General features: G+C 39.2%; 3 protein-coding genes across 5 annotated transcripts in view; 2 read left to right on the top strand and 1 right to left on the bottom strand.

The window, feature by feature from the left end:
* Positions 1-17,565: 17,565 nt before the first annotated feature.
* On the bottom strand, positions 17,566-20,779 carry mrps33 (mitochondrial ribosomal protein S33). The gene is made up of 3 exons (XM_055024244.1): positions 20,645-20,779; positions 19,470-19,686; positions 17,566-17,780 (listed from the first exon to the last, which is right to left on the bottom strand). Exons 2-3 carry the CDS (start codon positions 19,682-19,684, stop codon positions 17,675-17,677), a joined length of 321 nt encoding a protein of 106 aa, XP_054880219.1. The 5' UTR covers positions 19,685-19,686; positions 20,645-20,779; the 3' UTR covers positions 17,566-17,674.
* A 3,907-nt stretch (positions 20,780-24,686) lies between these two features.
* Positions 24,687-73,402, top strand: tmem178bb (transmembrane protein 178Bb). Of its 2 annotated transcripts, none has more exons than XM_055024242.1 (5): positions 24,687-24,754; positions 24,979-25,637; positions 52,937-53,050; positions 67,343-67,480; positions 69,779-73,402. In XM_055024242.1, the coding sequence occupies exons 2-5, from the start codon at positions 25,256-25,258 to the stop codon at positions 70,027-70,029; spliced, it is 885 nt and encodes a 294-aa protein (XP_054880217.1). In that variant the 5' UTR covers positions 24,687-24,754; positions 24,979-25,255; the 3' UTR covers positions 70,030-73,402. The 2 variants fall into 2 exon arrangements, with proteins under 2 accessions (XP_054880217.1, XP_054880218.1); XM_055024243.1 differs by having other exon boundaries at positions 24,729-24,754; positions 24,983-25,637.
* A 20,000-nt stretch (positions 73,403-93,402) lies between these two features.
* ipo8 (importin 8) overlaps positions 93,403-131,892 on the top strand; it is a 57,839-nt gene continuing 19,349 nt past the window's right edge. For both annotated transcript variants that reach the window (XM_055024230.1, XM_055024229.1), the window contains exons 1-9: positions 93,403-93,965; positions 97,016-97,097; positions 117,634-117,790; positions 125,188-125,346; positions 127,258-127,414; positions 129,348-129,437; positions 129,878-129,972; positions 130,059-130,143; positions 130,279-130,413. In XM_055024230.1, the coding sequence (XP_054880205.1) occupies positions 93,882-93,965; positions 97,016-97,097; positions 117,634-117,790; positions 125,188-125,346; positions 127,258-127,414; positions 129,348-129,437; positions 129,878-129,972; positions 130,059-130,143; positions 130,279-130,413 (1,044 nt within the window). In that variant the 5' untranslated portion in view covers positions 93,403-93,881. The remainder of the gene's footprint in view (positions 93,966-97,015; positions 97,098-117,633; positions 117,791-125,187; positions 125,347-127,257; positions 127,415-129,347; positions 129,438-129,877; positions 129,973-130,058; positions 130,144-130,278; positions 130,414-131,892) is intronic.

Genomic DNA, 131,892 nt, shown 5'->3' with positions numbered 1-131,892 from the left:
TAACCACAAACGCCCTTGGTAGCAAATCATCTTGTACCGGCTTTGTTCGGAGGGTCCGGTACACTCTGTCCAGAGTCGGCACCTTGTCCAGTCCAAAGGCTTCTTTCAGCACACCAGTTACGTAAACCGATGGACATTTCCCCTACTCTCGCCCCTCTTTCACTCCGGTGATGCGGACGTTGCAACGCCGTGGTCTGGCCTCCAGATCCTCACACCGGGCTCATCGGGTAAATTGTGCTAATTTTCATAAACATGTTGTCTGTAAACATTTAATGTATTGACAATTTATACAATTCTCTGATAGTAGATTTATGTATTTATTTCACTGTTCATGTGTATTATAGTTCACTGGTACTCAGTTATTATAAAACAAATTTATTATAATTTGTTTATTACAAGTTCATTCATTCTTCATTGTAGCTTGTTCAATGAAGAATGAACAAGCTACAGCTACTTGCCTTTGTGTCTTTCTCTTGCCTTAATCCTTGGTACTGATATTTCCTATATGTCATTGAATGCTACTGTTTATGTGTGTTCCTGGAACTTGCCTTTTTGTGAGGCAGTGCACTGTTTTGTTTTGCTATTGTTTTAATTCAATGTCAGTTTTTCAGTATTACTGCAGACAAATTGACATTTCTCATTCCTAAGAACAGTGAGGATCAATGACAGAACATTCCCATTAACTGCACCACTGCACTACAGAAACCTACAAAAAAGAGAATAAAACAACAGCGCAAGTAAACAGAGAAAGCACATGAATTTTAAAGAGTACAGAAAAACGGCAAAGAAAAAAGTTTGACATACAATTTTGAGACGTGGACTCGCTATGTATGTGGCATCATCCAAACTAGTGATGATGATGACTGAAACCAGATGCCTGGGGGTGAAAAAAATGTCTGGGTGTCTTTTTGCCTGCATATGGTAGAAGTAGAAAAAAAATAGTGAGCAATATAATGATGTTATGGAAGAGTATTAGGGCCACCAGAAAAAAAAAGGTTTTGACTTTAATCTCAGAATTCTGCCTGATGGGTGCCAGCCTGCAACCAGCTTTGGAAGCACAGATGCGATTTGTGGCAGACAGCTAACGTTCTGGAGAAAGATGCCTGGAGCTTCCATCACACTAGTGCAGAGGTCGGCAACCCAACATGTTGAAAGAGCCATATTGGACCCAAAAAAGAAAACAACCCACAAGGTGGGCGGAGATGCAGGAGGCAGAAACGAAAGAGACGGTCCAATGGACTCCTGTGGCGCTGATGGCAGGACCCAGGGGGGTGGTCCGGTGGATGTCCATGACAAGGACGAGGAGTCTTTGGAGAGGCACTAGTAGGCGGGGACAAGGGATAGACATTAGGGGGCAACAAGGAAACTCAGAAGAAACTCTAGGGGACTCGGGAAGAGCACAAGAGGACTCGGGAAGAGCTCTAGAGGACTAGGGAGGAACACTAGAGAACTCGGGAAGAGCTCCAGAGGACTCAGAAGGAACTCTAGGGCACTCGGGAGGAACTCTATGGGATTCGGGAGGAACTCTATGGGATTTGGGAGGAACTCTAGGGGTTTGGGGAGGAACTCTAGGGGATTGGGGAGGAACTCTAGGGGACTCGGGAAGAGCTCTAGGGCGGCGGTTTTCAAAGTGTGAGGCGCGCCTCCCCTGGGGGGCGCCAGAGCACATTAGGGGAGGCGCGGTGTGAGGGAAAAAAATAAACCGAAGAAGAAGCTATCTGCTTGCTGTCTGCTGGTGTGAGAGAAAAAAAATTGACAAATCTTTAGTAAACATGTTCATCTCCTTCATTTCAACCTATCTCTGTGAATGTGGGTTTTCCGCACTCGCAATGATAAAAAGCAAATCCCGGTCAGGGCTGCTGGTTGAAGATGATCTGCGGTTATACCGCTCCACAGCGCAACCCCGCATTAACCGGATTTGCGCATCAAAAGTACAAGCAAATTGTTCCCACTAAAACGAAGGTGAGCTGAACAGTAATGTTGACAATTTAGTTAAAATCATAAATAAAATGACTTACACATGATTCAGGACCGTGGTAAAAAAAAAAAAAGGGGTGCGCATAGCGTGCGTAAATGTTTTTTTCCTTTGTATGCCTCCGCTCTTCCATACTGCACGCTCTTTTAGCTCGAGATAAATTGTTTGTTTAAATTGTTTAGATGAGCCACAAAAAGAGCTCCACAATTTTGCAACTGTTTAGGTTTTTGATTTATTTTTTTAATTTTAAGAAAATGTGAAACATTTACAGATGTGTTCCAAAGATCTGATCAAAATGTTTTTGTTAAGATGTGAAAACACTGTTGGTATCTCAAACATTAAACTCAGAATCTCAGATGTAACGTTTGTTGAGAAAACGGATGAAAAATGAGTTTGGGGTTATTCTTATCATTAGAAAAAAAAAAAGGGCATATTTACCATCCAAAGGCCCTGATAAAATAATTAAAATGGGAGGAAATGTTTTAAAATGTTCATGTGTTAAATTTCATTCAGATAAAGTGTCATTTTAAAAGATGAGATGGCAGGCATTGTGCTCCTTGGAGGGGGGGCTCACCCTTTCATACTTTGAAAACCCCTGCTCTAGAGGACTCGGGAGGAACTCTAGGGGACAACGGGGAAAGTGGAGGCCCACTGACTGGGACGGTAAATCCACCGACTGGGTCCAGAGGCTCAGGAGAGCCAGCAGTAATGCCGGCAGGGGGGGCTTGGTCCGCTGCGCTGGTACTGGCGAGAGGAGCAGAAGCGGGCCACGCTGCCAATCGAGCCACCTGTCAAATGAGTGCCAGGAGGCATGCCTGGAAACCCATCACCACGGGGACCATGGCTGGAGCATTGGTGGGAGCGGAGGCTGCGGGAGCAGCGGCTGTACTATCCAAACACTTGGTAAACAAAACAATGAAGTTCATTTGTATTTCACAGAAAACTGGTTTCCATGTGTTCAATTTATTACATTCTTTTTGCTGTGCTGCCAGTTTGTTCACATCTCAACCATACATTGACAATATCTTTAGTTTTACAGAACAGCATTGTGTTTGTAAAATATATATAAATTTTTCATGAATCATAATGCATACCCATTTAAAAGGGTTGACATGCAGTACATAACAACTTATCATCGAACAATAATCAACCTTGCATCAGCATTGTTCCTTCAAATGACTGTGAAAGCAAAACAAACTATGGCAGAAGTTTAAAACAGCACTTCAATCTCTGCAATTTTCCATCGTTGCTGCATTATCTCAGTCAATCTACACACAGCTGAGAAAGGTTAATTATTTACACTGCAAATCAATTTTCAAGTTACCTTTTACATTGTACCCTTAGGGTTAGGTCACTGCTTAAAGGATCTACTGTTTTGGGAGAATTAAAATAATAGCAGGAAGGAGCAAAGGGGTTAATGTAGAGTCCTGTATTATATTGAAAAAGAGGAAGGACTGGATTGGTTATCATGCAAGTATAAAAACACAGATTCATAAATATACAGTCTATTTAAGGTAAAAGGTATTATACATAAAAACGCACGAGGATTAAAACCAGGTTAAGTTTATGAAGAAAACTGCATCAAGTCGCAACACAGAAAGCCTCCATGCAGGTTTAATATGAAGCTGAAATTCTGCTATAGTAATAAAAATAAAAGTCGCAATAAAATTTATAAAATAATTATTTCTGAAACCAACATAAGTTTGTTTATATTTTTACTGCACTCTTTATAATTAAACAAAGATAATTAGCATTTGGAAGCAAACGTACCACCAGCCAGCAACATGTGAGCAGCCCTTTTCTTTTCGAGCTCCTTTCGTGACCCACATTTAATTTCCATCGGTTCTTGTTTTGTTGTGTTGTCGTCTAACTTGGACTAGGACATCACCAATTTGGATGGGCTCTTTGCAAGTCAACTTCCGCATTCAGGGAAAAGCGGCTTGATCATTTCCGGTCGATTGAAAAGGGCATTTTACACAGTGTATTTGCAGGGCTTGTCCAACAATTAATGATGTACATCGACCAAAAGCCCCAACAAATAAGCTTGAAGAAAGGTTTTAAGATGTACACCTCACTATACATTCACAGACATAAAAGTGAGTTTTTCTTTCTTTAAACTTTAGTTGTGCTAGTAGGCAATATTCTTGGGACATTTTTCTAGTGAAACTAAATATCTAAACATTGTTCATCCATTCTAACGGACAACGTTTTTACCTTATTTTCAAGTATATTACATGCACTTATTGTTAGTGTCAGAGACCAAGCAACGGGGGAGATTACAGTTCAGGCTTTTTGCTTCTGAAGCATGAGAGAGCACAACTCCATAGCTGATTCAGCTGATTATTCAGGTTCAGAGTTGTTGCTTTTAGAAAAATGTGTCGGCATTCCTTAAGGTCTCCGTGTTATTTTGTTTGATTAGTTTTGTGTGCTTCTTGGGAACCAGGATGGTGTTTACAGCAGTTTGTACAGGCAGATCAGTTGCTTGGCTGTCTGGCTCTGCTCTGCTCTATTGTTCCCATAAACTTGTTCTTTCAGCCCGAATACAGTAGTGATTCCATGGAAATAACACAGTACAGCTCTACCTTCCTTTTTAGGTTGAAGAAGCTGATCCGGAATGAAGTGAAGGCAGCAAACTTTGTGCCTTTAGCTTCAACTGGTAGCGACAAATATGTACAAGCCACCGTCTTCTTAATTCAGGACCACTTGGAAATCCATGAAAACTTAAAAGCCCATTATATTAGGAAGACAACAAAATGCATAGTATTGTTTTATTTGCATCTGAAATACAACTTTGTCTAGTTGTCATGGTAACTCAAAGCAGAAAAAAGAAAGCCGATGTTATATCTGACCTTCAAACAAAATGTGCAGAGTCCCCTGCTCCAGACCTTATAATAGAATAGAATAGAATAGCATTTATTGTCATTGAACAGGTTTCAACAAAATTTCTATTGCAACTCCCGTGCAAAAAGTCAAATATATACAATATTAAATAAACAAACACACAATAATAATAATAATAATATATACAACTAAAATTAACTAAAGGCACTCAACCACACCAAAGAAGAAGCAGCAGGTCCAATTATGGTAAAGTGCAGATGATGTGACAGTGCAAGTTGAAAAGCTTGTTGATAAAAAAGGCTGAATTTGAGTCTCTTGCCTCTGACGCAGCTGCGGCACTATTATTAAAAACCCGTTATGGTTATTATGAGTTTGGTGACAAGCCCAGCAAAATTCTTGCTCATCAGATCCGGCAGAGAGCTTCAAACCAGCACATCGCTGAAATTAACATCTCCAATGGGACTTCTATTGATCCACAAATTGTCAACAATCAGTTTAGAGACTTCTATTCTGCTTTATACACCTCAGAGTGTTCACCCGATCAAGCTCATTGTGAAAGTTTCTTTGATAGTTTTACTATTCCTACAATTGATACAGAAACAGCCACTGATTTAGACAAGGCCTTTACACTCACTGAGGTCAAGAGTGCTATATTATCAATGCAGAGTGGAAAATGCCCTGGACCTGATGGCTTTCCTTCAGAATTCTATAAGGTCTTTTCAGACAATTGTCTCCCCTTCTGCTTAACATGCTTAAAGAAGCATATGAATCTGGTGTTCTCCCTCTCACAATGCGACAAGCTACTATCTCGCTTATCCTAAAGAAAGATAAAGATCCACGAGTCTGCAACAACTACCGGCCAATTTCACTGCTCTGTACAGATGTCAAGATTTTGGCAAAAATGTTGGCAAAACGTCTGGAAGTAATCATGCCCAAAATCATCAACTCTGACCAGACATGCTTCATTAAAAACAGGCACTCCTTTCACAATATTAGGCGGTTGCTAAACATATTTTCACCTACATCAGCCGAGACCCCAGAAGTGGTTATCTCAATGGATGCCGAAAAGGCTTTCGACAGAGTAGAATGGTCCTATTTGTTCTACACCTTACGACGTTTTGGGTTTGGCTGTTCCTTTATTCCTTGGATCAAGCTGTTATACACTTCACCATTAGCCAGTGTTCGCACAAATAATGACCACTCAGAATATTTTTACCTAGGTCGTGGAACCCGCCAGGGCTGCCCACTCTCCCCTCTTTTGTTTGCAATTGCTATAGAGCCTTTAGCTGCAGCCCTGAGATCCAGTCCCATGTGTGGCATCACGAGAGGTGGTCTAGACCATAAAGTCTCTTTATATGCAGATGACCTCTTAATCTTTCTCTCAGACCCAGAGACTTCCATGCCTCTGGTATTAGACCTACTTGAAAAATTTGGACAAATATCTGGCTATAAACTGAACTTAAAAAAAAGTGAATTATTTCCAATTAATGATGCGGCTACAGCATACCCACTAACTAGTTTACCATTCAAGATGTCTCTGCAAGCATTTAAGTACTTGGGAATCCATGTAACTAAGAATTAATCACAACTTTTTAAAGTCAAGTCAAGCCCTTTACTTGACCAGCTGAACCAGGACTTACAGCGCTGGTCCATGCTGCCACTTTCTTTAGCAGGCAGGATCAGCTGTGTCAAGATGAATGTTTTGCCGAAATTCTTTTACCTTTTTGAGTGTTTGCCAGTATTTATCCCAAAAAATTTCTTCAGGACACTCGATACTTCAGTTTTTCACTTCATATGGAACAAAAAACCTAGAATTCGAAAGAGTATCCTGCAGAAAAGTAAGGAAATGGGAGGGCTTTCCACACCAAATTTCTTATGCTGTTATTGGTCTGTTAATATTCGTACAATGTTATTCTGGTGCAATGCGAGCTGCGAGACCCCCAAATGGTTACCAATAGAGAAGGCCTCATGTAGCTCTGGTTCCTTGTACTCCCTTCTATGCCTCCCTCCTGTAATGTCTCCTGCTACTTACAGTAACAATATAATTGTTAAGAACTGCCTCAGAATATGGGCTCAAATTATGCAACATTTTGGGATCCAGAGAATATCTCTTTTATCACTGCTAAATTCTAATCCTCTATTTCCACCTTCACTCATTGATAAAACCTTTTCAGTGTGGAAAAACCACGGCCTTTTTCTGTGAAAGATCTATATATAGTTGGTACTTTTGCCTCATTTGCTCAATTATCCTCAAATTTTAACCTTCCTGTGTCGGAGCAGAAATACGTTAAAGCGTTGTTTTTAAGGGAAAAGATTTCTGGCTGTCAGGTTCGGTGTTTTTCTGTGTTTTATTCTGTTTCTGTGTCCTGAGTTCTCCTCGTTGTCCTGTCTTCCCCTTGATTGTTCCCAGGTGTGTCTTATTCCCTTGATTACCCTCAGTGTATTTAGTCCCTCCTGTGTCCTTTGTTCCTCGTCGGGTCCTTGTCGTACTTTTGTTGTCAGTCAGATTGTCGTTGTTGTTTTTTGTGCCGCCTGTATGACCAGTTGCTACCGGTGTGAGCCCTGGCTTCTGCTCAGCCGTGCTGCCTGGCCGCGGACTACTGTTTGGACTGTTTTTGTGGATTATTTTTCATTAAATTACTCGCCATTCAACTTACCTGGGTCTCTAGCGTCTGCCTCACCACCTCCACCACCACACGTTATGACAGAGGCGCCTGAAAGGTCGATCTGACCCGGTTTTATCTGGAAAGTACAAAATGTTGGACCAAAACTCGGGTTGGAAAGTACGCTGTTTAGACAGATAAAAACTATTATTATTAATTGACTTGTTTTGCAGTTCTGAAATGGAGCAGATGTGGAGAGATGAGAGGTCAGTAAGAAATTCGTGGAAACTCCAACACACACTCAGTCAATGGGCAGCCAGAATCTTGACGCAAAACCGACGTCATTGGAAGCTATAAGAATGTCTGTAGACAAAGAACGGAGAGATTTTGGGGACTTTGATTTTGAGACTTTGAGATTTGAGAAATAATGTTTGTAATGATGCATCCGTGGTAGAAGATGTAAATAAATCTCCCGACCCGTCGTGGCTGGCAGTAAGAACTCGTCTCTGTGGTTTGTTATGTTTATCTATATATTTGAGAGTTTATTCGCCTCACAATTCTACAATACCTGCTGCCCACTTTTTTAGATTTCTACAAGTTAGAGACTTTATTAGTCATCGTTTCCCAGGTTTTCCAATAATTCCTGCCCCCAATATGGTTCATCAACTGCTAGAAATTAGTAACACTCCACAGGGTACAATATCAAAACTATACAACCTCTTAATGTCCAATCTGACTCCTGGGCTTGGCCATCTTCAGGCTACTTGGTCTGATGAGCTTAATATAGAGATTGATCATGAAATGTGGCAAACTATTCTAGAACGCATTCACACCTCATCAATTTGTGCCAGACACAGAATTGTTCAGTGTAAAGTCGTTCATAGAGTACATTGGTCCAAAAGCAAACTGGCTTGAATCTTTCTGGACGTGGATTCAAGATGTGTGAAGTGTGGTTTGGGCCCAGCGACTCTCAGTCATATGTTTTGGACCTGTTCTTTCTTATCTCAATTTTGGAAATCTGTTTTTGACTCACTTTCTGTAATTACCTCAACAACAATACAGCGCTCTCCACTCACTGCGTTATTTGGGGTCCTCCCCAAAAACCAGTTACTGTCACCCCATCATGCTGACCTTGTGGCCTTCCTTACACTACTGGCTAGACGTATCATACTGATGCATTGGAAGAATCCTCTCCCACCCACACATTCTCATTGGATAAAAAATGCACTTTCGTTCATGAAACTGGAAAAAATTAGGCATACTCTCAAAGGCTCTGTAATCACATTTTCAAGAAGCTGGTCACCATTTTTGGCCCATATTATGTCCTTGTCACTGGATGTGACCCCATGAGTGGTGCTTCCCCTTACTTCCAAGTTGTATTGACATATACCCTTTAACTAAGTCTTATAACAATTTTAGTAGCACAGACTACATTAAGCCATTTAGGTGCCCCGTTTTGGTTGTTTTCTGTCTAATTTATAGTTTTTTTTACTCTCTGTTACCTCTATTTGTTTATTTTTTAGTCATCTACTTTCTATTCAAGTACTTATGGAAATGATTGGTGGGTTCTGTTTATGTGCTTTGTTTTATTCTTGGTTCTTGTCTTGTCATGTATTAGTTTATGCTTACACTCCAAAGTACTGTCTCAAGTGTGACCTGAATTTCTATGCATGTTGCTCATTGTTATGTGGAAAATCGAATAAAAAATAAAAAAAAGAAAGCCGCATTTGGATATGCGGTTGTGACATCAGTGCGGCAGGTTGCAAAGAGCCCATTTACCAAAACTCCTAACTATTGATAATACTAACTTATCAAGGAGTGTCTAAAGGCTAGGTGCCATTTTGGCTTAGTACTAGATTACTAGATCGTAGTGAAAGTGGAGCAGGCTACATCAGAGAACGTAATAGCAGTGCTGAAGTTAGCTATCGAGGAGCAAGGGACAACTATTGGGAATTCCATCGATGGCTTGAAGTCTACTATTAATTTTCTCTCCGCTGACATACATGATATTAAAAGCACACTGCACACCACGGTCAACCCAGTCAGCAGAGCTGAAGACAAGATTCAAGCATTGGAAAAAAAAAGTGCTGGAGCTAGCATGCAAGAAGAAGCAGTGGAATCTGTGGCTCCATGGCATGCCCCAAGAAGGGACAAAAGATGTAAGGCTCAAGGTGCTGGAGGTATGTCAGTATATAATCCAAAGCTACAAAGAGAAGCTTCTGGAGGTGATTGATTCAGTCGTTTGGCTAGGTAGAAAACATCCAGCCAAATTATACCCCTGAGATATCATCATCCAATTCTCTATGCAGCATTTCTGCAACTTGTTCTGGAAAATGGCAAAGACTTCTGCCTAATTGAAGCAAAGAAATCTCCTGTTTAAAGATCTTTTTGTGGGAGACAGCAAGAAACTGAACCAGCTGTGGTCAATAATCCAACAAGCCCTCAAGGATAAGAAGATTGCATACTTTGTAGGAGGACGAGCTTTTGTTGAAGGCAAGGAAGCTGAGTAACTGTTTCGTCGGATCCCATTCAACCTAATATGGAGGAAAAGTTCTATGTTCCCAGTTAAGTTCAACTTAAGCTCAGACACTTACCTTGTTTGTTTTTGGTATCTTTAAGTTCTTCTTAGTTAATGTTCTAGGACTGAGGAATATCACTTAAAGAAAAGCTTTATTTCTGTTTGCAAAAAATTATGGCTTTTTATTTGCTTCAAGAGACCCATTGCATTGATAGTGACTATAAACTTTGGAAAGCTCAGTGGGGAGAAGACTTGTGGATAGCCCATGCAACTCACCGTACAGCAGGTACATTAACTTTGAAACACAAATTTAATAGCAGCTGACCCTGCTGCACATTATATTTTCAGTTATCAAATGTGATAATTCTTTCTTCCTTTTTGGTAGCATTTATGGTTATAACAACGGCAAGGAAAATGTCAGGCTGTTTAGAACTTCAAACTCCAGTACTGATGATCTTGTTAAAAAATTTTATGATATTAAGATAATTTTAGGAGATTTCAACATGACAGTGAATGATGAGGTTGACCAGTGGCCTAGCAGGCGAAGAATAAATTCTCAGATTGTTGACTTTATGAATGAGTGAAGTTTAATAGATATTTGGAGGGTAAATAATTCAAACACAAAAAATTTTACATGGAAAAACAATGCTGATTCGCAACACTCAAGAATCAATTTTTGGCTAATAACTGACTCCTTACAACATTCAAATTGTAAAGCTGAGATTATTCAAGGGCCCATTACTGATCATAAAGGCATTTTGTTACAGGTTTGTATTTACCCTGATAGAACTTCTAAAAGGAACCCTGCATATTGGAAGATGAAAAACTCCCTTCTTAACCACAAACTTGTCTAACAATTATGAACACAATTTCAGAGCTCCTAAAACTAGCATAATCTGTAAATAATTATGAACGTTATTGGGAGCTTTTAAAATATGAGTTAAGAAAGATCTTAAGTAAAGCTGGGGCAAGTAGAATAAAAAATAGCATATAGGAGGAAAACTCCTTGGTCTCTGAGTTGATTTTATTATCCTCTACTCTTCCTGAAAATCGGTCTGTACAACAAAGAGCCAAGTTACAAAGCCTTCTGTTTAAACTCCATCAAATTTACATTGAAAAAGCAAAATGAGCTTTTAGATGTTCACAGGCCAAATGGTTAGAAGAGGGGGAACAAAACTCTAGCTTCTTCTTCAAACTTGAACAACTAAGACAGACAAAAACTAGTATTACTAAACTTAATTCAAGTGGCACAATTATCGTTGACTCCAAAATGATTGCAAATATATGTGAAACTTTATATAAATCATTGTATGAGTCTAGACATTCTCTTGAGGAACATGATTATTTCTTTAACTCCTTAAGTGGCACAGAAACAACTGGTGACCAAAAGAAAATATGTGACTCTCCATTCACGCCTGGTGAAATTAAAGAAGCTATTAATAGTCTTTGTAATGGTCTCGCTATGGTGCCGTATACCAAAACTAACCATCAGCCAAACTCCTTTCACACGAGTCAGGATTAATTAATTCTTCCTTTATTTTCGTACAATGGAGTGAAACTACCAAAACACAAACAACTCAGCATGAGCAGAGCAGCTAACAGAAGTGTTACACACAGTTACATACTGCTACCTTAATAATGATTACAGTCTGCTAATTGGCAATGACGCCGACTATATATGATATCTCCAGAACCAATTGAACACAAATTCGATAAAAAACTTACTTCGTTTCTCATAAGTTAACATAAACCCTCATTTTGAAATATAAGCTATTACTTACAGGCATTGCTTCGATAAACTCGACCTGGAATTTGACGTTCGTAATAAACACTTCTGTTCATCTGCTCTACCGCTAGCAAAACAAACTGCTGACTAAATAACATAAAAGTAAAGCATTTCCCTTAAAGTCCAGGAGATGGCAGCAATGCACCATGCAAAATGAAACACCCAGTGTTTGTAGGACAGTCTTAAATCAAATAAATCCCCTGGTACAGATGGGCTTCCATCAGAACTATATAAGATGTTCTCAGAAGAACTCACTCCATTTTTACATTTTGTATTTATTGAAAGCATTAATAATTAAAGACTCCCCCCATCACTTTCTCAAAGTTTAATAACTCTTAATCCCAAAACCTCAAAAGGATGCATTAATTTTGGGTAATTGGCATCCTATTTATTTACTTTACAGTGATTACAAAATTTTAGCCCAGTTGTTTGGCAATAGTTTTTTTTAAAAAGTTCTTAGTGGTATTATAGAGAAATCTCAGAATGGCTTTGTGCCTGGAAGGCAAATTATTAATAATATAAGATTGATTCTTGATATCTTAGACTATCCAGAAATGGTTGGTAGGTTTTGTACTTTTGTTTCTTTTTTATCAGGATGAATTGCATGTTGTCTGGTTGCCACTCACTGGGGGTTCAGACAATGAGACGGTCGGGGAAGAGGCTGGACCTCGCTAACTCCCAATGGGGCTCGCTGCAGAACCTCCTAAGTAACGGTGTCAGAAACGTTGCCACCTGCAAACCGGAGAGGACTCACAAGGTGGGATTGCACACAGTAATTACTTATTTGAGCCTTCGGTTTCAGATTTTGAGGACCTTATCTTGAACAATGACACTCGTCCTTCTATGGTGCCGCATCCAGCCGTGGACCAGCTGGTTTCTCTGGAGGGCCCGGCCATAACCCCAGTCGCCAACGCTAGCCCGCCTCCGCCCTTCACCTCGTCACCTCTAATGGACCTCTCAGGGGTGGAGATGGATTTTTTTCTTCAGGGGATGGAGCTCCCCGCCGGACAGCCACCACGGGAGACTTCCTGCCCCGACGCCACCTCTCCGGCTGCTCCTGTCGCTGCTCATGCCACGGCCGCCACTGCGGCTTCGGCCTCCCCCAACCTCACTGAGGGGATTCGGACGAGGCGCACATGTAACCAGGTTCTGCTTCACTCCACTGTACCAGGCTGACCCAAGTAACCCCTCGACTCTGCGTTGTGTAGTTTTTTAATGAAGACCAAAAGGTTCTGGGTGATTTCGGGTTGCACTGATTTCAACCCGAAATCAGTGCAACTGCTCAGCTTCCCTCAGCACACTACAACAGTTTTAACTTAGCACAAGCACTTTGCACTGTTTTACAAAACTAAAAGTACAAAATTGGTGTCGGGCACACAACTCATAAATAGGAGTTACACAATATTTGTGTAAGTTAATAAAAATTATATTTTATGTGTTACTAACACTTTTCTATGCTGTGTGCTGAAGAATAAAACTCACCTCTCTTGCAGCTTTCACAGACTGGCACTGAGTGCAGTGGCCAGCAACATATAACCAGCCACACAGAGAGGGGGGCGCTATTTCCCCATTGCACTGATAATATAAAGCAAGTGGGATTCTACAACCTAAACTCTGTTACACACGCTCCTGGGCCCGACGAGGACAGAGCCCCCGGACGCCTGACAGGGCTGTGGTGTGCCGCCGTCCCACGCGACATCTCTCCACCCCGAATAAGCTCCGAGATTGGAGCCTCACTATCACCCCGGAAGTGGCTGATTCTTGGAGATTCGAATGTCGCCCACTTTCCGACGTTTGATGCGGCGGATATCCAGGTGGATGCAGTCCCGAGGGTCAAGTGGAAACACGCAGAGGCGCTCCTGTGGGCGGCCATAGTCCGGAGCCTCGTGGAGAGGCTCATGTGATCTTACATTTTATCTTTTGGCCTTAATAACAGGTGCCAACGGACCACGACCACACCTCTAGTGGAGCTTAAGGCCACCCTGCAGGTCACCTCCACCAGATTCCCTCAGGCTCAGGTCCTCGTGCCAGAGGTTAACTTCGGGCCGTTCCTCAGTCACCGGGAGCAGGCCATGTTGAGGCATCAAAACTTTTTTATCAGATCCTGTCCCGGCCACATCCCTGCTCTCCCTGAGGGTTTTGCCACCGAGAAGGATGGCGTCCACTGGAACCCGGGGACCGCAGCGGCCATCTTGGCACATTGGCATCGTGTGCCAAAAAACTAGGTACCCCCACAAGCTGGAGAATACCGGGTGAGGGGGGGGGAAACTGTATTAAATTTATTCCGCAGGTTTGAATGCTCGGATGAGCCTACCAATATTTGGAATATATTTATTCAGTAACCTGTGTAAAATTTTAAGAGACACCTCCCGTACTTTATTTGAGACAAAAATACTTTCTTGGCAATAACCGTGTTTGTTCCCAATCAATACCTGAATAAAGATTGTTCCCAAAAAAAAAAAGATTGAAGCAGGTTTGCTAATAGTATTCCTCTGGATTTTACACAGGGTACTGAAGAAATATTTTCCAAATATTGGTCCTCTTTGTTCCTTTTGTCACATCGGACAAGAAACATTACCCCACCTTTTTTGGGAATCCCCTTTCAGCAAAACTTTTTGATGTGACTTCAATAGTTTCTTTAGTCGGAAATATATTTATTCCTTTGAACATTAAACATGTTTTTTTTTTTTGTATTTTCAATAATAGTATGTCTGGGAAAGAATACATTATAAACTTTCTTATTCTGTTGGCTAAGTTTCACATACATTCCTAAATTGCATGAACAAACCCAACTTCACAGTTTTTAGAGCTGATGTAAGATGATTTTTGGACTCTAAAAATGTGCACCTCTAAAACAATGAAAATTATGTAGCCCAGGAAATACTTAGCCTCACAGGACACAATAACTGGGGTTCCTAATAAACAGTATATGTTATTTTCAGTTAAGACAGATTAAACAAAGCTGTCTTCTGCTTACTTTTGTTCAGCCATCAGAACATGTGTGTATTGAATTGTAGGTAACTATTGATGGAATGTGGCAATCTCCAAAGTAACATAGGAAATGCACAAAAAAAAGAAGATACAATAGATAAAAGACAAGTAAAGAAATATGGCAGTGGCCTCAGGCTGCACAAACAAAATATACAGAGCTGCATTTCAACACACGGATTTAAAGCACATGGAACTGTGATATGCCTTGTTTTATCAACTCTCATTCCACAGTAACGTCTCAGTTCTCTCTTAATACTGGAGTACACCGATGATCAGACAGCTCACTGTCACGTGCAGGGAATGGCCGACCGGCACCGCACACACAGGTTCCCTGAACCATCCGCTTCGGAAAAAACACCATCTCATTAAAATACTGACTGTTTATTACATAAATGAGAATGTACCAAAATATTTGAACAAGTGAGGTGTATATTCACTAATTTCCTGCCCAAAACGATCTTCTGCAGATAAAATACATACAAGCACATACAAGTTCAGTACTGAGCACAGCAACACAGGAAGAACTACATGCACTTCCTGCCCCGTCTTGGGAAACAGCAATCACCTCAAAACACCACTCTCTGGTGGTCAAAATGTGCAGCACCCGAGACCAACCACCTGAACATATTTAAAGGTAAAAAACCCAAAATTATATAATTGAACCAAAGTAACTCAAGAGCATTGATATTTGTAACATAAAAGAAAACCAACACTTATTCAACCGAAGTTTACTACCTGACTACACTTATAATCTTAAGTGATAAATTTGATTTGCAAACAGTTATTTTTTCTTTTTTCTCATGGAACCCTGTGGATTTGTTATTCCAGCACCTCGAGCATACTGGAGGTGCTGGAGGTATATACAATTATTATACAAATACAATTATTATACAAATAATTGTATATTATTTATTTGTAAATAAAGTTTATTTTTAAAAAACCTAACTATTATCAAGGCCCTTTCTACTATTAATTTAGCATTATGCGAGTAAAAATAGTGAATTCGAACAGCATCTGGTATCTTCGTCAATGTTTTGGCTGTTATTTTTATGGTGCTCTTAAAAAAAAAACAAAGCGTGCAATACTGTCACCATATGGTCTGGAGTGTGTACTGGAGCTAATACTGTTCACTTACATCATACATTTGAAAATGAATTGGGTAACAACAACTACCCAACAGCTGTTTTTAGTTTATATCTCTCTGAGTATATTCAGAGATATAAAAAACTGAAGATACCTCCTTACATTTAGTGTTAAAGACAAGTATTGTTTTTGTTGAAGCATCTGTCACAAAAGTGTCAATGTTTGATATTTTGAGGTATGAACACATCGTTTGCAAACGGCGAACACACAGCAACACAGCACAACAGCTGTACCTGGAATCAGTTCTGACTTGGAGCTGCAAGCTCTCACAATATAGGATTCTTTACACAATGTGGTCACTCCCTGGCCCAGAGTCAATTCCAGTTGAACAGGTTTACTGCCCAGTCATGTAGCCACAGGATGGACAGGATGCAACCTCTCCTTACTGAAAGGTCAGTTAATTATGTAGTTGACAAACATCTTCTCGTTCAAAATATGGGAGTTTCCAAAAATTAGGATGCTAATGGAACAATTTTCCATACCAAAAACATTGTTAGACCTTGTACGTACTCTGAGCTTCTAACATTCAATGGAGAAATTTGTTAGACCTTAGGGCTTATTCCATCTTACTGTATTTACCTAAACTGTCTGTTATCTGTTAACAAACACCGGCACCATAACAGCCTGCTAGAACTTTTCCAAGGAGAAGTCAAAAGGAAACCTATCTAACTGATTCTTCAGAGACTCCTTGACCTACATGTTTTAACAGACTGAACAATACTAATGTTAAATGACTAAATAATTAAAATAAAATTCTTAAAAGAAATAACACAATTTTTACTTCACAAGTACATCGAGTATAAAGATAATTTTTTTATTCTTTGCTATTTTAACAAAAATGGTAAAAGATTATTCAAGCAACTAATAAGGCATACTTTATTAGACTAAAATATATAAAGATTTAATTTAAAACAAACTGAAATTCTTAATTTATAGTAAGTGTTAAGTGAATTTTAAAACATTCTATTTTGAGCATAATTTTAAAACATACACAAAATATTTTTAAAAGATATTTTAAACATATTTAAAATGTCTTAAATATACACTTGAGCAAGTGTATATTTACACTTGGGCAAATACATATTTAAAGTATACTTTAATATATTAATAATATTTCTTAAAAGTGCATTTTGGTATAATTATATTCAAGTGAGTTTAAAGTTATGTCAAATTGGTACCAACATACTTTTTGTATACTTCATATATATTTATAGGTAGTACACTTACAGTAATACTTAAAATCTACTTACACCAATGTAAATGTATTCGAAATATACTAAGTATTTTTTCTTTATGACTATGGTAGGTTTGCTTTAAAATAACCTTTTGTGGCTTTACTGTCTCTTAGACAACTGGAAAGACAACACTCTTGACAATCCAATAAGCAAGGGCACAGAATTTATAAATTTCTTTTTTTAATGATTTTTTTGAAATAATTTTCTGAATCACTGAATTATGGGGTTTTGTTACAAGCCGTAATCAAAAAAAGACAACAACAACAAAACGAAAAAAAAGTAAAAAGGCTTAGTTATTTGGATAATAATTCTGATTTAATTCTCATGGAAGAAAAGTTTTTTTTCCAAAAGTGGAAATCTTTACATCTCATAAAAACAGTCTGCATAAAACATGGCTTTGCAATTTTTGTGTAATATGTCATTGGATTTATCATAGAAGCTGTTTAACAGAACAAAGTCTGTAACAAAATGAGTGAGCAATTTAAAATGTTTATTTTGAAAAATGATCAATCAATGTTGATCAAGATTACATGATCAATTGGAGCAAAAGCCTCCTTCCTGCAGAAGTAAAAAAGATGCACTTTATTTTTTTTTGCTCGCCCTCTTTCCTTCTCCTTTCTTAGGGGTTCCTTTTCCTCGAAGGTTCCTCAGGCGGCGCATCTCCTCTTTGAAGTCCTCATGCTCATCTCTGAAAAGAAGATAAGGCTCCTAAATGAAGTCATTGCATCCACAGCTCACTTTACTAGTCAGAATACCTTAATATTCAATACTCATTCACATCCCAATAGTATGAGATCACTAAGTAACGCGTTACTGACGTCGGACCACTTTTTTCAGTTTCAAGTAATCTGATGCGTTACCATTTCAAATCCAGTAGTCAGATTACAGTTAATAATCAGGATTAATTTAATTATCGAAACCAGTTTGCGTTACTATTTTCTTTTGTAACTGAATTTTATTTTCTCTATGCGTCTTGGGGAGTGACCGCTGTTTTTATGTGACAGTATCAGCAGCGACAGAAATGTAAACAATGGAAGGAGATGCGCACTTTGTTGCTGGAAAAACAGAAACTATTTTGAGTTTCGGTGGCCAATCCTGATTATTATAAGCGGCTTTGGGCTTGGTTTTTTTCTAACGTCACTAACAAATTTAATGAGTTGCGGGCTGTGCTTTGGGGCTTGATTTTGAGCGTGAGGTTGCTTATTTGGGACTGGAAATAAGCAAACATAAGCCTCGATACGTGCCTGATATCCAGTTAGTTTTAGTCAGGCCTTCCAGGTACATAATTTCCCGGATGACCTGTCCCGCCGTGTCTTTGTTAATGTCAAGGTAATATACTTGCTATGAATGATGTCGAGCTTCACTTTGCGCTCCAGAAAATTGCAAACATGGAGACTAATATGAATAGTGCAATAAACGTAAAAACAGCTCCGAATGAACAAGTCTGTAAAGTTGTGCAACTAAATGCCGTTCTAATTATTAATATTAAGGTGAGTGTCACAAAATCGTACAGCGAGACATCTGAGTTGTGGAGCCGCAGGAGGAGCTCTGTGCTGTGACAGCAAACCCAGGGCCGTTATCCTAGCAACAGACTCATTGCCATAGCAAGTGACAACAATGCCACTATATGTTTCAGAATTCTACACTAAAAAACACTCAAACATTTCTCACAGAAATAACAGAACATTCAGTCAGTTGCAACATTATCTTTTTAGGCTTGATGTTTCTTTTTGTGATCATTAATAAGTGATTGAGTGTATGTGCGCCAATGTGTATGCAGCCTGTTGCAGTTACTCCTCTCGTCTTTTCCTTGTTTAATGTTTTCAATTTATTATTTTGCAACAATTCATTTTTGCACTTTACTAGAAGCTTATTGTCAACAATGTTAAATGCTAAAAGAGTCACAATCTTTACTTTCGCACAATTGTTGCAGTTGAATCATTCAGTAGAATGCAAATAATAAAAATAGAAATAAAAATTGGAATTGAGCATCGAGACCTGCTGTGTGACAGAAGCCTGAATCTCACTGCAAGGATTCAGTGCCTCTATTGTTCCACCACTGTTTTATCCACATTTTTGGAACAAACCACTTTTTTCAAATTTCCTGTTAATAAGTATTGTATACTGTCACACTCAAAGGCAGGTCTGATCTGTGATTTAATTCATCACTACCAAGAGCAACAGATGATTCAAACCCAACAATAATATTGAGCACCAAATTGTTCACATTCTAGATCTACCGTATTTCAGGTGATCTTTCCTGCCAACAACCATCACCATCAACAATAACTCGTTGAAGAATTAGAATTAATATGAGTTAAAACAACATCACTTTTCCTTTGGGATCAATAAAGTATTTTTGAATTGAATTGACTACCTGAACAGACCCATGAACCGGAGCTTCTGGGTCATGGCATAGTAAACCTTGTGATGAGGATACCATTCATACACCTCCTTCCTCTTGGCCAGTGGAGGCTCTTGGAACAGCTGGACCACCTTCATTGATTTAGAGTCTGTGGGGCGGACAACCTCTCCAAAGATTCTGGAGCTCAGTCTTGCCATGCGCACCGCATAACTGGAGAAACCAGCCATAACTAGGAGAAAAAAGTAGGACAAATTCACCATATGCAAATTGTACAGTCATGGTTTTAGGTTAAAATTCAATTTAACACAAAGCATTTGGACTTTAAAGGAAAATAGAAACAAATTTTCTTTATTTTCATAAGCCAGAAGTCTGTATAAAAGCAGAACCCCCAAAAACTACATGTCAGTCAGCAGTGAAAAATAAAACCGAATCTGCCTCCTCTATTCACAAATTTAACAAACGCTAACGCTTGAAAACACTGAAACTGATTCCCATGGCTGAGGGTTTATCAAAAACCTCAACATTACAGAAGAAAATAACAAAATGCTGACTTTACAATGGAAACTGTAGTGATGAGCTATCCTGGTAAATCTACAGGAATCTATGATGTAAAGAAGACAGAATTTGTTGTACAAATAAAAAGCATATTAGAGCTATATAATACAGTTGAAACCAGACATTTACAGAAAGGCATATCCACGTTTTTCTCACCGTCTGAAGTTAAGTCAGACAAAACTTGTTTTTGTAAATGTTAGTTAGAATCACATACAATGTTTGCATTTAATGAAAGCAACAATGAGAGAATATGTCAAAGAATCTAAGTTTTTATACATTTCCTAGGTATTTGGTAGCATCGCCTTTAAATTATATTACTTGAGTCAAACATTGTTTAATGCAATAATAATCGCACTATATTAATTAGTAAATGTGTGACATATTCTTTTTCTCATTATTTTTGCATTTAGCAAATAGAAATGTTTATTTTTTAGTTCTGTTTTTCTTTTCGTCCCCTGTTGGCTGTGGATGTGATAAAAACCATCCGACTCCTCGGATAATTTATAGCTGACTGAGCTCCAGTTTACGCCTCTCAAGTGTCACACGTGCTAACTCATTGATACGCAGTCATGTTTCGTTTACCAACTCTAACAACTTGTAAGGTTATTAATCAGCTTTTAAACTTCACCTACCTGATCCTGTGGCGGTGAGGCTGGTAAGCCCCTACGGTCTCATTATCTTTACTCTGCTAGCTTACTTTGACTGTTTCAACCTTCACAACAAGCTCACCCGCACCGTACTTCCTCCTCTGATATTGCTTAGCAGATCAAACTTTGAATGCAATTACCGCCATCTAGTGGACAGGAGGTTTCCCTCGTTCTTTATTGCAAATTTCTATTTAATCGCTGTAGGCGTCAAGCTCAATGAAAAGAATTTAATCTTGATTTACGCAGTCATGTGTCTGACTCCTCCTACACACACCACTGTCTGGTGTTTCCCCATCATTTAGAAAGATGTGATAAGGGAACCTCTCATTATGCAACTTCTATATTTGTCCACTCATAACTGTTAATTTTTTGAGAAACTGAATGATCCTTGGAGGTATCTTTATATCACCTCTTTTAAGCTTTTTGCTGTAATAGCTATGTTTTTTTTCCCTACTTGTTCTGGTACCAATTTAAAAAATATATACTTGGCCTATGAAAGTAATTAGATGATTTTCCAAAACTTAAAAAAAGTGTTTCATCAAAAGGAAGATTTTTCAAACGTTTTTAGGCTCAATTGAAAAATAGAAACAAACTAAGTATACTCAGCTATCAGAACAAGAGTTATGCTGCGCATCCTTTGGAAATGCATGCTATTTAAGACATTATTTAAAAGCAGATTTAGGTGGTTTGCTTATGAACACACCACCCAAATCAATACTAATTTCAAATAGATTTTTCTCCCAATTAAAAATGTTTAAAATTGCATCATCTGCCTGTAAAGCACTGGGTGTCAGACATTAAATTGTCATTTTTAATTATCTTCAAAATTACAAATATAATCTTGAAGTATTTCACTCTGTGTATAAAAGTATTTGAATTTGACTTTCTGACATGAATGAAAAATATAACTTTTTCAAATAGGCCTATTCCAATTTTCTTAGACATTCTTGTTAAAACAATGAGTGGAGAAATCTAGTAGGACATTCTTGGCAAGAATCAGAAGTTGAAATAAGTGTGGCTGTCCAAGCAGGACAATATCTTGAAAACAAAACCTAAGAAATTCCTAACCGATGAGTCAGAAAGTAAAGTGTAAAAATTGCCCACTTGGTCTCCTGGCTTGAATTGTAAATCTATGAAAAAAACAAAAATCTGAAGTTATGAATCCCCAGAGCCTTCAAAAATTGAAGACAGATTTTAAGATAGAATTGTTCAAACTCATGCCTGAGCAATCTAAAAGACTAATTCTAAGTTACAGAATATTTTGGAGTTGTAAAAAATACTTTCTTAATGAAGGCTTTTTCACAAGGCATTTCAGAAATGCTGTGGGTCAGAATCAGACATACTGACAAAAAAAAAAAAAAAAAAAAAAAAAAAAAAACTTTATGACTTCACTGTGAGGCACCTCAACGCCCCGGTATGGGCTGCTGACTGTTTCTGTCATGTTTGAGTCTATATTCTTAGCCTACATGCAGAACACGATACAGGAGTGAAAGTGAACAATAAGTGAAGACAGTGAGATAATGAGTCTGGTCCAGGAGGGGAAAAGGCTCACGGAGTGGTCGGCACACTGAAAAGCACAGCAAAGTGATGGTGAGTTCACAGACTGTAGGAAACAGAAGTTATGGGGGTAAACTTGAAAGGTCTTTTTACTTGTAGAACAGGAGTTCGCAGTTTGGGAGGGATAGCTGAGGTGTCCGGGGTCCTTGCTTCCTTGTGGGTCCAGGAGAGCCAGCGCTTAGCCATGGGAGTCCAGAGGGCAACAAGGGAGTGCATCGGAGGGCGGACAGGTAAATTCAGGCGGAGGGAAACAGAGGAGTAGAACTTGCAAACAGACGGAGGAGGTGAGTCTGGAAACTCAGGCAACCAGTGGGTAAGTTCCACGGCGTCACGAGGAAGTCTTGATCTGACAAGCCACGTAGATCTCACAAGAAGGATCCAGGAAGTCCCAGGAGGAAAACACCTGAGAACAGAGAACAACAGAGAAATCACTAGTAGAACAAAGCAACGAGGAGAATGGAGACTAGCTCTAGGAGGCTCAGCTGTACCGTTACTGGCTAACACTCAGGCATAAAGTACTGGCAGTCTGCTCCTCTTGTACTCCTCGCTTAACGAGCAGATTGGACTCAGGCAAGCAGGATGACAACACGCAACTCAGAGACAGGTGAGTTTAGTGCTATCTGGTGGCTAGATAGTGAATAGCAGCAGGCAGAACCCCACAAGAAAAACCAAAGAACCCCGGAACACAACAGTTTGACATTAACCGAATGTTACTACCAGGCGGGTTTGCACTGCTGCTGACGGGATCTGGGCTGGAAGTGAGCTGCTCTGAATGAGTTACTGCTAAAGAAAGATTCTGCAGATTCAGAATGTGATTTCGCCAGGTTTCCCCATTCTCACTAAGAACATCAGCATCACTAACTGTTTAAAAGTAGATTTAAGTATGAGAGAGGGGGCTGAGGTTAATTGGCCAAGCATGACATTAAGTACTAATTATTGGACAATGTTTGTGGTGCTATATTTGTGAATAAACCCAGGTCAAACACAAAGATTTACAGACAACCTTACTGTAGCCATGGTAACACAATAATCAAACTATCAAGATTATTGTTTGTCTTTTACAAGGTAAACTTCCTAAATAAATCCTATGCAATTTAATTTTTTATTTTATCTCTGCTGAAACCATTAAATAAGATTTAATAGCATTGTCATTCCCAATAAATGAATGCTAAATGACAATAAAATCTGTCTATGTCTAAAGTTTTAGGTCTATGGTCTGTGTTATAATTCAACCATTTATAGGAGCTGCTGAATGTCTGGATGCACCTATCAGCAGTTTTCTTTGCCTTGATATATGTCAGTCTTATAATTTTACATCTCTCAGAGGCACTAACAATGAAAAGTTATGTAGAATTCACCCATCTGTGTCAAGACTCTGGGTTTTTTGGTTTGGTTTAGTGTACTTTGGTGATTTTGCTGTTCCTCTTTTATTTATCAGTTATGTTTTAGTTCACTTTTTGTTTTACTCTTCCTGATTATTTGTTAGGTCTATGTCTGCCCTTGTAGTATATGCTAGTCTAGTTACATTTATTTCTTTGTTTAGTTCTTTTGTTTTTCCTACTTTCTGTGTTCCTCAGTTCTCATTATTATTAGGTCAGCCTAGTTTCTGTTACAGTTTCCTCTCTTTCTAGTTCATCACATTTTTTTTACTCTAAATGTTTCTTTAGTGTTAAAATTATTTCTAGCTTCCTTGTGTTTTCTCCCTTGCTCTTTTCTGTTCTCCTTTGCACCTTCCCAGCTTCTCTGTGCCAACTTCTGCTTACCCCTCAACCCGGCTCCTGATCCAACCACTCTCCCCTGCAGTCAATTGGCTCATCAGTTGAGCACCAGTTGTCTCATCAGGTCCTCATGCTGTCTTGTGTTCTCCTTGCTGGTTTTCTTTCCTTGGTTTGTGTTTTTTCAGTTCTCTAATTGATCTTTGTAAGTTTGCTTTCTTTACACTTCATGAAATCTCATAATTCACTGGCTGCCTCAGTTTCCTGCATTTGGGTCCAACTCCAAACATCTACAAAACCTGACACTGAGCTCTTTTGAGCTTTAAAGCAGTCTGACATGGTGATTAGACAGTCAGAATTTTTATTTAGCATTTTATTTTAAATAAAATTTTACTAAATAAAATTGTATTTTATTAAGTATAAAAGTAGCTTATTTCATAACCAGCGACTTATGGTCTCTTTAACAACTACAGTCTCAGATCAGCACCCTGAGCAGCAGAAACAGCAATTTTTGGGAAGTCAAAGTCCTACTTGTTTTGTTTTTGGTTTGTTTGTTGTTTACTGCCTTTAAGCGGCCACAACAATCAAGTTTGTGAATTGTGTTTGTTCTTCATTTCAGTGTTTTTAACTTGAAGGCATAATGTTTAATTTATGAATTGGACAACTGCATCAAATAAGAGAGATAAAGCTGTAGCGTTTCTTCACGCATGCTCCTGATTCGTCCATGCTCAGGGCTTCTCTGTGGCAGCTGTCGTCATCACATCAGACGTGTCGTGGTTGCAGTCTGGTGATGACTTGAGCTTGATTTGTGATTACTCATCAGGTAACCTGCATGTATATTAACCTAAGAGGCCCATGCAGCTGAATTCTGTTGAACAGTTCTCTTGATTTGTCTATAGCCTACTGTTAGATTCTTTTCAGTTAAATTGATTTAATTCCCATCTGATTGTGTAGTTCATCCATCCCAGCGATGCTAGTTTTCTGGTGAATAACTTCAATCCTGGCTTCCATCCTGATGTGTTGCGTGCTTGTTGGTGTCGCCCTCAGACAGATGGATGCTTTGGGATGAGATAGCGTCCTCTGTGTCTACATCGAGCTGCTGCAGAAAGGCGCGCACAGGAAAGACGTGGGCACCTTACTACTGGAATTTCATAGCCTATTGTTTTTGGAGCCTTGCTAAAGGAAGTCTTCTCCCTTCCATCTAACACCATTTTTGGATGATGATTCCGCTGCTCTTCAAAGATGATGTGAGTTGAATCGGAGTGAAGCTGCAGAGGAGCTGTCCGTCTGTCGAGGTGCTGATGCGGCTGTGACAGCAGTGAGTATGGCCGCCGGGAAGTTGTTGCTCTACACCGGGCTCTCCTTGTCTCTTTGTGCCTTGGGCATGCTCGCCGTGGCGATGTGCTCGGATCATTGGTACGAGACAGACGCCAGAAGGTACAAGGAGCGATGCCGAAGTTTCTCCAGCCGCCGTAAGGACCCGGGCTTTATCTATATCCCCAACAACAGCCTGCCGCTGCGGGCCAGCCGAGTCAGCATGCCTCGCTGGGAGGACAAGGTGCTACTGGCCCGAAACCGAAGGCAGCTGTTCGCCATGAGCGCCGCAGACGAATGCAGCAGGCAGTATAACTCCACCAACATGGGGTTGTGGAGGAAATGCCACCGGCTTGGCTTCGACCAGGTGATCGAAGATCACATTCGCAAAGGTAAGTGTATAAATTGGAAAAAAGTTGTGAAGAAACACGTTATTTCCGGTCGCTGCGCAGCATACATGTGTTGCGACATTTAGCATGTAAAAATAAATTAGGCCACCGTGTGGTGACTGGCCACTTGACCAAAGGGCGACAAGGGCATCTGCATGCGAACTGATGGCAGGGGGCTCTGGCTGCCTGAGCGGACACTGCTTATCATTTAGTCTGACATGACGGGGAGCATTGCGTGTTATCTTTCAACGGATGCGACGTGATGCTTGCCTCAACCACACAGTGACATAATCATGGGATGCAAGGGAGTGCTGGCTGAAGCTCTCTACATAAAGCAGAGAGGTGTCTCCCAGGATGTGTGGTACATATGGAGGTATGTAGCACATAGTACACACTAATTAGATAAAAGAAAGAAAAACAGATTTTGAGTTGAAATTGCCTTTACAACACACTTTAGATTCTAAAAACCCAAAAGCAAAAACTGACACATCATTAATACACCATTTGTTTACTTTGACATTGTTAAGAATTAAAAAGAGGATTAACTTGATTTAGCTCTTTAATTAATTCTTCTTTGTCCCGAATTCTTGCGTCTGTATACGTGTCCAGGGAGAAAGAGCAATGCTTTAAGCAAAACATGCTTAAAGAAATATATTTAATTCTAATATAGATAAAATTATTTATAAAAAGTTTTAAGATCCTAGTGAACTTTTGAACCATGCTAAGGAATTCGTTAATTGCCTGGCAGACAGACTCTGTCTAAAGAGATTCTAGGCCTTTTTCTGTAGAATTCTCCCTAAGAATTTATATAAGTTCAGAGATTCAGCAGTTGTTTTAGTTTGGATCTTTATCTAAATTTATGTGAACGTAGAGTGTACTTTAACTTTCTATGGTATATTTCATATGTATCAAAACTATCCTGTGCAGTATTGTGCTAATTTAAAATATTATTTCAACAACATCCATGTTCTTTGTCAACTTGAAAAACTCAAATTCCACACGAAAGTGAGCAACTACCCATCTCTGAAATAATGCAAAACACAAGCATGATCTGTTTAAGTCCATTAACTCTGTTCTGTCTTGATATTCATATTGCAAGTTTTGCAATATGAAATTGAAGAGTATGTGAATAGACTTCTTTCTTGTGGTGCCATCCTATGGAGGCCCCAAACTGACATAATTAAAAATAAAAGCAGAAATGTGAATATTTTATAATTCATTTTCTTATATTTATTCATTTTTCAATCAAGAAATGTATTTTGTTGATTTTGTGTTTCCTTGTCTCCTCTTTTTACTTTGCCATATGTATTTCTACCTCTTTATCAGGAGAGGCAGTGTATTAAGGCCTCAACTTCTGCCTATTGGTCGTTTAGCAGTACACTATGCAGCTCAAACCTCTACTAGCCTTAACAAAAATACTGACCTATGATCAGTTTATCATTGATTGTTTAGCAACTTCATTAGAAAATAACTCTATAACTCCTGACTTTGTTGGGGTTTTTTTTGTGTGGACGCTCATACAGAACATGTTTCAGTTAGAGGCTCTCATAGACACAGAGGTCACTGTCAGGCTTTTAATAGTTTGGACAAAGCTGCCGCTAAGTCGGCTTCACATTGAGGCTTTGGGATTCCTATGGAGGTGGCTCACAGGTTGCAAGGTAAGCTAACGCTAACGCTTGTGTTCCAACTCATATTTAAACAATTATATTGGAAATGAAAAGTTAATTTATTTTTGTGACTCAGCTCACAAATAAACTCATTACATATTATTTGCACAGGCTGATGTTTTAAAGCTTGTCTTTGCGTTTATTTCTTGGTTACGACTAATGGAAACATGGCATTTAAGATTAGAATATTACATCAGCAGTGAAATGTATGCTTAATACCTGGTTAAAGATTATTTTCAAAAAGCCCTTTTAATCTAACATACAACCTCATCAGAAAAGCCATATTAATGAATTAAATATTGCTGTACTATGAAACTTGTAACACCAAATAGAGGCACCCTGTAATGAAGAGGCCTTCATTACTGAATTAATTTATTCAATGTATTGTATAGCACTGTAAAAACATTTGCACTTTCTCACTATGCACTTTATTTAGCACTGCACTTTTAAAATAGATCTATAAATTAATAACATTTTGCACTCAGGAAGTTTTAATTGTATTTATTGAGTAGTTCTGGGCTCTGCACAGCTGCTCCTCATTGGCCAGTGGAGGTGGTTAACTGTGAAGAGAGGATAATTGGTACTCAGAGCAATGAGCTATGGGTGGATAAAACTAAATAAATGATGTGCATAATTTATTAGGTATGGAATGTGCTAATATAGTGACTCACCTGTCTTTTCTCTGTCCTCTCAGGATGTTTGGACAAATATTGTCCTAAGGCGCTGGACAATGATATAGGTCCTGGGAGAGACCATTGAGAAGAATGGGAGAGGGGTGTACTGTTTTATGGTGTACTGTTTTATGGTGTTTTAGTAAGGGTAAGGATAAAACATAAAAAAAATATTTATAAAAAGGAAGTTGATGTGTTTATAGTAAAATTTATTTTATTCAATTAAGGGGGACAGGGTAAGATGGGATTACCTTATGAATTTTCAGATTGTTTTAACTGTCACAGCTGGGACTATTTAAGATTGTAATTTTCACCTGTGAGACAGATATTGAGACATTGAGATTTGTGAGACCAAGAGTGTGACTTATTGTTTGTGATGCTGGGAGGAATAAACCTGCTGTTCCACCTAAACTCTGCCTGATATCATCTATCTGCACTGAAAAATCCAGCCGTAAAAGGCCAACCTGTTACACACCCATTTCAGCCGGGTGCTTTTTTTTCCCACTTTTTTGTCAGAGGTAAGGCATTTTGGCCCACACATGAATTAATATTCCAATTTTGTATTTTTTCAGATGTTGGTAAACTGTAGCAGCAGATCATCTTGTGTGTATTCCTTGAGGCCCCAGAGCTATCTAAATGTCCATCTTTACGGGGGCTTCATAACTTCAGAATATCCAGAGGCCTTTTCCTTTCTGGAGCACAGAACACATGTGTTGAATGCACTAATGGCACTTTCATTTAAAAAAATGTAGCTGATGTTGAAGTGCAAAAGCACTATGCACACTGTGTTCCAAATTATTATACCAATTGGATTTAAGTGTCATAAAGATTAAGTGTTTTTGTTGTGCTATGAAATTTATGGATGGTATAGTGCGTCAGGACTCTTTGAATCGCTATAATTAATTTCAGAGAGCTGGTTGATCAGTTTGTCTGGTGAGCTCAACTAAAGGAAATCTACTTAAGAAGGATGTTCCACATTATTAAGCAGGCCACAGGTTTCAAGCAATATGGGAAAGAGAAAGGATCACTGCTGACAAAAATCATCAGATAGTGTAGTGCTTTAGGACAAGGTATGAAACATTAGATATCTAATGAAAACTGAAGTGTTACCATACTGTGAAGTGATATGTGGCTGATTCAGAACAATGATGGGTTTGTACAGATAAAGGCATAATGAGGAAGATTTCTGTTGTTTAAATTCATGGATTAAGAGAGCAGCTGTTAAAATGCCCTTACAAAGCAGCAAACAGTTATTTGAAGCTGTTGGTGCCTTTGGAACCTCAAGGTGGAGATCCTCAAAGGCTTGCGGTGCATGAACCTACTAACCAGTTCACAAGCAGAAACAGTTGCAGTGGGCCCAGCCGTACAAGAAGATTGTTTTCAAACAGACTTGTTATATGATGAATGCTCTCCAACCCTGGATGGTCCAGATGGATGCAGTAGTGGATTGGTGGCAGATGGCCACCACGTCCCAACACGGCTGTGATGTCAGCAAGGAGGTGGTGAAGTCATTTTTGGGCCAAAATCATGGGGAGAGAAAGTTGGTCGGCACCTTCAGATCCCTGCCATTTCAAAAAAAAGACTAACATAGTGACTGAGAGAATTTGTTTGAAATTCACACCTTCAGAGCTCCTGAAGGTGTGAAAATGATCTTAGCAAAGTACATGGACTTTCTGAAGAGCCGTACGCAAAATCATCTTCATGCATTACAACGCACCATCTCATGCTGCAAGGAATACCGCTGTGTCACTGGCTGCTATAGGCATAAAGGGGAGAAACTCAAGGTGTGTCACCATCCTTCTCTGACTTCTGACCCTATTGAGAACCTTTGGAGTTTTCTCAAGCAGAAGATCTGAGGGTGGAATGCAGTTCATATCAAACAGCAGCTCTGGTTAGGTATTCTGACACCGTGCAAATAAATTCAAACAGAAACTTTCCACAAACTCACAAGTTCAATGGATGCAAAAATTGTGCTGGTGATATCAAACAAGGGGTCATATGTTTAACATGTAACTCTGTCCGTTAAGATGTGTTTGATTGAAATAGCTTTTGATTTTAGTACATGTGACCACTTAATGCTGTACATTCAAAGAATGACACTTTTAATTGACTTTCAATGCAACTTCTAGAGCAACTTTGCATTAAAAGTGTCATTATTTTCCAAAACACATTGCATGACAACAGTCATAGACATTCATAAAGACTCCTTTATGTTCATGACAGGTGTTATGTCAGACTTATCCATGCCCCGTAAAATAAAGTGTTACCCTTGTTTCTTTTAACTGCCTTTTTTTTTAGGTTTTACCCCTTCACATTCTTAGGAACCACCCTTTAATTAATCAATCAAATTTTATTAGTATAGCACATTTCAGCAGCAAGGCATTTCAAAGTGCTTCACATCATAAACACAAAAACACAAAGTCATGCAACATAGAATAAATACATTAAGTCAAGTTCCATCACTACATTTTGAATTGATTACATTTCAAATACAACTCTAAACAGGTGTTTTTTTTAGTTTAGATTTAAAGGAAGTCAGGGTTTCTGCTGTTTTACAGTTTTCTGGAAGTTTGTTCCAAATTTTTGGTGCATAGATGCTGAAAGCTGCTTCTCCTCATTTGGTTCTGGTTCTGGGGATGCAGAGCAGAACCAGAACCAGAACCTGAGAGGTCTGGAAGGTTGACACAACAACAGCAGATATTTGACGTATTGTGGTGCTAAACCATTCAGTGTAAACCAACAACAGTATTTTAAAATCTATTCTTTGAGCTACAGGGAGCCAGTGGAGGACTTTAAAACTGCTGTTATGTCTCTATCTTCCTGGTTTTAGTGAGAACAGGAGCAGCAGCTTCTGGATCAGCTGCAGCTGGAGGATTGATTTGTTGGACAGGCCTGTGAAGACGCTGTTACAAATAATCAATGCGACTAAAGATAAACGCATGAAATGAGTTTCTCTAGATCTGGCTGAGACATTAGTCCTCTAATCCTGGAGATGTTCTTCAGATGATAGAAGGCCGACTTTGTAACTGTCTTTATATGGCTCTGAAGGTTCAGGTCCGAGTCCATCACTACTCCCAGGTTTCGGGCCTGATCGCTAGTTTTTAGTTGTAATAACTGAAGCTGTGCATTGACTTTAGATCGTTCCTTTTAGGTCCAAAAATAATGACTTCAGTTTTGTTTTTGTTCAGCTGGAGAAAGTTTTGGCACATCCACACATTTATCTGTTCTAAGCATTTATTCAGTGATTGGATGGGGTCAAAGGTCACCTGGTGACACCATAATGTAGAGCTGTGTGTCATCTGCATAGTTATGGTGGCTAATATTATTTCCTGTTATAACCTGAGCTAGTGGGAGAATATAATTATTGAATAAGAGGGGTCCTAGAATTGAACCTTGGGGTATCCCACATGTGACCTTTGACCTCTTTGCTGAGAAGTTTCCAATTGAAACAAAGAAATTCCTGTTCTTTATGTAAGATTCAAACCAGTCAAGCACCGAACCAGAGAGTCCAACCCAACTCTCCAGTCGATTCAGTAATATGTCAAAAGCTGCACTGAGGTCCAACAGAACCAGCACTGTGGTTCTCCCACAGTCCGTATTTATATGAATATCATTGAATACTTTGACTAGGCCAGTCTCCGTGCTGTGGTGAGCACAAAAACCAGATTGGAAAGAGTCAAAGCAGTTGGTCATCATGAGGAAACAATTTAATTGTTTACACACATATTTTTCAATAACTTTGCTGATGAATGAGAGGTCAGAGGTCGGCCTGTAATTCTGCAGTAGTGATTTGTGTTGTCCTCTACCACCATTAGTTTGCCGTGTTAGAAAACAATAAAATGTGTTCATTATTGTTAAGCCTTTGGTACAAAAAACTAAATGAAAATCAATTTATTCACTGCATGTTTATGTCTGTGTACGGTTGACATGGAACTGAAAATAAAAACGGCCCTTTAAACCATTCAGACTATGAACACAACAGAGACACAATCAAAACTGTCAGATGACTGATTACCCCATGATAATAACTCCGAAACAGTCCAAATTAGGATGCACGTTTATTTCTTTCCTACTTAGGGAAAGTTTCTGTTTACATCATAGGTTTTTGGTGCCTTTCTGTCTTGAAGAAAAATATATAAAACTTCAAATATTTCACATATTTCACAAAGAGATATTAACATTCATGGAACAACCTCACATAACCTTATATTAAAGCAGAAAGTACAGCGGCCATCGTAAGAAAGGCTTACAGTATTCAATTATACCGCATAACTGATCAGTACAGTATTGTGAGGGAACGCAAAAGAAAATAAATTCCCATGTCTGGAGGGCTCCGGAGCTCCGTATCCTATCATCTGGTCTGGATTGTGAACTGGAGCTAATGCCGTTCGCTGATAAATTTACATCTGAAAATGGATTGGGAAAAGACAGCTTCTGTGTTTTAGTCAAAGAACAGAGACAAACAGATCATATTCAGAGAGATGTAAAACTGAAGATGCTGTCTAAATTTAGTGTTAAGGACAAATATTGTTTTTGTTGTTGAACCTCTGTCACTAAAGTATCAATATTTTATGTTTTGAGGCGGGAACAAAATATTTATTACTTTGTTATACAATGTTTCAGTAAATTTCTCTATAAGGATTGGTCAATTCTTTTCTCTTTTTCTCGCGCTTTTCTGCCTTTTTAACAAAACAGTAAAAGATTAAGGCACCTATTAAGGTATAATTTGTTAAGCATAAAGTAGCATGTGTGGAAACACGGCAAGTGTTTTATTGAAATATAATTAGAGTCCAATTAGACGCTATTTACAAAATACTCACAAAATTATTGAAATGTATTTATTTTTAGATTTATTAAGGATTACTAAAATATACACAAAACCTATTTCAAAATACTACCAAAAGTACAACTTCAGAAAAGTATTGTTTGTATATTTGTAATGTATTTTTAAAATGTACATTTACATTTAAATTTACATAAATACATGCAAAGTGTATTTTTGAAATGATGACCCAAATATAATTTTAGTAATATATTTAGTTAGAATTTTGGTGGTGGTGAGGCAGACGCTGGCAGACCCAGGTAGATGTAAAAGGTGGTTTAATGAAGACAATGTCCAGAAAAACAACAGTCAACAAACACAAGTCCAGGGCCAGGCAGCACGCCTGAGCGGAAGCCAGGGCTCACACCGGTAGCAACAGGTCAAACAGGCGGACAGCACAAACAACAAGAACGTCAAACAACGACAAAGTGCGACAAGGACCTGACCAGGAACAAAGGACACAGGAGGGATTAAATACACTGAGGGAACAAGACACACCTGGGAGCAATCAAGGGGAAGACAGGACAATGAGGAGACTCAGGATACAGAAAACTCAAATAAACACAAGAGAAACACACGGAACATGACACTAAAGTGTATTTTGGAGAAAGAGTGTTAGAAGCATGTTATTAAAGATTGAAATATTGAAATATTTTACACTTTTAGTATAATCTTTATAAGCATACTCACTTGATAACATACTAAAAATGTACTTCAGAAAAATACAGTTTACTTAAAATATACTTAACTATGCTATTTTTTCACCAGGGTATGAAAGGGTGGACCCCATTTATCTATGGAGTTTTCATGTTTTAGAACATGACTAAGTTATTTGCAGAAAATTTGTCTATTCACATATCTTTTTTCATAGCTCATATCTAAAATACTTGAAAGGAATTGCAGCTTGGGAAAATCTTGGCTGAATGCTACTTGACATGCTACTGGTTGGTGTTTGCAAAGCAGTCACCCTAGGACAGCCAATCATTTTCCTTGATGTTGATTAACTGTGTCTCTACGAATCAAAATAAGGAATATCATTTCCATTTCTCATATTGAGGTGCAATTGGTGTTTGACCTGTTGAAATAAGCAGTTCTAAGCATTTTTCAATTCAATTCAAAATACTTTATTAATCCAGAGAAATTAAATAATTAGAGGTAACTGATCCATAACCCCTGTGAAAATCAGGGTCTACTGTACTGTTGGTCAGTCATGCTAACTATATCATTGATATGAATATTAATAAATTATGTCTTATTAGCAGATCTATCTATCTATCTATCTATCTATCTATCTATCTATCTATCTATCTATCTATCTATCTATCTATCTATCTATCTATCTATCTATCTATCTATCTATCTATCTATCTATCTATCTATCTATCTATCTATCTATCTATCTATCTATCTATCTATCTATCTATCTATCTATCTAATTCTCTACAAATAACACACAACCTCTTGTACATAACACAATGGGATGCTTCTTTTTCAACATATTTTCAGCCCATGTTGATTATTCAGACTGCTGGCATATGTCAGCTCAGTTAGGGAGCTGACATATCTCCATGTGTAGGAAGGAGCAGCCTATTCTCCTACTGTCTATCACAATAGACTGATTAAAACCCCCAGCAGGAGACAAAATGCTCTGAGAAACTAGCAAAACGAAAAAGAAAAGGGGGAAAATGATGGGGATGTTCTGTACAGGGCAGGATGTGAACGAGTAGAGGTTTATATAGAACAGGATGGGGGTAGGTGAATGAAGACTCCTCTTGTACCATCTGTCTTGTGAGCAGAAGTCCTGAGTTCTCATCAAAACATTTCCAGTCCATCCCAAGCAGAAAAATCAATGAGAGCTCTGGAATTGGTGTACCTCTCAGAGGCTCTGTATCATAGGGAGGGCTAGATTAGGGTCCCGGGGAGCCTTGGGATTCCAGTCAAAATGCCAGTTGACTAATAGAAAGTGATGGAGAACAAGCAGCATGCCACCTCGAATTGGACTTTCTGATGGGGCTGTTGCTAATCAAAAATTGTTAGCTGACTTATCCATCAACATTTTTACTGACTAGTTATTTAAAAGTGTATAAATCCATCATCTGATACTGCACCTTTTGATCTCAATATCAGCAAATTTTACAGAATTGTCTCAATCTGCACCCGTATGAATTTACATTGATGCCTACAGAATCAGTCAATTTGTACAATAAATCGAAATACTGAAATGTCAAACTTGAACATTTGTTATTTTTTTTTCCAACACTTTTTTTATTCTATTGATCAGCTTTACACAAAATTGATCACATTTGGACTGGTAGATATTAGTTAATTATTATCCACTGAAGAGAGATCATTTAAAAGACATTTACTGATTTGCAAATCTGTTACCCTATTTTTCAGACCAAAACAATGGCCACCTCTGTATTTAGTGCCATTAGTATCACTTTGGACAAGTGTCTGTTGTTGATCTTCATTACCCCACAAATACTATTCTTGAAAACATTCGAATAGGCTTTTTCACAATTTTTGTTAGAATTTCTTCTTCTTCAATAGAAGCAAGTTTCTAGAAAATTTAGTAGCAGTATATACCCAACAGACATGATGTTCATGATCCTGATTCTGTGAAACTGAATCACTTACTGAAAGAGGTGTGCTAAATTAGTTCAATTAGTGTCATCATTGATTATAAATATCAATAGTAATATTATTAATATCAAAATTAATATGATTATTAATATGAATGATTACATTCAAATTCAAGCCCAAACAGTTGAATCTGACATATAATAGTGCTCTATCCTCTCTGATGAGGTAAACTTCAGCCTTTATTGCTGTTGCTAAGTACTTCCATGCAGTCACTCAGTCAAGACATCTCCTGCCATTGCTTGTATTTCTCTGTATCAGCCACTTTTTCATTCTGTTATGGTACATGGTTGTTACTTTCAGTACTCTTCCTTCCCCCTACTTGAGATATTCCCTTAGCAGCTTATTATTGGAGATCATTTTCCCAGTGTAAGAAAATGATCTTAATGCTATTCATTATGATTGCTGTCTCAGACGCTTCCTATTGTGTGGTTTCCAGCTATCTGATGACTAGTACAACTTTACCACATATGCTGTACCTTTGGCCTTCTTTAATTGGCTTTTGAGGCATTGGCTTTCTTTACATAAAACAGACCAGGTAGGCTACTTGTCACCATGCACGTTCCCCCTCCTCACCTGTCCTTTCTCTACAACGCTTTCTGAGCCTGAACTCTGTCCAGAATTGAGACGAACTCTCTTTAATCTGCCCTGTCGAGGAAGATTCACCTGGTTCCTTATCGCCTTCAGCCAGGTGTCCCATCCCTGTGACTGCAAGGCTCAGCAGCTTGTAGTCAACTAAATTTCACAGAACACACCTGTTGATGGCCATTCTCTTCCTTTTATTGCAAAGTGCATTTGTGTCCAAACCGGGTTATTTTTAGTGACTCGTGCGAGTCCAAAGGGCATTGTTTTTCATATAATTTAGACCAAAGAAATCTTTAAAACTTTTAATTTTCTAGAAGCCACCATCAAAGAATACATAAATTATCAAGACTCAGTAAGATTTTTTCTGTATGCTTGATATTTATTAGTAAGCATTTTTGCAAGAATCAGTTACACATTGATGCTACAGCAGCAATCAGATAATAATATTGGATCAAATGATTGTAATACAAAATCAATTTTATCTAAATACCTCTCCCTAACTCTGAAACTGATAAAGCTAATTAGGAGGTTCTGAGGGACAGAAATTGGCAATTCAACTCCAAGACATACAGGCCATGACATGATGATGAGTGAGATCCTCCTGGTTCTGGACAGTTTTTTTTTGTGCAAGATGACTGTCTGGAAGAAAAGCTCATTGTTCCTCTGCTTTCTGCCAGCCTTTATAGGTTCTGCTGCTGCTGACACCCATAGTCTAGCCAATGGCAGCCAGTCGAAGAAAAGTGAGGCGAATTTTACCTTTAACTAGCCGGGCCTGTCGTTAATGGAATTCTTGGCACAACTCATGACTTGAGGCTGCTCAAAGGTCACCTTCCATCACATAGCCTGCGCATTCTCAGCCGTTTGAATTCTTTTTTTTAAATTTTTTAAATTTTTCCTTTTTTAATTTATGCCATCTGCTTCCTGAGGGCTCTGCGATCAACACTAGTTCCTTCTTAGTTTGTTTTGTCTCGGCTCACATACATCCACATACATTGTCTGTTTTAAATTAAAATTAAAAAGTTTTGTATTTATCCAGTCTGTTGATTAATTATCTCTGCTGCCACTTACTAAAGACTTGTGATTTAGATCTGGTAAAGCTGTTTTCCAAAAACAATCCCTCCAATTACATTTGTTAACCAGATGTTTCCACATTATCATCTGGGCTTTCCCTCATTGTTTCAAGAGATAGCAATTATTCTATATGTAAACTTCTGATAAATAAATGTCTGTCATTTTCTCTCAGTACTGTGGCATTGAGCAAATATGACTAATTTTGTTAATTTTGTTACTTCTGACTGACCACAGAAATTTGGTCTGATTTAACTTCTGGCAGAGGGAACAAAAGGTGAATGTGTCTTTTTTTGGCGTATAAAAACTTTGGTTTTCAACCGCATCACAAATTCTCATCATATGTGATCCCCAAGCAGTTCAAAAGCAGAACCAATTTAGAGCATACACACAGAGTTCCTCTTACACACAGCAAACAGAATTCTAAATACACTCACCAGCCACTTTATTACTTTATTAGGTATATACTAGTACCAGGTTGGACCCCTTTTGCCTTCAGAACTGTCTTGATCCTATGTGGCATAGATTCAACAAGGTACTGGAAACATTTCTCAGAGAGTATGGATGCTGTCATCTCCATATTGACATGATAGCATCACACAGTTGCTCCAGATTTCTCGGCTGCATATCCATAATGCGAATCTTCGGTTCCACCACATTGCAAAGGTTCTCTATTGGATTGCAATCTAGTGATGGTGGAGGCCATTTGAGTACAGTGAATGAATTGTTGTGTTCAAGAAACCAGTCTGAGAGGATTAGTGCTTTATGACATGGTGCATTATCCTGCTGGAAGAAGCATCTATGGCCATAAGGGACGGACATGGTCAGCATCAATCTATGCGGCATTGACACAATGCTCAATTGGTACTGATGGGCCCAAAGAGTGCCATGAAAATATCCCTCACACCATTGCACCAAACACCACCAGCCTAAACCATTGGATTCTTGTTTTCATATTGTTAACACCAAATTCTGACCCTAGCATCCAAATGTCGCTGCTGAAATCGAGACTCATGAGATGAGACATTTGTCCAATCTTCTATTGTCCAATTTTGGTGAGCCTGTATGAATTGTAGCCTTTTGCACCTGTAGCTCATCTGCCTCAAGGTCTGACATATTGTACTTTCAGAGATGCTATTCTGTATACCTTGGTTGCAAGGAGTGGTTATATGAGTTACTGTTGCCGTTCTATCAGCTCAAACCAGTCTGGCCATTCTCTTCTGACCTCTGGCATCAGCAAGGCATTTGCGCCCACAGAACTGTCACTCACTGGATATTTGATTTTTTTCAGACTGCTCTCTATAAACTCTAGAGACGGTTGTGCGTGAAAATCTCAGTAGATAAGCAGTTTCTGAAATACTCAGACCAGCCGGTCTGGCACCAACTATCGTCACATTCTGGTTAAGGGGTTAAATCACCTATCTTCCCCATTCTGATGCTTGGTTTGAATTGTAGCAGGTCATCTTGGCCATGTCTACATGCCTAAATTCATTGACTTGCTGCCATGTGACTGCCTGAGTCAACAGTTACATCAATGAACACTTGGACAAGTGTACTTAATAAAATGGTCAGTAAATGATTGTGATTAAAACCCTAACTACCTGAATGTAGTGGTGTAGGCATTCATCTAGTCCAGAGGACTCCAAAGTGTCTCACACTACATTCAGTCATTCATCCATTCTCACATACATTCATACACTGAGGGTGGTGAGCATTGAATAGTTGTCCTGGGACAGCTTGTCATACAACTTGTACCACCGGGCCATCTGACCACCATCGGCAAGCAAACCAGGGAAAGGCCGCTGAAATGCATTTGAAAGACATAACAATTAAGATGAACAGAGTGAGGGTTTGAACGACCAGCCCACTAGTTACAGGACAAATCCTACTTCCTGAGCCACCATTGCCCATATTTGGGTAATGTCACTATGTGTTGTTACACCCTCTGTTTGAACTTGACTTTGAGTAATAGTTCCCAAAAACCATGATTTTAGTCATGTCCACATTTAGTGGCAATTTATTATTGTCAAACCATTTCTTTAATTTACTGATTTCTGATGCGACTATGGAAAGAAGTTGTAAGTTTTCACCAGAGACTAGAATATTTGTGTTGTAAGGAAATAACACAAATTTCAAAACATTACACACTTTGCTTATGTCATTTATATACAAATTAAATAAAACTAGTCCCTGTACTGACCCTTGAGGTATCCCACATACAATCTCCAGACAATCAGATTCAATATCTCCAATTTTCACCGATTGTTTTCTGCTCTTTCAGTAACTCCTCATCCAGTTCAAAACTACTCCCCAAATTTCATAACGTTCTAATTTTTAAATTAAGATATTTTGATTTATTGTGTCAAAAGTTTTCTTTGGATATATGAATACCCCTACAGCTAATTTCTTACCATTTGTTGCATCTATTATGTCAGTCAGGGCTAGTGATGTTGACCGATTTGCTCTGAATCCATATTAACTACTCCTATTTAGTGCATGTTTGTCTATAAATTTTTCCATAGACAGACAAAATTTGTCATGAATGAACTAAAATCTTTCTCAGTGATTCTAGTTCATGTTTATTACTTGTTTTTTTTTTTTTGGTTGTTTTTTAAGGTTTAGTTGGCTTTCATGGTCTTTATTTGAAAGTAGTTTGACAGGAAGGAGGGTAATGAGAGAGGGGTAGACGTGGCAAATAATTGTTTCTTTTGTTTAGTTATTCTTTAGTGTTAGATTTATTTCCTAGTCCCCAGTGCACTCTCCCTCGCCCCCTGTCCCACTTTCTCCATCTTCTCAGTCTGCTTGCTGCTCTTTCCTTACACCTGCAACCTGTAAACTCATCAGCCTAAGTTCTTTGTTCAGCATTCAGTCACTCTTTGTCGGTGTCTCTCATTTACTCCTATTATGTTTCCATCCATTCATCATTGTCATTTTGGGTTCCCGTTTTGCTCATTTCTGGTTTCCTATGTTTCCATGTTCTCCATGGTTTTTGATTATAAGTTTTTGTTAATTAAATATTACAAAATCTACTTTCTGCCTTTATCTGCTGCATTTGTGTCTACTAACTAACTCTAGAAAGGGTATGTAAATAAGTTTCTTGGTATAATAATAAAGATGACTAAATCAGTTGGAAGCCTCATATTAAACATTTACAGAACAAACTAAGTAGAGGGCATATCCTGGCTAAGGCTAGACATATTTAAAATATTATAACACTTCATATTCTATTTTACTCTCTGATTTTGCCATATTTAACATATTGTTCAGAGGTGTGGGGAATTAATTACTAAAGCTCTTCACATCCACTAAGTGTCCTACAGAAATTAGCCATTAGAATCATCCATAATGTTGGTTATTATGAGCACATTGTATTCTTACAATCCAGAATTCTTAAATTTGAAGAGCTGGTGGAATTCTTAAATTTGAAGAGCTGGTGGAATTTAAAATTGCTCAATTTAAAATTATATTTAAGGCGTCTAATAAACTGTTACCTGAGCACATGCAGAGCATGTTTTTTGAAAGAGAAGAGGGATATAACATAAGGGGTTACTTAAACGTAAGGATTTGTAGTTTACGAACAACAAGAAAGAGCATTTGTATTTCAATTCATTGGGAAAAGTTATGGAGCAAGTTAAAAAAGGAGTCAAAATTTAATACAATTCAAAAAGAAATATAAGGAGGTCGGCTGTACAGTGACGAAGTTGGTAGCACTATTGTCTTGCAGCAAAAAGGTCCTGGGTTCGATTCCCAGCCTGGGTCTTTCTGCGTGGAGTTTGCATGTTCTCCCTGTGCATGCTGGGTTCTCTCCGGGTACTCTGGCTTCCTCCAGAGTACCCGGCCCAAAAACATGCCTGTGAGGTTAATTGGTCTCTCTAAATTCTCCCTAGGTGTGAATGAGTGTGTGCATGGATGTTTGTCCTGTCAGTCTCTGTGTTGCCCTTAGACAGACAGGCGACCTGTCCAGGGTGAATCCCGCCTCTCACCTGAAACGTTCGCTGGAGATAGGCACCAGCACCTATCCTGACCCCGCTTGGGACAAGGATGTGAAGAAAATGGATGGAAATAAGGAGGTCATTTTCACAAGATATAAAAATATGGGTGAGATAGCAGTAATGTGTATATGTAAATTGAGGCTAATGCAGTTGAGTGTGTAGGTATGAATGTATGGATGGATATACTTAGACATATGTAAACCAAGATAAAATTGAAAAGTAATTAACCTGTTTCATTTTATTTTTGATTTGATTTATTAATGAAGGTCCATCCAAAAATATTAAAAATTATAAATTTTGACCACATTAAGATGACTGTGTTACAAATAAAATCTGTCTTTTGTATTCCTTTTGCATTCCTTATTCTTTATTTTATACTACTATCACGGTCAAAATAAATAAAAGACTGAAGAAAGGAAAGACTAATCAAAAGAAACTAACAAAATAATAATGAAACTAAAATCAAATCAAACTGAAAATACTGGATACTAACACCAACTGCTTTGAGTCTTTGACTCTCCAGCAATCTCTGAAACTTACTGGTTCTGCTATGATAGTTGGAGCCTGCTTGTCCCAACTGGGGACAAACTCAACCAGTTTAATTCAGTTGTGAATTAAAACACTTCACAACTGGCATTAATGGAGTCAAACTCAAATATTTTCATACTCTGACAGAGACATTCTGATCCTGTTAGGATAAAAACCAGGTTCCATTGGACATTTTTGCATGTTAGAATGCAGTTCTTCAGCCCACCTCCAGAATCTGGTGTGTTTAATCAAGTAAAGAAAGTTCTGCAGGTCTGTTAAAAGAGGCTAAATCAATCAGACCCTTATTCTGCCTGCCCAAAGAATGCTCGTCTGTGAGGTTGGAGCGCAGATGAAGGGAGCTTTGTGGTCACAGCTGCCTCCCTCACAAGTAAGGTCTTTTTGTGGCTCAAGACTGCTGGATAATGCAAGAACTACGTTGTATAAAAGGTCTATTATAGTGCAAGATGGGTACCAAGGTCCTGACTGCATATTAAATAAAGGTGGTATTTGCCTTAAATTTGTGCTCTCTCTTTGCTGATATCACTGCCATTCTACCACAAATGCCTAATACACAGAAGATACTAAATTATGGCATCATTCTCGTGTTTTTTCATAACAATGGAGAAATATGAAGCTCCTTTCCCTGGGGCCTTAATATTTCCCGTTCCAGCCTATTCCCCAGGCATGGACTGATAACTCTCAGTCCATGCTTGACAACAGTCCAGGGTTGACAGATGTGATTCAGGCAGACAAAGCCACTGGCTGAGCTAAGTGAAAGAGAGAAGAGATGAAGTGTTTTTCTAAATGTTAGAAAAACAAACAGAGACTGTGTTCTCCATAAACTCCACAGGCTGGGAGTGCTGACCCTACCGTCCAAATAGGATATGAACAAGAGGTTATTAATGTAGTTCTTGTTGAACATAATTGTTTTCAATTAGAATAGATTTGTTTTTTTCTAAATGGACCATGTGATTAGTGGATTAGTGGATTTCTATTTTTGAATCTACAGTTAGGGCCAGAAATATTTGGACAGTGACACAGGTTTTGTTATTTTAGCTGTTGACAAAAATATGTTCAGAAATACAATTTATATATAATATGGGCTGAAAGTGCACACTCCCAGCTGCAATATGAGAGTTTCCACATCCAAATCGGAGAAAGGATTTAGGAATCATAGCTCTGTAATGCAGAGCCTCCTCTTTTTCAAGGGACCAAAAGTAATTGGACAATGGACTCCAAAGGCTGCAAGTAACTCAAAAGGCCTTTCCCTGTAATCAAGTAAGTAGTTAAAAGGTCTGGGGTTGTTTCCAGGTGTGTGGTTTTGCATTTGGAAGCTGTTGCTGTGACCAGACAACATGCGGTCAAAGGAGCTCTCAATTGACGTGAAGCAGAACATCCTGAGGCTGAAAAAAAGGAAAAAATCCATCAGAGAGATAGCAGACATGCTTGGAGTAGCAAAATCAACAGTCTGGTACATTCTGAGGAAAAAGGAATTGACTGGTGAGCTTGGGAACTCAAAAAGGCCTGGGCGTCCACGGAAGACAACGGTGGTGGATGATCGCCGCATACTTCCTTTGGTGAAGAAGAACCCGTTCACAACATCAACTGAGGTCCAGAACACTCTCAGAGAAGTAGGTGTATCTGTCTCTAAGTCAACAGTAAAGAGAAGACTCCATGAAAGCAAATACAAAGGGTTCACATGTAGATGCAAACCATTCATCAATTCCAAAAATAGACAGGCCAGAGTTAAATTTGCCCAAAAACACCTCAAGAAGCCAGCCCAGTTCTGGAAAAGTATTCTATGGACAGATGAGACAAAGATCAACCTGTACCAGAATGATGGGAAGAAAAAAGTTTGGAGAAGAAAGGGAACGGCACATGATCCAAGGCACACCGCATCCTCTGTAAAACATGGTGGAGGCAACGTGATGGCATGGGCATGCATGGCTTTCAATGGCACTGGGTCACTTGTGTTTATTGATGACATAACAGCAGACAAGAGTAGCCGGATGAATTCTGAAGTGTACCGGGATATACTGTCAGCCCAGATTCAGCCAAATGCTGCAAAGTTGATCGGACGGCGCTTCACAGTACAGATGGATAATGACCCCAAGCATACAGCCAAAGCTATCCAGGAGTTCATGAGAGCAAAAAGGTGGAATATTCTGCAATGGCCAAGTCAATCACCAGATCTCAACCCAATTGAGCATGCATTTCACTTGCTCAAATCCAGACTTCAGACGGAAAGACCCACTAACAAGCAAGACCTGAAGGCTGCGGCTGTAAAGGCCTGGCAAAGCATTAAGAAGGAGGAAACCCAGCGTTTGGTTGGGAGCATGGTTCAGACTTAGGGCAGTGATTGCCTCCAAAGGATTCGCAACAAAATATTGAGAAAAAACTTTTTGTTTGGGTTATGTTTATATGTCCAATTACTTTTGAGCTCCTAAAATGGAGTGTTTGTAAACAAATGTGTACAATTCCTACATTTTCTATCACATATTTTTGTTCAACCCTTTAAATTAAACGTTACAATCTGCACTTGAATTCTGTTATAGAGGTTTCATTTCAAATCCAATGCGGTGGCATGCAGAGCCCAACTCACAAATATTGTGTTACTGTCCAAATATTTCTGGCCCTAACTGTATTGTAATTATTTAGAATTTAGTCTTGTAGTTTAGAGGGATCCATAACTAGTTATAACAATAGACTTTGAGAAATATTTATTTCAGATGTAAAACAATACAGTAATAATACTGTAGGCTTTCTAGTTTTTATATTTTTTAATAAAAAATTGTCACACAAATACTGCCATGTTGTTCACACTGCAATGGATTCTGGGTAAATCGCAATGAGTAATGTCTTTAAGCCTTTTCAAATTGAACCAGAGCGTGTTGAAATCAATGGCAATGTTGAAATCACAAGATGTAATGAAGATGAGGGCAATCAAATGGAGGAAGTTGACCATAGGAACTGATGTTTTGCAACTGTTGCCACATTCAACTTCAGAAATGAAACAATGAATCCACACAACTGGCCAGATTGTGTGATCCGGTAAGTATTTCTATAGCTCTGTTTCTGGTCTGTTAACAGCCGTTTAAGGGTTCGATCTTTGTCCAAACTGCAAATAGGGCGGCAATAACGCCATCAGTTCTATTGTCGCACAGCTCCTTTAGCATTTAAAAGATCTTCCAGTGCTGCCTGTCTGATATTTGTTCCAGCTGTTTTCACTCTCTAGGCAGCAGCAGCAGGATTTAAGCCCTTTGTGGATAAAAACTGTCAGCACTTCATTTGCTTTTACCTTGTGAAGGTAATGATCACCTGTTGGAACCCTTCTCAGTTTGCTAGTACAGATGACTCAGAGTCTTCTGGATAGAAATGTTGAGGCTACAAACAGGTCCTTTGGAAGTTATGTTCAACTCTCTCCCACTGTGTTATTTTCTTTTTCCAAATGGTAAGCAAACCAGACTAACCTTACTCTTTTTTTAAATTACATCCAACAGTAACACAGTATGACATTATGTAAAATTTCACCAGTCAAACACAACATGATAAACAACAACTCAGATAAAGTTAACCTTCCTATGTTTATGCTGCAGATTCCTATTACAGAATGTGACAGATGTGATTCAGGCAGATGTGATTCCTATTAACATCATCCACCCAGCAGGTTAATGAGGTAACATTTTGTTATCTAAGTTTTTGTTTTGGCTTAATAGACAACAGAAAAAAGGGCAGTGTGTTTTTGTTTTTCAGTTTTCATTTCAAACAAAAAGACTAACTCCCTGATTATATTATGACCAAGATTAAAACAGAGTAGGGCTTTTCATTTTTCAGTACACTCACTTCAACAATACATTTTACAGCAGATAATCGAGCATACAAGCATACAGGTAAAAAAAAAAAAAAAAAACTAAGTCTTGTGGTTCTTGAAAGCAGATATAACTGAAAAGAGCTGTCACATCCTATTGTCTGTAGAGACAAAGTGACAGCTGAGGAGTTTCTGTGTGGTAGCATCAAAACGTCTTCCAAAGATCAGAGAGCAGATTGCAAAAGAAACTGCAGGCATTCTTCATGTGGGTCAACCCTGAACACTTGGGTTAGCATTTTGCTCAGGGCTGTCTTGGGTTGGCTCCTGCTGTCTCATTGTGAGCAGATTAGGAGGACTATCTGTGAAACATGTTAGAAGTTTATTTTATAATAAATTACAAATTAATATCTGTAACTAGTAAAAATTTGTTAAATTAATGTGATTTTCCAAGTAATGTATAAAGATATAGAAGATGAGATCTTCCTATTCATTTTTAATGGAAGAATTGAATTCAGTAGCATTGGTGCAATGGCATTAGATACTGTTGGATCTGCTGTTTAAGTGCAAACTGATTGAACTGGCAACAGCTGTGTTTAGGCCTGTCATGATAACAAATTTTGCTGGGTGATTAATTTCCTAGAAATTATTGTGATAAACGATAATATTGTCATTTTGAAGCCATTATTAATGGCATAAAAATTGCATAACAATGCAAATACACTCTGTCAGAGGTCAATAAACTAACTTAGAAACAACATTGAACACTGGAAGTGTAAGACCTTTTAAACATAAGCAATAAAAGGTGAGGGGTCTCCATTAGGTAGATCAGATCCTCTGCTTGATGGCAGAGGGGGTGGGGAGCGCTCCCCACAAGATGTTGCCCATGTCGCCATATCAGAAATGCCACTGCACCTCAGTGACTGTGTCACTTGGACAGCCCCCCAAGTAAGGAATCCTGCAAAATTGTTCAACCTTTGCTTAGGTGTCATATGTATTGGGTTCAGTCCTAGTGGAGAAAACCTGAGGCTTTTGGCTCCCCCTGTATTGAGCCTTTACCAGGGGAATGAGAGGGGAGGAGTCACTTGAGACACTGGAGTTAAGCTTAATTGTTTAATTGTTTGACAACTAGAAATTTGTAAGATATACTCTACTGTACCCTCTCTTATTTGGGAAGACATTAAATGTGTACAAATTTGTGAATATCAGTGCACTATGAGTGGGCCCATATAAGAAGGAGGTGAAAACAATTTACACCTCCCCTCTTAAATTTAAACAGTGAAGCAAATCTTTTTATTTTGACTGTAGACTGCAAACATTTGGGCATTTCTTTTTCCACATTTTAGCCTTTTTGTCATTTCAGAAAAGGTTCATCTTTGTTCATAAAATTCCATCTAAAAGATTGGAGACTTGTGTTCATTTTTGTCAATTCCATAAGTACATAAGTAGTTTGAATCTTCTGGTGTAGCTATACTTTTAGCGCTGTTACTCGTTATGTAGTTATGCTGCCTTAACATCCTGTCCTGTGGCGGTTGTTGCTGATGTTGCTAACAGTTGTCAAAGTATTAAGTGTTGTTTTTGTTTTTGTTTGTTTGTTTGGTTTATGGTCAACTACTGGGTTATCGCTTAATAAACCTACCCAGCTCTGTGACAATCAGGGTTTTCAGTTTCAGAACAGGAAATATCTACTAGGTAACTCAAATCTGAGTCAAGTTACACTGGAGTTAAGCATGAGTTCAAGTATAGAAGAAGCCTTCATCCGATAATGTGATTCACCATGGTAACAACAAGAGACAAAAAAGAAACCACATTTTTCCCTAGTCAGTCTATAATCTTTTTTGTCATTACAGAAACCATGTAAAAAAAATACATGGACTATAACAATAGAATTAGTTGTTATAAAATCAAAATTTTATAAGAATATCAAAACATATTTAAAACTGCAAGAAGCCTCGAATGGCACTCGCAGGTCAGCGCCACTCCGGCCTCATGACAAACACAGAACCTGACGCATTGCCACCCGCCACCATCATCAACACTCTTGTGCCGCTCCCTCACCCGACCACTAGGAGGCAAATTTTCTTCAGTGATGTCATAAATTTACCACACTAATTTGTGCAGCAAGGCACCCTGACACAACTAGTCTTAAAAAGAACAAATCAAACATCCATCCATTTTCTTACACCCTTGTCCCTATTGGCGTTGGGAGGGGTGCTGGTGCCTATCTCCAGCTAATGTTCCGGGCGAGAGGCAGTTGACCCTGGACAGGTTGCCAGTCTGTCACAGGGAAACACAGAGACAGACATGACAAACAACCATGCACACACACACACACACACCCAGGGAGAATTTAGAGAGATTGTGGGAGGAAGCCGGAGAACCCAGAGAGAACCCACGCACGGACAGGGAGAACATGCAAACTCCGTGCAGAAAGACCCCAGGCCGGGAATCGAACCCAGGACCTTCTTGCTGAAAGGCAACAGTGCTACCAACTGCGCCACTCCTCCAAATCAAACAATATAGTTAAAATGAATATCAGTTATTTGCACTTCTGTTTAATCCGCATTATGTCAGTAGCTCCATCAGGCCCCCTAGGGCTTCAGGGACCCATAAATGCTAAGATACTTTATATAAATGAGATATCCAGAAATATAAAGTTTTGTTTGTTCACAAATACAAATGAATAAACTGCTAATATAACATTGCTTTTTAGGTTGGTCAATTAAACTACTCCCCTTCTCCCAGATTTCACTAAATATAACACAGAAGCTTTTAGAGGTGCTGCTGTTTTTAGCAGCAAGAGGGGGACTTAAGTCAAATTCTGCTCAAGCCTAGAGCTGGTCCAAGGCTCATACAGCCTTGGACCAGCCCTGCATGATGAGTTAAATCCGCTGCACAGCGCAACAAATGGGATATTTAATGTAATGTTGCTAATGTGGCTTTAGTAGCTCTTCCATTTCGTGTCTGTTAAGTTTTTAATAAGAGTCCCAGAAAATGTTGCTCGAGTTTATGGGATCTATGCATATTAACTCTGGCTGACTAAGAGGACTAAGCATTTGATATGGTTTGATGCTTAGTGTAACCGCAAAAATAAAACAAAAAATAATGAAATAATATAAAACCAGCGTAATGCGTGACTACGAGGAGAGCACAAAAACTCCTCACCTGGCTGAACCTTCATGATGAGATCAGCACTGGTTCGTTGACCGCTAACGCTCCGACCAACCGGGAACATAGACATAAACTTTATCAGCTGTTGTGAAAACTGGCATGAGAAGGTGATATCTTTCCAGATTTACACAGAAATCAGATCATAAAGGCCTGAGAGACTGAAGTAATCTTGCATGTTGATCAAATGACGATTATAAGAAATGTATTTTTGTATTTCTATTTACTAATGTGATTGATTGATGATTATATAAAAGAGTCTTGGTGTAATAAAAAACAAACAACAACATGAATAATATAATGGAAAATGATGAATTTCAAATTTATAATAGTATTAAAATAAAATGATTATTTGATGTTGAAGAAATACATTAAAAGATGATTGTGTTTGATGATTTATGAAAATCATACAGCATGTAAGAAATTGTGACTGATATAATCACAATGTGTGGGGCATAGGGACATGTTGGGACAAGTGGAGAATAGGGGTAGTTTGTAGGTGCAAAGGCAAGTCTGGACATGTCTAACTGTGTTCCAAATAAGGAAGTGCAACTGGGAAGTGAGCCCAGATGTTTGAGTGAAGATAAACACATAAAGCAGAAGTGGACACAGAGTTGACCGAATATAGGAAGGCTTGGGAACTTCCATAAGGTAATCAAATGTTTGAGAAGTCACGTACACCATTCCCATTCCCATGTGCAGTCAATGGGTGAAAAGGGATATAAGCCCATGAAAGAGGGGAGGCAGGGTTCTTTGTCTCCAGTGTGAAGTCGAGCTAACAAGAAGATGCAGACAGAAGAACAGCAGAGGACCACGCCCTGGAGCCAAACAGGGACAAGACCCATTGACCCTCAGTCCCTCTGGCCATGCTGGATGTACCCCCAGCATGGCCATAAATCCATTACTCAGTTCTGGTTTGAAGAAAAATGAGCTGGAATGCCTTCAGTTGGTCGACACAATTAAGAGCTATAAGTCCAAATGAACTATTTTCAAAATCAAAACATATAGTTTCATGCCAAGTGATGTAAAGTAGAAAAACAGACAAAGAAAATGTTTAGTTATTACTGGTACTGAAGTATATTCAAATGCCATCCAGGCTCTCTCATCTATTACAATCCCTAAAACTACCAAGTTCAAGCAGGTAGTTGATTCAACCACTGCTCTGTGCTCAGTCCAAAGATCTCAAGGTTGCTGCAACAGACTTGGGGATTAGACAAAGGTCACAGAGGTGATGAAGATCTGAGTGTTTGAAAGACAACAAACAGCACTGCTTTGTTTCTACTCAAAAGAGGATTTGCCATACAAAGACAAGACCCTGGCCAAGGACACTAATGCCTTCTGTTGCCGAGCTCATCCATCATCTGGGTATGAGTTAAACTGCACCCCAAAGCCATGCTCAGTAAATTGGTGACACATCTTAGGGAAAGTAGGAAAGATTTAACCCTCTCAGGCTCAAATTACTTGCAAAGACTAGCTAAGTAGCATTTAGCTGTTGCAAATCTGCAACATCTGCCTGGAGAGGGTTAAGTTGATTTTGTTCCATTTTATTTTTATTCTTAAATTGTAATCATTGATAATTAATCTGTTTGTCATCTACTCCTGCTAAACTCTTGCTTAATAAAGATGCATTAAAATTCTAATGAGATTGGTGGACATTGAAATTAATTGAGTTATCTATTGATTTTGGTTCCTCTAATTAGTGTAAAACCCATGTACATGATTCTAGAAATGTGGTGGCTTTGGAATTTCTTTAGTGTTTGTAAAATAATAATAATAAATTTTATTTGTAACGCACCTTATATTTCAAAGAAATCTCAAAGTGCTACAGATACAAATTGTAGAGCTTACAATAAAACACAATAATACATCTCACATCAAGTGGTACAAAAATAAAAATTAAAACTAACAATTTAAAGTAAAACTTACTCTTCTAAAAGGCCAGTTTAAAAAGGTGAGTCTTAAGACCTATTTTAAAGGTCTCCACACCTTGTGGGGCTCTCAAGGGCTCTGGAAGGGCATTCCAGAGCCGCGGAGCTACTGCCTGAAAAGCCCTATAAATAATGATGCTAGGGCTTATGTTGAGCTACTAAAAATAATCTAACCAGTAACAAGTGCTCGTTGTTGATAGACAGAGCGAGAGCTATCATTGACATGAATGGTTATTGGAGTTATGCAGTTGTGAGGGCTACTCAACTGATTACTTCTTAACTAAAAAGGGTCACAACTCTTGGATTGTAGGTAGTTAGAGCTAGATGAGTCTCCCTCGACACCAGCTTAGATAGATTATCTCTCTTAGACCTGTCACAGGGTAAGACTTCAGGTTTTAGAGATTTTCCGGACCCATTAGATGGAGAGCTGGTCAGTAGTCACTCCATGGCTGTTGTGAGGTTTAGGGCGGGGCTGGCTATTGCACAATAATGTCAGAGCATAGACAGACCTGGGTGCTGGGCACCGTGTTGAGATATAAATACTGCATATAACCCTGCATTGTTCGCAAAAATAAATCATTCTCACCACTTGCTCAATCTCTGAAAGAGCCACTAGAAGTTATTACTGCGGTTCACATAAAGCTGCACAGCCAGAGCTAATGCGGTGGGTTTTAAATTCCTACCTTGATTTCTTCATAGAAATCAAGGTAGACTATACGCAGAGGCACCAGCTGTGTGATTGGATTGTGCGCTGCCAGCTTTAAATGCATAAACTATAAACCTATTTATTATCAACCTATCCTTTAGGAATAAATCTGCTCAGCTAGTGAAATGCTCAGAGCAACAGAGACAGTTGCAATCTGGTTTAAAAAAAAGAAAAAAACTAAAGCCATGGTGGGTCACCAGGCTTAAAATAGACTGGGGGAAAACGTGATTAATAATCTCACACAGTCCACTCTCCTCTCTCGGCAGAAAAGACTGTTACAAATTGACGCTTGTCTTTTTCTCTCTCTAATTTTTTTTTTGAAAACCTGAATATAATTTTTATTGGCAGGGTAGTAACTGCCACAGCCGTCCTTGTCTTCCACTGATTGCTGCTGAACACCGTCAAGTGTGCCAAGCAGGAACTAACCATTTCATGCAGATCCAGGAGGGTGTTCAGAGCAAATATGAACATGTGTTTTCTGGTTTGGGAGTGGTAGCATTTAATTTTTACTGCTGAAAGTAATTTCAGAAAACACAATATGATTACTTTTGTAATTGACAGGGCCCCAATTTTTTAAAATTTCTATTTAAAAAAACAAAACAAAACAAAAGAAAAACTATTTTGTGGGGGTCTCCGTGTCGGACAGATTACCCCGGTAAGAAGGAGAGGAAATGTTCATAAAGGAGGAACGTTTCATGTCGGTGTGAGTCTGCATGACTAAGCTAGCAGGCTGTGAGAAACATACTGGGATAACACAGGAATGATGATGCCACTGGTATTTATAAAGGACACATTTTGAGATGTTTTTAGTAATAATTAGAAAAATTATGAATTTCAATAGAATACATAAAAACAGAAAACAAATAGAGCAGTTAAAAAACATCTATTATTACAGTCTAAAAATGTTTTAAAAATGACTAGACACATCTTCAATAAATATTGGGAGAGTTGTAACCAAAATGTAAAAACGTTCAATGTATGAAATGATTGGAAGAATGTTAGGATTGTGTAGTTAAAGTTTGCTGTTAGTAATTAACTTCAAATTAACTTAAATTGGATGACCTTCGATGATGTAATGGATGGTTTAATCTCAATGAATACATCAGCATCATGTGGATTTTATACAGTATATTGGGTTGGTTTTTATTAGCCTTTGTTGTTTGAAGTAGTAGTAATTACCTGTAGTAATGAGCTTATCCTGTTAGGATAAATTCATATCACTCACTTGAATTAAGCTAAAAGTTCTGAAAAAAATCAAAGAATATGATCCTCATAGTTCTGCCTGCTCTGTCCAGATAAGTAGGTTTGTTAAACTGTGTAGAGAAACACTAATTGTGTAAATGTTTTCAACAATAATGTGTTGAACCATTAGCACAAGAAATATGCCAGACTGAACAGAACATATCACCCTTATTTGGGAAGTTTTGAAGTATGGTCATGCGTCAAGAAAACTGTTATTTTTTTTTTTTTGTGTGGTTTTTTTTTTTATCTTGTTTTGGTTCAGTGGCTAAAAACAGCCCTGATTAGAATTCTGATCCGTTTATTCAATATAATTGCTTGAGTATTTTGAAGTTTTAAATTAAGATGGGAGATGACCATTTCCGAAGTATTCTGCTCATGTCTGCTGTATGTTGAAGTTGAATTGCTAGTCTTTCATAGTGGATTTCCCATACATATGATTCTGGATAATTTTCCATATTTTGTTGTTTAATTTATTCACAGGTTCAATTGCAAGATGCTCCTACATTAAGTACCATTACTCGTCAGCTGCAATACCCAAAAATCTGTCCTACAACATCACCAAGACAATACGACAGGATGAATGGCACTCCCTACGTAAGTCTGCAGAAAGTTCTACTTTTCTTTTCTTAAAAAAACATTTTAAAATTGACCTTTATATGCCATACTTTGCTAATCATTTAAGAACTCGGACTACTATACTAATAGTATTGTTCAGAATCTTTTTTTTAAATTCAAGATATTAAGTGCTTTAACAACATTGATGGGGTGATTGGACAACTTGAAGGGGTTCAGGTAAGGAGGGGGAGTTCATGATGCCCCCCACAAGATGCTGCCCCAGGCAGTGGCCCATGACATCCATATCAGAAGCTGACACTGTAAATAAGAAATGACATATAGTCTATGACTGAATTCTTAACATTGGGGCTAATCAGTGTGCCATTGTGTGGAAGTTATTGAAGCCGGTTTCCATTTTCTGAGTCAAATTAGTATATTAACTTGAATATTTGGCAACGTTTTTTTTCTGTTTAGATATTCTTCTGTATGCGACATGCTTTATTTGCAGGATAAAGAATGGTCGGTAGTCTGGGGTGTTAAAATGTGTTTGGCACACATTGTCATTGTCCAATAGAACTTTCACATGCCAACTGTTTCTTTCAGCAAACGCAATGTTTCCTGTATCTCTGTGTATTTGGCTTAATGCAGTGTGACGGCTTTCATGTGAACAGCTTTGCATGCTTTCATTTCAATGAATGCAAGAAGAAAAGGCTTGCTGGTTTCATGTCTGGAGTGCACTTTGTGACATTCCTCAAATCATAAAATAAAAAAGTCTTAAACAGTAAACCTTGGTTCACATAGCAAAATTTAAAAATAAGAACCATGGAGATGATACAAAGCTCTACATTCCAACGTTAACAGGTGACCATGAACCCATGGAAGCACTGAGTAAATAGAGCAAATCAATGTGAGGAGGTGCCATAACTTTCTTAATTTAAAAAAACTGAAGTCATTACTTTTGACTCAAAAAAGAAATCATTCAGAATCAGCACATCATTTCAGTTATTATAGCTAGAACCTAATAATTACAGAGTGGTCATAGACTCAGACCTGACCCTTCAGAGACACACCGACAAATACAAACTTGACCTTCTATCACATGAAGAACATTCCAAGAAATGAAATACAACATATTTTTGCAGGTTTTATTACTGAATGTGAGGATTTGGTTGTCTGTGTGTTTATTTAGTGCCTTTGTCTGCCCCTCGATTGCTCACAGCTGTCCCTTGTTTGCCCTGATTAACTTCCCTGTGTATTTAAACCCACCTGTGTCTCTTGTTCCCTCTCCGATCCTTGTCATTGTCTTTGCTGTCTTTTATTGTTGTTATTGCCTCATTCCAGTGCTACCATTGGTGAGTTCCTTGTAGTGATGGTGAGATGAAGCCTCATGAGGCATTGAACCACTTGAGCCAACTGGTTCAAGAAAGGGTTAATTTCTTGAAGCTTCATGTGCTCATGAAACCACCTACTGGCCAGGTGTATAATCACAGCCAGCTGTTTCTTAACATGTGTGATGCATTGAATTTTTGTCTATTATGGCTCTTGGGAATGATGTCACAAAAGGTGCAGGATGAAATCATTTGTCTAAATTATGTATATACACATGTGTATCATAAAATATTGTTTGAATGTATTCTCTGTGTGTAATTTTTCCCAAAATAGTAGTGTCATGTGATATGGCATGTTGTGTAATAATGTTTTTCTGTGACTCTAGAAAAATGGCCTGGACTTAATCAGGCAGAGGACAGAGAAAGTGCTTGTGGAACTAGGGAGGGGGTAGTGAATAGGCTAATGCTTGTGTTATTATTGTACCCCAACTCCTTGGAGCACAATAAACACCTCACCTTTAAATAAAATAAGAAACTCGCCTACAACAACCCACATTTTGAATGGAGCCTGTGGGGTTTATAAAGCTGTCAAACCACTTCCTGAAGCAGTCACATGGTACAGCCAGGCAGCGAGGCCTCGGACGTCATCGTTTTCGGCTCCTCCCCTAAATGAAGCAAGCCTCGATACGCACTTTACGAAAACGTCCCCTCCTTTACTCGATATACGCTTCGAAGCCTCGGCACATCACGTAACATCACTAGTTTCTTGCCTTTTAGTTCACCTGTGCTGCCTGGATTCCTGTTAATCTGTGAGAGCTTTGATTAAATCATCCTTCTTCACACCACAGCCTGGGTCTTCCACATGAATCCTCACCCCAACAAACCCATATTGTGACAGAAGGACCTGACCCAAAAGTACTATGGTGAGGGTTAGCGGTCAGAGCACAAAATTAACATAGGTCCAGCATACTTGATGTTTGAAAGGGACTTCAATGACTTAAAGTCCACTATAAAGGACTAAGATGAAGCCATGGCCAAGCCTTACTCTGTCTGCAGACTGCTCGGGATTCCCATAAAAATGGTCTGAGAAGACTCCACACGTCCAAAGCTCATTTGACTTGAGCTGTTGGAGGAGGCAATGCGAGAGGCAGCTCTGGCCATAATGGCTGGAAAGTCGCTTCCATCTAAACCAGAGCTGCTGGTTCCTCATTTCCTGCTGCTCCAGTACCTACTGTACAACTCCAGCCCCAGTTAGCAGGCCATCTGCTCCACCTGAGCCCCCCAGTGCTCCTTCTAGTGCTCTTCCCAGTGAATCTCCCCATGCTCCATCCAAGCATCCCTGTGCTCAACCAGGACTATCCAGCAGAGACCCAAAATAAGAAAAAAGCCTACACCTCTATCAGAAAACTCCTGAAAGAAAAGGGTCTCCGCTTCCAAACCCTGCTGCCAGCCAAGCTCTGTTTATTTTTTGACAGTGAAACGGTCACATTTAACAGCGTGGCAAACACCATGAAGGATCTGAAGAAGAGGGGTCTTGCTCCTGATTGCAGCAGCAATGATGGAGAATCTGGACAGACTATCCTGGGAGATGGTGGAGGCCTAACAGAACTCGGACACACATGGAGAGAGAGTAAGGAGAAAACTCATTGGATTTTATCATGAGGTTGGGGATGCAGCCTCCTCTCCAAGAAGGTGATTGCGGTAAGATTCGCAATCACAGTGATCTGATCCAGTATGTGGACAAAGAACCAAATATTTTCATAAAGAGACACTGTCAGACATTATTATAATAATTTCTCATTTAACCGTAGCTAATATTAACAAGAAATACATTATTGATTTTAAAAAATAGATATTACCTGACCGATGTTTTGGGAACCCGCCTAAAGGCTCCGATTGTCCACTGAACTTATACTTGTACTGAGCTATATCAGTTTGCATTGTAGTTTGCATAAAAAAAAGTCTCATTAGGTCTTTTCTCTTCACCCAGGACTCCCTAACAAATCATTTTGCTTTGGAAGTCGTTCCTTTAGTACGTTTTAAAGTTACAGGCTCTTTGTTTTTTATTTTTACTTATGTTTTAATAATAAGGTCACCTTCTTTATGCAAGTTAGAAGGATCTATTCATTTAAAGAAATATATCCCAAAAGTAATATACATTTATAACTATTAATGTTCACAAGTTACAAAATCAAATCACGAGGAAAGCTCATAGCTAAGATAAAGAGAGAACAGCAACTCATCATCTGACAAGAAACCCATTTAACAAAAGAGAATAATTTTTAAAAATGAGGTTTAAAAGACATTTTATTCTTCACATCCAGCTGGACACACTAGGGGTGTAGCAATACTAATTGCAAATAATGTGGACTTCCAAGTAACAGATTACAGACGAAGAAGGCCGTTTTGTTTTGGTGAGGGGAACACTAGACTCAAAGTAACTTTACTCAATTTATATGGACTTCCAGGACATGAATAAAAATGTATTGATTAAATATGTGATCTGAAATTGGCAGAAACCTCTGGTGCTTTAACATCTGAAGCGGAATGGAATACACGAAGGGTTTTGCTTTCTCAAGCCCTTTAAAAAAATCAACTCTGCATCACTGCATATAAGAAAAATTACTAAAGATTGGCTTAATTTATGTCTGGAGGGAATGGGTAAGGAGTTCACCTTTTTCTCTCACTCTCATGCTGTTTACTCAAGAATTGACTATTCTTTTCCTGTTTAGAGCAGACAGATAAAGGGTCCTGGACTGTAGTATTAAAACTAGGGATGTGTCACTATGGAGTATACTTGAAATTATATTTAGATGCTTATCCTAAGACAACAACATGGAGGCTTAACACAGCTCTGATAAACTCTAATAAATTAAAGGTATTCATTAACAAGGAATTTATGAAATATGCGGAATTTAATAATGGCACAGAAACGTCTCCAAGTACATTATAAGTTTCTGGGTGGGAAAATTATAATGTGGGAATTAAGGAAGAAGAAAGAAAAATCTGAGCAATTCAATAGTCTGAGTAAACAGCTAAACAAATTAGAGCAGAAGCATATTGAAACCAAAGACCTACTGTACTACAGCAGATTCCTGCGATAAAAGTGGAACTAAATAAGAAGCTCAACGACAAGGTAATACTTGGTCTCAAATATTTTAAACAAATTTATTAAGAAAATGGACCTTGAGGAAAAAAACATTGGCCTGATGACTACAACAACTACAAAGATCCATCTTTGAAGTAAAAAAACGCATTTCCAACCAGATGTTTCACACCAGACAAAATACATAAGTCATTTGAAATATATTATAGGAACTTATATAGTCAACCCTAATTAACCAAGCTTCCCTCAGTAAAGCAGTTTCTAGACACTTTGGATCACCCTTCAATTGTCATGGAGCAAAATAAAAGGATATATGCAGATTTAACACCAGCAGAGGTCAATAGGTTAAGGCGCCAGGAAGGAGACGGATTACCAGCTGAATGGTATAAAATTTTGGGGAGGCTCATAACACCTTTGCTGTAAAAATGTTTTAACCATGTGCTTAAAGGAGGTCAGACGACACCAAAAAGATAAAAGTGAGTGCAGCTCATACTGGTCCATTTCAGTCTTGAACATTGATTATAAAATATTCATGGCAATAATTGTCAGTAGACTATACAATATTATCCCTGAACTAATAATACAGGACTTATTAAAAATAGACGATCACAAGACAATGTGAGGCGAGTGTTGGACCTATTCGACATAATGAGCAGAAATATTTTTGAAATCTTTAGCAATTGGTTTCAATGCTGAAAAAGTATTTGATTCTGTATGATGGGAATACTTATGTCTGGTTCTATAATGTTTTGACTTTACTAATACAATCATAAGTTGTTTGAAAATCAATATACAATCTGCCAGTAGCCCAGGTCGAAATAAACTGCGGCCTTTCAGGCACAATCCCTCTGGAACAAGGACGCCTACTTAGCCCAATTTTCTTTGCACATTTTATAGAGCCACTTGCTCAAAAAATTAGGGAAGATACAGAAATTAAGGGAATCCTATTTAAAGGAAGAGAATACAAATCATGTCTATACTCTGAAGATGTTCTAGTGACCTTATTTGACCTAGATACCAGTCTACCTTGCCTCATGTCCTGCCTCCACCAATTTGGACTTCACTCAAGTTTTAAATTCAATATTGAAAAAACTCAGACCATGTGCTTTAGCCACTCACCCCAGGAGAATATAAGTAATTGGTTCAAATTTAAATGAAAAGCAAAAACCATAAAATATTTAGTTGACATTACTAAAAATCTAAACATTAAATGCAAACCAAATTATGGCATCATGACAACTCAAGTAAAAAATTACTTTGACAGATGGGTTTCCTTGACGCTCGATTTATACAACCGAATAGAAACTCTAAAAATTATTATTTTACCTCAACTGTTATTCCTTTTTCAATCTTTATCAGTAGAAAAACCTACCAAGCAGTTTAAAGAGTGGAACCAGACCATCTCCAGGTTTATATTGCAGAATAAGAAATCAAAAGTACGATATAAAATATTACAATTGCGAAGAGATAAAGGAGGAATGTCACTTCCATATTGGGAAAATTATTATAGAGCAGTACAACTGCAGTATGTGGTTTACTGGTGTGAAGACGGGTATGAAGCAGAAAGGAAAGACCTAGAATTATGTCAAATTGACATCCCCTTACAAGCTCTGCTGGATGATAAACACCTCAAGACTACATAGTTAGGTGAATTGTGTGTTCCTGCAAAAGTTTCTTTTGCATCTGGCTCAGAGAGTTCCGTAACCCTCTTTTAGAGAGAAAAGCACAATTATCGTGCTCAATCCATCTGGATTGAGCACGATGGGGATTTTGTGCCAGCACAACTTGGCTTGAAATTCAAAGAATTGACCAGAAAAGGCATTACATGACACTACGTTATCTCTTCTGGAGCTGACCTGGAAAGTTGATGACTGCAGGAACATTTTTACCTTGACAAATGAGACTTTTTCAGATATTTGCAGTTCAGAAATCACTTTAATAAAAACGTTAAACAATTGGAAAAAATTATCAGGACCTCGTTAATATCTTTATTGATGCCTATAAAGATAAATCATATAAGAAGAGGCTGACCAGAATATATGTGTGATTAGAAGCTAATAAAAAAAACAACATTATATATTAAAGATATATTGGAAAGGGAGACAAAATAATGCTGATGGAAAATGAATGGCTAAACATTTGCCAAATTACCTCCACCACCACAGCTCAGGACTTTGGAGGGAATTTTTGTGAAAGAATGTTGTCAGTTTTTTTTATACTCTCAGACTGGCACAGCTGAATCTGGGCATTGTTGGAAATGATGTAACAATGTGATGGCTGACCATCTTCATATTCTCTGGGGCTGCCCATTGATTTATTCCTATTGATTAAAGGTAGTCAAAGACATAAGGTTTGAAATTGAGCACAAATTTCAAACTATATATTTATGTAATTTACAAAGTTACTTCAACTTTCAGAATAAATACCTTTTGAAAATACTAAAAGAAATAGAAGGAAAAAATTAAGAAAATGGGAGCTCACCAACATTGAGAAACTGGTCAGCCACTGTCGAAGAAAAACTAAGTCCAGAAATATTGGTTAAATTGGTTAATATATAGGAATTTGAAAGTAAGTTGAGTCTGTATCAATTCTTTATTCAAAGAGGTAAATCTGGTTTGGTACTGGACAGAATGGCATGACTTGGTAAGTCAGGAGACAAATTCCCACCAGTTTGACTGTTTGTGGAACTTTATGAACAATTGTATCCCGACACATTGTAACCTGTTTGTCAAAACTAAGTTTAGTTTTATCTTTTTGTGATGCATTGATGTTTCCCTCTTTTGGTGAACTATCTGGTCTGAGTGCTATCCATGTTGCAAGAGTATAAATCATATTAAAAATAAAGTATATATATAAAAATAGTAGTTTGACAATTGGTGGATCAAATGGTTGTGGAAGCGTGGCAGAGATCAAGAGGATCCGGAGCAATTCAGAAGATGACATCTGGCATTGAAAACAAACCAGGTCCACAAAGGAGGAAGCATCAGAGCATTTCTAACATCCAATAACCAAAGATCAATGGTCTCGAAGGAAAAACAATGAATGCCAAGTACCTTCACCTGGGAAGGCTAGAAGAAAATCAACTGTAATCAGTGTACTACCAAAGAGCAAAGAAAACTGACAATTATTGGTTTCCTCTACTACTCCAAGCTTGAATTAACCACAGCTGGAGTCTGTTACTCTTACTGCCTGCTTATTGACCCTATGCACGTGACATTGAGCTCTTCAGAACTCTGCCCACTGCCATGATGGACGTCAAAACAACTTTGTTCTTGTAAATGTGACAATATTCTTGTGTGTCTTACACATGTTATTAGATGAATGCTCATGTTCGTGACAAGTCAAGTCTTAAATAACTTAAACAAATTTACATTATGCCACACCGCCGATCGCATTTTGGTTTACTTTTATATCCTTCGTCACCAACCCTGACAAATTTAGCAGCCAAAGAAGTGCCACCTACCAATAAAGGGCTTTATTACTCCTAGGTCATAAGATAAATCTTGACACTTTTAATACAAAGTTGATATTATTTAAAATGTCTTTGTTATGACAACTTGGCATTAACCAAGAAATCATAATTTGACATAAATTTGTTATAAAGTATTACTGATTAAACTTAAATTATGCAGCTTTATGTTATTAAAGCTAAAGTTTAATCAGTGATACTTTATAACAAATTTGTCAGATCATGATTTCTTGGTTAATGTCAAGTTGTCATAACGAAGACATTTTAAATAATATCAACTTTGTATTAAAAGTGTCATGATTTAGTGAATGACACTTTATGACAAAAGTCATAAATATTTATGAAGACTTACTCATGTTTATGACAGGTGTTATGTTTATGACAGTATCATGACAGCCTTATTCACAACCCGTCAAATAAAGTGTTACCGTAATTGCAGTTGTTTGTTTCACGATATGACATTTTTTACGTACATGTGCAACTGTTTAAAAAATATCATGTGTGATAGTTGTCATTTAATTTTTGTGGATTTGACATAAAACTCAAAGTAGGATTTAATATTTTGATGAAAAATTGATACTCTGAGGAAGAAATTTTTGATAAATATTGTAGAATTGATAAAATTACAAAGGTCTAATTCACTAAGCCAATGTCTTCACTACAACCTGGATCCACTGCGTCTAATCTTCACCACCAACAATCCTCCAACTCATGGTTTGTTGATCAAGAAACAGAGAGGTTCATTAAAAGAAGCAGCGAAGCAGCATCACCCAGAGGCTATTGAACATTGATGGATAGTTAATGAATTCATCGATACAGTGGCTATTCCGTGCTCTACCCGGGGATGCTTAGAGGTAACCATCCTTCCTGGATGGAACAAAGCTGATGGAGGAGGCAGAGTGGCCCTGCCAAGCAGCTGTTGCTGTCATAATCAGCGAGCCACTACTGCCAAAACCGGATATTCTTCTGCTCTCTGTCATCCTTCACAGCTCCAATCTCCCCTCTGTCTCAAGGACCAGCTGCACCTCCAATCCCAGTAAGTGGGCCTTCGGCTTCCCCCAGCGCTCTGAGTTCCCAGTGCTTCATCAGAAGCAAAGCCTCCCTGAGCAAACAGCAAATTTACCTGGGGAGTCAGTAGGTGCTCCAGGTCCTCTTCGTGGTTGCAGCCGGCCTTTGGGTCGTCCACCAGAACTTCCTCGTGGCTCCAGCCAGCCTCAGGAGGTTCTTCATAGATCCTGTTGCCAAGCTTCTCCATGGGTCCTGTCAACATCTGGCCCGCCCTCCAGAACCTCTTTATGGATGCGTGTGACCTCCTGGCCACCCACCACAGCTTCTTTGTGGGTCCGTTCAGCCTCCTGGCGGTATTGAACACTCTTCAATGGGTACATGAAGAGTGTTCCTTCTTCCTCTTTCGTCGCCGTCCACCAGACAGTTTGCGGCAGATTCCGCCACGATGTTTTCTGTTTTGGGACAGTTATTTTGTTTCTCTTTGTGTTTACTTTTGGACACTTGCCCCCCGTCCAGCACCCCTCCAACTACCCTGGTTGGGTTGTTTTTCGTTTTGGACCTTTTAAGGACATCTTTTGAGGGAGGTTGTGGGGTACTGTAAGGATTTATTTTTTTGAGTGTGTATGTTCCTAGTTTATTGAGTCTCCATGTAGTGTCTTGTTTGGTTTTTTTTGCCCTTAATTGTCTCCAGCTGTCCCTTGTGTCCTGATTACTCCTCTGTGTATTTAATTCCACCTTTTTCTGTTTCCCGTCAGATCCTTGTCGTGTGGCGGATGTTACCTTATGTCTCCCTATTTCCTGTGTTGTGCCTTACCTGTTGCTAGCAGTGTCTGAGCTCTTTGTCTCATTGCTCAGCAGTGCTACCTGGACTTCTGTATTCTTTTTAGATTCATCATTAAAAAACTATTTTCACTACAACCTGAGTTCACCACGTCTAAATCCTCACCACCAACAAACCACCAACTCATGACATTTAGTGCATCAACATGTGCTATCTTTATACTTTACAATGATACTCAAATGAAGGAATCTGGTATAGCAAGACCCTCGTATTTACTCAGTAGGATATTTTGATGGAGTTTTGGTAGATCAACATGTACTGCCATGTGTATTTTATGAAGGTAGGATTCTAATATGGGCTTTTAGTCCATCTAAATGTTTCCGCTTTACATTTTAAAACAGCATGCTACTCTCATGAAGAATATTAGTGCATTTACACAAACAGGTATTTTTAAATGGGCTTAAAAAATATGTAAAAGATACAGGTGCTTTTCTAAAAGATACAGGTGCTAGTCTAAAAGCACCTGTATCTTTTCACATTTTTTTCAAATCACTACTGAAATCCTGTCATTTGAATATAATACATGGAAATCAGTCTAACATTGACACTAACTCCTAAGGTCCTTGGTATGTAAACATGATGGTAGTGATTTTCAAAAGGGAGCACTGACTAATAAACATAGATTATATTGCCAAGTGAGCTTAAGTGACATCACATTTCTAATTCATAGGGTTTAATATAATGTTTGTCCACCCTCTAGAACAGCTTCCGCTCTTCTGGGACGGCTGTCCACGAACATTGGGAATGTGTTTCATGAGGATTTTTGACCATTATTCCAGAAGTGTATTTGTGAGGTCACATATTGGATGAGAAGGCCTGGCTCTCAGACCCAGCTCTAATTCACCCCAAAGGTGTTCTGTCAGGTTAAGGTCAGGACAAGTGAAGTTCGTCCACACCAAACTCTTTATGGACCTTGCTTTGTGCTCTGATGCACACTCCTATAGGAGTAGGAGTGTAGCATTCTGGAATTATCCAAAATGTCTCGGGATGCTAGAGCATTCAGAGTTCTTTTCACTGGAACTAAAGGGTCAAGCCTAGCTCCTGAAAACCAATTCCCTCCACCAACATTTATACTTAGCACATTGCAGTCAGACATGTACCGTTTTCCTAGCAACCACTAAACCCAAACATGTTCATCAGATTGGCAGATGGAGAATCATTCCAGAGAATGCGCCGGAGAATCCACTGCATTCACTGAGAATCCACTGCTCTAGAGTCCAGTGGTGGCGTGCTTCACACCACTGCATCTGACGCTTTGCATTGCACTTGGATGCAGCTGGTCACCATGGAAACCAATTCCATGTAGCTCTGTGCACTGTTCTTGAGGTCTTCTCAGGATTTATTGCACAGATGGCATCCTATCATAGTTCCACGCAGGAATTCACTCAGCTCCTGAGAGCGACCCATTCTTTCACAAATGATTGTAAAACAGTCTGCATGTCAAGGTGTTTAATTTGATACACTTGTGGCCATGGAAGTGATTGGAACTCCTGATTCTGATCATTTGATGGGTGATGTGAAGTAGATTTTTCTTCAATTAGAAAATGTTTTATTTGCATGGTACAGTGTTCTTTTATGTATCACATAAATGTAATTGTGTCATAGTCAAAATGTTTTTCATGCAGCTGCAGAGGGTGTACAAAGTAATTGAACAAGATGTGTATGTTGAAGTTTCCCAGACGGGTTATCTGGGAACTTGCTGTTTTTACCGTGGTCTTCCCCGCATGGAGATAGAGTGTTTAGTTTTCGCATCCCGTAGACAGGATAGTGAATGAGCGTATAAGGTTTAACTGTTCCGTCTGTTTTCCTTTGTTTCCTTTGTTTGGTCCTTGAAGATTGAGTCTCCGCCTCTATTAGCAGAGAGAGGTGAATAAAGCAACTATGCAACTCTGAGTTCGTTAAAGCAGAATGATTTTCGCCTAATGCAGTGTTTTTGCTCCCTGACTTTTGTCTAGATCTTAGTCTCTGAATTGTGCACTTCACAGTGAGCCAATACTTTTGCCAATATACAGTCATGGCCAAAAGTTTTGAGAATGATTCAAATGTTAATATTTACAAAGTCTACTGCTTCAGTTTTTATAATGGCAATTTGCATATACTCCACAATGTTATAAAGAGTGATCAGTGTAACAGCAATTAATTGCAAAGTCAATATTTGCCTAGAAAATGAACTTTATCCCCCAAAACACATTTCAACTTCATTGCAGCCCTGCCTTAAAAGGACCACCTAACATTGTTTCAGTGATTGCTCCATTAACACAGGTGTAGGTGGTGATGAGGACAGGACTGGAGATCAATCTGTCATGATTAAGTAAGAAAGACACTTTGAAAAGAGGCTGGTGCTTGGCATCATTGTTTCTCTTCTGTGAACCATGCATATGTTTCTTTAGAGTAAAGAAACACGTGCAGTCATCATTGCAATGCACAAAATTGGCCCAATAGGAAGAGAATCGCAGCTAGAAAGATTGCACCTCAGTCAACAATCTATTGTATCATCAAGAACTTCAAGGAGAGAGGTTCCATTGTTGCCAAAAAGGCTCCAGGGTGCCCAAGAAAGACCAGCAAGCACCAGGACCGTCTCTTAAAAGTGTTTCAGCTGCGGGATCGGGCTACCAGCAGTGCAGAGCTTGCTCAGGAATGGCAGCAGGCAGGTGTGAGTGCATCTGCACGCACTGTGAGGCGGAGACTCTCGGAGCAAGGCCTGGTCTCAAGGAGGGCAGCAAAGAAGAAGCCAATTCTCTCCAGGAAAAACATCAGGGACAGACTGATATTCTGCAAAAGGTACAGGGAGTGGACTGCTGAGGACTGGGGGTAAAGTCATTTTCTCTGATGAATCCCCTTTCCGATTGTTTGGGACATCTGGAAAACAGCTTGTTCGGAAAAGACGAGGTGAGCGCTACCACCAGTCTTGTCTCATGCCAACTGTAAAGCATCCTGAAACCATTCATGTGTGGGGTTGCTTCTCAGCCAAGGGAGTCGGCTCTCTCACAGTCTTACCTAAAAACACAGCCATGAATAAAGAATGGTACCAGAATGTCCTCCGAGAGCAACTTCTCCCAACCGTCCAAGAGCAGTTTGGTGATGAACAATGCCTTTTCCAGCATGATGGAGCACCTTGCCATAAAGCAAAGGTGATATCTAACTGGCTCAGGGAACAAAACATAGAGATTTTGGGTCCATGGCCTGGAAACTCCCCTGATCTTATCCCATTGAAAACTTGTGGTCAATCATCAAGAGAGGGGTGGACAAACGAAAACCTAGGATTTCTGACAAAATGCAAAGCATTGATTGTGCAAGAATGGACTGCTATCAGTCAGGATTTGGTCCAGAAGTTGATTGAGAGCATACCAGGGAGAATTGCAGAGGTCCTGAAGAAGAGGGTTCAACACTGCAAATATTGACTTGCTGCATTAACTCATTCTAACTGTCAATAAAAGCTTTTGTTTCTCATAATATGATTGCAATTGTATTTCTGTATGTGATGACAACATCTGACATACATACATGAAAACCAGAGGGCAGCAGATCATGTGAAAATATAATATTTGTATCATTCTCAATACTTTTGGCCATGACTGTAGTGTTCTTAGGAAGGAGAAATATTAGTTTGTCTAAGTAATACTGAAATGCCATAACATTGAAATAAAACAATATTCTGTCTTGAGGAAATATTTTTCACATTTCCTCTAAAGTATATCTACTTTTTATTGTGCTAATTTTCATAAGGATGTTGTCTATAAATGTTTTATGGACTGAGAGTTTGTAAAATTCTGTAACAGTACATTAGCAATGTACTCTTGAAACGTGTAAATATGTTGAAAACACAAAGTAATTTTTTTTCAATCGCAAAGTGTGCTGCTGTAGAGCTCTGGTTTGCAGTACTGTAGTGTGTTGTGCAGCATGTAATGTACAAAGTAGCAAAGCAGAATAATAAGTTATTGATAAGTAATTAAAAAGTGTACTTGATTGGCAATTATAGGAAACCAAAAATTTAATTGGAGCATTCTGTGATCACACTATTAATATTTAGTATATATAATGCGAATATTTATAAGACATTTCAATTATATTTGAAATGTAATTTGCTCACAAAAATGATACATTTAAGATATACTAATCAAGCGTGTTTGTTTCATATGAAAAGTGTTATACTTAAAGAACACTAAGTATACTTTTGGTTGCTCCAAGAAAAGCATGTGCTAGTACACTTAGTACACTTTAAATTATGATTTTCTACAATGTAATTACAATAAAAATACATGAAGAACAAACTAGTGGTTCCAAAATAACATGCTTCAAGTAAAATAATCCTTAAACTTGAAATAGATTGATGATTAGTCTGGCTTCAAGTATGCTCAAGTTTACTAAGATTTAATATTCATAGCACATATTTTTCACAAGGGTTCGCATGACCTGCAGACTCTTAACAGCACATCTGTAGTCAAGTGCTGCCTCATTTAAACTCAGCTTCAACTGGCCATCCTCTGAAAGTGTGCGAGGTTCTCACTCTACATCTGCAGGAGTTGGTGTAAGCAAATATTAATCATAGAAATTTCTCTCTGCTTGTGTTCCACCTCAGACCTGCGACGAATGACAGCTGGTTTTATGGGCATGGCAGTGGCCATCATTCTGTTTGGCTGGATCATTGGCTTGCTTGGCTGCTGTTGGGATCGAGGTCTCATGCAATATGTGGCTGGCCTGCTCTTCCTCATGGGAGGTGAGTGTACGACAAAGTGTTAGTTCAAGTTAACTGTTTCACTCTCTAGCAAAGATGGTACCATCTTTGTTTTTAACTAGATTAAAACACATTCTAATTTTTTTATTTGACTATTTCAATTTGTGGTAAGTTGATAGTTGTGACTGCAGCAACTACTAAAGATCAAACTTAGACATGTTTATATGGACATAAGTAGTAGAAATCAGCAGCTGATCAGAAAAAAAAAATGCAAACAGCCCAACTGGAATATTATGGTCTGATTCAGGTCCATCAGAATGAAGTTGTAATCCAAATAAGAGGGTTGTTTTATGCCAAATGATGCGAACTATGTGCAGAACAGGTGATATGATCATATCTTTCTGGAAAACTGACATGACTGAGCATGTGTAAGCCATGTCAACACAACATGCTCACATATGAATAACTTTGAAAACAATTAGCAACATCCTATTACTGTTTTTAAATGTGTTTAAAAGCATACCCCAAGATTAATGAGGCAACCAGCCTCAAGTGAGCAAATCAATGCTGTTAAATTTTATTGTCCAGTGGCAGATTTTTTGTGTGTGTGATTACTTACTAAATTTACTTACTAAATTTTAGTGATTAATATAAAAAATTGCCTTGTTTCATTCCTATATTAAAAAACACAGACTCACCTCAAAATTCTGTATGCAGCAGGTTATCTTACCAGGGCAAATGACTGATTTCAATAGAACTTTACTAACTTGAAAATTCTGCTTCAAGTCTAGATCTTAGCCATCCAGTTTTCATATTTTAAATTTAAAGTTATAGTTTATATTCTGTTTCCTCGGAGGGCTCAGAAAGGCTCTCTGAGCAGAAGTGAAGTATAAACATAGTGAGAGTGCTAACGTCCCAAGTGTTTGTTCAGCAGTGTGTCTCATTTGTAACATGGGCAGCCAATGGAAGCTTCACACACAGCATAACAGCTCAGCTTGGCAAGAGGCAGCTGCACACTCAGCTATGATCAATCTTGGATTAAGGCTGTGCCACTAGAGTTTTATAATGAATAAGCAATTAAAATCCAATTATATTTCTTGGCAATAAAAACTTAGAAAATATGCTTAGTCACTCTGCAGGAGCCAAATCACAGCTAAGCGACACAGAGGGTCACAGCCAGCCCAAATTTAGGATCTGTTTCTTCATCTGATTTAGCTAAGAGTTCACATAAGAGCTGATCATTAAAATGATGTATCAACAAATATATGTCATCATTTTAATGTAGCATGCTAATTTTATCTTGTCTCAACTTTTGTGCATCATTAAATCTGTTAACATTTAGACCACAAAAATCTGTGGAGTTTTTTGTGGTCTAAATGTAACCAAATAACCAATTCTTCCCATGCAGCTGCTTTATTTTCTATAAATGAGCTATAAAACTGTTTTTTCAGGACAATGAACTGTAAATGTATTGGGGGCGGGGGAGGTGAAGAATAATAAGATCAGAAAAAGGAAACCAAAAATGATCAAGCTTCCCCTTTCCTTTTTATTCTTTTTTTTATCCTCCTCTCCTATCACTACTTCCTCTACTTCCTTTTTTTCTAGTCGTCCAAATCCCATTTGGAAAGGAATTCAAACTCTGGTCAATCAAATCAATCAGTGCAATTACTGCTCCCTTCTGAGCTAAATTCCAATTAATTGCTGGGATTAGGCACAGATGACATCCAGAGTTATCTTTGCAAATTATAAAAGGTTTTATTTATCTTAATACAAAAACCCAGTCTGTCACATATGGTGCCTAACGCTCCTCAGCAGAACGAAACATTGCACTGCCCCGCCAAAGGCAAGTTCAAGGAACACACCTAAAACATTTGCATTCAATGACAAATAGGACATTTCAGTACCAAAGATAAAGGCAGGAGACTGACACAAAACCAAGTTCTGAAAGAATGAACAAGCTACAATGAATAATAAATGAACTTATTATCATAAACAAAACAATTTGGGTGGGGTACTTGTGAACTATAATACACATGAACAGTAAAATAAATGAACTAATAAATTTGATGTCTCTCACATATGCCGACTTCAAATCAGACTGGCTTGGTATGTGTAGAACAGAAATGATCAGCTCTGCTCAGAAGAATTGAATTGAATTGCACCACAGGGACTAATGCAAAAACTCCAAACACGGCTTTGAACGCAGGCCAGGGCCTGCAGTACAAAAGCACCTTAAGATGATCAAACTTGTCCTTCAAAATGTCAAAATGTGAGGAGACATTGATTATTAATCAATAACTGTGCTAAACGTCAACTTTTGTTCTACTTCTGTTGTTACAGGAACTTTCTGCATTATCTCCCTCTGTACCTGTGTTGCTGGCATTAACTTTGAGCTTTCCCGTTTTCCACGGTACCTGTACGGCCTTCCTGACGACATTGGCCATGGCTATGGATGGTCTATGTTTTGCGCATGGGGAGGTCTTGGCCTTACCCTCATCGCTGGTTTCTTCTGCACCCTGGCTCCCTCTGTTCAGCCAATACCCAGATCCACCTGTCCCAAAGCTCGGCAAGAGAACGGCACTGTCTGCTAAAGCTAGAAAAAGTGAACAGACCAGCTACATCAATTGATTATAAAATAGACAAACTGTCAACTCATGTCATCTGCCTACTTATCATTGATCAGTTCTGGGTACAGAGTTTTTAAATTGTGTGTGTTTGAAATGGATATCTTGATAATCTGGTTTCTTGATCATACAATGAGAGGGTCAAGATCTTAGAAGAAATAAATAAAAAATTATTCTGTCTTTTGTTATTGTGGGACAGATGTGGAAATTGACCTTGGATAGGAAAATATTCCAAGAAACGGACTGATGTGTGGAGCTTGTCACCTGAAGATTGGGTGTAAGTGTAAAAATGGATAGTAACAATTTGACAAAGATGTGTTCTCTGTTCTTGCCTGGTGTAATGCAGTTGGTTTCTTTAGAATTCTCACAGGAACCAGATTGAACTAATCCAGGGTTATCATCTGAGTAAACTTTTCTGTGCACCATGCAAAGTTGCATGTAACAAATGAGCGGGATTAAGATACAAACTCAATTGTTGTTAATTATTAACTGGAATATTCCAAAAATGGTAACAGGAAACAGGAATTTTCATATTGGATTGCTGTTATTCTGTATAGGCGCATTCCTTTGCCTACAATGACCTTACATGCCATTAAGTATTTTGACCATACAATTTTTGTTTAATTTTTTTATTGATTCCCTCATTTTGTGAACAAACAGAAATTTTCTGTCAGAGCAAATGCCTTGTGTCCTTTTATTCATGAGTATGTATGAGTATGAGCATGTTGGCAAGAAGGTGATTTTACTGTCTATACAACAAATCTTTTTATTTAATAAAGTAGATACATAGATTGAATATGTAAAAAATCTATTTCTTTTAATCTGAGTTACTGATGAATCAAGTTAAGAGGGAGCATATTCACATTAAGATTTTGCTGCCTTCAGAAGGAGTGAAAAAGCATGTAGGTTTTTTGTAACTCATTCTTTGGTATTGATTTCCTGGTCAACTGTCCACAATTTCCTCCCTCTATTGGGTTCCATATCACAAGAAAGCACAAATTTATCCAGCTGACATATTCTAGACCCAGGAGATCATGTCATGTATCAGTAAAATCTTAACTCGCCTTAATCACCATCAATGACTTCCAGAGATTTGTCTGTGGTCAGTGGTATAAACCTTAGGTCTGATGAATAAGGCCTTCTTTTCACTGGCATCTCTATAGTGTTGCTCGACTTAGCTCAACTTTACATGGTGGTTTTTCATTACAATAGTTCTAACAGTGAAACCATTACAGTTGGGTGGCACCAGAGTTTGAAATGTAGTATGGCATGATCTTGTACAAACTGCTGCAGGTGTTGAAGCCGTGGATGGTGTTGGGGTAGAAGAAGTGGAGCTTGAAGTCCTTAATTTGGATTCTCTCTTAATTTGGAGAGTTAAGGGACTCTCCCTTAATTAAGGGAAGTGGAGATATACCTTTCATAGAAAGAGGTTCTGGAAACACAAAACATACATAAGGTGTAAATGCAATATATGTTCGAGCCAGTGAATAATCCAAGCAGAGCACATTGATAGCAAGTTAGTATTGCCTTGATGCAAGACACAACATCATAAGTTTCAGAATATTCTTGTTCGTTCAAAGTAAGCGCACCACTGAGGGACAAGTTGCATAGAAGAGTCTTTAAGTCATAAAACCATCATCCATTATGGAATACAGCAATGATGTTCTCAATTTCAATCAACTCTACCTGTTACTAGTTGCTGCCTGTAAATGGCGTCTGTTTCGTTGAACCACTCTGGCTGTTGTGTTGGTCCAGTAATCGCTTTACAGGGTTCTAATCGTCTTGCTGTTCACTGGTACCTGTAGGCAGCCATCAACAGAGTCACACTTGTCACTGCAAATCAACAAGGCAGTTAAAAGTGATTTACATAATAAAAACATGACAATAAATACACAAAAGAAAAGAAACGTTATATTACATCACAGTCAGTAACAGGCAATCTTCTGATGCTGCCTTCTTAGCCTGAGTTGGTACATTTGGAACTCCTGCAAAGTGGATCCTAAAAATGAGACAGGTAATTACTTAACTGTTACTTAACTGGGAATACCTTTCTAATCAAATAAAGTTAAGTTGAGCCATAATGAGTAGGTGCCAGTGGAAAAGGGCAACATGGGTAATCTCATATGTGCATTCCATGTGCTCCAGAAAGCAAATCTTGATCAATGTTTTGGAATAGTCAATATTTGAAACATATTTATTGAGTGTTGGATTACTTAAAATTCTATTTGGGCGTAGAGAAATTGGTGTTCATTGCTCATAAAAACCTCTTAAGGTTTTCATGAGCAATAACTAAATTTGGGTATGTAATAAATAAATTTGGGTATGCAATTTAAACACCTAAATTTCTATTGCACCTTTCAGATTTCTTTGTCACATTACTAAGCAAATTTTCATTTAAGGCTAAAACTACCTGGGTTAATGTGAAAAACTTTTAGCCTAAAGGATCTGTTTAAATAATTACTTGAGTTTATATAAAAACAAACATAAAACAGGGGAAATCAGTCATGGGGTCAATGTAAGGAATATCAACAACTCTTTTCAGAAATGCAGTTCTCAGAAAGTCATAAAAATTATACAAATGCTTGATTTTTATTTTTCCTTTAGCTTTTATTTTACTATTACAAAGTAAAATAAGTAAATCATGAATGAATTTCATATCTGACTGGAATTAAGGAGGAAGCATGGGCATCACAATGTAAGGAGCCATTCATTGTGTGCTCAAGTCCTACAATAGACTTAAAAAGAACACATCCCTTTTGATTTGGTTTGAGATATTCTATTTTGTTCAACCTCACACCTAAAGTATTTACATTCTACAGGTGCAACTTGACTTTTAGTTTATTCATGTAAACAGTAAGCAGAACAATGCACTTCACATATTTGTACATGAAAAGTACATGAAAAGTCCCATGTTCAGATATTTATTATATTTATAAGAATCTATCATAGATGCCATCTACAAGACCTCCTACTCAACATATTGTCATCAGAACTAATCTAAAAACAATCAGCTCTCTAAAAACACACACAAAAAAAACTGCATTTACTGTTTGCATCCTGATCACTTGAAGATTTGTGTGTCTTAACTTGTTGGATTGTTGTATCAATGTCTGTGTTCCCCAATCTTAGAAAGTATTTTTATTTTTATTTTTAAGGATTCATTGAATAAAAGACCCAAAATTTAAAAACTGGAATGACTCATTACTAAAATCTACAAAGATGGTTTAGTGATAAGATGGCTTAAGAGCCACTTATTGAAAGACAAAATAAAAGTAGAAATTGTCCTATTGTGTATCAGTTCAGTCATGTTCTAGATTAAAATAAAGTAGAATTGTATTCAGTTCACAGTACCAGTTGTCTTTGTGGGTTTACTGGGAAGAGATCTCACTGCAAGATGTTTCAGGAAGGACATGAAATGTCATAATGTTGGTTGTTGAAGAAGGACCCAAATGCAGACAAACAAAGGCATTAGTTAATTTAATGATGAATGGTTGAAATAATAATGGGCACTTGCAAAAATACAAAATCTAATGTTGCAACAAAAATAAATCCAAAAGAACATCAAACTTGGAGACCCAAGGAGAAAATAGGGAAGCACATAGGACTCCAGTAAATGATCATAAGGGTCTGATGAGGAATGGAAGTGAATGAGAGGCTAAAATACTGGGAGGTGGCGAGCTAGATAAAAGCAGGGCTGTTTAGTTTAATTGATTGCAGGTAAGAGTGATAAGCAGGAGCCAAGCTGAAGGCAGGGAGAAAATGGCACAGAGAAACTACAAGGATCTAAAGGGGAACACAAAAGAGTGGTAAAAGTAACAAGTGAGCTAGGAATAAATGTAATCCTAAGAAACAATAAGATACTGACAGTAAAATAACCAGAAAGAGAAAAGAGCATGAGAAGAAAACAGAGGAAACCCAAAATAGAAATAAGGCTGATCTAAAGATAAGAACTAAGAAACACAGAGCTAGAGTAACTAGAAGATTAACAAAGAAATAACCTAATTAGAATCACTAAAGAAAAATTGACAAAAAGACTAACTAAATCTAAAGCAACAAAATAAGAAGACTAGAAAACTACGGGGGGACTAGAAGGACTTAATAACTTAACCAAAGAAAGGTATACCTAGACTCAGACATGTAAGAATAACTGAAACCAGGGTGATGAAATAACTAAGAAATAAATATTACTGGAAGCACTACAGCAAGGCTGAAATAAGGAATAACTAGAAGGATAAACTAATAATCTAACTATAATCACTAAAGAAAGCTCGACATGGACTCTGACATCCAAGAATAACATAACCTAAGAAAACTAAAGAATAAACCTAACTAGAAACACTATGAAGGATTTAAAATAAGGAAAGCAATAATAGTACTAATCACACTAAATACCTCAAATAATAAAATCAAAAGGACTATGAAGGGCTAACCTAAAGAAAACTAAGACATAATAATAAATGAGGTCAAAACTAAGTCCAAAAACCCAGAGTTCTGACATGAACCAGTTTCAGTCTCATCCATAAGAAATAAAACATAACAAATTACAACACACATTTGTTAGATTATTCCCTCCCCAATTCTGATATCTACAACACAGATTGGAAACCTGACAGATCCTTACATCCTTTGAGCAGAAATGTCATAAACAATGGTGTCAACTCGTTAGGAAAGCATTGCTCTAATCTGACCTCTTGTAACAAGTAATCTAGCATGTTACTATGAACAATCCAATGATCTGATTCAAGTTATTCCAAGTCACTGTGTTACTATACAGTATTTTTGTTTTATTTAATAAAATAAAATTTTGCTTTCCTCTTTTTACTTGGAGAATTATGCATCATGAGTAACACCAGCGATAAAAATATGAACAATAGAGGGAAAAGAGAGATGCACATTTTCTAGCTGTTACAACTGGCACAAGGTCATAACAAAAACAGAAGACCTTGCAGGGGTTTAAGTACAGAAAAATAAATATTTATTAACAAAAATGATAATGGATTGTGGATGTCAGTATCAGTGGTGTAATGTAAATGCTTGGATGTGTTGTATGAGTGCTTGTGGAAGTGTAAGGTGCAATTCAAACTCAAATGTGCAAAAGGAGGAGAGGTGAGACTGACAACAGCGCACCACAAGCATCAAGAGCAGGCAGAGTGGGCGCCAAAGGTGATACAGAAGGTGAAGCCAGCCAGGCTTAAATACTCTGTGCTCCAAATCAACTGGACCAGTAACACCTGCAAAGGGGAGGAGCATAAAGACAGACAAAAGCATCTGCAACCTAGCCCACAAGGCCCAGGGTCGTAACGCTAGCTGATGGATTTTTCATTGAGTAATCAACATACTTATTCAAAGTAAATATGCAATCCCTGAAAACAAATTAACTAGACTATATGTCATATACATGTATATGTTTTATGATCTCAAGGTTGCAAACTGCCCCAAAAACATATTTTCCATTTGCTCTTCAACAAAATTTAATCAAGCATTGTGACTTTCATTCCAGGATAGAACAGTCACTTTATCATTTGCCACACAACAAGCAAGATAAATACTGAAGTAGCACACACAAGCTGGCTTCCAGACTCTGCTATATCTCATTGCTCAAAATACATTTGATTATTGGACAGAAATGCAGTTACATAAGTTGACTGGCAATTGACCTGGTTCTGCCTCTTTCTAAAGTAAAAAAAAAGATGTAAAATAGAACTCAGCAGTTTCACACTCAATACAGCAGTTTGACCAACAAACATAAGGTCTGAAAAACAGTTTTGTTCTTTCTGAGACTTACTGTGGATATTCTAACCCTAACCCCCTAACCCTAAGATTGCGTTTTTTGGGGGGGTTTTGCAAATTTCAGGAAGCAATCTCTTTATCTGAATAACTTTTCTCCAAATAACATCGGCTGATCAAACACTCATAGTTTCAGTGCAACAGTTTGCCTTACAAAAATAAATAAAAGGTTCTTTAGAGGTGAACAAAGGTCATACATGTGCAGTTTGGTGACAATCGGATGATCCGTGTGTGATTTAGAGATGACCGTACATGCTTATTGAAATTCACCATTCGGCCATTCCCATACAGTTCAGCAAACAGCGAGCATTGACAGAGTTCATCATGTCATTTTGTGTCAGTTGGCACAGAATTAAATCCATATAAATAATAGTAAAAGTAAAATATACACCAGAAAAAACAGGTAACTTTCTATCAAAAGTGGCGGGGCTAAGGTGATGTCATCAATTGAACATGACAATGTGATCAGTACTGGTATGTAGAGAGACGTAGGAAGTCTGATGCAGCTGTGACCTTGCATGTGGAAATTATTAAACCTTGATGTTTAATGGCGAATAGTCAAAATTTGACACTTGGCCACAGCCACATGTTTTGATATACAAGAAATCTTTTGATAACTTCTGACCTTCAATGCCTCAAGACTGTGCTGAGTGATTCTGGAGTCTGTATCTGAAAAATTGTAGGACAAGTTTGCTCACATACGACGTCTACAACACAGAGAAAATCACGGCTTTGATCCAAAATTGCCGATTTCCTGTTGGGTTTAAATCGTTGCTCCAAGAGACATTTTTGTAGACTGACCAGATACACATGTGTACCGAGTTTCATAATTCTAGGTTAAAGCATGGCTTGGGGCTGATCATTTAAAATATTCTATGGGGCTCTATAGAGAAATTAGGCCATGCCCACCAAAGATTGTGATAGGTTCCTGTCATCGAGTGGATAAAGATTCATCCTCGTGAGTTTGGTGAAGCTGGGCTTGAAACTGTTAAATTTAGAGCCAAACTTATGGCAACGGCATAACAGGTCACTTCCCCACGTCGCCACAGCCACCGGTCAGGGGTGAAATCCACATCACATCAGCATTTCTTTTGTCTCTGGACTCAGTTTCTCAGTTTCACGTTGATCAGGTCAAAGGGGTCAGATAGAAACCATTCAGAGTACAATTTGACACTTCCTGTTCTCAGGGGCGTGGCTTAGCTGATGTCATCATTTAACCATTGGGTATTGTATTGGGTATTGATCAATCACAAAATCTCTCTGAGATTTTGTGATTGATCAATACCCAATACAATCTCTCTGAGATTTTGTGTAGGAGATACAACAGTTTTATGTTTCATGGCCAGTAGGTGAACTTTGACCCCTGGTAACACCTCTTCTATTCATGAAAACGCACTGTTCTGCGTTTTCGTGAATAACTTTTAATCAGCCCGATAACTGATAACTTTTAATCAGCCATGCCTCATGAAAAGACTTACTAACTTTGAAGCCAGCCGATCAATCAAAATACTTAGGAGGAGTTTGATCAAATACAAAGGCTGTAAACGGCCAAAATGGGGTCAAAATCGGAACTTCAATCCAAAATGGCCGACTTGTGATCTGCTTGACTTGTGAGGAGCTCAAATTGTAATCAAGTATCTTCATGCTTTGAGTGAATTTTATATTTTGAAGAATGTAATCACACTTTTTGAATATTAAATATAAGGTTTTATATTGCTACACTTTCTTAAACCCTTTAGAAACTTGAATTCTCATTATAGTTTGAAATGTTCCACCTAAGGATAAGATGAATAACGTTGTTTGTATGCAACAGTTAGTTAAGGAGCACTAATTATGCTAGAACAGGATGTAGCTGTTCTAACAAGCAGAAATTTCTGTTAGAAATGTGCAACATCTTGTACAAACAAGAAAAGATAACTCCTTAAATGATCAGCAGCCAAGAGTGGAGTGTTTTATGCAGGAAATGATTTGACAGGTATAGTTTGTGTGTATGGGGATAGTTGGAGGGGTTCGCAATGTCTCTGGTTGCAAGGATGAGAGATAAAACTATGAAGTCCTCACTCTCACACTCAGACACAACCTCCTTTTGCAGGGACTTATTGCTGTTTGTCTCTCTGTGTTGCCCTGCGACAGACTGGTGACCTGTCCAGGGTGAACCCCGCCTCTCGCCCGGAACACAGCTGGAGAGAGACACCAGCACCTCCCGACCCCGTTAGGGAGAAGGGTGACCGGAAAATGCATGGATGGATAGATGTTTGTGGGTGACTTGATTAAATAAATGTCTTGAGAGTGATTTTACATTCCAGTTTGTGGCTCATTTTTGTGTGTTGCCTGAAATATCTAAGATCTGGCTAGAGAGATGTTTTGAAGCGGTTGTTTCCGTCTTTCCACACTTGCACTATGTTGAAAGACAACTCTACAAGTGTACCAAATTTCATGTCTCTCCGATGAAGTAAGGTTTTGACAGAGGGTATTTTGAAAGTTGCTTGGTGGCGCTGTTGAGCCATTTCTTGCGTGACCGAGCAACAACCTTAAAATACGTAAATTTCACACAGGCTGTATACGAACGGCAAGTTTGGTGAAAAGCCAATTCATTTGGGAAAAGAAAAATAAGAAACGGTACATAAGAGCGCTTTGCTGCTCAGGCCTAATGATACTAATGATACTTAAATGATATAAAGACAGACATTCTTATGTAATATATCCTAATAGAAAGAAACCTTCGCACCCTGCTGACAGGATCTGGGCTGGAGGTCAGTGGCTGTGAATAGAACAGAACCTCAATCTGCTAAAGAAAAGATTCGACCGACAACATTTGTGTTGTGGATGGGTTGTGGACGGGTTTTGGCTCGATGTGGGGATGTTCCGTTTGTCTGCTGCTTCCCTCGTCATCCACTAGATGGTGCCAAGAGGCTGCACTTACCTGCAGGCTGCCTGCTGTCTGGTGTCACTGACTCTGTGATCAATCACCTCGTCATCTAAGACTATAAGAGGGGTCCTTTAAGACAAAAACTGTTATGTCTTTCACACACTACAAAAGACTCATACACAAACACATAAAATATCAAAAATGCAGGTGTACACTATTAAAATATCACACACGCAAAATAATAAAATTGTGCATATAGACTGATAAAATATCACACATGCATAGAATTTTCTTTCACACACACGCACATACACGAAAAAATACTAAAGTTGAATATATTCATCATTAAAATATCAAATACATTTTTTTTCTCACACATAAAAAAAAAATATAAACTAATATAATACTGCACGTACAGTATGTGTATTTTTTTTCTCTCGCACACACACAATTAAAATTGCAGATATGCACTACTAAAATATCACACACATACAGACAAAGCATACAAACATTCCATTCTGAATGATAGGTCAAAAACGTATTTGTGTGTGAACTAACACTAGGATGAATGAATGAATGAATGAATGAATGAATGAATGAATGAATGAATGAATGAATGAATGAGACTTGTCTGTGTGTGAGACTCATTTCTTGGTCACATCGGGTCTGGAGCTGACGGGGGCTGGACACTAGTTTTGGGCTGGTGTCTTGAAGGAGGGCGTTCTCTGAAGCATTTGTTGGTTAAAGTTTAAGTGACGGAGGTGTAATTTGGAGTTAAGTGTAGATTACTTTAAACAAGGAACTGTGATGGATGAATGTGAAGAATTAGAAGACTCAGAGTAATATCTGGAGTATCAAATGATGTGGAAGAGATTAAAGAAAATGTGAAAGGGGCTCGGGTGATTAAGGTGAAACGCTTGTTTGTTACAAGAGAAGGAGCTAAAAGTCCTAGTAAGTCAGTTTACATTAGTCCTAGAAGAGGACGATTATCCGAAAAGGTGATGATTAGGTATGTCGGTTGTACAATAAGGCATTACATTCCTCCATCAACCAGATGCTATAAATGTCAAAGGTTTGGACATACTGCTGCTGTTTGCAGAGCTAAAGCCAGGTGTGCAAAGTGTGGAGGGGAGCATGAGTGTGGAAATGTTCTGAAGGAACTAAGTTAAAGTGTTGTAATTGTGGCGGGGAACATAGTGCTGCATTTAAATGATGTGAAGCTCACAAAAGAGCAGTGCAGGTACAAAATATACACACAAAGAAAAAGTTACATATGCAGGTAAGTAATTTAAATGTTAATTCTAAAAGTATTTCTGTGCACCAAACTCCATCTCAAAAACAGAGCAACTGAAGAGTCAAAATACAATGATTGTGGAGAAGAAGACATTTGTTGCATTTATTGTGGAAGTAATAAATTGTTCAGCACAGACAGATAGCCGAACAGAGCAAATTAAAATAATAAAGCAGCAGAAAAATACCTTGAGATGGAAGACTTGTCTTTTCAGTCAATCAGTGAAGTTTTAACAACTGGGATAAATGAAAGTCAGCAATCCAGTAATGGTGAAATTTGATGGTTTTATCCATATCACAGTGGAATGAATGCAAGAAGCTTACTTGCTAATGGCCAAGATTTAAAATATTTTATTGAAAGACAGAATGTTAAACCAAATTAGTCTGCATTCCAGAAACCTGGTTAAAACCATCACTTGATTTTATTCTTAATGGATACACAGCACAACGTAAAGACGGAGATCCAAATGCAGGAGGAGGTGTTGCTATATTTGTTCAGCAGGGTATCAGTTATAGAATTTTGAATATAAATGAAGAAATAGAAGTTATAGGGGTTGAGGTATGGATTAGTAAATCAAAATTCAACAGAATATTTTTATACCACTTGTAAAAAAAATGTAGTGAAAATCTTGATAGTATTTATGTGAAGGAAAATGGAAGAAATATTTTAAATATTTTAATGCTCATAATACCTTTTGGGGAAGTAAAGAACTGATAAAAATGGGACATAATTGAGGAGCTTTTGGATGGTTATAGTTAATTTGTCTAAATGACAGAAGAGGTACTTGATGTAATGGAGCAGAATCTGCAATCGATCTTCCTATAGTGTCAGATCAGATAGCAAGAATTAGTCAATGGGAAGTAATTAATGATAACTCCCTTGAAAGGGAGCATTATCCTATTCTGCTTAAGTTGCATCATTTTAAGGTAGTAGTTTAAGAAAATTGGTATCCTAAATAGAGAATGAGGGGGGCTAATTTGGTCATGTATAATAAGATAGCGAGTGACAAACTTATGGAGATTATGTCAAATTTAAGCAATGATATTGAAGAATTAAATTCAATTATTATATATATAATATGTGAATCTGCAGAAAAGGCCAATGGCAAATCTACTGGATTAAAAAAAGAAAAAGAAAATGGTTTCTTGGTGGAACAATGAATGTAAAGAAGCTATTAATGTTAGGAATAAAACATTTAGAAAGTTAAAATTAAATCATTCATTTGATAATTCAACATTATACAAAAAAGCACAGTCTAAAATTAAGAGAATAGTTAAATTATCTAAAAAGAATTATTGGAGGGGTTTTTGTAGTACAATTGAGATCTGGGGAACGATTAGAAAGATGGGAGGAATCAGAAGGGATTTTTCTTTACCTATAATAAAAGATAATCAGTGTGAAGTTATAAAAAACAAGGAAAAGCAGAGATTTGACATGTATTGGAAGGAGGGTTTATTAATTAAGATGGATAAAATAGAACAGACCTGAGGAGGTTTGTATCAAATTATTCAGCAGTATTTAGAAATAATGTATGAAAATATGACACAAATATATACAGATGCATCAAAAGAGGCAAATGGTAAAACAGGATTGGCAGTTTATATCCTGAAACAAAAAGTTTTTTATAAAAAGAACAGAAAATTTATCAATTTTTTCAGCAGAGATGTTGGCAATCATTTGGGCATTACAATGGCTGTTGGAGGTGAAGCCGAGTGAGGCAGTCATATGTTCAGATTCAATGTCTGTCATAATGCGAGGTTTCCAGGACTCTAAGGCAAGCAACAACTATGGACACTCAAACAGTTTTAACAAATTTATTAAACAGGGAAGTGTGTGGAGGGACGTCGATCTGCGACCGCAGGGAGGGATGAGGTCAGCGGGGAAACTGAAAGAGGAAGCGGTTAAAGAGGGAAGTAATGAAGGGAACGAGGGATAACCTGAGGGGAGCTTACGGTCAGTAGGTAGAGGTAGGCAGAGGGGAGTACTTGGGAGTTCCAGCAGTTGGCGTGGTGTGGTGGTTTCCAGATGGAAAGGTTCCTGCAGGAGCCTGAGGGCGGGCAGGCAGCAGCTGTAAGGCTGGTGATGTATCCAGGTGCAAGGCCCAGTGAAGCAGCGAGGATCAGATTCTTCAGGTGAGTTTGTCTCAGAGGGTGTTCAGCATGGGTTCGCACAGTAGAAGCGGAACCATCTGGCATCTGAATCTGAATCTGGGAAGCCGCTCCTCTTTAAGGACCTTGTAAATTGGAGGTGATGAGTAACAGCTGGATTTCATCAGCCTGCCTCCCTGTGAAGGAGAAGAAAACCACTCCCCTGCAAAACCCAACAATGTCTTGTTTAACCAGTATTATAAGTGGAAAATCTGATAGCTTTCAAAATCTTCTGGATGAAGTTAATTATTTGATATATGGTATAAAACAACAAAAAGTAAGTATTCAATTCACATGGATTCCAGCACATAAAGGAATTGCAGGTAATGAAAAAGTAGATAAGTTGGCTGAAGAAGCAGTTAAGGCAAGATAAATTTAATATAATGTTCTACTAAGTAGAGCAGAAATAAAAGTAATTATTAAAGATAAAATAAATAATATATGGCAAGAGAGATGGAATTTAGAAAATACAGAAAGACAGATAATCATGAGCAATAAGAGTATAGGAGAGAGGAAATATGGATTAACAGGTTGAAGAAAAAGAAGTCTTAAGTTTTTTTGGACGCATGAAAGTTGTTACAGAAGAGGCAGGACATAATATGGGATCAGATTGTGCATGCGTTGATACCACAGTGAAGTTAGCTTCAAGTTGAATCACTTAGGGCTCTAAATCAAATCAAATCAAATTTTATTAGTATAGCACATTTCAGCAGCAAGGCATTTCAAAGTGCTTCACATCATAAACACAAAGTCATGCAACATAGAATAAACAATACATTAAGTCAAGTTCCATCACTACATTTTGAATTGATTACATTTCAAATACAATTCTAAACAGGTGTGTTTTTAGTTTAGATTTAAAGGAAGTCAGGGTTTCTGCTGTTTTACAGTTTTCTGGAAGTTTGTTCCAAATTTTTGGTGCATAGATGCTGAAAGCTGCTTCTCCTCATTTGGTTCTGGTTCTGGGGATGCAGAGCAGAACCAGAACCAGAACATCTGAGAGGTCGGGAAGGTTGACACACAACAGCAGATCTTTAAACCGTTCAGTGATTTGTAAACCAACAACAGTATTTTAAAATCTATTCTTTGAGCTACAGGGAGCCAGTGGAGGGACTTTAAAACTGCTGTTATGTCTCTATCTTCCTGGTTTTAGTGAGAACAGGAGCAGCAGCTTCTGGATCAGCTGCAGCTGGAGGATTGATTTGTTGGACAGGCCTGTGAAGACGCTGTTACAATAATCAATGTGACTAAAGATAAACGCATGAATGAGTTTCTCTAGATCTGGCTGAGACATTAGTCCTCTAATCCTGGAGATGTTCTTCAGGTGATAGAAGGCCGACTTTGTAACTGTCTTTATGTGGCTCGCAAGGTTCAGGTCCGAGTCCATCACTACTCCCAGGTTTTGGAACTGATCGCTAGTTTTTAGTTGTAATAATTGAAGCTGTGCATTGACTTTAGATGTCATTATGAACGTGAAGTTGAGTTTTACGCGATTTTGGTTTTGCCCTGCGACAAACAGTTATGTACTCACAACTGTTTGTGCTTTTCTCCATGGAGATTTCTTCCTACCTGACACAACCTTTACTTTAATTGGGCCAATAGAATCAATGTTATATGAAACTTTAGACTGAAAATCATCTACCAACTTATCTACATCATTACAGCTTAAGGGTGAGGAGGAAGAGTAGATTTGATTAAATGTTTTCTGTAAAAGAACGTTTTGTGACAGCAGCTGTTTGTCCAAGCGGGTCAAAGAATAAAGAACTTTCATAGATAACAGCAAAGTGATCCGACAGGGCGTCATCAGTTACAGAGACATTGGAAATATTCACACCCTTACTGATAACCATGTCCAGTGTGTGTCCTTGAGTGTGTGTTGCTTGTTTGACATGTTGTGTTAAACCAAAATTTTCTAAAATATTAAAAGCTTTTTTGCTCCTCTGTCTTGAAGTTTGTCCACATGAATGTTGAAATCACCAACAATTATTAAACAATCATAATCAATGCATATGAGAGATAAAAGATCATTCAAGTCCGTAACAAAATTTTGGAGTTTTGTATAAAGTTAGTGTCAAAGTTCCTACAAAGTTCCTACAATTTAACCTGAATTCCAAGATACTCAAAAGACATGAAATGACCCAAAGAAAGTTTACTACAATTTATGGTTTTCTTTAATATAGAAGCCACGCCTCCTCCTGTTTTATGTTTTCTATTCTCACTTAAAAATTTGTAGTTAGGAGGCGCTGATTCAACGATTTGGTCATTATTGTCATTCAACCATGTTTCTGTCAGAAACATAACATCAATATTATGCCCAGTGATGAAAATCATTAATTAATAGAGCTTTAGCACAGGGTGATCTGGAATTTAAAAGAGCTACTTTAAGTGGTTTGGAGGCAAAAAGATTTTCAGTCTGAGGTTCGCATTAGGACCGCTGTATTTCATATTTCTGTTTTTTTGTCAATTTTCTTGTTGTGATCTGGACAGGTAATGTCCTGTTCTGCAGAACCCGGGGCCCAGATACATTCTGGAGGAAGACGGGTGTAAGATAATATCTGGTCCCCGGCCTCAGACCTCAGAAACGCAGAGTGATGGTTCCTCTGGAAAGGATCCATCACTTTCCAGAGGATGGATCCTCTGGAAAGGATCCATCCTCCTTTCCAGAGGAAAAGGAGGATGAGGTAGTGAGGTCTGCTACTGAGTGCTAAGGAGAGACGTGCCGAGGCGAACCTTTTGATTCATTCCATCTGTAAATTTAAGAAACTCTGGTCCGGAAGACATTTCTTCATTGGTATCTATTGAATCCTGTGAATGATTGGAGGAGCAGAGAGGGAGGGGGGAAGGAGCGAGGGAAGCAGTCGCTCCGTCTCCAGTCGATTTATCAGCTTGTTTGGAATATTATCCTCCTGATATGCGGCGGGCTCCATCCTAGTCAGACATCCTTGAGCCTGTTCTTCTGACGCGATGATCCTGTTGCTGTCCTTATTGATAAAATAAAAAAGGTTTGCAGCGAGTAGCTTTTTATTAAGATTGCGTCCTCCTCTTCCAAAAAGGTGAAAGCTCGGCCAATAGAGAACGCCCTTCACTCCAGCTCACTTAGAGCCTCAGTGAACCTCCGAGCATTTGAGGGGGGAGCAGAGCTAATGCTGGAGTAAGGTAAAAAATGAGTCTGTCACACAGAAAAAGTTTCATTCATTCATTCAGTCATTCAGCCTAGTGTTAGTTCACACACATACATTTTGACCTATCATTCAGAATAGCATGTCTGTATGCCCTTGTGTGTATGTGTGTGTGATATTTTACAAGCTTATATGTGCAATTTTAATATTTTATGAGTGTGTCTGAGTCTTTAGTTGTGTGTGAGAGACAAAATATAGTTTTGTCCCAATTGGCTCCACATATAGTAACAGGGCTTAATTATTAAAAAAGCAACAAATTTGCTTATTCATTCATGCATCATAACCATGACTCTTTATGGTCATGGAGGGCTGTGTTTCCTCAGATCTTCCACCTCTGTCAGCGGGAGAAACGGCAACATTATACCTGTTGGAAAAAACATAAATGATATTTGCTTTGTATTGTCCCCACATGATGACAATGATACAGTATTATCTGATTTAATATTAGATTCTTGATTTATAAGGGTTATTTGTGTGCTGTTGTATGGTGTTTTAAGATCTTGTTCAATGTGCCCCTATTTAACTTTGAGCCCCTGGCCTTGGACTCGTGTGTGTGTGTGTGTGTGTGTGTGTGTGTGTGTGTGTGCGTGCGTGTGTGCGCGCGCGTGTACTATTTCAACATTTGCAGCTGTAGAAGATTTTAATTCATAATGTGTGAGACTGAAGTTAAAAAATTTGTGTGTAGATATTTAATTGTAGAAATTGTAATTGTGTGTGTATTTTTATTTTGTATTTATAATTTCTTAATATTTATTTATGCATTTGTCCACATATTTACAAGTACTCTGAGTTACACGCAAATGTTCTTTTAATGGTTTACAAATCATGTTTCACAAACACAACTATTCAAAGTTACACACAAAAATGCTTACACGGACTATAAATCCAGTATGCACAAAAATTTGGAGACTATTTTCACTCCATTCAGTTTTGACATCCAAAATGGTGGACCAATTATTGTTTAGACATCTGTACTGCAAAACACTGCAAAAAGCAATTGATTATAAATATATAATGTAAGTATTTTTGCTTTCCATAGTCATTGCTTGAGATATTTGGCTGTTTAAGTCTATTGAAGTTACTTAAATACTTTCTATTTTATTTATTTATTTATTTTGGGACAGACATAGCTTGCTCTGTGAACTTTATCATATTTCTAATGGCAACCTTTCATTGTATGATGATCTTGTCAAAAAAAAAAACATTAAATGAATTAACATTCAACTTAACAGTACCTCCAGCTATGACTCAGCGAATTAAAGACTTGATTCTATTCAGCTGCTACTCAAAGCATCTGTGATTATGAATGGCTGTGATTTACAGACAAAAATGTAACAAACAATTCATAAGAAATGCCAATTTGTTTCCCTTCCACTCTGAAAGGAAAACATTTGTTTTAAAAAATATATATCTCTAGAGAGAACCAAATCCTTCTTTTTCACTCCCTCAAAAAATTACTTCAAAATTATGCATGAATCTTATCTTTGCGACTTTCTACAAACACCATTCAATATAAATCCAAATTCCTGTGTATTTTGTGACGTATTGAGAACCAGCGTCCTATCTATCTATCTATCTATCTATCTATCTATCTATCTATCTATCTATCTATCTATCTATCTATCTATCTATCTATCTATCTATCTATCTATCTATCTATCTATCTATCTATCTATCTATCTATCTATCTATCTATCTATCTATCTATCTATCTATCTATCTATCTATCTATCTATCTATCTATCTATCTATCTATCTATCTATCTATCTATCTATCTATCTATCTATCTATCTATCTATCTATCTATCTATCTATCTATCTATCTATCTATCTATCTATCTATCTATCTATCTATCTATCTATCTATCTATCTATCTATCTATCTATCTATCTATCTATCTATCTATCTATCTATCTATCTATCTATCTATCTATCTATCTATCTATCTATCTATCTATCTATCTATCTATCTATCTATCTATCTATCTATCTATCTATCTATCTATCTATCTATCTATCTATCTATCTATCTATCTATCTATCTATCTATCTATCTATCTATCTATCTATCTATCTATCTATCTATCTATCTATCTATCTATCTATCTATCTATCTATCTATCTATCTATCTATCTATCTATCTATCTATCTATCTATCTATCTATCTATCTATCTATCTATCTATCTATCTATCTATCTATCTATCTATCTATCTATCTATCTATCTATCTATCTATCTATCTATCTATCTATCTATCTATCTATCTCTCTATCTCTCTATCTATCTATCTATCTATCTATCTATCTATCTATCTATCTATCTATCTATCTATCTATCTATCTATCTATCTATCTCCTAAAACTGGGTCTCAGCACCCTGAATAGACTTGCCACCCATCCCGTAAAATATGGAGTCGTCTCATGTTTGACCGTTAAATGTGCCTCACGTATTGAACCGATACATAACTGTCCGATAGACACGCCTATAATAATGGCCAAAATAAAACACAGGCAATATTAAGGTCAGCTCCACTGTACTAGTGTAACCTGGTTGAATTTATCTGTTGTTATAATTACTCAAAATGTTTTTCTTTGGTTATTTGTATGGGTTCCTACCTGACTGAAAATCTCTGTTATTGTTTTAACTGTGTTACTTTAAGAACGGAAGCCCCTCCCCTTTTGTTTCTTCCTCTGTGGTATTGCCTTTAAAATGTTTGCGTCCCTTAGACCCTCCCCTTTGTCATGTTGTCCTGTGGGAGAGGTTTGTATTATTTATTTTGTATCTAAATACATCCAGTTTATTTATAGATTTATTAAGTTAATTTCTGTTATGTACTTTTGTTTATGTAGGGCTTGGAGCGGGCAGCCTGTAACACGGCTATTCTTGTCAGGTATGTTGTATAGAAAGGTTTATTTTGCATATTTAACATGTTGTGAGCTAAGACCGCCCTTTTGTCATGTTGTCCTGTGGGAGAGGGCTTGGAGCGGGCAGCCTGTAACACGGCTATTTCCTATTTGTTATTCTTGTCAGAATAAACCCTTTTAAAGGTGAACCACGGCCTGATCATTTAAAACCAGCACAACGCAGATCGGATCCGGTTACACTTGGTGACGTAATCCGGATCCGATCTGCGTTGTGCTGGTTTTAAATGATCAGGCAACTTTGGTGAGCGGATCTTCTCCAGTTTACCAATGAGAGACTTCTATAACATCTAGCCTGCTGATGGTGAGACTGCCATGGATTACTGGATTCGACTAAACAAGTCTATTGAAGCGGCTGATGAATGTTTGTGTAGGAGGGGAAAGAAGGTGGAGGATCCAGGAGCTGAAGTTGTTACAATGTTCATCAATCATTGTCCGGATCCTGGTCTAGCTCTTTCCTTCCAGCTGAAACCTGTTGAGGAGTAGACTGCTACTGAGGTCCAGAGCCGCCTTGATAACCACGTTGCGAGCCTTAGGAGGCCGATGGTCACTGCAAACAGGGCTATTGCTTCATCTACAGCCCCCGTTGTTCTCTCCTGTCTTCCTCAGCTTGGTGCTCAATCACCGGGTGCTGCATTGCCAGCTGATGTGGCACCATTTGCTGTCCATTTTCCCCAAGCTGCTTCAAACATTTTGGTGGGTCGTGTAATCACACCCATGTGGGGGGATCGATTGGTCCCAATGAAGGTTCTCAACCCAACAGATAAACCTCTGATACTGCGACGCAATGCTAAAATCGCTGATGTCTTCCCATGTATTGCTGTGGAGGACTTTGCGCTTGGCCGGGGGAAATCTGAACTGTACTGCAACCATTCTGCCGTTTCAGCAAGCTCATTGCATCGCAGTGTTGATCCAGTGCAGATGCTGAGAGACTGTGGTCTACACGACATTGACATAGAGAGCTGTGAGGTGTCAGATGAGTCGAAAAGAAGGTTGGCTGAACTTGTGGTTTCTTACCAGGATGTGTTCTCCAGGGGAAAGCTGGACTGTGGTGAGGCTAGGGATTTTGTTCATCGCATTCACTTGACTGATGACCAGCCATTTCGCTTGCCTTATTGACGCATACCACCAGCACATTATCAGCAGTTGAGGGAGGTCTTGTCTGAGATGGAGATGAAAGGCATCATACGGAAGTCCATTAGTGAATATGCCTCCCCACTCGTTATGGTGTGGAAAAAGTCTGGGGACATGAGGATATGCACTGATTTCCGCTGGCTTAATGCTAAGACCGTTAAGGATGCTCATCCATTGCCCCATCAGTCTGACTGCCTCGCTGCCCTTGGTGGGAATGCTCTTTTCAGCACCATGGACTTGACCTCTGGTTTCTACAACATCCCTCTCCATGAGTCTGACAAACATACAGCTTTTACCACACCGCTTGGACTTTATGAGTACAACCGCCTCCCTCAAGGTTTATGCAACAGCCCGGCTTCTTTCATGAGGATGATGCTTAACGTTTTTGGTGACTTGAACTTTTCCAACCTTCTCTGCTATCTAGATGACCTGTTGGTGTTTGCACTTTCTGAGGAGGAGTCGTTAAAGAGGCTAGAACTTGAAGCTGGCCCAAAAAAAGTGTCACCTCTTCAGGAGGTCTGTGAGGTTCTTGGGCCATGTTGTGGAGGCTGGTGGTGTTTCTGTTGATCAAGAGAAGGTAAGGGTCATTTCTGGTTTTGAGAGAAAGGATCTCATGAAGGAGGATGGCTGCACTCCGTGCCAGAAGATGGTGAGGACATTCTTGGGCATGGTGCTGTTCTATCAGCACTTTATTCCAGCATGTTCCCGCATCGCAAAGCCACTTTACACCCTCACCGCAGGTCAGAAACGTAGGGTAAAGAGCAAAGGACACGGGAAAGCTGGAACTTTCCGGGTTCTGACTCCCCAGGATTGGACTCCAGCCTGTGAAAAAGCATTTGGAGACCTTAAAACTGCTCTTCTCAGCTGTGTAGTGCTGGCACATCCTGACTTTGAGAAGCCATTTATTCTCTCAACCGATGCTTCATTGGATGGCCTCGGTGCTGTCTTGTCGCAGGTCCCGGCTGGTGAAGAGATTGCTAGACCTGTTGCTTTTGCAAGCAAGTCTCTCAGCCGAAGTCAGGCCAATTATCCTGCACATAGAATTTTGCAGGGATTAGTAATTAGAAAATATTAAGGGAATCAACTATAGGAAGTGATCATTATCCTATACTTATTGAAATTGGTCTACAAATAGGAAAAATTTATCATGAAAGCATGGAATGATGGATATTTGGACATGTTGATTGGGAAAGATATAAAATAAGTGATTAAGTGCAAAAGGTTAATATAAATTTGGATGTTGATAATGTAAATTTTTTACTTGTGAAGACATTTTAGGTGCTGCATGGGAAACAATCCAAAGGAAAAGAGGTAAATATAACAAGAAAATAGCATCATGGTGGACAAAGGAATGTGATGTTGCAATGAAATCTCGAAATAAAGCTTTTGAATTGTTAAAACGAAATCAGAATTTTCAGAATTTTCTTGAATATAAAATGTTACAAGCTCTTGTTAAAAGAACTGTGAAAAATGCAAAAAATGTTTATTGGGGAAACTTTTGTGATTTGGTTGGTAGGGAAACAAAAATGTCAAAAGTTTGGGGAATGCTAAAATGAATAGAAGTGAATATGGATATCCAGTTCTGAAAGATGAAAATATTATTGCTGTGACGGAGAAGAAGGTAAACATGCAGGTTTAAACATTTGTTGAAGTTCAGAGTTGTAATAATTTAAGTATAGAAGAAAAACAAAGAAGAGTTTATACAATTAATGAGAATGTAGAAAATGTAAGATGTAATGACTTATTAAATAGTCCTTTTTCTTTATTTGAAGGAAAGAAATAGACATTTTTTTTTATTTAAGGAATCAAAAAAATTCGTCTCCAGGAAAGATAACATTACATATATTATGGTTAACAAGCTTAGTAATTCAGCTAAGAAGGTTTTATTGGAAATAGATAAGATATGGGAAGTGGGATTTTTACCTGTGGCATGGAAAGAAGCAATTGTAGTTCTAATCTTAAAGCCAGTTAAAGAGCGGTCAAATCCAGCAAGTTATAGACCTATTGCTTTAACTTCACATTTAGATAAAATAATGGAGATAATGATAAATGAAAGATTGAGCTACTTTGTTGAAAAAAAGGAATATTTAAAGTGGATTTAGAAAAGGTAGGAGAATTATGGATCCTATTTTATGTTTTGAACATGAAATCAGAAAAGGGCAAGTTAATAAGGAGTGTGTGGTGGCTGTTTTCTTTGATATAAGTTTATGATATGTTGAAGGAAGGTTTTTTGATTAAATTGAAAAAAATGGGAACTAGTGGATCAATGTTTTATTGGATGAAATATTTTTTACAAGGTAGATCAATACAAGTAAGAATAGGACAGCAATTGTCAGAAAGGTTTTTTGTTGAGGATGGTACACCTCAGGGATGTATAGTAAGACCTTTGTTTTTTTTCTATTATGATCAATGATATGTTTGACAATTTGGAGAGTGGAATGGGGTTTTCTTTATTTGCCGATGATGGAGCAATCCAGAAGAGGGGTAAAAATATTAAATTCATTGTTAAAAAGATACAAGAAGCAATTAATAATATAGAAGAATGGTCTTTTAAATGGGGATTTAAAATTTCTATAGACAAAACAAAGACTTTATTTTATACATGGAAGAAAGTTTCTAAAAAATTTAAACTGCAAATATTTAATCATGAATTAGAAAGGTTTAAGGAATCTAAGTTTTTGGGATTATGGCTGGATGAGAAACATACTTGGGAAGTTCATATTCAAACACTAGTGGATAAATGTAAGAGAGTTTTAAATGTAATGAGCTGTTTGGTGGGGAGTGAGTGGGGGTGGGGGGTCGCTGAAAGGAAAGGATTGAAAGCAATATATACTGGTTTAATAAGGTCAGTATTTGATTATGGCAATATAGCTTTTGTGTCAGCATCAGAAACACTACTCAAACAATTAGACAATATTCAGTATCAAGCCTTGAGATTATGTACAGGAGCCATCAGAACAACTCCAACATTAGCTGTACTTGTAGAAATGGGAGAGATGCCACTTAATCTCAGAAGAGTACAAAGACTAGTTATCGGTATCATGTAAAGGGATATAATGGAAATTATCCATGTCAAGAAATGTTAAAACCTAGTTAGGAAAAGGGACAAAAGAATTTAAATTCTTTTGGGTGGGAGATAGAAAACATTATAAAAGACTTTGGTTTATCTTATATAAATATTAGTCCAACAGTTCCTCTATTACCAGTTCATCCATCTCTATTTCATGACAGTGTTGTTGATTTTATTTTGTTGGAGAAAAGGAAAAAAGAAAAAGTAGAAGATTCATTTTCAGTTCAATCATATTTAGAAAATAAGTACTATGGTTATGTCCAAATTTATAGAGATGCTTATTAAACTCAAATAGCAATAATGTGGTGTTATTCATTGTTCTGGAATTCAAAATTAAAAAATGTAAAAGAATTACTGATGGAATATCAGTTTCCACAGGAGAGATGAGATGGGAATCATTTTAGCTTTAGGATGGATTGAGGAAGTTGGTCCATTAAGAAGTATAGGATGGGGCGTGCTGTGGTGGCGCAGTGGTTATATTGGTTATAAAAGGTTAAATAATACATTATTTAAAATGGGAAAACATCCAACTGGAAATTGTGATATTTGTCTTCAAGAAGAGACAGTGAACATTTTTTTGTTGTTTTGTTATAAATATCCTGTTGAGAGAAGAATTAGTACGTCAGTTACAAGAAAATAAATTACAGTGGAATATACAAGATAGTTTGGAAAAAAAATTCTACTTCTGACTATCTTTGTTATGTAATAAATTACCTTAAGAAAACGAAATTGATAGAAAGGATATAAGTTTTATTTATTATTATTATATTATCAGTTTTTTTATGCAGCCTCCCGATCCACACTCCATTCCAGTAGATGGCGATAATGGATATCTCAATACGTTGCTTGCCAACCGCCACAAAAAAAGAAGCCCTGCTGGGGGGCTAAGCACCCTTAAAGGTCAAATCCTGAAATTCTGTTGAGAAACCCCTTTTTTTTCAATTGCAACTTTATTCATGCTTTTTGAAAGACTTTCACAAGTGGATCTTGCAAATGAAATTTATTCCACTTTTAAGTATTGATATTATAGAATTGCCGCGGTATGGAGCAGCAGGAATCTGTATCATGAAGTGTTGGATCCTGCTGGAACTTAAGGTGGCAGCACATTTCTCAATAAGGTTTGACTCTGGACTACGATGAACCGAAACCAAGAAGAAGAGTCGTTCCGTTTTACTGTGTTAAAACGACAAGGCTAGCATTTCACCCTCTGCTTCGGTGAAATGCTGCCTCACTATTGAAACACCCGTCTTTAGTTCTCTTATTTTGAATGAAATGGTCGGAAGCTGTAAACTCACTCCCGGAAGTTTTTTTTTTCCTGATTTCTGGCTGTAGAAAGAGAAAAAGACGTGCAGTCGTGGTTAGCTTAGGTTGATCGTATGTTCGAATAAAACCTGCAGGGCGGCCGAACTGACCTCACATGGATCCGAACCGAATTATCCAGGCTCTGAAGGGCACAATCGACCCGAATCTGAGGTTAGCGGCGGAGAATGAGCTTAATCAGGTGGGGGAGCAACGCTTATTTCTGCGTCTTTCTGCGTTAGCAGGCCTGACAAAATAGTTAATGAAACTGATCCCAGGCAGCAAGAACAAAAGATTCAAAGCCGTTCTGACAGGCCGGTGGCCCCGCAGGCCGGTGGCCCCGCAGGCCCGAGTGTTTATTGAGCTGCTGTTCCTCAGCTGCCTGTGTTTCTGGCCTGCTGTATAAACGTCTCAGCACAGTTGGCAGGAAAGACTCTCTGGAAGGGGTGTTTTAATATCAGCCAGTGTAAGGATACAATCAAAGAACTAAAGGATATTTTTTATTTGCTGTGTAATTTATAAGACAAAGCTTAGTTACCAAAATAATTTTGGTATAACGACATTCATGTGTATTGAAATCATCACTTTTGCCGGAGTTGGTGCGACTTTAGTAAATCTCTTTGACATGCTGTCTGGGCTACATCCTGATCAATGTTTATCCATTCTTCTCTTTTTGTATCTAATTTTGAAATTTGACCACCATTTATAAACAGGCTGAAGATTTGGACCAGTGATCTCATTTTTATTCCTTGTGTGTCCTTAGGAACAGGTTTGGTTATGTGTGGAGAACCTTAAATTCTCTTTTTACCAGATCACACAGATAAGTTTGTAAAAATTACCAAAGGCACTGTTGCAAATTGAACATAGTTTATTGAGCTCACAAAACCCTATGGGCATAAATAGTCAGTTTATTTTCTTGCACAACATTGACCACACAAACCCTGGGAATCTTACAGCTGAAAACCAGAATTAAAATCCAATTAAATAAAGTTTGACTGCTAGGGGGAGGAATAATAATAAAGAAAACACGAATATAACTAAATGCACTTGAGTGTTCCCCAACAAAAACACACTCACACAAAAATCCCTGATGAATGAAGCAAAGAAAAGTCTTCCACTAGTCTTCTGACTAGTGGAAGAGAACAGCCTGGCACCCAGGGACAGCATAGGTCCTTTTATTTTACAAACAAGCCAGAGCGCTGGACGATAAAAACTCCCCTTCCCTAGACAAAAACCCCCAAAATAAAGAAAATGCTTTGATCAATAATAACTATCCAGAAAAGAAATTCTAAACTAATATAACACTGAAATTGAAACAAAACTAAAACAGTAGCAGGCCAACCTGCACACAAAAGAGACAGAGTTAGACAAGCACCATAAGTAGCCAGATAATAATAATAAACTGCCTTTACCTTCTCTAAACTGAAAGAGTCAATGGAACTCTGTACATCTCTCTAAGAGTAAATAATCAAGTGGAGGCATCAGAAATAATTCTAACCCGCCTCACGCTTAATGTTCAATATACCTCCAGCTGAATCAGCCTGGGCTCTGATCCCTTCAGCGATCTACCGATCTTTTAAATGTAAATGCCGATTACCTGTCTCCCTAATGAACCAGCTGCACTCCAACACACCGTCTTCCTTATATGGGAAAGAGGAAGTGTGTGCAGCACCATACTTCTGGGACAAGATGCCCTGGCTACACTCCTAATGTGTCCTTCATTATAATTTGATGGTATTCCATAAATCAAATCTAATAGATTAGACATTGACATCTAATACATTAGACATTGACATCTAATACATTAGACATCTAGGGACAATAGCTGTCTAATGGGTCAAGACACTAAACCCTATCATCATAAGACATCTACTGCCCATCTTTCTGCATGCTAATGTTGTTGGGCAGAATTTTGAGGAAGCGCATAACCTTGTAGGAGAAGTATGAAATATAGGATGCACTGTCAACAGCTCACAAGGTTAATTAATCACATTCACGTGAATGGTCAGTGTGTATCACATACTTACATATCACATGGCACCAGGATGCACTGAAGAAAGCAGGTGATTCAGAGATGGTGGTGTTATCCTTTGGGCAATGCCCTGGGTCTTCTATTCCTGTGAATGTTGCTTTAACATACCTACTCAAGCAGTGTTGCAATGCAAGCATCACTCTTTATGAAAGCAATTCCTGATGTCTGAGGTCTTTTTCAGCATAGCAGGTACATCCTGTATGGCACATCTGAGTAGAACGCCACATAAATAACCAAGATCCATAGCTGCTTCATCTCACAACTTATGAGACTTGAAGAATCTACTGTGCTAGACACTACAGCACACCTTTATGGTTCAAATGGGCTCCATACCACTAAGTGATCAGGGCTGCTTTAGTAGCAAAGGTGTTTTATAACTTAACTGTTGTAAAGTTATTCGCAACTTTCTCCATTACCTGTCTGCAGGGATCCTTAGTCTTCACAATGTTGTTTGTTCTCTAATGTGCTGGAAGGCAAACTTCTGAAAGCAGACACAGAACAACTTGATTTAGACTTTAGATTAAATTAAACACTAATGGATCATGTTTACTACTGATTCGAGGAGTTCAGAATTGACTTGATTTTATTCAGAGATGTAAATGTAAAGACGGGGAATAAAATATGTGGCACATTTCTGTTTTTAACACACATTTCTAATAAAACACAGTGAGATTTATGAAAATGTCTATGATTAGAAACACACTCCAAAAATTAATACACATGAATAATAATAACTTGCAATTATTCAAATTAAATCTTTGTCTTGTGAAAGAACCTGTGAAGTTTCTCATCAATGTCTTTTCAAATTTGAGAACTTCCCCTTACTCAGGGTATTCTGTCTCCTTGCCTATAATGTAGCCAGGACTTTCAGGTTAACTTGACAAACTTGATTTTTACTGCCTTTCTGACAGGGATCATCTTTAAAAATGACCATGATAAACTTGTAGGACCAGCTGGTAGAAGAGTACCGGAATGTGCTAAGTAGTTTTTGGAAGAAAAGAAAGCTGGCTCCATATATAGGAGATATATATATGGCTCCTATATAGGAGATATTTTCAACCAGATCAATGCAACTTCCAAATTTCTTACATTACGTACTGGTGCAAACAGTACATAATAGAGGTTTGTTTTATTCTTTGAAACTTTAGATGGAAGATGGATAAAATGGTTCATTTTAAATCTGAGCTAAAAGTTCAAACTGTCTTTTTTTTGTGTTTCAGTCCTATAAGATCATCAACTTTGCTCCTACCCTGCTTCAGATCATTGTGTCAGAGCAGGTGGAGTTTCCTGTCCGCCAAGCAGGTAAGACTTTGAACTCTTCAGTTGTCTTTGGGGTCAACAGTTGAATTTTCCTCTAGTAGTTCAAACCTTCCCACTAGTGGAGAAATAATTTGTTTTAACAAATTTTAATATGTTTTGCTGACTACAGGTGGAAATTAGCTTTTGTAGCTACAATCAGGCACAGGACATCTCTGGTTAATGTATGTTATTAATTGTACTGTTTTTGAAAAAGTTATTCACTCATATTGTGCTTAATGGAAAGATATTTTTATTTTTATATTCTTTTTTATGCGTTTCCATGGCAGGGCGGACAGATGCAGCGGCTCAGAGTTCCTCTCATTGTCAGTGTTTTTAATGGTGCAAACAGTACGTAATTGAGGACTTTATACAAATCCACAACATAGTCACATAGTCCACAAGCCAGACTTCTCATGGACAATCATCTCAATGGGCAGGCGTAAGATGCGGTGACATGAAAAAAAACAACAAAATTTTGGATGCAGAGCTGGCAGGGTTAAATGTGTGCTCCTGGCAGTTATGGAGAGGGCCACACAAACTGCCTCTGCCTAGCATTTTTTTCTGAAATGCCAGGTCCCTCATAAATAAGATGGATGAATTGAAGCTTCAGTAGGCAGCAAACAGACTGGTAAATAATCACTTTCAGTTCAGGCATCGAAGTGTCCTTGAGCTTAGCAGTTCTTTGAATTGGTCATGGGTTCATCGGTCCAGGCAGCCATGTGTCTTAGTCCGTGTGATGTCCTCCGTTCTTGGTCATCCACCTGTACAAAGTCCCTAAGATCCATTTCCTCATGATGGGGATCACCCAACACAAAGCAGAAAAATAACAATTATGACTCTAGGAATAACTCTATTATTAGAGTTATTCTATTATTAGAGTTATTCCTATTTTGGCTCCCCATTTACCTAAAATTTCCTCCAGACATTGCCATGGCCAGTCGTTCTTTCCTGCGTTTTCTTTAAATTCTACTCTTAGTTTGTTTAGCTTCTAAATGTACCTTTTGGTGAGGTGTTCATAGGAATATGTACAGCATTCATTAGCAAACATGTGACAGACTCCTCCCATTTTGGGAAAGATCCAATCGAATGCTTGACTGTTTTGTCTTGTCATCCTACTTGTTTCATGAAGTTGATTTCCTAGGACCATAAATCCTTCAACTCTAAAATTGATCATTCTCTGTGAGTTGTAATAAATGTAGTTAATCCATTCAACATTTTTGTTATTTGTAATCCACGGTAAAATACTGCAGATTCAAATCCTGCAACAATTTCATGTTGCGCTATGAATTCATCTGGAATTCCCTTTGGTTGACCTATAAGATTCAAATATACTCCTTCCTTTAATCCATAAAGTGTCCTTAAAGTAAAGGTTGTGTCTGGTAGGAAGAAATCTCCATGGAGAAAACAGTTCGATCTGCAAGACAACACTGTCACAGAGCAGAACCAAAATGGCGTAAAACTCAACTTCACGTTCATAATGACATCTATAAAGAAAGACTACGTAACTATCACTCAACACTAAAACATGCAAGGGAGGCTTTCTTTGCAGATGTTATTAACAAAAACATGACAATGCTGGAGCTTTATTTGCAACAGTTGACAGGCTCACAAACCCTCCTGTGACGTTACCACATGAATCCAATCTAATGCTGATGGAACAAGTTTTCCAGCTTCTTTTCAGAGAAAATTCAAAAAAATCAGAGGATTAATCTGCACATCAACTCTAAAGCCAGAACCATTGCTGTACCAAAACAAAACAAATACAGGAAAAATGACCCATTTTCAACTACTTAATTATAAAACCCTAGAAGAAATTATAAGTCAATTAAGTTCAAGCTCCTGCTGTCTGGATGTCCTACCCACACATGTCTTTAAGAAAGTCCTGCCTGTTATTGCAACTGATCTGATCCAAATAGTAACTCATCACTCACATCAGGCGTTTTCCCCCAGGCCTTGAAAACGGCAGTTATCAAACCACTGCTAAAAAAGAACAATCTGGACAAATCACTACTGCAGAATTACAGGCCGATCTCTGACCTCTGACCTCCCATTCATCAGCAAAGTTATTGAAAAAACTGTGAAAACAATTAAATTGTTTCCTCATGATGACCAACTGCTTTGACTCTTTCCAGTCTGGTTTTTGTGCTCACCGTAGCACAGAGACTGGCCTAGTCAAAGTATTCAATGATATTCATATAAATACGGACTGTGGGAGAACCACAGTGCTGGTTCTGTTGGACCTCAGTGCAGCTTTTGACATTTTACTGAATCGACTGGAGTTGGGTTGGACTCTCCGGTTCGGTGCTCGACTGGTTTGAATCTTACATAAAGAACAGGAATTTCTTTGTTTCAATTGGAAACTTCTCATCAAAGAGGTCAAAGGTCACATGTGGGATACCCCAAGGTTCAATTCTAGGACCCCTCTTATTCAATAATTATATTCTCCCACTAGCTCAGGTTATAACAGAAAATAATATTAGCCACCATAACTGTGCTGATGACACACAGCTCTACATTATGGTGTCACCAGGTGACCTTTGACCCCATCCAATCACTGAATAAATGCTTAGAACAGATAAATGTGTGGATGTGCCAAAACTTTCTCCAGCTGAACAAAAACAAAACTGAAGTCATTATTTTTGGACCTAAAGAGGAACGATCTAAAGTCAATGCACAGCTTCAGTTATTACAACTAAAAACTAGCGATCAGGCCCGAAACCTGGGAGTAGTGATGGACTCGGACCTGAACCTTCAGAGCCATATAAAGACAGTTACAAAGTCGGCCTTCTATCATCTGAAGAACATCTCCAGGATTAGAGACTAATGTCTCAGCCAGATCTAGAGAAACTCATTCATGCGTTTATCTTTAGTCGCATTGATTATTGTAACAGCGTCTTCACAGGCCTGTCCAACAAATCAATCCTCCAGCTGCAGCTGATCCAGAAGCTGCTGCTCCTGTTCTCACTAAAACCAGGAAGATAGAGACATAACAGCAGTTTTAAAGTCCCTCCACTGGCTCCCTGTAGCTCAAAGAATAGATTTTAAAATACTGTTGTTGGTTTACAAATCACTGAACGGTTTAGCACCACAATACGTCAAATATCTGCTGTTGTTGTGTCAACCTTCCAGACCTCTCAGGTTCTGGTTCTGGTTCTGCTCTGCATCCCCAGAACCAGAACCAAATGAGGAAAAGCAGCTTTCAGCATCTATGCACCAAAAATTTGGAACAAACTTCCAGAAAACTGTAAAATAGCAAAAACCCTGACTTCCTTTAAATCTAAACTAAAAACACACATGTTTAGAATTGTATTTGAAATCTAATCAATTCAAAATGTAGTGATGGAACTTGACTTAATGTATTGTTTATTCTATGTTGCATGACTTTGTGTTTTTGTGTTTGTGATGTGAAGCACTTTGAAATGCCTTGCTGCTGAAATGTGCTATACAAATAAAATTTGATTTGATTTGATTTGATAATCACCCAGGCTTCTATGAAGCCTTGTTTTATTGTTATGCATTCCGACTATGTCTTTTACTCATTCTAAATCACCTGTAGCTGTTTGTCATGTGGTATTTTAAATCATGGTCTTCACTCCACTGTCTTCCCATTTTCATTTCTATGTCAAATCTGTCATCTTTAATGTACATAATGATTAAACATTGATCTTTGATGTGTCTTTCTCTCTGTTTTTTCGTAGAACTGCCACACTGGTTTCGATTGGCATAATTCACATGGGTTTCATACTCCGTTTCTAGATTTGTTTGAAATTCATTGTCTGTTAAGCTTGCTGTCCATTTCCATCTTAAGTGTACCTGTCTAGTTTTGCGAATAAATTTTTTGGAAAGATATGAATTGATACTTGCTGGAAAGAACACTGGTATGTACTCATCTGGATTCCTATAAGTTGTGTGGTACTTATCTTTGTCATTGGAGATTGATCTTTCCTTGTGAGCAGTAATCTTTAAGTCATTGTTTGTCCCCCCTGGAGCCTGTCTTTCAGTCGCTGTTCCGTCACTTGGGTTCGTCGTGGTCGGGTTGTCCCATGGTGTGGGCTGCAGGTTGCGAGAGTTCATCTCTTTTGTCGCTGCTGCTTGGCTCACCACCTCTGTCAACATCCACAGTTGGACAGTTATCAATATCAGTGTCATCCCGGTGAGGCTTCTGCTCATCATCTCTGTGAAACTTAAGTTTAACTTTGTCTCTTTTTTAAACTTTAGTACAGTTAGTCAAATGATGCTAAGTGGTACTTCCTTCTACCTGAATAGTCGTTGGGGTTGCTTTTTTGACTTCATAAGGTCCTTACCCTTGGGCCTCGTGCCATCTGCGTCTGTACACCTTGATGTACACCAAATCGCCTGGCCTCACCAGTGGCTCCCACACTGCAGACTCCAGGTTTCTGGATTTTTCCTGCAAATAGATAGCTTTATGGATAGCAGTTAGTTGTTCAACATATTCTTTCAAATCAGTTTGCAACTGCTCAAGGGGAGGTCCCTTGTAAGGTAACCTCCATTGCGGCACAGACATTGGCCTGCCGGTCAGCATTTCATGCAGGATTAAATGCATGCTTCTGTGCATTTGCATGCAATAGCTCATCAGTGCTAGTGGCAAAGAATCTACCCAATTCAGTTTAGTTGATGCACAAATCTTTCGTAGTTTTGCTTTCAGAGTTGTGTTGATGGGTCCAACATTTCCTGGCTTTGGGGACAATAGACTGCACCAAACCGTTGTTTGATTTGCAGCTTTTGCAAAATGCCTTTAACGACTTTTTGTACAAAAGCTGAGCCATTGTCTGAATTGATTTCAGATGGAATTCCAAATCTTGGAATCACTTCTCTTGTCAAAAATTTAATAACTGTCTGCTCCTAAGGTTTTTGATGGTGCTGCTTCAACCCATCGACTGAATCGATCAATTATGACCAACATGTACCTCTTACCTTGAACTGGTTTAAGCATGTCTACGTAATCTATCACCAGGTATCTGAAAGGTCCTTCTGGAACTGGAATGTGTCCAATACTTGGTTTTATGCCTTTCCAAGCATTATTTTCGGCACATATTTCACACTGGCTTAGAATTTCATAAGCTTTTTCAATTTGTCCATTACTTTTCCTCGGGCACAGTGGTCTAAGCCATGGGCTTCTGAGACCAGTAATGTTAATAACGCTACGGGTACCATTAGTAGGCTTTCATGTGACCTCCATAAGCCATTTTTACTCATCGTAGCACCTCTGCATACCCATAGATCACGTTCACAGTTACTTGCTTATTGTTGCATCAAAATTACATCTTCTGGTGTTACAGCTGGTTGTAAGGTCACTACAGGTAACAAGATTGCCACTTGGCTCTTGGACGCCAATTTCGCTGATTCATCAGTCATGTTGTTACCTCTTATGACAACGTCATTACCTTTACAGTGTTCTTGACACTTGATCACTGCAAGCTTCGAAGGAAGCATCATGGCCGCAATCAATTCTTTCAATTGTGCTTTATGTTGTATGGGGCTTCCGTCTGCCTTTTTGAAACCTCTTGTCTCCAAATTGCTGCAAATAAAAAGCAAACTCCATGAGCGTAGGCAGAATCGGTGAACACATTGCGGATTTTGACTTAGCCAATTTGCAGGCTTCAGTTAATGCTTTGAGTTCTGCTAGTTGTGCAGAACATGGTTGGTCACATGTTTCAGCTTTGATGGTGACGAAATTTTCACCTATTTGTTGTACCACTGCAAAACCTGCTTGATTTTCTAGGGGATCTCTGAAGTATAACCCTTCAACAAAGTATGTGACTTCTGCATAAGGCAATGCTGTAGATTCCAAATCAGGTCTGAGTCTAGTATAGTTCATTGTTTCTGCTACACATTCATGTGGTTCTCTGTCAAAGTCCAAAGGAATCACATTTTCTGGATTGTTGGTGATGCATCTTTGAATGTTTGAAATCTTGTGGTAATCTGGTGTAACTGTACTTTTTAATGGATATTGAGGACAAAATGGAAGCTTAGCATTCGGTTTCAGTTCAACTTTAAATGGGTTGGCGGATTTCACAACTCCCACATCTGTTTCATGTTTTGACCATACTGATTCCGGAACTTGTTTTAGCATGTTTTGCATTAATGGGTTTTCATCCAACTCATCTTTTTCTTTTGTTTGTTCTGTCATTAATTGGTACTGTTATCACCTGGGGTTTTGCTGTCATAGAAGTTTCATTTATTATTTGAATCATTGTTGCAACATCTGATTGGTAACTTAATGGGCTTTCTGTTTGTTCCCATTTAATCTGTGTTGCAATTTTCATCATTGGTCCAAGGTCTTTTGCATGAAAACTTTTATTTACAAATCATATTATGTGTGGTACAGATTCTGCAACATTATACCACTGAGAAATGAAATCATTCATCTCTATATTGAGCACTGCTCCTTGTCTCCCAACAACAATGTATTGGGACACAATTTCATTGCTTCACCTTGTGTTTCTTTGTCCCATTGTTCTTCAAACTCTGTGCTTTTTGAAATGTCACAGTACATTGTGCAATGATAATCTAGGAATGTTTTTTTTTTTAGCATCAGGAAGTTGTATTTGAATATACTGTCCCCATTTAGAAATTACTTCTTCAATCAAGTTATTAATGTCTCCTAGCCAATAAACTTTAACTTCATGTTGTTGCATGTACATTTGAAGATCCAAACCTTCTTTTTCAACAAACACACCTTGAGGAGAACACCAGATTTTTATTTTTAATTTGCATAAAGCATCTCTTCCCAACAGATTGATTAGTATTTGATCAGATACCAAAATTGGTATTTTAATTTCATTGTCATTTGTTGCAAGTCGAACAGGAGCTGTCATTTGGATTAATTGTCTTGTTCCCGCGAACCCTACCGTTGATACAAATTTATCAGACATGGGGAGAGGCGTTGCATAATTTGGACTTACACAAGTGTAAGCTGCTCCTGTCTCGACCAACATTGGAATTTCTCTGTTTTCAATTTGAATTTTCAATATTGGATCATCTACAGGACCTGTGGTTAGAATTGGGTACTGACTCTCTCCCCTAGGGGCATCCCTAGTATCCAAAATATGGTGTATTTTATTGAGTTTGTGAATTTTGTTTTACTGGTACATCATATGGGACTCCTTGTGAGTCATATAGAGTTCCTTGTTGGATATATTGAACTACTTGGTGATTGTATGGAGCTGTCAGTGGACCTGGTCTGGCTCTGCCACGTGGCCCTCTTTGTAATGAATTGCCCCATTTCGACACTGGTTGGCACGATGACCAAAATCACCACATGTCCAGCATTCTCCGGGTGCTCTCGGTGGACCACCTCGTCCCCTGCTCGGCCATGAGGCTCTTCTTTGTTGTCTTCCTGTGGGCACAAATGGACACGGGTTCCATGGTTGTGGGAAAACATTCATAACTGGTTGAGAAGGCTGAGTAATTTGTGGAGCTGGAGCTCACTGAGTTAGGAAGGTTGGCTACATTTGGGGTGGGAAGCTGGTCTCCCTTTACCACCTGAGTTTTTGTCTTGCTTTTTCCTTGAAGTTCTCCAAGCTGCAGCTGAGCCAGTTTTCTTTGAATGTTTTTATCATGGTTAGTCAGTCTTTGTTCATCTTTTCTGTATTTTTCTATAGCATGCACCACGTGATTGCGAAACACCACGTGATTGCGAAATTCTTTGTGTGACATAAACATCAGTGTCACCACCTCTTTGAGTATGGTGAGCACTGGCTGTGGCATCACGTCCACTATCAATTTCCTGTACAGAGCTGCAATCATTGGAATGTCGTCAACATCAAACTCCATTTCCTCATTCCACCTTCTCAGCTGTCTGGCCACATAAGCTCTGGATTCTCAGAGTCACCGATAGGTTTCCCTTTAAAGGTCTTGGGGTCCACTTTATTTGGAAATTCTGCCTTCAAGGCTGCCCAGATTGCAGTTCGATATGCATTAAATTCAATTCCATCTTCTCGTTCCTGAAGCATCCAGGGATGGTCCTTCAAAACGTTCTGCATAGTGGCAGTTTTGAGAACTTTTGCAAAAATGGCTTTCATATCTCCCAGTGCCATGATTCTACCAACTGTCTCTTCTTCAAATGCTCTTATCCATTTTCCTGCACCGTTATGAATGTCTGCCAGCCGCGAGACTAAGCCGATCAGATCCGTCGAAGCAAATGGCAAGTATTGTGCAACATCACCTTTCAAAATGATTGGTAATTGTTTAGAAGGGTCGTAACAATCAGGTTTGCGTATGTCAGGTCTGGGTCTCAAATTGTATTCTCTTTGTTTTGGGAACTGGTGTTGCTTTCTAACCTGAGTGCTTGTGCATGGACCAGCTGCACAAGTTCCGTCATCATCATTTTAATATCCTAGCTCCTGTTCAGCGAATTGTGAGAGGCTTTCGTCAATTTCCACTTTCTCTATTAGTGTTTGATTTCTTTCACGTTGTAAATCAAGGCTTTTATGGTCTGTGCTTAACTAATAAGCATCTCCGGTTCTGCATCTTCCTGCATGACCAGCATAGCAGTCAATAATTTTATTGTTTCCAACTGTGGGTGTTGTGAAACATCCAGCACCAGCGGTTTGAATTCCAGCTGGAATAGGTGGCATTGATATAGAATGTATGCCAGCTGGCTTATAGTATCTAGATTTGTTTGTAATGCCGATGGTTGCATACTTTTAACCTGCTTTTTTATTGTGCCACGATGTTGTGGAGGTAAACATTCGTCGTCTGAAGAGCTTGAGTTTGTCTGTGTTGCACCTCGAGGTGGAAGCATTGTTTGGACCACTGATGGCAGTGCAGCATGCACTGTAGATGATTTGTCTGATTTAGTTTCTGATTCCTCATTTTGAGATAGGTCGACATTACTTTGTCTAGAATTCATTTGTTGGTCGTCATTCCTGTATCCAAAATCGCTTGTAATGCTCAGGACTCCTGTCAGGACTGGATACAACCCAGCAGGATTCATTTTGTCATCTTTGGGTTTTTCATAAATATTCTTGAGCTCAATATGCTGCTGCTTTAAGCTCTTTCTGTATTTTTCACCTTCCTTGAATAGATATAAAATGTTCAATTCTAACTCTCTTTTAGTTTGTCTTCTTTTGCTTTGTCTGAAATCCGGGTTTCCATTTGTTCACAAAGGGATACGTCAAAGTTCCCATTCTCTGGTCACAGATTTTGAAGTTCTCGTGTTCTCTTTTGCCATTTCTGTGAAATTTTTGGAATTTGAGAAGCATATTTTTGGTTCTTTGAACCAACGATCACAATAGGTATGTTGCTCATCCTGTTTGTTTTAAGAAGTTGTCTCATTTTTTGAAATTCAATTTAAGTTTTGCTGTCAATTGCGGCTTTATCGTTCAACTTTTTATTTATTTATATTTTCAAAGTTAGTAAGGAATAAGTTGATTATTTTACTTAGTTGTGCTCGTTATGTTTGTTCCTTGTAGTATTGTTTGCTTATTGTTACTAAATATTCCTCCATCCATCCATCCATCTTCTGCCGCTTATCCGGGGTCGGGTCGCGGGGGTAGCAGCTTAAGAAGGGAGGCCCAGACTTCCCTCTCCCCAGCCACTTCCTCCAGCTCTACTGGGGGAATCCCGAGGCGTTCCCAAGCCAGCCGAGAGATGTAGTCCCTCCAGCGTGTCCTGGGTCTTCCCCGGGGCCTCCTCTCTGTGGGACGTGCCCGAAACACCTCACCAGGGAGGCGTCCAGGAGGCATCCTGACCAGATGCCCGAGCCACCTCAACTGGCTCCTCTCGATGTGGACGAGCAGCAGCTCTACTCTGAGTCCCTCCTGGATGACCGAGCTTCATCCGAGGCTTCACCCTACGGAGGAAACCCATTTCGGCCGCTTGTATCCGCGATCTCGTTCTGTCGGTCATTATCCAAAGCTCATGACCATAAATGAGGGTAGGAACGTAGATCGACTGGTAAATCGAGAGCTTCGCTTTTTGACTCAGCTCTCTCTTCACCACGACGGATGGGTACAGCGCCCGCTTCACAGCGGACGCTGCACCAATCCGCCAGTCGATCTCCCACTCCCTCCTTCCCTCATTTGTGACCAAGATCCTGAGATAGTTGAACTCCTCCACTTGGGGCAGGACATCTCCCTCGACCCGGGGAAGGCACTCTACCCTTTTCCGACTCAAGACCACGGCCTCGGACTTGGAGGAACTGATACTCATCCCGTGATCTGCAGCGAAAGCAGATCACGGGATGAGATCCCGTGATCTGAGATCACGTGATCCCGTGAGATCACGGGATGTGATCTGCAGCGAAAGCTGCAGATCACGTCCCGATGAAGCCAATAGGACCACATCATCTGCAAACAGCAGAGATGCAATCCTAAGGCCACCAAAACGGATCCCCTCAATGCCCTGGCTGCGCCTAGAAATTCTGTCCATAAAAGTAATGAACAGAATCGGTGACAAAAGGCAGCCCTACAGGAGTCCAACCCTCACCAGGAACGAGCCCGACTTATTGCCAGCAATGCGGACCACAACCTGACACCAGTCATACAGGGACCTGACAGCCCGTATCAAAAGGCCTGGTACCCCACACTCTCGGAGAACCCCCCACAGGGAACCCCAAAGGACATGGTCGAATGCCTTCTCCAAGTCCACAAAGCACATCTAGACTGGTTGGGCGAACTCACATGCACCCTCCAGGACCCTGCTGAGGGTGTAGAATCCGAGGTTCGACTATCCGACGGACCCTCCTCTCCAGTACCCCTGAATAGACCTTGCCAGGGAGGCTTAAGAGTGTGATCCCCTCTATAATTGGAGCACACCCTCCGATCCCCCTTTTTAAACAGGGGGACCACCACCCCAGTCTGCCAATCCAGGGGCACTGCCCCCGATGTCCATGCGATACTGCAGAGTCGCGTTAACCAACACAACCCTACAACATTCAGAGCCTTAAGATACTCCGGGCGAATCTCATCCACCCCTGGGGCCCTTCCACCGAGGAGCTTTTTAACTACCTTGGCGACCACGTCCCCGGAGATTGGAGAGCCCAACCCAGAGTCCCCAGGCTCAGCTTCTTCAATGGAAGGCATGTTGATAGAATTGAGGATGTCTTTGAAGTATTCCTCCCACCGACCCACAGTGTCCCGAGTCGAGGTCATCAGCACACCACCCCCACTGTAAACAGTGTTGGTGCTACACTGCTTCCCCCTCCTGAGACACCGGATGGTGGACCAGAATCGCCTCGAAGGCATACGAAAGTCTTTCTCCATGGTCTCTCTGAACTCCTCCCACGCCCGAGTTTTGCCTCGGCAACCACCAGAGCCGCAAGCTGCTTCGCCCGCCGGTACCCATCAGCTGCTTCCGGAGTCCCACAGGCCAAAAAGGCCCGATAGAACTCCTTCTTTAGCCTGACAGCATCCCTCACCGAAGGTGTCCACCAACGGGTTCGAGGGTTGCCACCATGACAGGCACCGACAACCTTGCGACCACAGCTCTGATAAGCCGCTTTGACAATGGAGGCACGGAACATGGTCCACTCAGACTCAATGTCCCCCGCAACCCCCGGGACGTGTTCGAAGCTCTGCCGGAGATGGGAGTTAAAGCACTCAAACCCCTCCACCACGATAAGGTGGCAGCCCGAGGAGAGGACTAAATATTCCTAAATATGTAATATATTCTTCAGCAAATTTAACAGTTAACTACATTTTTGCAGTTGTTTTTACTGTATTTACAGTAAAATATATACTTAAAAATGTTCAGTATAGTCCAGTGTCACCAAAACAAAGATTGTTTGGATTAAATCTATATTATTTGAATTACGTCAAAGCCTTATGCTTCCAACCTTTTCTCTGTTATAATCAGAAGGAAAAGAAAAAAAAGGAAAACTGCACTTTGCTTTGCTTCAGTCCAGAATGAGCAAAGGTGGGGACTAGGAGGAGCAACCGAAGTAGGCTGTCCTAGCTGTTGTGGGCTACAACTGGGTGTGACCGGTCTGTAATCACGAGGGATCTGGCCCGAATGACGTGTGGTGTAATAAGGATAGAGACAGAGAGGGGGAGTGAGAGAGTAGGGAGAGAGATAGATGGGGTGGAGAAAGAAAGAGAGGTGGAGTGAGAGAACAGGGAGAGAGATAGATGGAAGGGAAGGTGCGTGCATGTGTTCTGGGCAATCCGCCCAAAAACTCTTTTCTTTCTCCCAACAAACTTCCTCACACATTTCTGTGTATATTTTGCTTCTTTAAATACACAGCAAAAAGCTACAGTTACGAACGGCATAGAAGCACTTTGCAGACAAAAATAAAGACCAAAATTCAACTCTTAAGCAGATCACAGCAATTTACAGTTTCAGCAGAACTTTGAAAGCAGTGAGTAAGTAAGTCAAAACATGCACTATTCAGATTTTTACAGTATATACAGAGATGCCTAAGTACTTACACAACAGACAACATACATTTCATTTATTCAGCCATTCATCTCAGCAACACTCATTCCATTTATATTTTTATGTCTTATCGTATTTATTCCTTCTCCTCCCCAGGGATTCTAGGTGCTATAACTGTATCGACTAATATATCTAGTTATAATGGTATAGTGTAACTCACCTAAATAATACTTAAAACTCAGTTTTCAAATTTGTAAGACTTCTTTATTTACAGCTTTTACTCATTTTTCATCAGGTCCCCATCTTTCTAACCCGGAGAATTTTTTTCCTTAGCAGAAAAAATAAGACGGAGCCGTGCTCCCCCCAGTGGGATGACACGGTCCGATTGACCTTTCTGACCTTTTCCTTAGCGCTTTTAAATGAACAATATAGAGATCCCAATCTCTGTGCTACTTCTGTTTAATGTTTCAACTACATTAGAGATTGCAATCTCTGCTTCTTCTAATACAAATGTCTCGGGTCACAAAGAGAAATCTGCTATTTCTCTCACTCAAGAACTCACTCTCTCTCACTGGAGAGAGGGAGTATGGAGAGTTCCATTGCTTTTTTCTGGGGAAGATTCGGAATCCCTCCTGACTTGTGCTACATAGACAACACAATCTCTCTTTGTGGATTCAGCTGGTTTAATGTTAAGTTAAAGTTAATGGCCTCTTGCCATATTTAACAAATCGTGATATTTACTTATTAGTCAGCTCAATGAAAGTGCCTGTTTGGAAGAACTACACCAGATTGACTGTAAAAAGTAAGATTTCCTGTGTTGCCTTCGCCAAACCGGACGAGAACCAGACTTATAAATGTTTATTTTTCCGAGCTGCAAGTCCAAACTTAAGCGATAAGTATGAGTCTCCAAGTGTTTTGGCAGCACGATCTTTGCGCAAATATAACTCGTCCATGGCAAGCAGAAAAGAACTTCATCACACTTTTTAGCACTTCAGACCACCAGCAGACAGGAAACCGTTCTATATTTAGCAAGTAAAAGAGATAAAATGTTACCTCTCTCCTGTGTAAGGGGCCTCAGTCGGTCTCAGGTCCGCAGACAGCATGGAGCGTTACATTCCGTCTCCTTAACTTTGATTCGGTTCAATTCGTTCGTCGGGGTTCACAATTTTTGTTGGAGAATTGGAAGGTGCAAAACTCTTGATTATATAAGTAAACAAATAATACTCAGAGATGATGCCTTTACTGCCAGCCACAACTGGTCAGGAGATTTATTATCACTTCTACCATGGATTTTAGAGCAATTGACCTTGTGAACTTCAAACATCTGTTTCATCTCAGATTTCCAAAACAAGTCAATTGATCACAGTTGTTGTTCTTATCTATCTAAACAGCTTACTTCCCAAATCATATTTCGGTCCAACTTTGTGCTTTGCACGAAAGGGAGGAGGGCTATCAGGTCACCATGTTCCAGTCAGGGGTTAGAATATTTCTCGCAAAAACAATTCCATAAAAAGTATTTCCGCGCTAACATTAGAAGGTCTTCATGAAAATGTAATAACAGAAACAAACAAAAATTCAAACAGGGCCTAAATGTGCCTCCAGGGCAGTGTTTCTCAAACTTTTTCAGGTTGAGGACCACTTAACCCATTTGACAACACTCACTGACCATCTAACCTGAAATTGCCCTGCGATAACACATCTCAATATATACCGCAACCTGAAATGAAAATATTAGGGTGCGTTTTCACTCCAGCCTGAAGTGACCCAATTCCGATTTTTTTTTTTTTTTACATAATGTATCTGATATTTTCATGACAGATTCTTTTCAACCTGGGTATCCAATAGATATCCGATTCAAGTGCAACCTTATTCACTTCAGGTCGCATTTATCCTTACTGAAGGTCATTGATACTTGACAAATGTCACTATTCAGTATCCAGATACACACAAGCGAGAAAAATAACACCATGATGGACTGTAATGAGGATTAAGTTGTTAATATGCTTGATCCACTGGTGAGGCAGGCAGTTCTCTGGCCTCATGGCAGGGGACGCTCTCAATCCCAGACATTGTGACTCCACAACTGCAGAGTAAGAGACAATAACAGCAAGTCAGCCATAAAGTAAAGTCAAGTGCAGCATATATTTGTAGTTTTCTCCTCTTACCACAGCAATCACTTATTAATAATTGCTAAGTAAACATTAAGCCTACTACTGCAACAGACTGAATGTTATGCTCCTTTATTTATTTTTTAGAACTTACATTTTTATTATTATTTTCTACAGAGCAAATATACAGCCATACATCAGTGGTACATAATACAAATGTTGACAATATAATGTTTTTCATAAAATAAACATCTCAGCATAATATCTTAATATTTGAGCATCACATTTGTAGACTTGTTACTAAACAATCCTAAAATGGGAATAGACTCTGTGTGGGATAGTTAAACACCATATGACAAACCTATTGGGTTTATTTACATCAACAGAGCTTCTGCTGGGCCCCAGCGCCGACTAAAAGTGTTTTTTTGAAGTCTTAATGAGGATGTTATTTGTTCTATTCTATACAATTCCCTTACTTTTTGAACCCATAAGTCATAGGAAGGTGGCTCCAATTGCATCCACCTGATTGTAATACATTTCAGGGCTGCTGTAAAAAGGATATTTAGCAAATATACTTTTGCCCGTCCTTGAAAACCCTCTGGTATAATACCAAGTAGTGCAACTGTAACATTCTTTGGTATAACCCCTGGTAAGATATGGCTTATGGCTCCGTACACCTCATCCCAAAAGTTTTGAAGTTTGGGGGATGACCAGAAAATGTGTGTATGGTTGGGGATTGCTGAGCCACAGTTTCTCCAAAACAAGCTTGGAACTGTAGGGTCCATCTTAGCAACTACCTCTGGGGTCCTGAAATATCGGCTAATAATTTTCCATTTAAATTCAATTTTCCAATTTGAATTTGTAACTCGATGTGCTTCAGTCCAGACTCCCTCCCATGTTTCATCAGAAATTATTTTGGCCGTCTCTGCCTCCCATCTTTGTTTTGTCCAAGTGGGTTTGTTAAGGTTCATTGACAGGAATACACTATATAACTTTGCTATCGATTTTTTTATTCCCTTCCCCTTTCTGGAAATGGATTAGAAGATTTTCTAATGGTGTGGGATTTAGTATTCTTTCCCAGTCCAAGATGCTGGACAAAGCCTACACCAACATCAAACATGTATACAGAACCAATCAGTGTCCTGGGGTCCTCTGGTCCTTGAGAACCCCCTAATATAAGTACTATGAAATCTTGGCTTGACAGTACCTGTCAGTAACTGTAGGACTGTCTAGTAACCAAGGACTGGACACGTTCTGGCACCTGTAGACATTCATCTCAGTAGTACTTGGCTACACCCATCATTGTCCTAACACGGTCACAGTGGACAGGCACATCCAGATGTTTCCCAAGAAGCCCTGGATGAACAAGGAGCTCAAGGGAACTGCTGAGGGAGAGAAATAGCACTTTCAGACCTTTTACAAGCAGAGAATTGAGGAGGAATTCAGCAGCAACAACAGCCGGCAGGTGTGGGAACGGGTCCAGCACATCAACGTGTTTAGATCCAGCAACACCACAGAAATCTTTGGGGATGCGTCACTGGAAGCAGAGCTCAATCATTTTTATACTTGTTTTGGGGATGAATCACCAGCAGAACCCCTACCGTAGCCGACATCCCTCCACAGCCAACAGGAAAGTGAACCCCCGGAAAGCATCTGGACCTAATGGTGTGAAATGGAGGGGGATGTTGGGCGACTGTGCAGACCAGCTAATTGGGGTTTTTACCAGTATCTTAAATCATTCCCTCACCCAATGTGCCATCACATCATGCTAAAGTCCTCCATCATCTTGCCTATACCAAGAAAGTACAATGACCACCATCCATTGACGCAAAGCCCTGTCATCAGAAAGTGCCATTTAGAAACTTTTTCCAAGTCACATCACTTCTCATTTGCAACCCAAACTTGACCCCCACCAGTTTGCATACAGAACCAACCGGTCTACAGAGGATGCCATTGCTACCGCTTTACACACCATATTGAGACATGTGGAACAGCAAGGGAACTATGCCAGACTGCTCTTCTGAACGTTAGCTCTACTTTTAACACCGTTATTCTGAGGAGACGAGTGAGGAAACTGCAGGACTTGGTTTCTCCCCCACATCTGCTGCTAGATCATGGACTTCCTGACAGAACGCTCCCAGAGGATGAGTAATATCCCACTGTCCTCAGCACTCAATGTGTGATAAGCCCCACAAGGCTGTGTGTTAAGCCTCCTATTCTACAACCTTTACACCCATGACTGTAGCCCCACACAAATAACGGCATCATAAAATTTTCTGATGATGCTACAGTTGGGCATATCTCTGGAGGAAATGAGACCGATGAGATGGAACAACTGTCAACTTTAGGAGGTGCAAACCAGGCATTCAGCCCATCATTACAAATAAAGTAGCGACGCAGGAAGCCGATGGTACGGCTTATCCCAAGATGACCTGAGAAGCCGGAGGAATGTGCCCAATGGATGGCATGACCCCGGACCGAGGCAGGGACATACTGCCGGTTGTAGTATGTCCTGTCAGACCTGTTGTAGTATGCCTTGTTAGACCCAGGACTGGCTCTAACACCCGATCTTGGGCTGTTAGAGCTTCCTGGATGGCTCTTTCTACATCCCAGGTGAGGGACCCAATGGTGCAGGAGACTGGGAGGATGGATCCGGCAATCCCAGAAGGGTCATCTGGAGAGGGCATCAGGCTTTGTGTTCTTGGACCCCGGGCGATAGGTAATGTTGAGGTTGAAACGGGAGAAAAGGGACCAACAGAACTGGCGTGGTTTCCACCCATGGGTGGAAACCATGGGTGGAAGCTGGAGCTTCCTGTCTTTGGAAGAGCGCTGGGAACAGATGGTCCCCACACCAGTCTCAGATGCATCCACCTCCACTGTAAATTGAGCAGAAGGTTCAGGGTGAATGAGAATAGGAGCATCCACAAACCATCTCTTTAGCTCATCAAAAGCGAGTTGGGCCTCTGAGGTCCAGCTGAAGGGGCGTTTGGTGGAGGTCAGAGTGGTGAGAGAGGTAGCGATGAGACTTAAGTCTCTGATGAACCGCTGGTAAAAGTTAGCAAACCCCAGAAAGCACTGGAGTTGCTTTCTGGAGTTTGGAACTGGCCACTCCTCAACAGCCTTGATCTTGGCCACGTCCGTCTTCATCTGTCCACCCTCAAACACAAAACCGAGAAAGGTGATGGATGTAACATGGAATTGACACTTCTCAGCCTTGATGAAGAGCTTGTTTTCCAGCAACCTTTGGAGGACCAATCTGACATGCCGGCGGTGTTCATCCATGCTGTTGGAGAAGAAAAGAATGTCTCCTCCAAATCACCGTTCTCTTAACAGTGATTTGATTAAGCCCTCTATAATCAATACAGGGCTGGAGAGTGTTATCCTTCTTCGATACAAAGAAGAGTCCTGCACCCAGGGGGTGGTCTCATTCTCATGACGAATGAGACCAGCCTTAAGTGAGTCATTAATTTACTGCTCCAGCGTCTCCCTCTCTTGCTTAGAGATGTTAAACAACCGGCTGGAGGGAAGAGGGGCTCCTGGAAGGAGGTCGATAGAGCAGTCATAGGGACGATGAGGAATAGACTGGGTGAGATCTTTACTTAAAACCCGATGGAGGTCATGGTATTCAGTAGAAACGTTAGTTAGATCTGGTTCACCAATCAGCTGGGGTGCCTCAAAGGGCAGAGCCGGTTTAGCAGATTGCAGGCATTGGTTTAGACAGTAAGGACTCCATGAGTTGATGCGAGCATTGGCCCAGTTAATGTGGGGGTTGTGTTTGTGGAGCCAGGGGAACCCAAGAACCACTGGTGCATCTTTAGTAGGAAACACAAAACATTGAATGAGTTCCTGGTGGTTCCCTGAGATGTGGAGGGAAACTGGGTCAGTTTGATCGGTGATGTTGGCCATGGAACTACAATCTAAGGCAGCCACCCACACGGGAGAAAGTAATGCCTGGACCGGGATCTGATATTGCGCAACTTAATCAGGGTGTATGAGATTCTGCTCTGAACCGGAGTCTACCAAAGTGTAGGAAGGGATTGGAATCCTGCTGGACAGTGAGAATAGCAGGAAGATTTAGCCGGAGGTGATTATCCTTTTTACAGCTGCCCGCCAGGACCCCCAGACTTACTGGCGGGCCAGGACGTTTGGGCGAGTCAGGCAAGGTGAGATGAAATGTTGAGGGCAGCCACAGTAAAGACAACTACCTGAGGCTAAATGGCGCTGCTGTTCCTCTGGGGCTTGCTGGGCTCGGCCTGACTGCATGGGTTCGGGTAGGTTCTGGATGGGAGGACTGGGTGAGTCTGGGCTGGGAGAAACCCTTCTAAAGGACGACTGAGAAGACCGGGGATTTGAGGATCGGGATCTAGCTCTAAGTCGATTATCGATCTTGATGGCCAAGCTAATTAATTCGTCCAGGGAGTCAGGTTCATCTCGGCACGCCAGCTCGTCCTTTAATCTTTCGTTCAGGGCATTTTGGAAGGCTCCTTTAAGTGCTGGTTCATTCCAGCCTGCCTCCGAACTGAGGGTGCGAAACTCAACGGCGAAATCCGCCACAGATCTATTTTCCTGCCTTAAATCCCAAATTCTTTTAGAGGCAGCTTCTTTCCCAAGCTTGGGACAAAATGTCTGTTTGAAGAGTTCTATAAATTCATCAAAGGCTGTATAGCTGAGACTCTCTTCGTCCACTACACTCTTCGTCCACTACAGTCTTTGCCCACCTAAGCGCTCGATCTCTTAATAATCACACTATAAAAGAAATCTTGCTGGCATCATCTGGGAATGAGCGGGGAGAGCGGTGGAAGGCCAGTGAACATTGCAGCAGGAACTCCTTGCTTTTCCTCAGCTCACCTGAGTACTGGAATAGGCATGATGACATCACGGGGCAGTGGTGGAGCGGAGGCATCCACAGCTGGGACCGGCGCGGGAGCCAGAGCTGGAGCCGGACATGGAGCCGGAGCGGGGTTAGCAGGGGTAGCCCTGTCCTGCAAAACCTGGATCTGATTAGCCATTTGGTGTAAGTACTGGAGTATGGAGTTCTGCTGATGCAGCATGCCGTTAAATGCGGTGTCGTGCCGACCCAAGAGGATGCCCTGTTCAGACAGAGTGGTCCGTAGTTGTGCTGCAGAGTGCGATTGGCCAGATGGTTCTGTCATTATGCGAGGTTACCAGGACTCTAAGGCAAGCAACAACTACGGACACTCAAACAGTTTTAATAAATTTATTAAACAAGGAAGTGTGTGGAGGGACGTCGATCTGCGACAGCAGGGAGGGATGAGGTCAGCGGGGAAACTGAAAGAGGAAGCGGTTAAAGAGGGAAGTAATGAAGGTAATGACGGGTAACTTGAGGGTAGCTTACGGTCAGCGGGTTGAGGTAGGCAGAGGGGAGTACTTGGGAGTTCCAGCAGTTGGCATGGTTTGGTGGTTTAGAGATGGAGGGGTTCCTGTAGGAGACTGAGGGCGGACAGGCAGCCGTTGAGTGGCGGGTGTGACGTACTCAACGGAGCAGCGAGGCTCAGATCCTTCAGGTGAGTCTGTCTCAGAGGGTGTTCAGCGTGGGTTCACTAGAGGAAGGAGTAGATTGAAAAGAGTCAGAACAAGGAGGACATTGGAAATACAGCACGCATTGCTACAGAGTACCACAGTTGAAGCGGAACCATCTGGCATCTGAATCTGGGAAGCTACTCCTCTTTAAGGACCTTGCAAATTGGTGGTGACGGGTAACAGCTGGATTCCATTAGCCTGCCACCCTGTGAAGGGGAAGAAAACCACTCCCTTGCAAAACTCAACAAACAGGAGCACAACAGAAAGAGAGGGACTATGTGATTGAGCTGTTAATGAACTTTAGGAAAAAATTTAGAAAGTTTCTATCCTTCTTATTCATGCACCATGACATTAAAAAGAATTTTGATGCTGTAACTGCTTTATACCAGATGATTTTCTATTAAGACATGCACTTATTTTTTCTCCCTATCATTGATGTACATTTCAGTGTATTAGAACTTACTGCAAATGTAGTGAAAAGTCTTTACAGAAAGACAGTTCTCCAATGTTTTTGGTTGCTTTATTAAATCTCATTGTTTTTGTCTTCTTAGCTGCCATCTACTTGAAGAATATGGTGAGTCAGTACTGGCAGGACAGGGAGCCATCTGTGGGAGAGGTGGTTTTTCCTTTCAACATTCATGAGAATGATCGACAACAGATCCGAGACCACATAGTGGAGGGTATCATCCGTTGTCCAGAATCCATACGGTACACATACACACAACATCCCTGTGATACTATGTGTCTTTACAGCCCTCACCATGACTTTAACCAGTACCAGTACCTTTCTCTATCTTTAGCCAGGATTTCAGAAATTGAGTTCTGCCTCAATATATAACACATATAGACAATGGGTAAGAGGCCAAAATTTCACATTTTGGTCCATTTCAGGATGGCAATGTCTACCCATATTGTTTGAAAAAACACATGTCTCTAGATAATATTGTTGCTGTTTGTTTGCTATTCACTTACTACCACATTTATTTTAACCCAGTAGTAACGGAAGAGGAATTAACAACTGTGATACTCAACACACAGTAAGGCAGAAAAAGGGACAGATAAAGTTAAATAAAAACAAATGAATGCAAATATGTGCCTAGAATTTTAAAACTCAATGAATTTGTTTTATTGGTTATTTCAGTTTATAATTTTCAATAGTCTCTTAGGATCTTCAGCATAACTGTCTCTTGTACTCAATGCTGCAGTATGTCATGTTTATAAAAAAGATATATTTATTTACTCATTTGTTAAAAGTTTCATTATGTCCTGGCAATACAAGACAGATAATCTGTGAAATAAAGTAAGTTCCTCTGCCTTCTCCCTGTGGACCTGCTTTCGTCTGGACAAATATATTGCTCTGTCAGACACAACCAATCCCTCATCTTTGCTCTCTGATATGCCTCAATAGAACCTAACATGAATGCTCTGGCCAGTTAGATGTCCACCGATGACAGCAGAAAAACTGTTTTATTGGAACATCAAGTTTTTTCTCCACCGTTTGCATATTTAGAAGCACAAACACAAGGTTGATTGACAGTACTAAGACCCCTCTTCTAACTGTGGTTGTTTTTGACTGGGAGCAGTGGAATTTTTCATACGGCCCATCTCCACCTTCAGGATGGAGGTGAGAGAACTTCATTTTTATATAGATTGTCACCATGCCACTGTGTTGTGGCATGGTGTCAATTTTAACAAATATGTAAAACTATATTTTTGTAAATTACATACTGTAGCATGGAGAAGTGGCAGCATCCTGGGTGAAAAGGGTCTTTTGAGATACTCTTTGCCCGCTTGAGGAGGTGAGCTGAGTACATGTCTTTAATTCTGGGAAAATAGTATCTGGGTCTGCTATTGTACACGAGGAGTACCTACACTGTACAGCACACACAGCCCCATAGTTCTCAGGAAAAAAAAAAGAATCTGCTGAGGTTGTCCTGCCCTCAGGAATATATATCTTATTTCCATTTCAAAGAAACACTGTCCTATAGATTGACGATGTGATCGTTTTCTCAACCTTTCCTGAGCAACACCTGAAGGACCTGGACACAGTATTTGCAAGGCAAATTTGTCCCTCAACCTTAAAAAATGCAACTTTTTCCAGCAAGAACTCAGATTTTTGGGACACATTGTATCGTCAGAAGGGGTTCAAGTGGATCCAGAGAAAACCCACACCATTACAGTTTATCCAACTCCTACTAACCAGAAAAGTCTTCAGAGATTTCTTGGAATGGTTGGATGGTACCACAAGTTCATATCACATTTCGCAGAAATGGCTACACTGCTGTATCAACTGCTCAAAAAAGATGCAAGGTGGGAGTGGACAGTGGACTGCCAACATGCTTTCATGACGCTGAAGAAAGCTTTGGTGGAATCACCAATACTAGGACAGCCAGATTTTGAGTTACCATTTGAAATTCATACCAATGCCAGTGATGTTGGCCTGGGGGCTGTTCTGGTCCAACCAACCACTGATGGAGACAAGGTTATTGCTTTTGCTTCAAGATCATTAAAGGGCGCAGAGCAAAACTACTCCACCTCAGAGAAAGAATGTTTGGCAGTGGTTTGGGCAGTAGAAAAGTGGACACACTTTGTCGAAGGAACAAAGTTTACCATTTATACTGACCATGCTACCTTAACCTCGGTATTCAATTGCCCCAAATCCAGTTCTAGGTTGACACGCTGGGTGCTAAGGTTGCAGGATTTCAGTTTTGAAATTCGATATAGAAAAGGAATGCACAATGTAGTGCCTGATGCACTGTCCCGAGCGATTCCTGCTGACCCGAGTGGTTCAGCACATGTGGCCCTGAATTCTTCTACAGCCATGTTAGGCTTACCACTATCATTAGCAGAAATCAAAGAAGCTCAGGAAAAAGACTCAGACCTCTTGGAGCTCGTTCAGGATCCAAGATACCAGAGATCTGACAAGATTCATTTCTGCAAAGTTCATAATCTCTGGTATTGGAAAACCCCAGTAAAACACGACATAAAATACCAGTTGAAAAACCCAAGTCTTTAGTTCTTCAGTTTCTCCAATACTTCCATGATCGTCCCTTAAGTGGACATCTGGGCAGGCTAAAGACAGTCCTCCGGTTGTTGGAGGTTGCATGGTGGCCAACAGTCCGTAAGGATGTGTGGACTCATGTAAAGAACTGTGCAGTTTGTCAGAAATATAAACCAGACAATCAAGCTCCAGCTGGTTTTCTGCAACCCACACCTCTACCTGAATCCTGGGCAAAACTTGGGGTAGACTTGATGGGACCTTTTCCATGCAGTAAAAAGGGAAATGTTTTCCTTTTTGTGGTGATCAACTATTTCACTAAGTGGGTGGAAATGTTTCCAGTAAGAGACAGCAAGACACAGAGACTAATCTCTATCCTTAGAGAGGAGATATTTACACGTTACAAATTAGTGATAAAAAGGGGTTTGCACCGAGGAAACGCTGCCCGGTGAAAAAGGACGACGCCAGTGCGTGGAGGAAGCCATCGGGGGGCAAAAGGGACGCTTCCGGTGAGATCAGGACTTTATTTTTCCTTTTGGGGATTTTTGTGGTACCACTTTGTTTTTTCTATCTTTTTTGGGGCTTTTTTGATGTTTTGGATTTTGTCTTCGGGACGGAGGCTGAAGATTAATACAGAGACGTTTCCAGGACGGTGTTTTGATTTTGAGTTTATGGGACTCTTTTATGGACAAAAATCTTACAAAAAAAGGAACAGGATTATTGGATCATTCAATTATTTAAGTTTGGTTGATGACTCAACCCAATGTGGCCTTATACTTTAAGGCCACTGTGCTCTTATGAACCTTAAGTGCTGCAGAAATTCTTTTGTAACCATGGCTAGATTGATGCCTTGCCACAGTTCTGTTTCTGAGCTCCTTGGGCGGTTCCTTCAACCTCATGATTCTCATTTCCTCAGACATGCTTTTATACATTCTGAACTAGTGACACTTTTGCAGGCAAGCTAGGTTTTGTAGTTTGTGCTTTTTAAAGAAATGCACTCTTGTACAAAAGTTGTTTTTTGAACAAGTTCTTTTGACTCCAACGTGTTTCTGTGGTTCATTGGACAAAAGGATGGGAACCTTTGACACTTGAATCGATTCAGTACCAATATCTGGTACCTGGGAATCGCTGTTGGTTCTTAACGCTACCAATTTTTGGTACTTCTGTGTGTGTTGTTTTTTAATAATAAACTGTTTAACATATTTATTTCTAAATATACAAAATGCAACAAATATATCAAGACAACATCTGACTCTTCACAATGTAACGTCACAACTGTTTGACAAATTTCTTTAAAGTGAAAACTCTTCAGAGCAGCTAACTTAGTGTTTTGTCTTATTGAACAAATTAAAATTCAATTCCACGTACTCCTATTTGTCAGTTCCCTTTACTCCTGTCACCATCACCAAATGTATTAAACATTTGTTCATTCATGTTGCTGACGACAGATGAAGAGTCACTGATGGATGCAGGCCTGATAGTGGAGGCTAATAGGAGATGTGGGTCAGAGGCTGTCAAAAATTGTGCACTCTTCAGCCTTGAGAAAAATCTTGTGGTTACCAGGTGCTTTCTCAAACTAGACATGTTTCTACCGCAGGCCTTGTACTTTACGTCGCAAATATTGCAACGAGCACAATCTGCATTGCATTTTGAAAAGTGGAGCCATAGCTTTGAGCATTTTCTACAGGTCATGCTTACTTTGTTTACTGAACTAGTGGCTGCTGACATCAATATACTCTTGTGTGTTCTTTGCTGCATTCAGGACAAGCATAAAACTTCCCTCACCCTTCCTCCCTACTGTCACAATGTTGCGTTTAGGTACTGAAACATGGTACAGTCTGATTTTATGTGAATAGGTACTTGGTAGTACCGCAGGATTACGGTCAGTACTTGTCAAAGTATCGAATTTAGCACCCATCCGTAATTGGACAGAGAGTATCCATTCTATAATATTTATCAATATTTTTTTTCTCAAAGTATCGCTTTTTCATCCGTGAGTACCGATACATTAAATTCTACTTTGTTTTATGTCAAAACCACATGAATTAAATGACAGCTATCACACACGACATTTTTACCTAGTTGCACATCTACATTGAAAGTGTAGTTGTAAATGAATAAGACAAAAACGGTTCCTTTTCTGCATAACCAAATACCCAAAGCCATACAATTAACATTTAAACAAAGCAAATGTATAACAAAAACATTTATTACACCAGAATCACACTATCCAAATCCACCAGGCATTTTTTTCCCCCAGGTCTCAGTTTTGACCATATGGAACTTTTGAAAGGTTAGATATCCTCCAGAAAACTTGCTAAGCCCCAGGTGGGCACTAGACGCCCACCTTGTTTATGTATGAAAAGACTTTAAGTTGACAGGGAATGTAAAATATCATTAAATAATTTTATGTTACCGGAAGAGATTATTGGTGAAATGCCATTTAAACCCACAACTACAAAATCTTAAAAACAAGAAATCAAAAAAATACATTTCAAATAAAAATCAGTTATTTGCACTTCTGATAAATTCAATTAGCAGCTCCCTATTCCCCCCGCCCCTGCCCTCGGTCTAATATTGATTGAGTATTCTCAGTCAAGGTAAGGAGGAGGGGGTTGGAATTGCACCCTTTAGCTATTAGATTAATGGCAAATATACATATATTTTTCAACATACATTTGTCTGTGAATAAAATTGTAGGTCTGATGTTGAAGTTAGAAAAATCGCTTTTATTTACTTTTGTAATTGACATATTTTTCTGCATAATTTTGCTTTCAAGAGCGGAAAAAACTTACCTCGCCCCCAAAGACGAAAAAGATTGAACTACAGAGAAAACTTGTAACTTAAATTTTTTCAAGCTGCTTTTATCAAGCTTTTATTGGAGAATATGGGGAATTGATAGCCATCTGCTGCAACCATCGTATGTGGGTGAAGGGTGGTGGCGGGGAGGAAGAATTCCATAGGAATGATGGGAGGTGGGGAGAGGGTAGCATAATACATACATAAACTGTTGGTCATCTTGTGTGCGTTGTAAAGGCTGTGTCTCCACTGTATCTTTGTTCTCAAAGATACAGTGAACAAAGTGAACAGTGGAGAAAAAATTTTGTCAGCCACCAATTGTGCAAGTTCTGCATGTCATCCGTAGACTTCAAATATGAGAGACAAAATGAGAAAACATCTAGAAAATCACATTGTCCGATTTTTACAAAAATAATTTATTTGCCGATTATGCTGTAAAATAAATGTTTGATCAATAACAAAAGTTCATCTCAATACTTTATATATTCTATGTTTGCAATGACAGAGGTCAAACTAATAACTTATTCTGCAAGTCTTTACAAGGTTCGCACACAACCCTAACCCTAACCCTGTATGTTGGCCCATTCCTTCATATAGATCTCCTCTGTCGCGGTAATATTTTGGGGCTGTCACTGGGCAAAAGTTGTGTTTCTGCCAAACAGATCTATTTTGGTCTCATCTGACCATATGACATTCTCCCAGTGCTCTTCTAGAACATCCAAATGCTCTCTAGTAAACTTTAGATGGGCCCTGATATGAAATGGCTTAGCAGGGGAACATGTCTGGCACTGTTATCAGTACTGCACTGATAAATTTTGTTAGTCCCAGCCTTTCACGGGGGGACTGTGTAGTTCTCCTTGATCGAGGAAGATTATCAGTGGTCTTGTGTGTTTTCCACTTTCAATTTTTTTGCTCCCACAATTGATTTCTCCACACTAAATTGCTTGCCTATTGCAGATCCAGTCTGCCCAGCCTGGTGCAGGCCTACAATTTTGTTTCTGGTGTTCTTGAAAAGCTCTTTGGTTTTCACCACAGTGGAGTTCTGCGTGTGATTGAGGTTGTGGACAGGTGTCTTTAATACTGATAAGTTCAATCAGATGCTATTGCTACACTTTTTAAGTGCACAATTGGCTATGTCTTCAAACAATTTTGAACATTTGATGTGATGTCTTTGGAAGCTTCTCATAGGTTTATTGATGACACCTGAGTTAATTAGAGATGCACCTCTGGGTGTGATTTAAGGCACACCTTAAATGTTCCTTAATTTCCAGAAATGTTCCTTGTGTAATCTCATGGGAAAGTCGAAGGAAATCAGCCAACATATCAGGAAGAGAATTGCTGACTTGCACAAGTCTGGTTTGTATTTATGTGCAATTTCTGGATGTCTAAAGGTGCCTCGTTCATTTGCACAAACAATTATTGCAAGTGCAAACAAGATGACATTGTTTATCCATTGTGTGGACACTGGTTCTGTGTCTCAGAGATGAACATGGATGATGCCTGAAATATGCAGATCAGCCCAAGAACAAAAGCAAAGGACCAGGGGTCTTTATAAAGGATTCATACTAAAAGTGCACAAATGCTTTATGTTACACAGATTTTTTTTAGTGTACACAAATAAAAATATATGTATTTATAAAGCAATATATATGCACACCAACATGCAATTTTATAAATTACAACTGTATATAGAAGTTCCACCTCAAGTTCTTTCCTGAACACACCCACACTCAACCATTAGTGGTCAATCCAAAGCACCTCGTGAACCACCTGATGGTTAACACTTCTAATTTAATAAAGATGGTGTGGTTCTGGTGGGTTGGTCTCTCCAATACTGAACCCAGTTCAGCTCATAGGGAATCTAAATCTAATCTATGCTGATGAGTATCAGCATAGGTTAGAAGACCTTGGCGATCCCTGGAAAATGTGTTCCCTCCTGATCCTCCTACTCAAAACTACATCCATCAGCGCCAGTGCATTCATTGCACAGCATTTAAATATTTACAGCGACCAGTGAGAATACTTCACAACTTGTCACAATTGTGTCGGATTCATACAAAAAATTCAGATTTGTAAAACTGAAAGAAATAAAACTATTGTAGGTCTCATCTTGTGGTCATTGGGGAGAAGAATGCAAAGATGATGGATGGATGAATTGAATTGTATTGAATTGAATCTGACTAGGGTACTGTTTCTGCAGTGTACGCAGTCTGATTTGGGCCTCTATTACAGACTAAATAGGACATCTTAGTTACCTCGTTGGTATTAATAATGTCCTTTTCTTTTCCTTTTCTCTATACACCCAAAGAGCCCAGCTGACCATGTGTTTGAGAGCCATCATTAAGCACGACTTCCCAGGACGCTGGACCGCCATTGTAGACAAGCTCAGCATGTACCTACAGTCTGAGAACAGCGGCACCTGGTACGGCAGCCTCCTGGCTCTCTACCAGCTTGTCAAAACATACGAGTGAGTAAACTGATTAAAATCAGTCAGTTTCCCCTAAACCCTAATCTCTTAAGGACAGCATTGGTCATTAGCACTTTGCGAATCTTAAAGATTCCCACAGTGCTCGCTGAGAGCTCCTGTCTTGGCCTAATAAGCTCTCCAGGAAGTTCTGGTTTCAGAGTGTTTCATTCATTTGCAAAGAGCAACTTTGAGCATGAAGATGACAGAAATGTCTATCTCAGTGAGAAGGAGTGGTTGACCCCATTGCTGTGTGTGATGCTGTCTTCTATAGAACGGGATTCCTTCTTCTTCTACTACTACAACTTGTTTAAAAGTGATTGGCAAACAACCAAATGCTGAATGAAGCATTATCACCACCAGCTAGAAGTGTGGACCAAATTCTCCACCCTTTTCACCCTTCACACAGCATCAGCATGTTTGATCACACTTCATTTACTTCATTATTTAGATTAGTTGTGGGTTCTAATCTAAATAATGATTAGAATTTTACTATGTCATCTATTTGATATCAATGTGGATGCTCGAATGTCAATTACTGCGATTGTCAAGCATTTGTATTAAGCATTTGTATTGGTCAGCTTGGACACAAAGTACAAAGAATACCGAATGTTGAGCTCAATTTTAATACTATCTCAGTTTAACCAATTTCAAAGATTATTATGGCATTGGCTGATATCGTTCCCAGTCTTACACTACCAACTTAAAGACATAAGTTATTTTTTGGGTTATTTGTTTAGTTTTGTGACAGTCACGCTCTTCCAGGTGAATGTTGATAGTTGTGTGCTGCTTTGCCTCCTGCCTGTCTGATCCAGATATTTATTTTCCTGCAGTGAGCCTCAGTATCGACAAACTCCATCAAGTTTTTTCTTTAAATGCCAAATTAAATTTGTCGCATTGATGCATTTTGATGTGCTTCACCCTCGATGTAATTTCCCACTGCAACATGCAAACGTCCTCATTCACTCTCAGAGCCTAATTGTACTTGGCATTGCGTAGGATTTCTTGCTACACGCTTGCGCAGTGTGAAGGAAAGAGGAGATAAGCTGCCCAGGCAGGCTGCGAAGTGAGATCTGGTTTGTGTGATCGGCAACAAGAGACCGTGATCGGCAATCAGTGGTCATACACATTTCACAGAAATCGTCCAAGTATGATCTGTGGTTGACCGTTCGGCACACCTCTAGTTTATGTAGCCTCATTGTGTACTTATCAGAAGGATCTTACATATGGACGTAGCAGCTCAACAACCTTGGCTGACGTTAGCCAAGGCTTGTCCAGCTTTCTTTATCGCAGCACAGTGCCCCCTTGCCCCAGTTAGAGATGGAGCTGCATCTGCCCATGGCCATGGGAAAGCAGGCCAACCATTGCTCCATTAGCCATTCTGAGGTCTCTTGCATGAGATGTCTCATGACTTCAGGAGACCCTCAAATGAGACTCAAGGAGTCTCATTTCTCTGATGAGACTCCTTGAGTTTCATCAGGAGTCCAATCAGGTAAGGTAAGGTACATTTACCTTACCTGATAAGGTAAGGTAAATTTTTACCTTACTGGGGTACTGTGCAACTATACGAGTCTCAGAGAAATGAGGGTCCTAACAACTCTGCTTCAGGAGCAGGAGTTAATTGATCATACATCTCTGTACATATATGAGCTAATAAAGTTAGGTGATAGGGTAAAATCAGTTGATAAAAACATTTTGTGGCAATAACTTAATAAAAATTGGTTGTTTTTTTAGTAAAATATTTTAAAAGCATGGCGATAGTGAGGAAAGGTTATGTATGTAAGACCTGTAATAAAGTGACTGCATTTATTTGATGGGAAGTAGCAGTTCCAGCAGGTGCCACTGCTGCCACTGCTTCAGATTTCACCTGAGTGTGAGGTTAACTGACGTCTCTGCTGTATATGTGGGCTTCAGGTACAGGAAGGCAGATGAGAGGGAGCCGCTACTGGCAGCCATGCAGATTTTTCTGCCTAGGATTCAACAGCTCATCAGCCAGCTGCTTTCTGATGCGACCATTTTTTCTGTCCTCATCCAGAAGCAGGTCCTCAAGATCTTCCATGCTTTTGTTCAGGTAGGATTATGTTGGTTTATTTATTCTATTGACATGGTCCACATCAGAGCTCATGCTATCTCTAACATTACTTAGGATGTTTTCACACTCGACAATCCGATAGACTTGGTTTGATTGGGGATCTGTCTTGCAACATACGTAAAATTTTCAGGGCTCTAGTTTGCATCCACACTACACTGTCAAACGACACAAACCAACTGAAAAACCTATTCCCCCCGCTGCCTGTGGTGGTGCTGCACCAAGAACTACTTAAGGAATCTACACAAAACCTCTGAAGAAGACATAGAGCGGAGGTCCTTTTTGGTAGGACTCCACAACATGTTGCGGGCTGCTCCTGGGTCTAGTGTTAAGAGTAGCATCTAGTTCATCATACCAAGAAAACTTGTCCTTGCGTCTCCTGAAATTTTTACCTTACTGCGGTACTGTGCAACTATATGAGGGAAATCCCATTGTGTCCATTTTCACACTTCTTAGCTTGAAGAAATGTGTGGTTGCAAGTAGCTGTGATATATTTTCTGACCATATCTGTATGAGGGCTTTTATCATATAAATATAATAAAAGCACTCCATGTCTGACCACGAGCCATTTTTTTCACAAATGGTAAAAATGCTTGTTTGTTATGGTTGTATTGACACAGAATGCCCTGCGCTGTAGTTCACTTCCTGCTTTTGATATATTTTCAATCATGCAAAAATTCACTTCAACCGGATTGAGACCTAGATTTTTAGGCAGATCAGAGTTCATTTTTTTAGTCTGTTTTGGAATTCAAATTTATATTCTCGCCTCCCAAAGAAATCGGACTTTCAAGACAAACAAATTATAGAGTCTGTCACGAAGTGGTGGTGAGGCAGAGGCTCGGAGACCCAGACCCAGGTAGATAGTAAGGAGGTTTTAATGATAACAAAAACTCACAGTCAACAAACAAGTCCGTGGCCGGGCAGCACGGCTGAGCGGAAGTCAGGGCTCACATCGGTAGCAGCTGGTCAAACAGGTGGACAGCACAACTGGAGACGACAAAACAACGACAAGTAACAACAAACTTCGACAATCAATGACAAGGATCCGACAAGGAACAAAGGACACAGGTGGGATTAAATACACAGGGGGCAATCAATGAGACGAGACACACCTGGGAGTAATCAAGGGGGAAGACGAATAACACAGAATAACACAGAAGACACAGAACTCAAAATAAACTCACAGAAACTCAAATAAAAACACGGAAAATAACAGTCTGATTCAAGATTCTAATTCTGGGCTGGTGAAAAGTTAAATATTTATCTGCGACAGATTCATCTTTTCAGATTTTCATCAGCATTTATAGCAGTTGTGCTAATTATAACGCATAATAATAACGCACATGATGTCATCAGTTACATTGTTGCTAGCATACAGACACAACACCCCAATGCATATGTGGCAATATTTGACTTTAACCATTCCTCACTCTCTTCAGCACTGCCAACATTTCACCAGTTTGTCAGCTGCTCCACCCAAGAAAACAATGTATGTGTAAACTCAGGTTTTCCATTTCTCAGTTAAAATTACTGATTAAAGTCACAGGACTGTGTTAGAGCTGTTATTTGCAAAAAAGCTGAAAAGTACCAGAGGAGGACTTTTTTTCCCAAAACAAAGTCCTCCTCTGGGGAACTCTGACCATAATCTTGTTTTTCTCTGCACTGAATACAAACCCCTGGTGAAGAGGCTACGTATTAGGAAGATGGCTGTTTTGAATTGAATTTGAATTAACTCAGTTTGTAGTAGAAATGGTTTCAGTTTATTTTTACTAGATTTTTACTAGAATCAGAGATTTTCAGTGGGATTAAATTGGAATGTCTGCTAATAATTTATAGCAATGAATAATCTTTGGTTCAGCAGAAAATTTGGGTTTTGTAATGAGGTAATAGTATTAACCTTGATGCTGTCCCACAGTACTCGCTGCCCCTTCAGCTGATCAACCACACTGTGATGACGCAGTGGATGGAAATTCTGCGATCCATTGTGGACAGAGACGTACCTGCAGTAAGACAAAGAAAGAAGTTTAAGCTATCTCTTTAAATTGTAAATTATACAAAAATTTATATTGGTGATACTTGACAAAATTATAGTAAATATTCTGACTGATTGGTTGCAGTCGCAATGGAACAATGTGGAATAATTCAATGAGTGTGAATAAAGCACTGCAGAAGTTAAAAGTTAGTGTTGCAGGAAAACTATATTGTACTCAAATATCTATTTTTATGTCAGTCACCTGTACAAAACTCTGAAGCAATTTGTTTTGTGAATGGTGTTTTTTTTTTGTAACAGTACAACTGGACATTTGATTATGATTCTCATACAAGAATAATCTTACACAGTCTATTCATTTTTGCTAGCAATGCCAGCACAAACTCATGCACTGCCACAGAAGGAAGAGTTTTTAGGTCATCCATCTTGAACTTACAGTGGGCTGTGTTTGTTAGGAGACTTTGGAAGTTGATGAGGATGACCGTCCAGAGCTGGCTTGGTGGAAGTGTAAGAAGTGGACGTTGCGCATCATCACGAGACTATTTGAGCGGTAAATCTCAGAGCAGAAAAGCAGAGTTAGAGTTCGCACAAAGTATGAAGCAACTGTTATCCTCACTTGTTTGATTTTAACCACAGGTATGGAAGCCCCGGCAATGTGACTAAGGAGTACCAGGAGTTTGCAGATTTTTTTCTGAAGACCTATGCAGTAGGCATACAACAGGTTAGCTTGTGTCACTGAGATGCTCAAACACTTAATAGATCCTTGAGAAATTTTGTACCACAAAGTCTTTCATTTTCTACCATTTTTGCTGTGTTAAATAAACCATGATGGTTCTGGTTTTCTTTTATCATGCAGGTCCTACTGAAAGTGGTCGACCAGCACCGACGGGGTCAGTATGTTACTGCTCGGGTTTTGCAACAGTGCTTCACCTACTTCAACCAGGGCCTTTCACATTCACTGACATGGAAACAGATGAAACCACACATGCAGGTACATGTACCTTACTCAGAGGATGTTTTTTTTTTCAAGTTATATAATATAATATACTTTATTGATGCAAATATTAGTAAATACAAATATAACCATAAGCAATATATATATAAATTTCCTTCTTTATATATAAATTTCCGCGGGTGGTTCTTATCCTCTGAGCTCGGGTCCTCTACCAGAGGCCTGGGAGCTTGAGGGTTCTGCGCAGTATCTTGGCTGTGCCAAGGACTGCTGCACATTTCTGGACTGAGATGTCTGATGTTGTTCCTGGGATCTGTTGTAGCCACTGCTCCAGTTTGGGGGTTACTGCCCCGAGGGCCCCGATGACCACAGGCACCACTGTGGTCCTCACCTTCCAGGCCCTCTCCAGTTCTTCCCTGAGGCCCTGGTATTTCTCTCCAGTTTCTCGTCCCTTTTTCCTGATGTTGCAATCGCTTTTCTTTTCCCAACACTTTCCTCTGATGTTTACATACGACAATGTCTGGTTGGTTCGCCATTAATTTTCTGTTCTGGAAGTAAGGATCTTAGCTCTGGCGTTCTCCACCTCTTTTGGGGGTGTTTCTCACTTTGATCTCGGGGTTTCCAGTCCATATTCTGCACAGATGTTTCTGTACACTATGCCTGCCACTTGGTTATGTCGTTCCATGTACGCTTTCCCTGCCAGTATCTTGCACCCTGCTGTGATGTGCTGGACTGTCTCAGGGGCCTCCTTGCACAACCTACACCTTGGGTCTTGTCTGGTGTGGTAGATCTGGGCCTCTATTCTCTGGTGTTTATATATATATAATTCATTTAATTATTGGTATTTTAGAAGTGTTTTTGCAGTATCTGCCTGTTTAGGGCCAGCCCAAGCCTCCATGAAATTTGGCTTTGGGGCCCTCCATTTCTGCTAATAATGTGGATTGCCACAATCAACAGTCAAGACAATGATATTATTCACACACCTGCTATAAATTTATTGCATCTCTGACAGAGAATTTGTGATGGATTTGGCCAAACTTGCAAACACTCAGACTGTTGGTGTGAACAGAGATGCAAGTCTTGGTGAGACTCACACACCAGCTGAGAACTCCAAAACTCACTCCAAAACTAACATGGAATTAATCTTGGAGAAGTTGATAGTTTCGGTTCAGTGGAACAGCCAAACTAATTTGGATAATTGGGGATAATTGAGACTTTAGGGGAGATTGAAAGTTAAGGTCTACCCCTTGGAGCTGCAGCTGCTTCTTATCTTGGGATACTCCTTAAATGGCCTGTGTATAGATCTTCCTTTGTCCATCCCCCACATTCCTTTCCTGCTATGCTTTGTAATAAAAGACCAGTTCTGATGCAGAGTCAGAACGCATGGCAGACACTTTGAAGAAGTGGTTTGCTATGTCTTCTCCTTTTGCAAAAGACTTGCTTGAAAACTCATAAACGTTGTCTGTGGTTCTCTTTTTATGTAGGTTGAGAAAAAAACCTATCACCCAACTTAAAAGA

The sequence above is a fragment of the Poeciliopsis prolifica genome, unplaced genomic scaffold (genome assembly GCF_027474105.1).
Source record: "Poeciliopsis prolifica strain line A6 unplaced genomic scaffold, Auburn_PproV2 SCAFFOLD117, whole genome shotgun sequence".
In the NCBI taxonomy this organism is placed as follows: Eukaryota; Metazoa; Chordata; class Actinopteri; order Cyprinodontiformes; family Poeciliidae; genus Poeciliopsis; species Poeciliopsis prolifica.
Note: the sequence above shows the minus strand (reverse complement) of the source record. Positions and strands in the feature narration are given on the sequence as shown.

Coding starts and splice junctions, on each gene's coding strand:
- tmem178bb (XM_055024242.1), top strand. CDS start 25,256: ATGGCCGCCGGGAAGTTGTTGCTCTACACCGGGCTCTCCTTGTCTCTT. Junction 25,638..52,936: donor CGAAGATCACATTCGCAAAG/GTAAGTGTATAA, acceptor ATTTATTCACAG/GTTCAATTGCAAGATGCTCC. Junction 53,051..67,342: donor GGATGAATGGCACTCCCTAC/GTAAGTCTGCAG, acceptor GTTCCACCTCAG/ACCTGCGACGAATGACAGCT.
- mrps33 (XM_055024244.1), bottom strand. CDS start 19,684: ATGGCTGGTTTCTCCAGTTATGCGGTGCGCATGGCAAGACTGAGCTCC. Junction 17,781..19,469: donor CGGTTCATGGGTCTGTTCAG/GTAGTCAATTCA, acceptor TCTTCTTTTCAG/AGATGAGCATGAGGACTTCA.